We start from the raw sequence: 144179 nt of genomic DNA on the forward strand, positions 1-144179 counted from the left end.
GCAATGGTTGTATAGCTCTGTGAATATACTTTAAGCAGCTAATCATCCACTTTAAGTGGCTAAATTGTATGGCAGGTGAATGGCATCTCAGAGAATGTTGTCTCTGTTCCTTGAGTGTGGTTTGGACCTCTGGCTACTTCTAGCCAGAGGCCATATTCTGTCAACAGAATATGGCAACAGCGATGGTATCACTCTCATGAATGTATTATACAGAAGTCCATCTTGCTAGCAAATTCATTTCGAAGCCCCACTCTTTCTGACTAGATTTGCAGAAGTTAAGGATCCATGTTAGAAAGTCTACTTGGCAGAGTTGTAGGTGACCTCTGTATCTGTAAGCAGCCTCCAGCTCACAGCCAGTTCAAGTCCTTAGTTCTACAACCAAAAAAAAAAAAAAAAAAATGAATGTTTTCAATCACCTGAGTGACCTTGGAAAAGGCTCTTCCTCAGTCAAGTCTCCAAGTGAGAATGCATTTCCTCCAACATCTGGATACAGTGTTATGAGATGCTAGGTACTGGACTCAGTGAAGTCAGTCCCAGGCAGCTGTCTCAAAGAACCCCCAAAATAAGTGTGTGTTATTTTATTTTATTATTTTTTTAAGATTTATTTATTTATGTATACAAGCACTGGGTACAGTCAGAAGCACGGGAGGGTGAGAGAATTCACCAGAGCCAGAGCAAGTAGCAGAACAGGCAGAAGGACTGAAGTACACTGCTGAGGGGAGCAGCAGGCGGCAGGAGAGGTCTGCGCGCCATGCGGGACCCTCCTCTGGTGGCCGGGGAGCAGCCGGGAATCGAACCAGCGCTGCGGAGGCTGCGGGCAGCTTCGCAACCCAGCGCTCAACCGCTGCGCCACCGGGGAGGCCCAAATGTGTGTTATTTTAAACTGCTTCATATGTGGTAATGTGCTATGCAGCAAGAAAAAGAAGAAACTTACATTACTGCATTATTCTCTCATGGAATGTACTATTTGAAGCTCTTCAGATACCTTCTATATTCCTCTGACTTCCCAATTTTACTGAAGCTCCTACTCAGGTCACTGTTTGGGGACTGTAGAGTCAGTTCATTGCCAAGAGTGTTTATATTGGCACAGAAGTTGCTACAGCTTGAGCATCTAACAAGACTAGACACATTTCTTCAGCTCCTCTGAAGAGATGAAATTATGGTTATATCTCTGGCCAAGAAAATAATTTCCCACCTGTACATAATAAAAACTGGGCTTATACATCCAACTAAATGATATTAGGGCATAACCCAGGGTAAATAAACTTAATAAAATAAATATATAATATGGGAGAGAAATCAGGGAGTGATTTTGAGTTGTGCATATTTGCCTTTTCCTCATTTAAATGACTTAGCAACTTCTTAAAAAGATCTGTCAAAGTATTATCGAAAGATTTTTTAGCTTTATCACATGGCTCACATTTGAAAGGTACTCATTTTTAAGAGGTCAAAGGTCCTTAGCAGTACAAAGGAGTTTTTAATTACACTTTTATTTATTTTACTTAATTTTTAAAGTTCAATACCATAAAAGTATTTTACCACCTAAATGTCCTTTTCTTCTCTTTAATGCAATGCAAAATAATCTTACCTTAGTTTTACTGAAATTGTTCTACATTCTTATTGAAGCTCTTCAAATCCCAACTATCTTTTGGTTTTTTAAAATATATTATTAAAGACTTAACACAAGGAATGTCCAACAAACTATAATGCAATGTGAAATGGGATCCTGGAACAGAGAAAGCATGTAACGTAAACACTAAGGAAATCTGAATAAAATATGTACTTTAATTAATAGTAATGTATAACTAATATTTTGTTCATTGTAAAGAGTGAAACATATTTACATGTATGGAAATAACAAGGGAAATTGGGTATGGGGTATATGGGAACTGTATTATTTTTGCAGTTCTTCCATAAATCTATAACTATTCTAAAACAAAAATTTATTTTAGGGCCTCCCAGATGGCATAGGGGTTAAGTCTCAGCACTATCACCACTGCAGCCTGAGTTCGATCCCTGGCCAGGGAGCTAACCCACATGGCATGGCAGACCACTCCTGTCTCGCCTGCTGCTCCCTTAGCAGTGTGCTTCAGTCCTTCTGCCTGTTCTGCTCCCTGCTCTGGCTCTGGTGAACTCTCTCACCCTCCCGATCTTCTGACTGTATCCACGTGCTTGTGTAAATAAATAAATAAATAAATCTTTTAAAAAAAGGAAAGATACATTTCATCATATTTAAAAAAAAAATTATAGAATAGCCCTAACACTTTGGGACAAGTGAATAGCTAAATGATAAAAAATAGCGTTCCCCATTTGGCATAACTAACTGGCATTATTTCTAGGAAATTTAAGAGTCAAATGAAAAAATTTCATTTTTTATTAGGATAAAATATATAGTATTGTATAATGTGGAAAATGCTTCCTAAGCATAGAACCAAAAATAGCCTCCAAAAAAGATAAATTTATAAATATTAATAATAAAACATTTGACCATATAAAAAATTAAACTGATATATATGTGAAATTAAAATAAATATTTTTATGTATTTGCAATATAGATGACAAGGAGGTAGCTTCTTTAATATAAATGTATTGTTATGAATAAATAAGAAAATATGTCTAAATAGAAAAATGAGCAAATATCATATCACAAATGTATAATTTACTGAAATAGAAATGCAGCTGACCACTAAGTATGTACTAAAGATTAGCATAATAAATTTCAAAGAAATTTTAATTAGGAGAGCAGTGAAAATTTTTCCACTATATTAGTGAAGATAAAAATGATAATACCCTCTGTTGGCAAGGATGTGAGGAAATAACCATTCTCATATACAGTAGGAACACAGCAGTCAAGACATTCATAATCATTATCATACTTAATCTGTGTGAAAAATAATTAGCTCTAATTTTAATTAGTGCAATTACATCATAAAACCAACTTGCAAAACTAGTTATGTAACCAAATCTTAATATCTTAATATTTATAAAAATCTGTAAAAGAAAACTACTACTGAGGTTTTAACTATCAATAGTTGCCTTTAAATAACAGTTATTTAAATATCAAATAACAGTATCTGGTTAAGGAAGATATTTGCTCTCAAATCAGTTTGCTTTCCAACAAACATAGAATAAATTAATATTTGTTTACTACATGTTTTCTTCCTTCTAAAATTATTATGGGCTTTGGGGTTTCCTTCTATTTCTGTTATTAAAGAAATGTAAAAATGACTGACACAGCAAAGGCTCAAAAATATTGGATAGATGAAAGGGAAGATGGATGGAAGAATGGATGGATGGATGGATGGATGGATGGATGGATGGATGGATGGATGGATGGACAGGTGGACTAGCATGTTTCTTAACAATGGCTATGTTCATCTCACTCAAAATCTTTATCTCCTAACTGTGGCAGCATAATCGTTAAATCATAAATAATTGGAAAGGAAGTTCTTTTAAAAAAAAGCAATAAGAAAAAACAATACAATTGTGTTAATTTTATTATAAAGTTAATCTTCACAGTTCCATTTTCTGAAGCTAAATGAAAAATAACATTCTCAAAATTATTTAAGTAGGGTTCCAAATACATTTACATAAATCTCTAAATTGATTTACTTTTTAGTTCATAATATATCCAAATATTATATGAAAGGTTTCAAATATTTTGAGGAATGTTCCATATATTAAAGGAATTTAAAGTTTACTTTAGAAGACATAGTCAATACTTTCTCAGATAAACTATAAAACTAACACAGGCATCGTTTTGATCCTCATGGGTATACTTTATTTGTCCTTGAAAATATATATATCCAATGTACCTTTCAGAATGATTTATTAGGTGTTATTGTTATGGTGTTCAATATTGTTCAATACTGAACTACTATACTGATTACCACTCTCCACTCTGCTTTAGTTCTATCATGTGCTTTTATTTACCTCCTGAGGCAAAAACATTTTAATTGGTTTAGAGAAGCTTGAACTCTCTTTTATCAATGACAGATTTCATCAAAATGGAACTAACCCAAGAGCTGTATTCCCAGGGCAGAAAATCCATGATCCACTTTGGGTTTCTAAGGTTTAAGACTTATAAACCAACAGTAAAAGAAAAGAAAAAAAAAGGAAACTAAAGCTTTGTAATCTAAGATCTTTTGTAATAATATACATCTATGTGTGTATTATATATATACAAACATAGGTATGCATGCAAACATATATAAACACATACAGATGTGTTTATAGCACCCAGGTATAATTTTACGGAAGTGTTAATATATATTAAATACATTAAAATAATATAGAGGTCTTTAACATGGAACAGAAAATTATTTGTAATTTAAGAAAGGTACCTGAAATGACGTAGTATTTCTCCTATTTTCTTTTAATAGATAGCTTGCCAAATTATCCACACATTTAATTTATGGAACACTGCAGTCAATTTTGAAATAATTTACAGTTAGAGCAAATCCTGCCCACTGCATAAAATTAAGCAAATAGTGCATTATTTTAATAGGTCTATATTTCTTTAAGTATTCATTTTACTGGGATTCATTATTTATGAACAATGGAAGAAATAAGTTGCTTGTTGCACAGAAATTGCATTTATTTAATAGATTTTCATTCCATAATGTTTTCACTACTTCATAAATTCAAACTAAACTGTGATTTGCGCAGAGCCAAACATTCTTTGTAATACACATGCAAAACAAAGACCAACCACCATAATGAATAACCCATTTTTAAAAAATTTTATTATGTTTAGAATAACATTATGTCTTAACATAGAAACAACCTAATGTAGGATCAACTCTCTTAACAAAGTTTAAGTGTACAACACAGTATTATCCAAAAAACAAAATGTAATAAATGCCAGTGAGGATGTAAAGAAACTGTAGACAGCTGGTCGACAAACAAAATGGTGCAGCAGCTATGAAAACGTGTGTGAATTTACTCAAAAATTTAAAAAGAGGGGCCTCCCTGGTGGCACTAGGGGTTAAGCACATTGCTGTGAAGGTATCTGCAGCCTTTATAGCACGATCTCCAGGCAGCCAGGGAGCTACCCACATGGCGCAGCAGACCTCTCCTAACTCACCTGCTGCTCCCCTCAGCGATGTATTTCAGTAGATCTGCCTGTTCTGTCCCCCACTCTGTCTCTGGTGAATCCTCTCAATCCCCCACACCTCTGCCTGTACTCCAGTTCTTGTATGCATAAATAAATAAATCTTTTTTAAAAATTTAAATACAGCAGCAATTGATGCAGCAATCCCATTTCTGGGTATTTATCCAAAAACTTGAACATAGGCTCTGAGGAAGGCCTTAGTACTTACTTCCATGGTCATATGTTCATTGCAGTCCTATTCACAAGATGCAAGATGTGGAAACAATCTAAATGTCCACCAACAGATGACTGGCTATCACTTTCGCCTGGCAAGATAACAAGAATCATAACCCACTAGACACTGAACTGGCCAATAAAGCTAAATCCATGTTCTCCCAATAGTCCCATTGTAAAGAGGCACAGTCTTTTCTTAAATTAAATTCTAATAAAATTGATAATATATAACTCCAACAATGTTCTGCATATTGGAGAGGTAAAAGTGTTTATTTAAAGTAAATGATAGCTGCTATCCTTTCAGCAAATTCTCTCAGTCTATGCCAAGTGAGAATATTCCTTAGAGTTAAATTATTCACTAATTTTTATTGCTCTTTCCAATATAGATTTTTCAAATCTCCCTTTCTTTGTCAAACTGAGCAAAAGACCTTGAGAAGCACAGATATTGAACATAGTATTTCACCTGCAAAGTTAGGGACTTTTCTACCATAGAGAACTCATTCTCACTATTAAAGTCATCATAAATTATCAGGTTGTATTAAAAATAATAATTTCAGTGAGTTGGTAGAAAAAATTATTCTGTTTAAAAACAGCAAATTTAGTGGACCTCCCTGGTGGTGCAAGGGGTTAAGTCTCAGCACTATCAAGCTGTCGCCAGCCACTGCTACATGAATTTAATCAGCGGCCAGGGAGCTAACCCACATGGAGCAGCAGACCACTCCTGTCTCACCTGCTGCTCCCCTCAGCAGTGTATTTTAGTAAATCTGCCTGTCTCCGGTGAATCCTCTCACCCCCCACCCCAGTACCTCTGGGCTATGCCCCCGTTCTTGTATGTATAAATAAATAAAAATAAATCTTTTTTTAAAAAGGCAAATTTAGGCATAAGTAGAAATGTAGCATCATCTCTGATGTAATACAGAGACTACAGAAAATCAACTTTTCTCAGTCACAAAACATATTTCCAGTGCATTCATAAATTATTCATAAATAATTCTAATGCACTAAATATACACATGTATCTAAACACTCTATTACTTTGGATTAATAAATAGTCTTTTTAAACAAACAAGAACTCCTGTGAAGGTCACTTTCAGTTAACAAGCCACCCTATACTTACAATGCCTAAGCATTATAAAAGATATAGACAAAATATAAGACACCATTGCCTACACTTAAACAACAGTTCATAATTTACTTGGGAAAAAAATAAAACAAGATGAACTCATGAAAAACATCAAGCCAAAGAGATCATGTTACTTGAACTTCAAAATTATATTGTTTCCTGACCAGGGATTAGCACATTTTTTCCACAAAAGAGCAGGTGGTAAATATTTTAGGTTTGACAAAACACAAGGTCTGTGTCAAAATTACTCAACTCCCCTGTTTAGCAGGAAAGGAGTTATAGATAATCAAAAGTGAATGAGAGTGTCTGAGTTTCAATAAGACATTGTTATAACATAAAGGCTCAGCTAGAATTGGTCCACCATGGTTGTTTATTCATTCTACAGAGCCATTTTGTGAATGTGTTTCCATTGTATTGATGAGGTCTTGGGAAGAACAGTATTTTAAAACTGAACTATAATTGACACATTTGTAAAACAAAGTAATTTTGTATGTGTACATAATGTAAAATTTTCACAAAAAGTCTGGTTAACATCCCTTACCACACATACTTACACCTGTTTTTTTTTCCTTGTGATGAGAATGCTTAACATTTTTTTAAATTTTATTTATTTATATAAAAACCGGGGTACAGGCCAGATGCGTGGGAGGGTGAGACAGAGCAGGGAACAGAACAGGCAGACTGATGAAATACACTGCTGAGGGGAGCAGCGGGTGTGACAGGAGAGGTCTGCTGCACCATCTGGGACCTTTGCCAGACGGCTGGGATCGAACCTGCACTGCAGAGGCTGCGGACAGCTTCACAGTGAGGCACTCAATTGCCTGGTCCACCAGGGGAGGCCCCAAAATGTTTAACATTTTTTACTGCTATTTTGCATTAGATAAAACATATTTTGCCCAGTCTTGAGGGAGTCATCAACTATAGGAATGAAACTTCATTCTACCTTTCCCTAGATCTTAGCTTTCTATAAAATATTTGTGGGTGTCCAAGCAGACTGTTATAGTCTACATGGTCCCCAGTAGCAGAGGGTGTGCTCAGACCTCAAATTGTCCCAAAGAGAACGATCTCCATCACCACCTACATTCTCTGATATGAAACCATATTCTTAGGTAGTAGCTTTTAAAGCATGCTAACAGACCTCTCAAGGGGAAGACTGGGAGCTGGACATTCTGTCTGTTCTCTCTACCTTTCATCCTGGCATGATAATCAGTTTAGAACTGTTTTATTACATTGTAGTATATCATTGAACCTATGACCACAAACTCCACTGGTACCGGTCAGGCTATGTGGAGGAATGTGCCCTCCAGGTAGAGCTACAAAATCTGCAATGCCAGACATGTACACAGACTCTTTTCTCAAAGACTAGAAATCTGGAGTTAGGAAGAGGGAGAGTGCAAATGGCATCTGCCAGCCTCCCCATCTCTGGAGAGGACTGTAACTGCTTTTGTTTAAAAGAGGTTACAGTAAAGCCTTTTGTTTAACTGGAAACCTGACCCTTTCATGGAAAGACTGGGTGCTTTGTCTGCTACTTCTTTACTGTACACCATCTTTTAGCATAACCATGTGAACCCAGTTCATGAGGGAAAGCTGTTTTACAGAAGACTGCTATTTAAGAATCATAGACTGCTATTTAAGAATCATAGACAGAGGAACAATGTTGAAATAAATAATAATCAATGTAATGTCAAATAAAATTATGTGTTTATATACATATTACAAAGTGAATTTGAAACAATTATGCAAGTGCTTGAGAAATCAATCCATATTGGTGACAAATTATTTTCTGTTTGCAAAGAGAAATTTTGAAGTACAATGAAGGAACAAGGTTGTCTTCTACCTTATCTAGTGACCAAGTGATAATCAGTTTAGAACTGTTTGAGTGATAGTAGGACAACCAGATATCTTGTGTTTCTAGATATAATCCAGTATAGGGTATATCCTTGACTCATGAACAATGGATATTGGGACACTGATACCCCCCCCATGCACTCAAAAATTCATATAAAACAGTTGACTCCCCCAAACTTAAGTTACTAATAACCACCTGTTGAGCAGAAGACATACAGAGCTGAACATAAATAGCTGATTGACATGTTGACATATTTTGTGTGGGACATCTATTATATGGTATATTCTTAAATAAAGTAAGCTAGAGAAAAGAACATATTAAGAAAATCATAGGGAAAATATATTTACAGTGCTGTGCTGTATTTATCAATACTGTCAGTTTATATCATCTTGTTTACAATACATCCATGTGAGTTGGACCTGTGGTGTTCCAGGATTAAATGTACAACACTATTTTTGCTGCATTTTGTCTAAAAATGTTTAGTGTCTAATCAAGACTTTGGAACTAAATTCTTCTGGGTTACAGAAAATACAAGGTATTAAGTTATAAAATTAAATGATAATGTGAGGAAGAAATGAGATAATATCCAAAAGGTAGATAATTTCACAAGTTCCTATGTTTGAAATTGCTTTTGATTAATGGAAATTTTTTAAATATGGCATACAAATTCAGTATATGGCTCTGGTTCAATAATGTTCATACAAACCAATTGTAAATGACCTTTGGAGAACAATGGGATAATGTAAATACAAATGGACTATCAGATGGCATCAAGAAATTATTAACTTTATTATTATAATATGATTTTTTCCATGTAGTAAGATGATCTTTTTAGAAATGCATACTCATTTTTTTATGTATGGAATGTTGTATCATCAGTAAGTAAATTGTTTTTATTTTTTATAGTATTTTTATTGAGTTAGTTTTGGTTTACTGTAGATGAATCAGAAATATAAGCTCATACCTTTTAAATGCCTTACAATAAGGTAGGTTTAAAAAGTGCCCTCACTCCAATTCCCTCACACCTGCCATGGACCTATTGCTGGCCCACTCTTTAGCACAACTTGTATAGTTTCCTCCATGACAGCTATTTACTGGAAAGACTTGGTTGGCTATTTGGTTGGTTGGTGTTGGTTGATTGATAGATTGTTAGTTCGCTGTCCATCGCCTCCTCGAGAATATTAGTTCTATGAGATGTGGGATCTTGAAGGCCATGCAAGTGTATTTTAGCCCTTGAATCATGTGTGGCACATAGTACATATTGTTAAATGTGGGGGGAAACACATATTCATACTCAATCACAATTAACATTTTGTTTGTGAAATACTTCTTTTGAAGATTCCCTTTGCTTAGTTTGATGTGGTTTTCCTGGGGCAATATGTTGACAACATTGGGAAGGGGATGCTTTTCTATTTATCATATAAATGAAGCTTACATCATCATGCCAGTTAACAAACAAAGAGATGGGGAAAGGGAATTGGAAAGATGTAAGATTTTTATTGAGTGTTATTTGAAATCACATGTGAACAGTCTGCTGTGCACTGCTGGAAGACATCCCTGTGAAGTTCAAAGAGCTGAGTGTTCTAGCACCTGTTTCTGAGCTATAACCTGTTTACACTTTTCATAATAAGATGAAACTCAATGTTTTCAGAAAGCCAGTACATGAGAGTTCTAAACATATCCTGTTGGAATTAAATCTTCAGTCCTAAAAATAAAGATTGCAGTGCTCCGATGAAAGAAAATTAAAACATTTTATTTAAAAAAATATGACACTGAAAATCATAATCCAAAGTAACTGTAGCAGTGTGAATAGGAACATCTTTTCTATCTACAGGAGGTATATGTTACTTTTAAGATCAGATTTAAATTTACAAACTACAGAGACTTTTGGCTCAAGAAACACTAGTAACAGATTTTTGTCACATATAGAGACCAGATTGTAGAAAAACTAATAATAAGACCATAGGAATATTGTTTCATGACTTGATATTGAGAAATCTGCCTTAAATAATAAAGACCACCCAAAGATGTCCACTGGGTGACATGTCTAAGGGCTAATTCTATCTCTTATGCTAATCAATCAAGAACTAGAAATAACCATCACTAATACAGTCATTGCAAAAGAAAAGCACTGCTCCGTGATCACGTTTTCACCAGTTTACAACTTCTTACAACCAGAATTATGCTTTTCTAGGTTGAGTGGTCACTGACAGGGAGGATTATAAGGAGAGGTATGGGAACACACAGGATAAGATATAGTCAATAAGAGGGCCTTCCCTGGTGGCACAGTGGTTGAGCGCTGGGCTGCAAAGCTGCCCGCAGACTCTGCAGCGCTGGTTCGATCCCCGGCCCCCGGTGAGGGTCCCACATGGCACGACAGACCTCTCCTGCCGCGCCCACTGCCCCCCTCAGCAGTGTATTTCGTCAGTCTGCCTGTTCTGTTCCCCGCTCTGGCTCTGGTGAATTCTCTCACCCTCCCGCACTTCTGACTGTATCCAGTGCTTGTATAAATAAATAAATAAATCTTAAAAAAAAAAAAAAAAGAAATAGAGTGAATTTTATGATTTGCCATACACTGTTAGAAATTGCGATTGCAAAGAACAAAAGAAACATGGTCATTGTCCTCAAAGTGAAAACTGTCCTGATTTCATAGTGTGCCCCAGTAGAAGCTGCATATGCAAGGCATGTGTCCTAAAACTGTGCATAAATAAATCAGGCAAGTTTTAATAGTAGTATTTTTCTTAAAAGTCACAGTGTAATTTACTAAATAATCAGTTAATATTATGGTCTTAATGTTCATGTATTTCCAAAATTCCTATGTCGAAATCCAAAATCCCAAAGGATTAGGAGGTGAGACCTCTTTGGGATGATTAGGTCATGAGAGTTCAGTCCTCATTAATGAGATTAGTGGCACCCTAAGAACTCCCTAACCTCTTGTGAGGATACAAAAGTCTACAGTCCAGAGGAGGGCCGTCATTAAAACATGACTATGCTGTTACCTTGAAATCTTAGACTTCCCAGCATCCAAGATACCAATAAATTACATTCAATCACAAATTGATCAGTATAATTCAGCACACTAACAGATGAAAGAAAAAATCAAATGATCACTTGAATAGCCTATAGTAAAGCATTTGACAAAAGTAAGATCCATCTCTGATTTTTTTTAAAAAATCTATTTTCATAATTATATTAATCATGAACTAGTAAATCTTTATGATTGGAAAAAATGGCAAGAATATCCAGTCAGAGTTATGTATAACAGTGTAGTAAATGTTGTAATGAATGCAATAAGGAAAAGAAAAAAAATTAATTTCATAAATATTGGGAAGAAGTGTAACTTTTTGTATTAGCAGACAGCATGATTATAAATATTGGAGAACTTAGCTAAGTGTCAGGATGCAAGATCAATATATAAAATCAGCTGTATTTCTACAAAATAACCACAAATAATTAGAAAATAATATATGAAAACTGAATACAATAGCATTTAAAATTAAATGCCTAGGAATTAATTCAACAGAGGACATGGCAGATCTTGAAACAGAAAACTAAAAATATTGTTGATAGAAATAAAATCTAAATAATAGAGAAACATAACAAGCTGATTTTATTTCCCCCAATTGATCTTTGGATTTAACATAATTCCAATCAAAGTTCCAGACAACTTTTTTGAAGAAATTAAACTGATTCTAAGAGTTCTAGAATCGCAAAGAACATAGACTAGTCATGAAACTCCTGACGTAGCAAAACAAAGGTAATGGAATTACAGTGTCTAAAAAGTTACAGATACTATTTATTCTTTACATTAATATAGACTGTACTATAAATTACCATGAGGATAGATAGATTGAAGAAGCAGAATATCCCACAAATGTAGGTTAATTGATTTTCCACAAAAGCACAAGTTATTTCAATGGGGAAAATAAAGACTTTTCATGAAATCGTGCTGGATAACTGTCACTCACTTTTCAAAAGTTAATTTGAAATAAGTCATAGATAAAAATTAAAATATGAAAAGCTGCTAGAAAACACAAGAAAATATTTTGCAATCAAAAGTGACATTTATTTTTAGGATTTTTTTAAGATTTATTTCTTTATGCACAGAAGAACTGGGGTATAGGCCAGAGGTGTGGGGAGTGAGGGGTGAGAGGATTCACCAGAGAGAGTGGGGTGCAGAACAGGCAGATCTACTGAAATACACTGCTGAGGGGAGCAGCGGGCAAGACAGGAGAGGTCTGCTGAGCCATGTGGGTAGCTCCCTGTCCAGGGATCTAACTCATGCTGCAGTGGCTGCCAATAGCTAAATAGTGCTGAGACTTAACCCCTTGCGCCACCAGGGAAGCCCCCAGCATTGATTTTTTAAACAAACAAAAACTCTAAAAATAAAGGAATTTAGACCCTGTTACATTTTTTTTTTAATTTAGAATTTCTTATCATTAAAAGATACCATTAAGAAATGAAATAGGGAGCCTGGTGGCTTAGGGGTCAAGTCTCAGCGCTATCACCACTGTGGCTTAAGTTCAATCCCCAGACAGAGTTAACCACATATGGCGCAGCAGACTTCTGTCTCACCCACTGCTCCCCTTAGCAGTTTATTTTAGTAAATCCACCCATTCAGCTCAGCTCTCCACTCTGTCTCTGGTGAATCCTCTCACCGCACCCCATCCCCCTCCACACTTCTGGCCTATACCTTAGTTCTTCTACATACATAAACACAAAAAAAGAAATAGGGACTTTTTCCTGGAAAATGGATTCTAAATTCATATTCAGAATATCTAAAGAATTCCTTCAAATGAACAATAAAAATATAAACACCCCCACAATTTTTTAAAGGACAAATGATTTGAACATGCACTTCACCCAAAATTAATACACCAATGGCCAAAAAGCACATGAAAAGAATCTTAAATCATTAGTAAATGGGGAAATTCAAAATAGAAGACAATGAGACACCACTGTAAACACTCAGTAGAATGACTTGGATTTCAAATACTGACAATTTCCAACATTTGTGAGGATAAAAACAATTGCAATGTTGATGCATTGCCAGAAGGAGTATAAAATGGAAGAGTAAGTTGGTAATTTCTTACAGAGCGAAACATTTAGCTACTCTGTATCCCAGCAATTTTATTCCTACATATATAAGCACAAAAAAAGAAGCCGCAGAGAATCCTCATTCGCAGTAACCAAAATCTGAAAATAATTTTTCAGAAGAGAACAGGAAAACATACTGTGGTATATTAGCATAGTGTTACTAATAATTAATAGTACTAGTAATTAGTACTATCCATCAGAGAAAAATGAACTACTGAAATATTTAACAACATGGATGAATCTCAATTAATAAGCAAAAAAATCAAATACAAAGAACACATTTTTTGTGTGTGTTGTAATGTCACTTTGTGGTTTTTTTTAATTTAATATTAAGTTTTTTTTAATTTTTACATCATTGTTCATTTTTAAACAATATTTGCTTCCCCACCCCCTCAGGTGTAGTCCCCATAGAGTTTCCTTCCCCAGTGCACCCGTGCACCATCACCTCAGTCCCCTGTGCTCCTCCCTCCCTCCCTCTGATCCCTCTCCCTCCTCCTCCCCTGCAGGATGTCTCTGGTTTATAATTGTCCATTTTTGCTTTGTTGTGTTTTTACTGTTATTATTTTTTACACTGATGTCTTATTGGATTCCCCTATATTTTTGCTATAAGTGAAACCATCCGATATTTTTCTTTTTCCTTCTGGCTTATTTCACTGAGCATAATTCCTTCTAGTTCCATCCACGTTGCTGCGAATGGCATGAGTTTATCTTTTTTGATTGCTGAATAATATTCCATTGCATATATATGCCACATCTTCTTGATCCAGTCATCTATTTTTGGGCATTTGGGTTGTTTCCAGGTTCTAACTATTGTTTTACCTAGTCCTACAATAAACATAAGTGTACAAGTGTTCTTTTGAATCAACGTTTTTGTGTCCTTTGGGTAGACCCCTAGGAGTGGAATTGCCAGGTCATATGGTAGCTCCATTTTTAGTAGACTGAGGAACCTCCAGACAGCTTTCCATAGTGGTTGGACCAGTTTGCACTCCCATCACAATGTAGGAGAGCTCCTTTTTCACCATATCCTTGCCAACATTTGTTGTTGCTTGTTTTTTTTTTTTTTTGATATGTGCCATTCTTACTGGTGTAAGGTGGTCAAAGTATACATTTTTAACTCCTTTGTATGAAGCTTTAGGTAACTGTTAATTATTGCCAGCTAACTAACCTTTAGTAGTGGGCATTAGGGCAGTGGCAGCTTTAAAGGCATGTGAAAACATTTTAGGAGATGGTAACACTCTATGTCTTGTTTGGGGTTTTCAAGCATAATTGAATTAAATCCATTAGGTCTGTACATGGGCTGAAGTGATCTCAGATTTTTTTTAAAGATTTATTTTTATTAATTTATGCATACAAGAACTGGGGTATAAGCCAGAGGTGCAGGGGTGAGAGGATTCACCAGAGACAGAGTGGGGAGAAGAACAGGTGGATCTACTGAAATACACTGTTGAGGGGAGCAGGAGGCGAGACAGGAGAGGTCTGCTGTGCCATGTGGGTTTGCTCCCTGGCCTGGGATAGAACTCATGCCATAGTAGCTGGCAACAGCTTCACAGTGCTGAGACTTTAACCCCTGCACCACCCGGGAGGCCCAATCTTAGGTTTTGAGGTCTCAGGATCCTGGCAAAGGCATATGAAAAGCCTTCTCTGGAGGATGATAACATCATCAAAACCTCATATTATTTCCATCAACAATTATATAATTGTTTATAACTGGCACAAACTAAACAATAGCTAAGTGCCAAAGGAGGTGTGAACACATGAAAGAAAAAGCAGAAATATCCCACAACATGATCAGACCCAGAGGAGCTCCAGGTATTGTTAACAGAGATTTTAAAATAAAGATGAGTTAATCAAACAAATGGTACTTCTGTTCCTAAAAATTACCCTTACATCTGAGAGGAGAAATCAAACATTGTACAAAAATGAACAATGATGTAAAAAAAATATGTGTGCGTAAAAAAAAATCATCCTTAATAAATTAAGAAGGGAATCCTAAGAGAATACCTACGGCAAGGATCTAGAGTTGCTTTATCTTCAAGTCCTGTTCCTGAACCCTTAAGGCACTCCCCTCATAAGACTGTGGTGGGGACAGTTATTGGTGGGGACACAGACTGCTGGTGAGACTGGGGAGGGGTTGGAAGTGGAACTTCACATCACCCACACTCTGCTGTAGGTGGTGAGGGACCCAAACATGGATTCTAACATTCTGTGCCTTTGTGTTGACACAGAACTTGAGGACTTGAAGGGATCTGCGGGGACTTGCAGACAGGATAGCCTTGATAGTATAGAAAATTCATGTCTAACATGATGGTTTGGGACTTAGAACCATCCAGAAGATAGTCATTTGGGCACCGCTCAACATTCAGACTCCAACATGGCTCCATGAGCTTCACTTATCAGATACCATCATTGACTGCTTGACTGTGAACTTCGGGAACTTTCTCTCTTACTATGTCTTACCCAATATGTATCATAGGTCTAGTATTGAGTCGCTGCTCAATAAATGTTTGTTGCATTAATACATAGACACAAAGGGCCTCCCCGGTGGCGCAGCGGTTGAGCTCTGGGTTGCAAAGCTGCCCGCGGCCTCTGCAGCGCCGGTTCGATCCCCGGCTGCTCCCCGGCCACCGGAGGAGGATCCCTCATGGTGCGCAGACCTCTCCTGCCGCCCGCTGCTCCCCTCAGCAGTGTACTTCGGTCCTTCTGCCTGTTCTGCTCCCCCCTCTGGTTCTGGTGAATTCTCTCACCCTCCCACGCTTCTGACTGTACCCAGTGCTTGTCTAAATAAATAAATAAATCTTTAAAAAAAAATACATAGACACAAAAACTTGAAGAATTCCTTGAGGCACTAATTTGCATATTTTGATATTGCGTTGAACTGTACTAAGTATCCTATATAGTCAGCTCAAGCCAGCGAATAAAGTAGTGCTCAATTCAAGTCAGTAATTAATAATAACAATAACAAATGCTCATATAACACAGCCATACAACAAGCACTATTCTAAGAATTTTCCTATATCAATACTAACTTATCAGACCCATTGTAATTCTATTTAGTAAGTTTTTAGCACCCACATTTTACGAAAAGGAAAAATAAAGCACAGAAAGATTAGGTAATTTCCTCCACTTATGGGACTAGTAAAGGGGTCAAGCTTGGATTCATCTCAGATTTCCTTTCTCTAGGTGAATTTTCATATAATATGTGGTTCCATTTCTAAACTACAATCATTTCACTTAGAATTATGTCTCAACTCTGAATCTTGTTCTCTTTGCAAAAAGCTCATTTTAAATGTTGTTTCATATCTAGTAAGACATGGTATTTTTTTAAAAAAACATATAAAAGTATTGATTTACTGGATCAAAGTGTGCTGTTGCCTAAATGAATTGCTTCTTAGTGAAAACTAATCATTCCATCTTACTCAGATGTCACTAAACTGAGTATACTTTCTCACTACACAAAACTTTATTTAAATTTGTTTGATTAACATTAGCCATATTACATTAATTTTTCCAAGGAACTTTTAGATTTTCCAATTTACATATGCTGTATTTTGCAATTATAGGGCACATTGTTTGCAATAATACACAAATTTGACACTTCCATTTTTCAAGTTTCCTACTGACCTTTAACCACTGAATTTGGTCAAGAATCCATTGTCTAAATTGGGTGTTTTTCCTCTTTGAAAGCCACTGATGTGTTTGTCAGAATACTAAATTGTGTTTTCCATTCTATGCATACAAATTTTTAAAGACATTTATTTGCTATGTCAGCATGCCAATTTCAGGTATCAAATATATGCTTTATATCTGTGGTTTGATGAAATCAATATGTATAAAACTTCTATTCTCAAATTTATTTAAACATCAATATTCTTTTTAGCCTGATATGTGAAAATTGTTATCTATTTAAGTCCAACACAGAGCATAGAGAGAATTTTCACAAAACTAAAGCACCATTTACTCAAATTTAAATTGAAGGATGTAGACTAAGATAATATAGTATTTGAAGAGATTGCATATTGCAGGCACTACAGTAAAACCAATCGGAGAAATCGCTCACATCATTAAGAAGACTCAAGCAAAAAAGAAAGTATTTTAGTGCATTGAGAAATGTATTCCCATGTGGGATAAAATATTCCATTAGTGCAAATGTGGTCCTGAGCTCTATATGAAGGTGGACCTAAGGTCAAAAGCAATGCAATCTGTGATAGTCAGTTTGCCCACATTCTGGTTAATAATAAACAATGGAAGGCTTATATGAGCTCATCCTTTCTTGTCACCCAGCACAATTCCTGAAGTTCAGGATTACTTTAATTGCATCTAAATAAAAAGCAAATATAAGACAAGAGCTACAATGTTGAGCATTTGCTGATTTTCTAACTTTCTCTAAGCAATATATATGGGCAACAGAGAAAGGGCAGTTACTGAGCCTCCTATCTTCTGTTCTCCCCCAGATCCATTCTCCCTTTTCCAAAGATGTCAGGGGAGGTCAACCTGTACAGCCCACAGCAACATAACTGCTTGCCCCATGGCTTGCTTCTGGGTGAGCCAAATGGGAGCCCCCCCGCAAGAGAGTAAAAGGAGAGAGGGGAGTGCATTTGAGGTGCTTCCAGGTGATCATGCCCCTCATTAGAATTTCACAAATTTCCAGGCCTCCCTGGTGGCACAAGGGGTTAAGACACTACATTTGAAGCTGTCCGCAGCCACTGCAGCATAAGTTCAATCCCCAGCCAGGAAGCTACCCACATGGTGCAGCAGACCTCTCCTGACTTTCCCTCTGCTCCCCTCAGCAGTGTATTTCAGTCAATCTGCCTGTTCTTCTCCCCACTCTGTCTCTGGTGAATCCTCTCACCCCCTACACCTCTGGTCTGTACCCCAGTTCTTGTGTGCATAAATAAATATCTTAAAAAAAATAATTTCACAAATTTCCTCAAAACTTATGATTTTCTTTTTCCAAGTTCTAATACTCCTGTCTCCACTATTCCTTTCGGTCCCAAGTTCAGCACATCCTCACTGTTACTAACCCCAAAGTTCTGCACAATCCCTTAGAATTTCTCTACACTCTGATAATCCCTGTTATATAGTCCCTTTATGAAAGACCCTGCCCCCTGAATTATCCCAATTTGAGTATGCCATGAGGTTCTGCTTGGAAACCCTGATTTATAAAATTAACGACATATGAAAAAAATGAAGCTCTCAAATGTAATACCATAGTATTTAGAAAGTTGTGCTCAAATTATTCTGTGAATCAGGAATGTATAACTACTCTTTGCTTATAAAATAAATACATTTAAACTAAAATAGCCAAAGAACTTACTAAATCCTTCCTTTATCCTTTACTTGGGAATATAAATGAGTCAATATAAACCTATCCTTCCTAGTTTATTGAACACTCTGTTAAGCCATATGTAATAATTGATAAGAAACTATGCTTATCTCTTAGCTCAGATGTATAACCCAATAATTATAAGACTGTGTGACATATATGATGAAGAAAAGAGAAAAAGCATTATAAAAACTCAGCTTAGGTGGTGCAGGAGTTAAAGTCTCAGCACTATCAAGCTAGCCAACCACTGCATCATGAGTGCAATCCCTGACCAGGGAGCTAACCCACATAGTGCAGCAAACCTCTTCTGCCTCACCCACTGCTCCCCTCAGCAGCATATTCCAGTGGATATGCCTGTTTTTTTTTTTTAATTTAATATATTTTATTTAATTCTTACATCATTTTTCATTTTTGCCTGTTCTGCTCCCTAGTCTGTCTCTGGTGAATCTTCTCACCCCCAACACCTCTGGCCTATACCCCAATTCTTGCATGCATAAATAAACAAAAATAAATATTTTTTAAAATCTCAGCTTGGAAATACAAGTGAAAGTTCTGGCAAAAAGAGGACTTATTTTATATAGATATAAGAAATTGAGGGTCTCCCCGGTGGTGTAGCGGTTGAGCTCTGGGTTGCGAAGCTGCCAGCAGCCTCTGCAGCACTGGTTCGATCCCCAGCTGCTTCCCGGCCACCAGAGGAGGGTCCCACATGGTGCACAGACCTCTCCTGCTGCCTGCTGCTCCCCTCAGCAGTGTAATTCGGTCCTTCTGCCTGCTCTGCTCCCCGCTCTGGCTCAGTGAATTCTCTCACCCTCCCGCGCTTCTGACTGTACCCAGTGCTTGTATAAATAAATAAATAAATAAATCTTTAAAAAAAATAGCCTTTCTACTTAAAAAAAAAAGAAAGAAATTGAACTATTTAATTTATAAAGGGAAAGAAGAAATTCCTGGAAGAGATGTGAGAGTATAGAATTAAGAACAAAATTACATTGTCAAACTAATTACTTATCTTTTTGAAAGTAAATACTTAAATAAAAAATAACTTCTGCTTACTTGGATGATGCAGAGTAGAGTGTTTTAAGTTATTAAAATCAGTGCAAGTGTTGGAATCCAGAAGGATTCTATCTCAACCTGAGTATTTATTATCACTCTACCATCTGTGACCAATAGTCCCTACAGAATTTTTCCAAATTTATTCTCCAAAGTTAAATCTATGATAGAAAAGAAACTGGCAGTTTCAGTAGGTGAACATCTGGGTTCATTTTAAACAGGTAAGAACTGGATACCTGATATTTAAAAATTTTAATGACCATAAGGAATAATGTAGAAATATAGTATTCCATTGTGATGAAGTAGAAAGAATTAATTAAACAAATTGGAAGTGTTGGATTATTTAAAGGTCTACAGAATTGCAGAATACAGTTTTGAAGATTTATTTGTAAAACAACAGGCTCTGAAGAGAACAATTTAGGAGTCACAGTCCCCAATTTGTTAAGATTAAAAGATCAGTGATTTTTAAACTTGAATATGCATTTCAAATTTGAAGATCTGAAAGTTAGATGATATGTGTATGTTATGATTGGCAAAGGGAGTAAGTACAGTGGATCTCATTCTCAGAGAACAAAATACAATAGAAAAATCTTTAAAATATAACCTCACTGAGACCAAGGAGCTTGAAAAGTAAAGAGCTTTTAGAAGCACCAGGTAGAATCTACCACCCCATAGTCCTGAACACTGGAGAAAATCTGTCCAAATGTCCATTTTTTCTCAAGTTTTTTGTGCTTCCTGGCATTCCAGTAAGGGGTTGGGCTTGGAGCTCCTGACCTTTGAAACTCCAATCTGTCTAATTTGTTTTCTTGAAAAGGGGGGGATCAGTGGTCTGTCTCCCCAGGTCACAAGAATGGCCTCTGATGCTACTCTTTCTCCCCTAAATATACTAGAGACTGAATATTTGTGTGCCCCAAAAGTCATGTGTTGAAACCTACCCCCAAGTATGGTATTTGGAGGTGAGGCTTCTGGGCAGTGTTTCAGTAATGAGAATGAAGCCCTCATGAATGGGATTAGTGCCCTTATAACAGAGACCCCACATTATGAACCAGGAAGCATCCTTTACCATAGAGGATCTGCTGGTGCGTTGATCCAAACTTCCAGCCACCAGAACAGTGAGAAATAAATGTCTGTTGTATTCTGCAGTGTTCTGATACAGCCTGAACTCTGACAAAGTGCTATGGTCCTGGCAAGATTATCCACATGAGACTGGGCATGGGAAGGTAAATCTCAATAAGAAGCAACAGTAGAGCTAGAGTGAAGGATCACATGTGGAAAGGCAAACCCTGGACCTATAGTTTCTGATCAACAAGAGCAGAAGCAGGCCAGTGAGGAGAGCTTTAAGGGTCTTTTCTGGCCTTGCAATCAAGAACATCACTTACTTCCTCAGAACAAAATAGAATTTTGCCTTAGATGAGTTTTTTCATAATTCCTTAGTGAAAATTTATAATAGGGCTCTGACTAGGTAAAGTATATGAACTTAAGGTCTTTAATATATACATAACCATAACCAAGACACTTTCTAGAGTGTAATAAATTTCACTCCCACCAACAGTACATGACACTATCATTTTTTTAAACTGTAGCTGATAGGTAAAGAATTGTACCATACTTTTGCTATAAATTCCATTTCTTTGTTGCTTATCAGATTAAAATTGGTTTCAACTTTCAGTTACTTGTGGGTATTTGACAGTTGTTTTTAGACTGCTATTCTCTTAAATTGGCCTTATTGTGGGGGGAGCAGGGGGCCTCCCTGGTGCACAAAAGGTTAAGTCTTAGCACTATGAAGCAATCCCCAGGCCCGGCAGCATGAATTCCATCTCCTGGCCAGCCAGGTATGGCGCATGGCGCAGTAGACCTCTCCTGTCTCTCCTGCCGTTCCCCCTCAGCAATGTATTTCAGTAGATCCACCTGTTCTGCTCCCCACTCTGTCTCTGGTGAATCCTCTCACCCTCCCACACCTCTGGCCTGCACCCCAGCTCTTCTATGCATAAAGAAACAAATCTTTGGGGAAAAAAAAAGAAACTATAATTTCCTAAAATAAATAAATAAATTGGCCTTATCAGTATAATTTTGTCTCTATATACTCATGCTCTGTATTGTCATGCTCAGTATGATGGAACTTAGTCATAAAGTTCCCCAACATATGACTTTCATAAAGGAAAATTACAAATATCTGCTCTAGCTTCCTTACATTATTAAATCACAAAACTTAAATTTTTGAAGAAAAATCCCTGTTTTGTTTAAGATAACCAATCATAGATATTTTACATTCAGTATGCAAATTTATTTATTCAAATAGGATAGTACTTGCATAACACTTTTTCTTTAGTTTTCAAAGGTGACAAATACATTCAGTATTTTAAACCATCTTATTACTTATATCTTGTTTCTACATATAATGAATCTTTTAAAATAATGCATTTTTCCTTGTTAAGAGATCCAGTCTTTTTGCAAGAGAATTTTCTTAACCACATAATGTTTCTTAACAACTCAGGTATTTTAAGTTACTTAAATAGCTTTCAAATGTTCCCTCCAATTTTTATTTTTAAATCCTGAAATTGTTTCAGGATTTTGTTTCTAACACAAAGTTCTTTCTTACAACTATTTACTTTATTAGAATGAATAAAAATCCACTGTTAACAAATTCTTGTAATACCAATATAGAATATTTCAAAGCCATCACTGCATTCAAAATTTATAGTCAGGCCTCCTTGGTGGTACAAGGGGTTAAGCCACAGCACTATTAAGTTATCTGCAGCCACTGCAGCAAGAGTTCTATCCCAAGGCCTTCCCAGTGGCGCAGCAGTTGAGCACTGGGCTGCGAAGCTGCCCGCAGCCTCTGCAGTACCGGTTCAATCCCCAGCCGCCAGCGAGGGTCCCACATGGCACAAAGACCTCTCCTGCCCACTGATCCCCTCAGCAGCGTATTTCGTCAGTCTGCCTGTTCTGCTCCCCGCTCTGGCTCTGGTGGATTCTCTCACCCTCCCAAGCTTCTGAATGTACCCAGTGTTTGTATAAATAAATAAATCTTAAAAAAAAAAAAAAAAAAAAAAAGGAAAGAAAAGAAAAGAGTTCTATCCCAGGCCAGGGAGCTAACCCACATGGCATAGCCGACTTCTCCTGTCTCACCTGCTACTCCCCTCAGCAGTATATTTCAGTAGATCCACCTGTTTTGCTCCCCACTCTGTCTCTGGTGAATCCTCTCACCTCCCTGCACCTCTGGCCTGCACCCCAGCTCTTGTATGAATAAATAAATAGAATAAATCTTAAAAAAAATAGTTATAGCCCTTCACCCTATAATAACTTAGTTACATTTTGACCCTTCTATTTATTGACACTTTTAAGTTGACACTGTTCTATAGTTAAGATATGAACAAGACAACAGTTATGTAATCAAAAATGCTTATGATTTGGCTTACCAGATTTAGGAAATAAAAATGCCCAGTTAAATGTGAATCCCAGATAAACAAATAATTTTTGTATAGTCATGTGCCAATTTTTCATGTGATACACTTAAAAATAGAGCATTTTTCACCTGAAATTCATATTTAACTGGGTGGTCTGTATTTTATCTGGCAAGGCAATTCTGATATAATAGAAGAATAATAAGGGTTATTATTCTAATAAGCATAGGCAATTGATTATCCTCAATCAAGCTATATAAGTTGAGAGGTGGGAGATATGAAGAGTCACTAAAGAGGTGTTTCTGAACTGGGCGCAAAGCAAGATGACAGATGATAACCAGGGGTGTTCCAGGAAAAGAGAAATCATAAGTAAAGGCAGATGGGATAGAAAGGCAGAGAAATATTCTGGTGATGTAGTCCATTTGGCTGGCAAAAAAATGTGTTGGGAGATGTGTGAACAAGAGTAACAAGTAAGGGCCTCCCTGGTGGCGCAGCGGTTGAGCGTTGGGTTGCGAAGTTGCCCGCGGCCTCTGCGGCGCCGGTTCGATCCCCGGCTGCTCCCAGGCCACAGTCCCACATGGCGCGCAGACCTCTCCTGCCGCCTGCTGCTCCCCTCAGCAGTGTACTTCGGTCCTTCTGCCTGCTCTGCTCCCCACTCTGGCTCTGGTGAATTCTCTCACCCTCCCGTGCTTCTGACTGTACCCAGTGCATGTATAAACAAAACAAACAAACAAACAAATAAATAAATAAAAAACATGCCTCTATTTAAAAAAAAAAAAAGAGTACCAAGTAATATGGAAGTCCCAAGTTATTACCTGTGAATAAAATACACACCATTTACATTTCTAGGATATTAATTATAAAGTATAGGTCATAATAGTTCAAAAATAGAGTAAGTCGGTAGTGTTATTTCTGCCAACTGGAAAAAGGGATTGGTGTTTATTTCAGGAATTATAGCTCCCTCTACTGATCAAAAGCAGAAAATCCTTCAACTGATAGCAAAAAATATCTGATGGCTACACAAAAGATTGGACGTTTCATTATAAAACTGTCTGGCAATATTGGTGATCTCTTGGAATATCTTATGATGAGTAAGCAGGTACTTTGTTTTTTCTATACACATTTCTTTATATGTATATGTATAAATGGTTGAGAGGACTCAAAAAGTTGAAGAGTAATGGAAAATGTCAAATTGCTTAAATGCTCATTAAAGTTTTCACTTCTTCACCAAGGTTGTCATTTCTGTGCAATCTGACTAAGATCAGAGAAAACACTAAATCTGTTAATAAATTCTTTTTCTAACTACCCAGGAAAGAGTAATGCATAATCAAGACTCACTCTGAGCACATGCAAAAATACTGCTTCTACCTCAAATCCACTAAAATACAAGCACCAGAAGAGGGGCTTGACAATCTAAGCTTTCAACCATTGCCCCTAAGTGATCCTTGTCAGACCAGTTTGGAAACATTATTCCGATGCAAATCTTCTATCCTAAACTAGAATTCTTCAGCTATTAACTTGTTGCTGAGCAGCTGACTCCTGATTATCCTCAATTAATTAGCACCACCTGTTTAACAAAGCAAATCTCTCCCTATTGTCTATTAGATCACTTCTAAACCCTCTCACTGGCAGGAAATCGGCTCTCCACCAGCTGGTCCTGTCTCGTCTGCTCACATTCCTGTCCAAGGCACTGATTCAGGGAGGCGGCTCTCATTGGTCCCAGTGTGCCCTGTATCTCCCTGCAGGAATGTGACTTCTCTACTTCCTCCCAGGCCTAGCTCCTGTCTCAACATCTACTGAACCAACTTCTATGATCTATCAAGGTCTTAACTTTCCAAATATTAGACCTTCTTCGAGTCTTACACTTACCCCTAAATGTCATATAGTATTTACTGGTTTCTTTTCAATTAAGCCACTAATGTTTAATAATTTGACTCTTCTAATGCATACTAGTTAAATATCAGTCAAACCTTATGAAAAGCGGAGGCTGATTTGGGGAGGACAGCAGAGCTCAGCCAGCACTCCACTGTTCCTGTAACTTACCTGCCCCACTCCCCCAAACACAAGCCCTGGCGTATGGCATGCCCATTAGGAATATCACCCCCATGCACATCATCCAGAAACTAATCTGAAATACTCATTCCAAACACATGAAGTGTACATCCTTAGAAAACTGTTAGTAATTTGATCATCTGAGTTTCTTAGCAATTTTCTACTGATGTTTGGCACACTCTACAAACTCATGGTAGCGCAGTTGCAGGGCCAGCATAACCCATAGCCCATGGCCAGCTCTGTATAGATCAAGGATAGGTCTTGGCTACCTAGTGAGAATGTCTAGATGTTTTATTTTAACCTTCTGTATATACCATGAGGCCTATCATGATTTAGTGTACACTAAAACTCTTGATACTACAGAAGTTAACCATAAGCATGAGTAATCATTATTAAACTACTGTCTAATATCTCCAGTACAAAAATATTAAAGAAATTATAAATTCAGCATTTCAATAATGTTAATGTTTTCAGGCTGCTAGGATACAATGTGTGTGGGGGGGGAGTGGTTTCAATATAAGCTTGGCTAACTTAACATGTGACTTTAGCAATTCTAAACCTACAGAATTCATTAATACTTCCATTTCTAGGTTATAACTAACTGAAAACACTCTAAAGCATTAGAAATGCTGAATAAAATAAATATCCATTTAAATACATCAAAGACAAATTTTTTAAATAAGAGAAGAAACAGGAAATTATCCAAAAACTACAAATTAAGATGCTTGGCATACTTGATACAGAACCAAACAGAATTTCAGTAATTAGAAAATAAATCTACTAGCCACAGCAGAAGCTCCCTGCATATTCAAACTTCAAAGCTATTATGTTCACTTCTTTGACATGTTTGTCTGAGATTATGTCCCAGCTATTTGAGATAAAATATCAAGCTGTTCTGACTATGTATGTAATATTCAAGACTGAATTTCAGCCAAAGCCCCACACAGAACATGAAATGTGGAATATATTCAATAACAGATTGTTCTTTGATTTTAAAATAACTAAACTGCCTTGGACTATGCACTGTTACCTAGTTAACAAACATTAGCTAGATGTGGTAGCATCTATTATCTGTTAGTTAAACAAAGTAAATGGTGCTGAGCATATGTATCCAATTTATCTGATGTGGTTGCACATGAGTTGCAAAGTTTTCTGATGCTGCTTGCAGAACAAATGGCTACAAACTTAGTGGATTTCGACAATATCCATTGCTTAACTCAGAGCTGGTAGGTCAGAAATCTGGGATGACCCCACTAGTTTCTCTGCTTAGGGTCTCGCAAGGCTGAAATCAAAATGTCAACAAGCTTCTTTCTCCTGAAAGACCAGGAGAATCCATTTCCAAATTCATTCATGTTACTAGTAGAATTCAATTCCTTTGTTGTTGTTGGACTTAGGTCTTCATTTCCCTGCTCCAGAGGGGAGCCACTCAGGTTGTGAGACCTCCCCACACTCTGTGACATCACTGCACTTCAAAACCAGCCACAGTGCATCAAATATCCCACAAGGTTTTTTTTGTTGTTGTTGTTTTTCCTGTGGGACCCTCGCCTGCGGCCAGGGACGAACTGGCGCTGCAGGGGCTGCGGGCAGCCTTTCAGCCCAGCGCTCAACTGCTGCACCACCAGGGGAGACCCCCCACAAGGTTTTTTTAGATTTCTCATTTCCGTTTCTTCTACCAGTCAAAAGTTTTGCTATTAAAGGACTGGTGAAGATTATGCCCATTCAGATCATCTCCCTTTTGCCATGTTTAATATAACCATGAAAGTGATATCTCATCATGTGCAGACATATCACCACCTTCAAAGAGCAGATGTTTAGAGTCATTCTTAGAATCTGCAGCCCCATGTGTCAACTGTATTAGTAGTGCTTTCTCTTAAAAAAAGAAAAAAATGAAGCATACACTTAATTCAACAAATATTTATGGCCCTCCAACTATGTACCAAGTGCTCTTCATCCAAATAATAAACCATAATGTCTGCCTCAAGGAGACTGACTTATAAATACATTTTAACTGTGATGAAAGCCATAACAGCCATGGCATAAAAGTGGGCAAGATGGGTTTGAATCTCCTAGTAGAACAAGATCCTAAGATCTGAACAGAATACTAGCCTTCCATGTCATGCTAAGGAATTTTTACTGATTCTGGTGTTGAGATGGAGCCCTTGGTAGTTATTAAGAAGGGTAGTTATTAAGGTAGTTATTAAGAGGATTCTCCAAATAGTGACACTGGAATTATGAAATTATCACTAGCAATAAATAATACAATACCAGCTACAACATATGCAGACTGACTCACTATTATCATACAGCATTTGGGAGAAGTACAACAACCTAGTGGCCAAAAATGTTAGTACAATTATTTATCAGTAGATCATCACCAAGACACTGGGAAAATCTGACTCAAGCTGGCATCTCCTCAATCACTCTTCTATGACAAATTTTTAATTTATCATCATCTACTGCCATACTTTCAAAATTCTGTGACTTTCCTGCCTACTCCCTGCCAGATTTTTCAACTACCCACAAAAAAAAGGTTTTCTTTCATAGACTAGAATTACAGCTTTGCACACATAAAAAAGAACTGCACATTTTATACCTGCTGTTGCTTCCTGCGAAAAGGTTACAGGAATCTCAAGTAAATTTTAATGAGTTAGATTCTTAGTTCTCAGAACTGATTTATGTGGAGAAGCATTTGAGTTTTTGTGGTAATGCCTGGTTGACATGAATTATCACTAGGTGTACACCACTCCACAACACCATCCTCTTCTTTTAAAGAGTAGCCAAGTTACAGAAACAGAAAAAAAAAAAAAAGTAAATGTCACTGGTGTATTTCTGTTACCTATAAAGAACTAAGTCTATAGAAAATCAAAGGCCTGCTTCCTAGAAATGACTCATCATTAAGTTCTCCTTGTCAGTGAAAATACATTGTTTAAAAAAATAAGAGTGGGGAAGAAAGACTATTTTCTGATTAAGTAACTCCCTTCCCATTATATTCTGCACTTGCACATCCATCCTCATATCCCTCCTGTTACCAGACGTGTGTGACTCATGAGATTCCATTTGATGTTTCAGTTCAACTGTTTTCCCCTTAGAATGGAGTTTTCTGTCAGAATCTATGAGCAGGAGAAACAATCTGAACATTCTAGGTTTCTGACTTACAAGGAGACCGGTCAACAAAGTAGGAAAGATCAGAAATCACAGTATTAGCTAAAATGTGAAGAAGCATAATGTCATCTTCCCTATAGATATTGTTCTAGAAATTCATAACTCTATAAGGTAAGGGGAAATTTTAGCACTTTGAAATTTTAACCTCTGAAATCTCTATAAATTTCTGAAAAATGCTTTTTAGCTTATTCAACCAAAAAAATTTTTTGTGAAAACCAAGTGTTTGGGAAATATAATGAATGATCCTCCTTGTCAGATTCTTTTTTTTTAAGATTTATTTATGCATACAAGAATAGGCCAGAGGTGTGGAGGGTGAGAGGATTAACCAGAGACAGAGTGGGGAACAGAACAGGCAGACTGACTGAAACACATTGCTGAGGGGAGCAGCAGGTGGGTCAAGAGCCATCTGCTGTGCCTTGTGATTATATCCCTGGCCAGGGATCAAATTTGTGCTGAGTGGCTGGCAATAGCTTCATAAGTTGCGTCTTAACCCTTTGCGCCACCAGGGAGGCCATCCTTGTCAGCTTTTATGTTAAGATGTTGGGATTTCTGAGTTAACCTTCAAATACCAACCCACCATGGAAGGCTTTTTTTTTTTTCATTATTTTGCTTTTTCTTCATTGCCTTTCAGCTTTATTGAGATATAACAGATACATAGCATTGTGTAAGCTTAAGGTATAATGTACTGATTTGTTACACACTAAAAAATAATTAGGACCATAGCTTTAGCTAACATGTCTATCACCTCACATAGCTACTATTTTTTTTTTTTTTGTGATGAGACCATTATAAGATCTGCTCTGATAGCAACTTTCAAGTTTATAATAGAAATAATTCAGTTCACTATACTGTACATTAACTCCCCAGAACTTATTCATCTTATAACTGGAAATTTGTACCCTTTTACTAAAGTCTCTCATTTCCCCATCCCATAGGCCCTAGCAACCACCAGTTCACTCACTGTTCCTATGATTCAGCTAGTTTAGATTCTTCATAAGTGATATCTCCTTTGTCTTTCCTCTAACTCATTTAGCAATATACCTTCAAGATCCATCCATGTTGACAAGAATGGCAGAATTTCCTTCTTTCTCATGGCTGTATAACATTCCATACATGCACACACAAATATACACATACACACACACCTATATATTTAGTGCATCTTTTTTCTTTCCACTGTCATTTATAATAGAATTTTATTTCATTAATAGTTTTTCCATTGTAAAAGGCATTTTAAAAGCTCATTTTTTATTAATCTTTTTTTCTTACAATGTTTGCTTTCTTCATAGAATTTTTTTAAGATTAATTTATGCATACAAGAACTGGGGTACAGGCCAGAGGTGCAGGGGGTGAGAGGATTCACCAGAGAAAGCGGGGAACAGAACAGGCAGATTGACTGAAATACACTGCTGAGGGGAGCAGCAGGTGAGACAGGAGAGGTCTGCTGAGCCATGTGAGTTAGCTCCCTGGCTGGGGATCAAACTCATGCCATGCTGCAGTGGCTGCGGATAGCTTCACAGTGCTGCAACTTAACCCCTTGCACCACCAGGGAGGCCCTACATAGAATTTCTTTTCCCCACAGAATTTCTTTCACCAATTCACCTGTCCACCATCACCATAGTCCTGTGTGTTCTTCCCACCCTCGTTATACTCCCTTTCCCTTCTGCTTCCCTGTAGAACATCTCTGTTTTATAGTTGTCTATTTTTGTTGTGTTGTTTTTTTGGTTATTATTTTTTTTACTAGATCCCCTATATTCCTCCTATACCATCCGGTATTTTTTTTTTCCTTATGACTTATTTCACTGAGCATAATCCCTTCAAGCTCCATCCATGTTGCTGTGAATGGCATTAGTTTGTCTTTTATGATTTTTGCATAGTTTTCCTCTGTGCATATATATACCACATCTTCTTGATCCAGCCATCTATTTTTGGGCATTTGGGCTGATTCCAAGTCTTACCTATTATAAATAGTGCTGCAATAAACATAGGGGTGCATGTGCTTTTTTGAATTAATGTTATTGTGTCCTTTGGGTAGATCCCTAGGAGTGGAATTGCTAGGTCATATGATAGCTCCATTTTTAGTAGACTGAGGAACCTCCATACAGCTAAAAGCTCATTTTAAAAGGATAGAAATTAAAAGTGATATAGAAAAGAAAAAAAGTTTTCCTTTGTTTTAATACCCCAAAATAACCACTATTATTCTAAGACCTTTGTTTCCTTCTTTACTTTTTTTATTTTGATTTGGTTTTGAGAGTTTGGTTTTGTTTGTTTCTGAGGTAACATTTTACAATATTTTTCTATGACTGAGAGATACAGGATCTCCACCTTCAGGTGTTATTACCTAATCTTACATTTTGCATGATGTTTAATATTTCCACTCTAAACCACACTCTACTATTCTAACACCCTAAAATTGGATAGAATCATTCTTGTATCAGCAAGACTTAGCACTACCCCATTTTAATTGTATTCCCATAATGTTCATCATTATTCATATTTTAGAAGAGACCTTACCAGAGCAATATTAGCCTACCACTTTAATCAATCCCAATGAGAGAAGGTACACAGCATGCTTTTGTATTTATTTAAGATCATTTTGGCAATCCAGGGTATTTTGTAATTTCACAAGTTTTAGAAATTATTTTTTATTTCTGTAGAAAAAGTTAGAGATTTTGATAGAAATTGCATTAAATCTGAGATCCACTTGTGTACTATGTACATGAAAAAAATTGTATCTTTCTATCCATGAACATGAACTGTTAGCTAGTCATAGAAGACCAAACACTGCATGATTCTACCTTAAGTATTGAAAATAGTCAAATTCACTAGCAAAGTAGAATAATGGTTGCCAATGACCAGGGGAAGGGAGAAATGGGAAATTGATATTCAACAGATATTCAAGATGAATGAGGTTCCAGAGGTCTGCCTTGCAATATTATGCTTATAGATTTCTTTAAATACTATATTGTGCACTTAAGCCTTGGTTGCAAGGGTAGATCTTATATTAAATGTTCTTACCACAAGAATAAAAATAGGGACAAAACTGGCCTAAATGATTTCTATAGGCAAAGGCATTGAGAGAGAATAAAATAAATCTGAAATATAGAAGGAAAAGAGAGTAGATCTAATGAAAAAGTTTAGATAATCTAGAGAAAGGAAGGATAAGAATTTGAGTATTCAGTGTATATGTGTGTGTGTGAGAAAAAAGATGAAGAAGGAGGAAGGGGAGAAAAAGAAACTAAGGGGTCTTCCTGCTGGTGCAAGGGGTTAAGACACAACCTATGAAGCTGTCCGCAGCCTCTGCAGCGTGTGTTCGATTCCTGGCCGGCCAGGGAGCAACCCACATGGTGCAGCAGACCACTCCTGTCTCGCGCACTGCTCCCCTCAGCAGTGCATTCAGTCAGTCCGCCTGTTCTGCTCCCCACTCTGTCTCTGGTGAATCCTCTCACCCCACACACCTCTGGCCTGTACCCCAGTTCTTGTATGCATAAATAAATAAATCTTAAAAAAAAAAAGAAACTAAGAAATGTGAGCCAAGTATAACACTCTAAAAATTTTAATTGCTTTTCAAATCTTTGGATATCACACTATTTCAATGAACATAAGAAGGTAATTCAGATTTATATGAATAAGTTTACATCTTTCTATACAATATTGGTGAGATTTTTCCCTAGTCCTAATCATTCCCATTTTCCCATGATAACAGCAACTCCCAAGCCTCGTGGGCTAGTTGCAGCCATATTTGTCTGAGAGAGCTTTTTCTCTGGCCATACTTTCTATGGTTAAGAATCACCATCATGGATACGTAGTCTTAAGTCAAAAGTCCCTCCAGGAATTTGAAATTGGAATTAACAGAATACGAGTCAGTTTCTAGAAATAGCTAGACTGTAATATATAAAGGCCTCCCTGGTGGTGCAGGGTTTAAAGAGAGCTCTATCAAGCTATTGCCAGGCACTGCAGCACCAGCTCGATCCCTGGCAGGCTGGGAGCTACCCACATGGTGCAGCAGACCTCTCCTGTCTTGCCCGTTGCTCCCCTCAGCAGTGTATTTCAGTCAATCCACCTGTTCTGCTCTGGTGAATCTCTCAGACCCCGCTAGCCCCTACACCTCTGGCCTGCACCCCAGCTCTCTTGTATGCATAAATAAATCAATCTTTAAAAAAAAACTCTAAAGATTTAAATTGTGTCAAAGAGGAAAGACAACTATTTTATTTTAGAGTTAGTTATTTGATCAGTAAATACTTATTCACATTTGGTTAATTTTATTTATTTACTTTTATGTTTATTTGCTTATCTAATTTTTATAATGGTAGATGATTTTCCCTCATTTATTTGTAAAGAATCATTTAAATATGAAAATTAGTCCTTTGCTTTAGCATGTGTTTATACATATATTTTCCTTCTTTGTATTTGATGTTCAATTTTCTGTATGTGGGTTTGTGGCAATTTAAAATTTTTCTGAATGTATTATATAACAATCTTTATCGTCTGTTTTTCTGCCTTTGAGAATAACTTAGACATTCCCTCTACATTCCAGTATTATATAAACATTAGCTGTTCCTCTGGGTCTTTTCAAAGAGGTAATCATAACATCCTATTTTTGTTGTTTTTCCTGCCTTCTTTCCTACTTGCATGCTTGCCTGCCTCCTTTTTTCTTAGTACATTGACTAAATTTCAAAACAATACTTACCAAAAAGACATAGACTTCATTACCTTGTCTCCATGTTCTGTAGTGAATGGGGAGTCTGGGTAGTGTGAGAGGTGGGGCAAAGATGATACTACTTGGTCCCTGGATATTAGCATCAACTTGGATCCTGTTGTTGCTCAACAGTTTAAAAATTACGTGGATATTCCTCTTTCCAGAGTGTACGCTTACCAAAGCAAATGTTCATGGATCTCTATGTTATAAACTTGCTTAAACCTAAAATTTAATCTTTTCAGTCCCCATTTTGTCACAAAAGAGCATATTGTTTAAAGGAATCTGGCTTATAGTTTGGGCTCCAATACTTATGTTCAGAGTATCTTCAAAAAACTTCTCTTCATTGTGATATATGGGGATTATTACAGAGTTGTATATTGACAGTAATTCTGTGAATAAATATGAAAATGTCTTTTGAATCACAGAAACATGCCAGTAAATGGATATTTTGTATTAAAACTTAGCCCAAATAATTTTAAGAATTTCTAGGTGTATTCATAAAATGAAAGTGTCCAGTGTATTGATAAATGCATCAGTAACATATAGTCTCTAACTTGGGTTTTTTGCTACCAAATGAACTACATTTTATCTTAGAACTGAATTTTCTATCTATTGACCTACTCTTTGCACCTAACTGATGCAGAACATTCTAAATGTTTGTTTCATTTCTTGTTATTTATGTTAACTACAATATTTAGTGTTATTAAAGAACGATATCATTTTTGATTACTTTTTGTCATCTATAACAAAAATGCAGAACTAATTAGCTTAGAAGAGCTAGCTCTTCAGAAAATCACTGAGGAGAATCACACAAAGTCTCAAACTAATCTTTTTGTCGGTGATTTGCTCAACTTCTTATTACCACCTTCTGTGATCATGCTGTGACTTTGACAGCCATCCTTGAGGAAACAGCAATTTAGTTAGTGAATGGAAGTCAGAATTAGGAAAGAGGTGGAGCTCAGTGTTAACCTGAATCTGTCTGTTCTCTGTATGCCTGGGCATATGGGTTTATCCAACCCAGGCTGACCCCTATATGAGTTGCTACAACATGAAAGGGATCTCCACAATTGTGTTGTTTCTGGAAGCACTTAACTGCACAGAGGGATCTTAGCAGAGTTATGATCAATGTTGTATTTAACTTTTTCTTTTAAAAAAAAAAAAAGAAGAAGAAGAAGAAAGAGGGCCTCCCTGGTGGCTTAGGGGTAATGTCTCAGCGCTATCACTTGTAAGGCCTGAGTGTGATCCCTGGCCAGGGATCTAACCCACATATGGCAAAGCAGACCTCTCCTGTCTCACCTGCTACTCCCCTTAGCAGTTTATTTCAGTAGATCTGCCTGTTCTGTTCGCCACTCTGTCTCTGGTAAATCCTCTCACCCCCCGCACCTCTGGCCTACACCCCAGTTCATCTACACAAAAATAAATTTTAAAAAATTAAAAAAAAATCACAAATAGGCAATGGGTAATAGCTTACTTTTCTTGGTATCAAAGTGTGGGAGTTTTACTAACACAAAGTAATACTTTAAAAATTAAAATAAGAATATGTAATGATCTAAAATATTAAAACAGGTATTTTGTTCAGTAGTTATCAAGATATATGGCTACCTACTATTTGGGGCTATAAATTGCTTGCTAGACAAAATAGCACACTTGTCCTCCAGTTTCTAGAAGTATAATATATGTTGAAAGAATACAGTCAATTCTATGTCCACAACATAAATTTAACTGTATGAGTTTTTTAAGAAACCTTAAAATCAATGGTTCCTAGGCTATAAAAGCAGTAACAGAAGTTTCTTAAAAACAGTGAGATACTACTGTAATAGGTGCAACTACTCCAATTTTTTTCTCACAAAACTCAAATTATAATACAATGGCACCACCTGTTGATGAAATATGAGAATTGAAATCCTAAATTACAACACAAAGTTATAAAAAACACAATGTCAAATACTGGAGTTATAAATCAGTATTTGACATATTTAACACAGGTCATTGGGTTACAGGGCAGGGAGAAGGGCACCCCAGAACCCCCAAACCTGCCTGCTCTAAATAGGTTCTGCCAGCCTCTGCATCAAGACAAAACATACTCAAGTGTGTAAGACCTTCAATGGAAAAGAACTTTAATACAATTAGTGTGCTATACAGAAAAGGGGAAGAATAAATTTTCCAAATCAAGCACCTGAATTTACCCATTCCCTTGTAGGTAAATGCCCAGCCAAGCAGGGTTAGCCCAAAGCAAGGCCTCTGGGGCCCAAAAGCCTAAACCTCCTGATGGGGCACCTCCTGGTGGGGACCCATATGAAAGGGGCAGAAACAGCCAGACAAGTCTGGAAGGAAAAGAGCAAAATCAAAATCAAGATAAAAGCTGCCATTGTTAACCTCCCCACGGATCTCTCACCCACATGTTTCAACCAGTCCAGGATCAAAAAGCAAGCGCAGCTTCTTCACGTGTCTCTGCTCCACATGCCTCCTCCAGGACTCCTTCAGGCTTCAGAAGGGTGGAGACCCTTCTTTCCTTCTCCAGTGCCCTCTCCAGCTTCTTCTCCCTGCTTAGTTCCTCCCTCCCTTGGGTGGGGCACGGAGCCTGGGACCTCCCTTTTTCCTGGGGACCACCCTGTTATAGAACTAAGTATAAGAAAGCAAGTTTCACCAAATACCAAAGCATCAGGATCAGAAAATCTGTGTACTAGGAACAAAATATAATTAAATTAGAAATTAACAATAAATAGTTTAAGAAATATGTCAATGTTTAATATTTACTTGGAAACAGCTAATGGGTTAAGGAAGGAAAAATAATGAAATAAAAAATATTTGACTTGAATGATGATTATGAAAATACTGTATATTGAGCCTCCCTGGTGGCACAGGGGATAAAGTCTCAGCACTATCAAGCCACTGAAGCATGAGTTCAAGGCATGAATTCGATCCCCGGCCAGGGAGCTAACCCACAGGCACAGGAGACCTCTCCTGTCTCACCTGGTGCTCCCCTCAACAGTGTATTTCAATCAGTCTGCCTGTTCTTTTCCCCACTCTGTCTCTGGTGAATCCTCTCTCTCACCCACCCCTGAACCTCTGGCCTATATACTCCAGTTCTTGTGGGCAAAAATAAAATATATATATATGTATGTATTTTCTGCAAATAAGAGGTATATATATATAATACTATATATATCTTATATATTATATAATTCTTAGTAATTCTAGTAATTCAATTATAATTCTCTATAATTCTTATTAATTTTTAGTACTAAGTACTACATTAGCAAGCATTAGGAATTTGAAAAAAATTAACCATCCAACTCAAGAAGTTAAAATAAACAACATTTTGCAGTTCCTATTGAAATAATTGATTCAAGCAAGAATGTTAAACAATTAGATAGAAGATTACACAGATACTTAATTGACACAGAGCTAAAACAGAGCCCAAAGATTACTTGCCAGTAACATCTTCCCAAAAAAACACTATTAAACAGACTTTTGACAATTCAGTAAGGAACACATAGCATTATCCTTAATGTATTCTTGCAAATAAGTGTTTTTCCATATAATTAATTTATTCAAATTAAATCTAATAAAATATTTATACCTAAACTTCCTATTACAGGAAATAAAAAAACCTACAGTAAGGTACAAATAAAATAATCCCACCAGGAAACTATCAGACATTTAAATAAATCAGATGTTCTAAAGGAAAATTGATCCAGTCCCTTCAAAAAATTAATGTCATGGAAAAAAGAGAGGTTAGAGGAATGTTCCATATTAAGGTATTATTTGGAGAAATGCCACAATTGTCATTGATTGAGTAATAGGCTAAAGAAATTAGCTTTAAAAGTAATTTTGTGAACAATAGCATGTGAATAATACTTGGTAATACTACTTTATTTTAGGGAACTACTGGTTTTGCTAGATGTGCTAATAATGTGGCTATAGGGCCTCCCTGACAGCTTAGAGGTTAAATACCCAGGCCAGGGAGCTTACTCATGTATGGCACAGCAGACCTCTGCTGTCTCCCTACTGGTCCCCTCAGCAGTATATTTCAGTGGATCCACCTGTTCTGCTCCCCACTCTCTCTGGTGAATCTTCTCACCCCCACACCTCTGGCCTACACCCCAGTTCCTCTATGCAAAATTAAATACATAAAATCTTTAAAAATAAAGTGGCTAAATAAAAAAATGTTTTAGAAAGGCAAACTGAAATAATTAAAGGCATGTGATATCAGCAATTTATATTTAAAAATTTACCAAAATAGAGTAAAGAAATGATTCCATAGTTAAATCTAGGAAAAGGGCATTGTTGTAGATCTGGAGATGTGTTGGGTTCAGAAAACAGGTTCCTTGGGTTACCTCTGAGAAAAGTTTCACCAGAGTTCCCCTTTCAGCAGTACATGGCAAGTTTCCCCAAGAGGCAGAGACTTTTAGTTATATCCAAAAGTGCAGGTTTATCATCTAAAGAAAGGAAAGGAAAGAGATGCCTGCAGACACCTGCATAGACACAAGCTGGCAGGAGAGCTGCATCTGAAGGTGTTACAAGGCAAGGAACGGGGCACCCTGGAACCCCCAAACCTGCCTGCTGTAAATAGGTTCTGCCATCCACCGCATCAAAACAAAACATAGAAGACCCTTTAATGAAAAGGAACTTTAATACAATTAGTGAATACAGAAAAGACAAAGAATATAGTTTCTAAATCAAGCACCCAAAGTTACCCATTCCCTCGTGGGTAAAGTCCACCCAAATGGGATTGGCCCAGAGCAAGGCCCGAAAGCCTGGCACAAGTCTAAAGCACCTTCCAGAGGGAACCCACAGAAAAGGATCAGAAACTACCAGACAAGTCTGGAAGGAAAATAGCAAAATCAAAATCAAGATAACAGCTGCCACTGTTATCCTCCCAACGGGTCTCTCACCCACATCTTTTTCAGTAAGTCCAGGACCAAGAAGCAAGTGCAGCTTCTTCAAGTCTCTCTGCTCCATGTGCCTCCTCCAGGTCTCCTCATTGCTCTGCATCCTCCTCCTTCCTTCTCCAGTCTCCTCTCCAGTTTCCTCCTCTCCCTGCTCAGCTCCACCCTCCTTTGGGTGAGGCAGGGAACCTGGAACCTACTCTTTTCCTGGGTACTACCCTGTTACAAAGGGACAGATTTGTTAAAAGAGATGCTGTAGGGGCAGGGTGGGCACAGGGCAGGTTCTCTATGATCCAAGTAGACCTGGTAAAGAAGCATCCTAGAGCCCTCGGTGGCTTTCATTAAGCTTTTACATGTAGTGCAGCAACCAGGTACACCGCAGGCAGGGGTGCCAGCGGGTCAGGAGGCCCTCAGGCCTCCAAGCCCCCCTGCAAGTCTTCACTCTGGGTTTCTCTGACCTTCTTTCTCTCCCTCTTTCTCCAGCCTCTGCCTCTCTGGGTGACTCTCTCAATACCCCTCCAGTGGCCCACAGAAGTAAACAACACAACAGTGTAACAACTGCAGGTGCCCCATTAGGCAAGGCAAGGCTAATGGTGGGAGGGCAGAAAAGCCTGAAAACCATTTACCCTGCAAATGCCTACATACATAACAGGAAGGCATTCTAGTTGCATTGATTAGTGTTCTTCTCTTTGGGAGGAGGTTCGTTCTGATACACGGCAGGAAAAGGGACACCCCAGTACCCCCAAACCTGCCTGCTCTAAATAGGTTCTGCTATCCACCATATCAAGACAAAACATCTAGTGCATAAGACCTTTAATAGAAAGGAACTTTAATACAATTAGTGTGCAACAAAGAGAAGGAAAAGAATATAATTTTCAAATCAAACGCTGGAAGTAACCCATCCCCTCGTGGGTAAATATCCAGTCAAACAGGGTTGGCCCAAAGCAGGGCCACTGAGGCCAGAGAGCCTGCCACAAGTCCAAGGCACCTCCTGTGGGAACCTGTAGGAAAGGGGCAGAAGGAGCCCAGCATGTTTGGGACAGAGGAGCAAAATTAAAATCAAGATAAAAGCTGCCATTGTTAACCTCGCCAAGGGTCTCTCACCCACATTTATTTCAACCAGTCCAGGACCAAGAAAAAAATCAGCTTCTTCACCTGTCTCTCTGCTCCATGTGCCTCCTCCAGGCCTCCTACTTGCTCCCATCCTGCTTCCTTTTCAGTCTCCTTTTCAGCTTCTCTCTTCCCTGCTCAGCTCCACCCTCCCTTGGGTGGGACAGGAAACCTGACACCTCGCCTTTCCCTGGGAACCACCCTGTTACAATTCCTTTGTGGAATTGTTACCTATTGTGAAATTAATTGCTTCTAGGGTGTGATTAGGTTGATTTGTAAGGAGTGGTGACTCTGCGGTGACCCTTCATCTCCATATCCCCACCTCTGGTTTTCTTTTTTTTTTTCCTAGAGATTTATTTATGTATGCACACAAGAACTGGGGTACAGGCCAGAGGTGTGGGGGGTGTGTGTGAGAGGCTTCACCAGAGACAGAGTGGGGAACAGAACAGGCAGACTAAAATACACTGCTGAGGGGAGCAGCGGGCAAGACAGGAGACCCACCTCTGGTTTTCTATAGGAATCTGATACTTGCTATAGCAGTTGGGGCCTAAGAATTTTCCATTTCTATAGCTGGTTTAAGTTTAATGACTATGTTAATCATTTCCACCCCCATCTCCAGTTTCTGGTCTGGTTAGACATCCATCCTAAATTTTCTACTTAGACTCCATTAGGCATTTATATACCTTTTCATTTTTTATGTGTTTAAAATTTTTATAATAGCATGTTTCAAAAATACAAACCAAGGGAAAATAGAAACAACCTTAGGGTTTTACTATTGTTTGTTTTAAAAGGTGCTAATGTGAGCCAGACTTCTACTTTCAGAGGCTCCTGTCTCAGGTAAGACTGCCCCCCTGTGTTTCAGAAGGAGTGGCAATGAAGGGTTTGAAGCTAAAGTCATTCATCTTTCAGCAAGTATGACACTCTGCAAGAACAAAAGTCCTGCTGTTGGTCATGTCACTAATTAAACTGTTACAGGACAGGGAGAGGGGCAGCCTAAACCCCGCAAACCTGCCTATTCTAAATGGGTTCTGCCATCCGCTGCATCAACACAAAACATATGAGACTTTAATGGGAAGGAACTTTAATAAAACTAGAAAACAATACAGGAAAGGCAAAGAATCTAGTTTCTAAATGAAGCACCCAAAGTTACCCGTCCCCTCGTGGGTAAAAGACCATCCATATGGGATCGGCCCAGAACAAGGCCCCAAAGCCTGCTACAAGTCTAAAGCATCTTCCAGTGGGGACCCACAGAAAAGGGTCAGAAACAACCAGACAAGCCCAGAAGGAAAAGAGCAAAATCAACATCAAGATAAAAGCTGCCATGGTCACCTCCCCACGGGTCTCACCCACATCTTTGTCACCCAGTCCATGACTAAAAGACAAGCACATCTAGGCTCCATGCGCCTCCTCCAGGTCTCCTTCTGGCTCCATCCTGCTTCCTTCCTTCCTCAGTCTCTTCTGCATCCTCTTCCCTTCCTGCTCAGCTCCACCCTCCCTTGGGTGGGGCAGGGAACCTGGAACCTCCCTCTTTCCTGGGGACCACCCTGTTACAGATCCAAGGAGTTGATATTCATACACCTGTTCCTCCTCACAAGATGCAATATCAGCTATGAGTCAAGCAAATTTGGATACCTCTCACTGAAGGTAACCAAGAAAACTGGGGCGACAGAATGGAATAAAATTAAAATCAGTTGTAACCCATGATACCAATTTTCCTATCCAGTTTTACTTTTCTGTCCTTCCAGTTTCTATGTTACACCCAATAGATTGTCATCCTTCTTTCAGAATATGAAGAAAACCTAGCGATTTTAATGGCAAAAATTAAACAGTTCAATTATATATTCATTTACTAAAGCCTCTGTCTAAAGGAAATTCAGTAAATGCTGTGAGGGATTCATAGACAGTCAAGGGGTTAAGACGCAACCTATGAAGCTATCCGCAGCCACTGCAGCACAAGCTCAATCCCCAGCCAGGGAGGTGACCCACATAGTGCAGCAGACCTCTCCCGACTCACCGGCTGCTCCCCTCAGCAGTCAATCTGCCTGTGTGTTCCCCATTCTGTCTCTGGTGAACCCTCTCACCATCACCCCCAACCTTTGGCCTATGCCCCAGTTCTTGTATGCATAAATAAATAAGTCTTTAAAGAAATCAAGAGTGGGAGACAAAGATCTGGAGCATTAAGGCAAAGCATGCTATAGAAATCTAAGGGGAAAAAAATTAGCTATCTAAATGATGGAGGTTAAGAGTGGAAAATTGGGCCTCCCCGGTGGCGCAGCGGTTGAGCGCTGGGTTGCTAAGCTGCCCGCGGCCTCTGCGGTTCGATCCCCGGCTGCTCCCCGGCCACCAGAGGAGGGTCCCACATGGTGCGCAGACCTCTCCTGCCGCCCGCTGCTCCCCTCAGCAGTGTACTTCGGTCCTTCTGCCTGCTCTGCTCCCCACTCTGCCTCTGGTGAATTCTCTCACCCTCCCGCCCTTCTGACTGTACCCAGTGCATGTATAAACAAACAAACAAACAAACAAATAAATAAATAAAACATGCCTCTATTTAAAAAAAAAAAAAAAAAAAGAGTGGAAAATTTGGGAAGGAGGCATCACAAGACCAAAAACTGGCTCACACAAAATCAGAAGCTGGAGGTGGGCATAGAAATGATTACACAAGTGATAGAAAAGTGAAGTATCTGGGGGCCTCCCTGGTGGCGCAGAGGGTTAAAACGCAACCTGTGAAGCTATCTGCAGCCACTGCAGCATGAGTTCGATTCCCAGCCAGGGAGGTGACCCACATGGCGCAGCAGACCTCTCCTGTCTCGCCCACTGCTCCACACAGCAGTGTATTTCAGTCAATCTGCCTGTTCTGTTCCCCACTCTGTCTCTGGTGAATCCTATTACCCCCACACCTCTGGCCTGTACCCCAGTTCTTGTATGCATAAATAAATACATCTTGAAAAAATAAATGACGTATCTGGAGGCCCAGACCAGAGGAAGGGATATGGAGATTGAGGGCCATTGTAGCAAATCACTAGTCAAATCCACCTAGTCAAACCAAATATAGAAAGAGTCTTTAGGTGCCACTTCTAGAAATAAACAGCAGTTAACAATCCCGTGAAGAGATGAGCCCCATACCCGCCAAAGAGGAGCCGACTCTATCAGTGCAATTTCTGCAGAGGCAAGATGCAGCTCTCCTGCCCCCTTGTAACTAGGCTGGCATTTCTTTTACCAACCTTCTCCCTTTGCTTTACTGTTTAAAGTAGATCAATGAGACACCTCTAATATTTTGAAGGTCTTTTGTTTGACTTTTTTTAACCTTTATATGATCACATTCTTCTTCTTATCTTTTTTAAAGATTTATTTTGTTTACACATACAAGAGCTGGGGTGTAGGCCACAGGCGTAGGCGGGTGAGGGGATTCACCAGAGACAGAGTAGGGAGCAGAACAGGCAGACTGACTGAAATACACTGCTGAGAGGAGCAGTGGGCGAGACTGTAGAGGTCTGCTGCGCCATGTGGAATAGCTCTCTGGGTGGGGATCTAACTCCTGCTTCAGTGACTGCTGATAGCTTCATAGTGCTGAGACTTAATCCCTTACGCCACCAGGGAAGCCTTCTTTTTTTAACTTTAAACCATGTTTTCCTTGACTTTACCTGTATTTAATCTTTGCCTGGGAGCCATTTCTTGATTTTTACATCACTTGTCACATGGAATGTCTAAGAACTCTTCAGACCTGCAAATCCTAGATCTTTTTATGCTTAACACTTATTTCCTGAGCAAATCTCTCTCCTCTTGCTTTTTGCTACAAACAAGAAGCAGCAGCCAGCTGGCATATTCAACACTGTGCCTGGAAATCTTTGAAGCTAGATCACCCAGTTCACAAAGGAAAATTTCTCCTTCCCACATTGCTGCAGGAGACAATGTTACTCAGGGATTTCCTCCTCTCTAGGTTCCGATGATATGCTTCTTACTGGCCTTTATGCCCTCACTGTCTAGTTTCCACTAACCCAGACATTGCTGCCATTGAAGCTTTCACTAACATCTCCATCAAAGGTCCACCTTTTACCTACTGCCTAGTCAAAGCAAGTCCCACATTTTTCTTTTTTTTTTTAATTTTATTTATTTATTTATTTTTTTTTTTAATAGAGGCATGCTTTATTTATTTGTTTGCTGGTTTGTTTGCTTGTTTTGTTCATACATGCACTGGGCACAGTCAGAAGTGCGGGAGGGAGGGTGAGAGAATTCACCAGAGCCAGAGCGGGGAGCAGAGCAGGCAGAAGGACCGAAGTACACTGCTGAGGGGAGCAGCGGGCGGCAGGAGAGGTCTGCGCGCCATGTGGGACCCTCCTCCGTTGGCCGGGGAGCAGCCGGGGATTGAACCGGCGCTGCAGAGGCCTCGCGCAGTTTCGCAACCCAGCGCTCAACCGCTGCGCCACCGGGGAGGCCCAAGTCCCACATTTTTCTTTTATAATTTTGTTAGTACTCTAACAATGTGCACCATATTCTCAGTACCAAAATCTGGTGAATTATCTATTGCTGCATAACCAATTGCTCCAAAATTTAGGGGGTTAGAAAAATAAACATGGACCTGATAACAAAGAAGTGTTAAGTATAATAATGCCTAGTAAAAATGTACCCTGGAGAGTAAGAGATCAATATTACAAAGATTCAGGAGCCTACCGAATCAGTGAAAAGTTTAGGGGACCAGTAGTTTTGGCAGTTCAGAATATCCCTCCAGGATCATGCTCAGTGAAATAAGCCAGAAAGAAAAAGAAAAATACCGGATGGTCTCACTCATAGCAGGAATCTAGAAAACTTAAATAAGGGACCAGGAAAAAGAATAACTATAAGAAAGAAAATACCAAAATCAACAAACAACTATGAACCAGAGACACTCTATGGGGGTTGGGGGTCGGGAAAGGAGAGATTGGGGTCAAAATAAGGGGGTTGTAATTGTATGGGGAATATAAAAATTAAAAAAAAAAAAACAGACTATCCCTCCAAAATAAATGACAAGTTATTTTTACATTGTATCATCTACAACTAAGTTTTTTTTTTTCTTGCACAGTGCTTAGCAGTGTACTTTATGCTTCAGAGGTTGCACATTCCATATTTGAATATAATGTTTTGTCCCATTTATCATGTGACACAGAAAGTTTGAGTGGAGGCTGACACAAGAAGATGCCTTGGGGCTTTCCCGGTGGTGCAAGGGTTTAAGTCTCAGCACTATGACGCTATTGTCAGCCACTGTGACGCGAGTTCAATCCCTGGCCAGGGAGCTAACCTAGATGGCGCAGCAGACCTCTCCTGTCTTGTCCAGTGCTCCCCTCACAGTAGATCCGCCTGTTCTGCTCCCGACCCTGTCTAGTGAATCCTTTCACCACCCCTGCCCGCCCTCCCAATGCCGCCGCTGGCCTACACCCCAGCTCTTGTATGCATACATAATGAATCTTTTAAAAAGAAAAGGAAAGAGAAAATGCCTTGCTGGAAGTTTAGGCTGCAATAAAAAAAAAAAAATCCTGCCTCTTCTTCCATATAATCTTATAGATTCAGTGGATTTCAAGATATTTGTTGGAGACAAAAATAATGGTGGGTCCCACACAAGCCCAATAGGAAAAGTTGCATCAGAGAATGAAGGCTTCTTCTTCATGCATCCCCAGCTTCAGGTCCCTCCCTTCAGTACTGCCAACTGTCCTGGAAAATTCCCAATTTGTTCTAGCACTTACTGTTTTCTCTGCCAGACATACTCTTTCATCATATATCTTGGCTCACTTTTTTTTTTCTTTGCCTCTTACCATAGTTATGAAATAACCCTATTTAAAATTCCTTTTTCCCCACTCAGCATTCTCTTTTCTCTGTTTTATTTTCCTCCAGATGATTTAATATAATGATTTAATGTAATGTAAGTACATTTAGTATGTACTTCACTTCTTTGTTTATTGTATGTGACCCACATTAGGCCGTAAAATCCATGAGGGTATGGAGATTTGTCTTTTGCTTTTAACTGCTAGATCTCCATGACACAAAGAACAGAGATGCACGAAGTAGACACTCAGAAAATAACTATGGGATCAATGAATTGTGTATGACAGACCCCAAACTTGAATTACATAATAAAGATTTTTCATCTCAGTGTGCCCAAGACACCAAAGATACCAGTCATTTATTTCTCTCTTTTCCTGTGGTAGGGAGGACATTGCCTCCTCCAAAAATATCAATATCCTCTTCTCTAGCACCTATAAATATAACCTGTGTGGATTACGTAGTGAAAGGGAACTAGGATTGCAGATGAAATGAAGATTGCTAATCATCTGATGTTAAAATGACAAGGGTGGGGCCTCCCTGCTGGTGCAAGGGGTTAAGCATCAATACTATGAAGCAATCTGACAGTACGATTCCATCCCCAGCCAGGGAGCTACCAACATGACTCAGCAGACCTCTCCTGTCTCACCAGCTGCTCCCTCAGCATTGTGTTTCAGTAGATCTGCCTGTTCTGCTCCCCACTCTGTCTCTGGGGAATCCTCTCACCTCCCCACACATCCGGCCTGTACCCCATTCTTGTATGCATAAATAAATCTTTAAAAAAATTATCTAAAAAAAAGTGAAGGAATATAGACAACTTTAGAAGGTGGAAAAGTCAAGGAAATGAACCAGCCCCACACCACGCTAATGAATGCTTTGACTTTAGACTGCTGAGGATCGTGTCAGACTTCTGACTCAGAGAACTATATTGCAGTTATTTTTATGACTGTAATATAAAAAATAATATACATCTTCCCTATTCTCTTTATATCCAATTCTCCTACTAATTGCTAGGAGCTCGGCTTTATACAATTGGTCATCGCTTTCTTTGGCTTCCTTTCAGGAGCAAGATAATCCTTCTCCAACTTCAGTTTTCATGTGGTGGCATCAGAAATCAAAATCCTACTTATCTATTGCTCTTTCCATACCTGTAACTAAGCAGACCAACAACTTCAGCCTCCAGTCCTGTTTCTGTTCTGTTTCTGCTCAACAAAGTAATGCTAGTGTTGTGTTTAAATATAGTTATGCTTTATTAACTTTTAATACCACCCTTCCTTTCTTAATAAATCACCAAATTCTCTCCATTCTATTTTCAAAATGTTTAGGAAATTTGACCTTCATTTAAATGTCCATTTCTGGACCTCCTGGTGGCGCAAGGGGTTAAACACCACAGTATGAAGCAATCTGCAGCCTCTGCAGCTAGAGTTCAGTCCCAGGCCAGGCAGAAAGCAACCCACGTGGCGCAGCAGACCTCTCCTGTCTTGCCCGCTGCTCCCCTCAGCAGTGTATTTCACTCAGTCTGCCTGTTCTGTTCCCCACTCTGTTCCTGGTGAATCCTCTCACCCCTTGCATCTCTGGCCTGTACCCCAGCTCTTGTATGCATAAATAAATAGATCTTTAAAAAAATTTTTTTTAAATGTCCACTTCTACTGGTTTAGTTCAAGCCCTAAGCATCTCTTAGAACTAAGAACTACTATTGTAAGCTGTTAGTAGGCTTTCTCATATTAAATCATTGTCCTCACTGCATACTTCCAGTTATCATAATAAAATATAAAGATGATATTGTCACTCCCTTGCTCAAAAATCCTTACTAGTTCTCATTATATTTGGAATGAAGTTCATAGTAAGTAGCAGTAAGAACTGAATATTGTGGGCATTGAGATTAAGGCCATTGGCTCTGGAATCACATCACCTGTGTTCTAGTTTAACTGCAGGTGCTGGGGAAGAAAAACCTGGGGTTGCAGCCTGTTTTATTTACTGTATGAACCAGAACAAAGTCCTTATCCTTCTAGAGCATTGTAGTACTACTTCGCAGAATTGTGAGACTTCTGCAATGTCTGTATAATGCTTAGTATGGTGCCCATGCAAGAAGTGATCAGTAAATATTAGCTGATATAATTTTTGGTTTTTAGTTATGCATAGAAGAACTGGGGGTGGGGGTAGGCCAGAGGCAGGGGTGGGATGAGAGGATTCACCAGAGATAGAGTGGGGAGCAGAACAGGCAGATCAAATGAAATACACTGCTAAGGGGAGCAGTGGCAAGACAGGAGTGGTCTGCTGTGCCATATAAGCATTATCTCCCTGGCAGGGGATTGAACTCAGGCTACAGTGGTGATAGTGCTGAGACTTAACCCGTAGGCCACCAGAGAGGCCCCATTCACTGATACATAAAGTAGCATTACATTTCTGTTTGATTTTTTTTTAAATCATGGCCAGGAATGGAACTCATCATGCGGCAGTGGCTGGTGACAGTTTGATAGTACTGACCCTTTCACCCTTGCACCATCAGGGATGCCCTACATTTCTGTATTAACTCAGGCTACCATAATAACACAAATTGGCTTAAACAGAAGTTAACTCCTTGCAGTTCTGGAAGCTGAAAGTACACGATAAAGGTGCTATCAGGGCTGGTTAGTGAACCTCTTTTCCTGGTTTATAGACTGGCATCTTCTCGCTGTGCTCCTATGGCTTTCTGTCTGCATACACATAGAGAGAGACCTTGTGTCTCTTGTTATAATTAGAACACCAGTTCTGTTGCATCAGAGTCCCATGTTTATGACCTCATTTAACTGTAATTACCTCCTTAAAGGCCTTATCTCTAAATATAGTCACACGGGGCTAGGACTTCAACTTACAGATGGTGGGGGAAACAATAGTCACAGCACCCTATTTATTTATTTATTTTTAAAGATTTATTTATTTATACAAGCACTGGGTACAGTCAGAAGCGCCGGAGGGTGAGAGAATTCACCAGAGCCAGAAGGGGAGCAGAGCAGGCAGAAGGACCGAAGTACACTGCTGAGGGGAGCAGCGGGCGGCAGGAGAGGTCTGCGCGCCATATGGGACCCTCCTCCGGTGGCCGGGCTGCGGGCAGCTTTGCAACCCAGCGCTCAACCGCTGCGCCACCAGGGAGGCCCCACAGCACCCTATTTAACCTGATATTTCTGATACATCAATGGTTAATGATTTTGAGTACCTTTTCACATGCCTGTTGACATTTTTATGTTCTCGTTGGAAAAATGTCATTTAGTTCTTTTGCCCATTCTCAGTTAATTTTTTTCTTGTTATCAAGTTTGAGTTCTTTATATATTTTGGATATAAACATCCTTTTTTAAAAAAAGATTTAAAATTTTTTTTTTGTAATTTATGCATATAAGAACTGGGGTGTAGGCCAGAGGTGCAGGAGATGAGTGAGAGGATTCACCAGAGAAAGTGGGGAGCAGAACAGGCAGATCTACTGAAATACACTATTGAGGGGACAAGCAGGTGAGACAGGAGAAGTCTGCTGTGCCATGTGTGTTGGCTCCCTGGGCGGGGATCAAACTTGTGCCACAGTGGCTAGCGATAGTGCTTTAACCCCTGTGCCACCAGAGAGGCCCTGGATATAAACATCTTATCATAGCTTGCAAAAGTTTTCAGTGGCTAGCGATAGTGCTTTAACCCCTGTGCCACCAGAGAGGCCCTGGATATAAACATCTTATCATAGCTTGCAAAAGTTTTCATCCATTCTGCCATTTTATTTTGTTGTTTCTTTTACTGTACAAAAGCTGTTGGGTTTGATGTAATTTCATTTGTTGATTTTAGCTGTTGGCATCATGTTCATAAAATAATTTTCAAGATCAATATCAAGGGGCCTCTTCCCTACATTTTCCTCTAGATGTTTTATGGTATCAGATCTTAAGTAGTGTGAGATATGAGTCCATTTTTTTTTGTTCTGCATGTATTTCTCTAGTTCTCTCAGCACAAATATCTCAGTAAGTAGTAAGTAGGCCAGAGAAATCTAATGCAGAGTACAACAGATATACATAATATTGTACTATAGTTATGTAATGTGGTACAAATGGCAAAAATAGTACCCATATTGTTACAGGGCAGGGTAAAATGTACCCCAAGATCCCCAAACCTGCCTACTGTAAATGGCACATGTAAACCTGCCACATGCTGCATTAAGATAAAACATACTCCCAAGTAAGACCCTATATGGAAAGGAACTTTAATACAATTAGTGTGCAATAAAGAGAAAAGAATAGATAAGATAGTTTTCATACAAAACACCCAATACCCCCTCCATTGTGTGTAAATACCCAGCCATGCAAGGTTGGCTGAAAGCAGGACCATTGAGTCCCAAAAGCTTGTCACAAGTCTAAGGCACCTCCCGGTGGAGACCCATAGGAAAGGGACAGAAGGGGTCAGGCGCATCTGGCATGAAAGGAACAAAATCGAAATCAAGATAAGGCTGCCCTTGTTAACTTCCCCACGGATCTTTCACCCACCCACATCTTTTTCAAGTGTCTCCTTCTATAGCCCTCTGGTCCCTGGTACAAGTCCAAGGCTTAGAAGGAAGCTCAGCTTCTTCACATGTCTCTTTGCTCCAAGTGCCTCCTCCAGGTCTTCTTTGCTTTCCTTCTTGTTTCCCAGTTTCCTCTCCTGTTCAGCTCCACCCTTGCTTGGGTGGGGCAGGGAACCTGGAAGCTCCCCTTTCCCTGGGGAACAACACCCTGTTGCAATATGATCAGATGTAAATGGATTAAAGTAACGTGTTGTAAACTTTAAGTTTACATACTATTATTTCTCAAATATATTCAATCTTTAAAATGGTGGTTAAAGAGAACTAATCACGATAGCCTCTCAGCTCAGTTTTATGAAAGTGCCCTGACTTGAATTTGAGAGAAAGTAGTTAATAAAACTTACATATGTGCAAGAAATTTCTGATTTTTACTGCTCTCTTTTAAGACTTAAGATCATTCATGTAACCTGTACACACCTTAATGATACATAGTATGTATACATAATATGCATAGGGAAAACAATATGCTAAAATATGTAACAATAAATATGCCTCAAAGTGAATGTTACAGTTTTCAAGTCATTATAAAGAAAGGTACTATTTTCCTATGCCAGATATAGATAAAATAAGCTTGAACATTTCCAATTTTTCATTTGATAATTATTTTTATATCATTACTTTTATACATTATAATTACTGAGTAAGAAAATTTAACTATTAATTTGCACTTATGTTGTATCTTAATTAAGCAAGCTCACAATTCAAATCTTATGAATAATGAATAATTAAATATATAAATAATTTAACATTAATTAAATATTCCTTATTTAAAATGTGTGCTGATAATTAAAAAAAAAATCTTTGCAAATAAGGATAGTGAACATAATGTAAAACTTCCTAGAGACTATGCTCCTGGTTTGGCAGTCAAATAACAAGTCATTTTCACAGGCTCCATCTTGTATGCAAAATTCTACTGCCTGAAATTAAGTGAGTCTTCTCAGGGAAAAAAAAAAAAAAAAAAAAAAAAGTAAGAATGGGTGTCCAGCCTTTGTATCCCTGCAGAGTTTTCTGAATGGGAGTGACTGGACCCTGCATAGCCATCTAGCATCAGCGTATCTTTGGATGAAAACAATTTAGAGCTAGAAACCCTTTCTATCAAAAATAGTTAACATTCTTGGTGTTGGTGACTCACTGTTTCTGGCTATATAAACTTTATTCAAACTTATGCTTATTTAGAGCAATTCTCACAAAGTAAAATCTGTTGGGCTACTTTCTAGATCCTCACTTTGATTATATAATAAACTCTTTGTCTAACGATTTTTGAGACTTTAATATTTTTCAGTTAAAAGAATATGACCTAATGATGTTAAGGACATATATATCAACATCTAACTAAGATGTTTCTGGTTCTCTACAGCTGGAAACTATGAGAAATCACAGATCATGACATGTTCTATTTTAAAATACATTTGAAAGTATAACTTCTCCACATCTATAATCAAATCTATAGTTAATCAAATCTATAATATAGTTAATCAAATCTATAATATCTGTATATTAATGGAAAGAAAACAAATATGAAATAGCATTATATATACTAATGGAAAGGAAACAAATGTGTTAAACAGCTGTAAATTTAGATATTTGTACTTACAGTCTCTAAAAACAGAACTATGTGTTTCAGGAAATGAAAAAAATATGTAAATTGTATATCACCATGCAAGTATTAAATAATTAGGTGCATCAATATTACTTCCCCTGATCCCTCACTAGCTGAAAGATTGTGAATTCTTAAATTCCAGTAAAGGCAAGTTTCCATTTTTTAGTTCTTACTGCAATCCAGCAATGTTCAAGGCTGTATACTGGGTTCAATGAATAAGACAGTTCTTTGGCCTTCAGCTCCCTTTAATTTATATCCCAGAAGGAAAGTAAAATACAAGAATTACAGTAATTGTCATAAATAAATACAAGTAAGTTACTATGAAATTTCAGAAGCTAAAATCATTACTTCAGATTGTAGTGAGCAAAGAAAGTTTTATTACAAAGTGGTATTTATACTAGGTCTTAAAGAATGGCTAAGATTTGGTTTGCAAGAATAAGGTAAAAAATATTCCAAAGGGAATAAAAACCAGGAGGAAGGCTGTGAATGTATGCTTTAGGTACTCTGAACAATTTAACTACAACAAAGGTTGCTGATATGGGGGGGAAAAAGAGTACAAATTAGTGAAACCCTCTAATTACAACCTGTTGAGAACTCAGAGGTTGTTTGTCTTGAATTCAAGGGTTAGTCAAATAAGTTCTCTTTTAAAGCAATGCAAATGTAAGTTTTCACACAAACTAAATTTGACTAAATTCTAGTTCTTGAGTAAAAACCTCAACTTTAGCCCAGGTGTTTCCCACACAGCTTATAGGCTTAAAAATTGGAGCTGAGTGTGCTACCACTACGAACAGGTTGCTTTGATTTTGTTTTCCTATAAATAGCTTTCTAATTCTGCACTACATCTGGTAGAGACATAGCTAAAGCAACCCCGGTTTACATATTTAGTACTTGGTTCCACTTCCTGCAATTTACAAAGGCATAGAGACTGACAGCCTTTTACAGATACATGTATTTCTTCACTGGGGTTCAATTATCAACTTGTAGTTTTCTTGTAGATAGATTGTAGCCTTTTACCCAGGCAGAGGAAGAACAAGCTGTACTTTAGGAATGGTGAGGTCAGGAGAAACTTAATTACTCATGCATGGGGTCCCGGACCTGGGTAGTCCTGTGAGGTCTGAGCACAGGTTTAAAGACCAAGGGTTCCTTTTATTTTTATTTTTTAAAAAAGATTTATTTATTTTTGCATATGAGAGCTGGGGTACAGGCCAGCAGTGTTGTGGAGGGAGGGGGGAGTAAGAGGCTTCACCAGAGACAGAGTGGGGAACAGTACAGGCAGATTGACCAACGTACACTGCTGAGCAGAGCAGCAGGCGAGATAGGAGAGGTCTGCTGCGCAATGTGGGTTACTCCCTGGCTGGCCAGGTAATCGAACTCATGCTGCAGAGGCTGCAGAAGCTTCATAGGTTGCGTCTTAACCCCTTGCGCCCCCAGGGAGGCCCCAAGGATTCCTTTTGTAAGCAACTGTTTCCCTACCTGTGACATTGATAGCATCATTTGTCAGCAGGCACAACCACTTGTGGCAAAGTCCCCAGACCAGGTGAGGGGAACAAGGCAAGGGGGTGGGGGGCAAGATGCAGGCATTTGGGGATGACTTTGGAGCAATAGCCCAGATGGTTGGCTGCTGGACCTAGTACATAAGAGTGCTGAGGCCCTGGCCATGAATCTTAAAAGGGAAAGCTGTAAGTAAGTAAACTTGTTAATTATGCCTGCATTGGGATGTTCACCGCACCTGGGCTGAAAGTTCTGCAGGACTCTTTATTATATTCATTTGCTCAACAATATATTTTCTCATCAGTTTAACCTAATCAATATTACAAATTTTAAGACATAGGCGACGTTTTAAGACCGAAGGCACTAGCGTCGGAGCCTCCAGTCAGGCACAGAGCAGTGCGTTGAGGCTGGATTTCCAGGAGGAAAGAAACACAGCAACGCCCAACACAGTTATGTGGCCTCCCCACACAGACACCCTCCCCCAATTCCAGAACCCCAGCAACACCCCAGACAAGCCAGCGGCCTCCCCAGCCTTGGGCGTCTCTTTCCGCCCCCCTCTCCTTCCGCTTCCGGGGAGGCCATTTCTGGGCCCGCCCAGCGCGGGGGCGGGAGCCTCGGAGGAGCCGGAAGTGGCCCTGGCACTTCCGCTCGGGGAGCGCTCGGCCGCCTCTCTGACCCGGCTTGACAGGCGCGGTCCCTGCAAGTACTTCTCGCTCCTTCGCCCTCCCGGGGCCGGCCTCCCGCTCGCTTGCCGCCGCTGTTCCGCAGTCTGCGTCTCGGAAGCCGCCCCTTCCCCATGTGCCGGGGCAGCAGTTCTGAAAGCGAAGACCCACTCGCCGGTATCCCATCATGTCCGAACTGACTAAAGAGCTGATGGAGCTGGTGTGGGGCACCCAGAGCAGCCCGGGGCTGTCGGACACCATCTTCTGTCGCTGGACGCAAGGTACCGGGGCTGGGCGCTCTCTTGCCCCAGTCGCGTCCTTTGCCCCCCGAAAGTTCTGGCCGTGCCGCCGCCCGCTCCAGCCCCTCGCGTGCGCCTCACTCTGTCCCGGCTGCGGTGCCCGGGGCTGAAACTAGACTTTGGGGGAACGCCCTAGCTGCCCTGGTGGGGGGGAGAGGAGCAGGGGGCGAGGGCTGTCCGCTCTGGACTCCTCAGTGCCCCTGCCCCCCTCAGTGCCCCTGCCCCTTTCGGGGTGCCCCTCGAGTCGAGGGAAGGGGTGGGTGGTGGGGGGCGGCAGTAGTTGACAGTGAAGGGGTGCCCCGCTGCGCTCCGGCTCAGTTTCTCCAGAGGGCTGGGGTCACCTGTGTCTTTGACCCTTAACAAGCTTCACGTTTTTGGGTGTTTGGTCTCATTTTGAGAGCGAGAAAGTCCACGGGGAAATCAAGGTGGCTAATGGCAGAAAGCAGTTGTGTTTGTTTTTGAATTATGTGGCTAGGCGTGGTGCTCGGGGATATAAATATATGTAGCAGATGCTTGTTGTTACAAAGTGTTTTTTTTCTTTTTTTTTTTTTAAGATTTATTTATTTGTGCATACAAGAGCTGGGGGACAGGCCAGAGGTGTAGGGGGTGAGGGGATTCACCAGAGACAGAGTGGGGAGCAGAACAAGCAGATTGGCTGAAATGCACTGCTGAGGGGAGCAGCGGGCGAGGCAGGAGAGGTCCACAAAGTGTTTTCTTGACCCAAAGTATGCCCGGTTTTAATGTGGTTTAGTGTCTATTACAGTTAAAAGGAACACTGATCACAGCATTTCCTGTCGCCCTCTCTTGTTACCCAGACGGGACTTGAAGTTATATAAGAAGTTTTGTTATGAATAATACAAAACCAAAACAAACCATTTATTGAATTTCTGCGGTTAGCTAGGTTGTGTTGTGTTTGTTTTTGAGTTATGTGGCCACGAGTGGTGCTGGGTGTATAAATCCATGTAGCAAATGCTTGTAATTATCGCAGTTCTTAAGTTTTGATATTAAAATGCAACAGACACATGAAGGTAACCTAAGAATGACTGTGATGAAGTTAAGTGAGGTTAATAGCATTGTGTTTGGAATTTGAAGAATCGGTAGTGTACATATGTAAAACATAGGCAATAAGTAATAGCTTATGTTACTACTTGGTTCTTATTACTATTGTTAAAACAATTAGAGAATAGCCTAGTCTCAAAGGATTTCAGAGTAAATCTATTACTGAAATAGTGTTGTAATGTGTATTTTTGTAACAAAAATTTAGGATTTAAGTGTTCCTTATTGCCAAATACTTTTTTAGAAGACCGGTAAAATTAGAATCGTGATGTATTGCAGTTAGTAAGGTTATTTAGTTCATCACTCTTGATTTGATGAATAGAAAAATGAGTCGTGAATGATCTGCCTGAAGATGCACAATTTGATAGAACTGCAAGTGGTTTCCAAGTCTCCCAACTGCTAATACAGCTCTGTTTTCACTGTTTTCCTTTGTGTTTCTGAACTCTATTGGTAATGAGTTTGGCTTTTTTTTTTTTTACACAATTATGTCAGTTAACTAATTTGTGAAATTTTGGACACCTGTGCTTGCCGATTTTATTTTACAACTTCCCTCTTTGCCTTATTTATCCTAAGAGTGAATAGTCTTAAAATACCCAAAGAAAAATTTACTTCCCAATTAGACAACATTAAATAAGCTTTTACAATGTAGAATAAAGTACTATTTCATCCTTATTTCTGTTAATATTGTGATGAAAATTCAAGAAAAATCCCGAGGCAGTGGTTTTAGTGACAATTAAGAGCAGGTTTTGAAATATAGTTGGGTGTAGGTTCAAGTTATTTAGCTTAATTAAGCTTCATTTTCTTTCTCCGTAAATGCAGATAAAGGTAACGTTAATCTTATAGGACTGTTGTGAGGAATAAATGCATGTAAATATATTCAGGCATTTGGCACATTATGTGACATATTGTAAACACTCTGAAAAAAATGGTAGCATAATTTAAAGTGTTTAATTTCAGATTAAACCAAAGATCATTCTCTGACTATGCCCTGACAATTGCAAGAAATTGTTTATTTGATGGATGATCACTATTTAAAATAGGATTTTACAATGGCATATTGGTATGATCTGCCACCTTTTTCTCACTCAGAGATTTATGAAGACAAAATTTGTTCTATCAATACCACCTTATTTTTTTTTTATTTTTTAAAAGATTTATTTATTTATACAAGCATTGGGTACAGTCAGAAGCATGGAAGGGTGAGAGAATCCACCAGAGCCAGAGGGGAGAGCAGAGCAGGCAGACTGATGAAGTACACTGCTGAGGGGAGCAGCGGGCCACAGGAGAGGTCTGCTGCCATGTGGGACCTTCGCCAGGTGGCCAGGGATCCAACCAGCCCTGAAACCCAGCGCTCAACTGCTGCACCATGGGGGAGGCCCTCAATACCACTTTAAAGGATTTTTTTTTCTATTCTGAAAGTGCATGCTTTTTTAAGGTGACCAAATCTGTATTTTAATTTATCTCTGAATCAGAGGGGTATTGCTATTGGTTTTGCTGTGTTAACTTTTATTCACTTACACATTCTTAGAGGCAGAAACCATTGTTAAAGATTGCTATGCAGTCATTTGGGATTATGGGAATAGGCACAAGACACTGCTGTGCTGCATTTGCCTTACTGCATTAGTAATGTGACATCAACTTGGCTTTATTTCATAGCCTCTAACTGTGCTTTCAATTGACCACTATAATCTTAGTTTTTTGAAAGCAAGTTTTAAGAGTAAGATGTTTGGGGTACATATTTATAAAATTATATCTAAGGAAATTCCACTTATGAAACTATATTGATCATGTTAAATTATTTTAATGTGTTAAAATAACAAGTGGCAGGAATTGCTGCAGAACATGGCTTGTTGTATTTTTTTCTCTTTTAGTTGGTTTGGCAGTTTTAGATAATGTAAAACAATAATCTATTGGAATGAATCATACTTTTTAAAATTGAATGGGCATTATAGATAATTCTCTTCTACTAATTCTTTAAATGGAGGGTTTTGTTTGCCAATTTTAAAAGCAGTAAATCATGTAAAGATTTGAAGTTTTTTTTTTAAACTTGGAAATTTGCTGTCTTTTTCTGCCTCCTTCCCTCCTGCTCAATTTCCTATGATACATTTTAAATAAAAGCAGATATTTTCTACTTTCTTAGTTCATAATCATTGTCTATTCTTCCTTTACTTCTTTCCATAAATGTGACAGTGTTCACGGCCTCTGCAGCATAGACTTGGAGAAGACCAACAGTAATAACATAGCATAAATTTATACAATAGTTTAGAAGGGAAGGAAATAGGGATGAGGTGGCCTGGATAGGTTTCACTGTAAGATGAGATTTGGGCAAATACTTGTAGTTACTGTGTTAATCATGCTGCTGTCTAAAAGTGTTCTGGGCAGAGGGTATAGTCTTTAAACAGCATTTAATGCGAATTATACCTGAATTTTTGTTCAAGGGAAAGGAACAAGATTAGTTTGACTGGAGAGGGCATAGGGAAGAGGAACGTAATAAAAGATGATGTAAGAAATAATGTGTCACAAATCATAAGGCTTCATAGACCATTGTAAGGACTTCTGCTTGTTCTGAATGAAATGAGAGGTCATTGGAAGGTTTGAAATAAAGAAGGGACATGATATGACAAGTTTTAAACGCTTGATCTGAGTGCTATGTTTGAGGATAGTGAGGTGAGAGACATTACGATCAAATAAGACCGTAATTTAGATGAAAGCGAGATGTTGTCTTGAACCAGGATAGTTGCAGTAGATTGTAGGAAATGTCAGAGTGACCACATCTCAGTAGAACCAAAGTGAAAGTCATCTAAATCTAATAGGAGTAAATAGAATTTTGTTGTAAGTGAGAACATTTTTTACTTAACCACAGGTTTTTCTTTTCAGTATTGATGTGTAGCTCATTGTTTGGCTAACATTCTGAAAAGAATCCAGTGTCTCAATACTCATCTCCACTGTTGCTGCTAAAGCCCTAAATAATATTGGTGTGACTATGCTCCAAAAGTTCACTTACAAAAAACAGGCCCTAATGTAGATTATAAACTATCAAAAACCATTTTCCCCTTTTTCCAAGCTTTTAGTTACTGTTTCACCTAAAGATTAGCTAGAAAGGCATAGATCCCATTTTGCTGTTTATAGCACTTTCCTGTGTTGGGGGTGTGGGTAATAAGCTATAGTTGACTGAAATTAGAGTTTTGAACTTTGGTATAGGACAATTTTTGTTACTGTAATTTGAAAGAAAGACATTTAGCAGGTGATTTAGGAAAAGAGAGCAATCAATTAAAATGTAAGTGTACAGCGTATTTACGAATTAATGCATTTGAATTAAATTTAGTTTGAAAGTACGTTTGGATGTTTAATGTGAGTCATTATTTTACCAAAGTAATAAAATGACATACCAGTATCATAACTTTTTCTTCCAAAGTGAAGATAAGTTAATACTGTGAGTTATATCATTTCACGGAATTTTGTTGCTCTTGAAAGCCTTTTCTCTTAAGCATAAATTTTCCTTTCGCCTACCTACCTTATTTAATCATAATGTTTCTAGTTTCTTAAAATTTACAATTTGTTAGCCTGAGTAGCAAAGTTAATTTCTTGGTACTTTGAATATATAATGTGTTGTTATTCAGGATATGTTTTCTGTCTTACATTTATATTATGCTTTACAGTTTTTGAAAATCTTGTGTAATCCTTGCAGCACCTCAGAGAGAAAGCAAAGGATAAATGTAGTTATCCTCATGTTTGTAAGTGAGGAAACCAAGGCCCAATTCAGATTGTTGGCTTAACCAGTATCATCTATTTATAATGTCAGACCAAGTCTTTCTGAGGCCTTTTGTTTATGTGGAAGGCTAGAATTATAGAGGCAATAGTTGTCAAACTGGTTTGAGTAATATATGTATATATGGTAAGTTCTATGAAGATAAAAGACTGGAGAATTGTAAGGCCATCCATGGCTTAGGTTTTAAATTAACTATCTAAGACAGACAGATTTCTTTGTCTATAGTACTGTGAAACCTAATAGAAACCATTTTTAGGATCAAATACTTTAGGTGACTGATTTCAGATCTAATCAGAAAAAATATTTTGTGTTAAGCCAGTTCCTTTTAAAACTAGAAGATAATTTGACTGTGAGAACACTTGATAAGAAAAATAACTATACCCCCCAAAATTTAAACTCCAGTGAAATCTTATTATAAAGGAAGTCTATTTGGCATAGTCCTGTTTTAGAATAGAGCATTCTATTTAGCTAACCTTATTTCCTTTAAAACTAATAGCCTTTTTTCTGTTATCAGCAATATTGTCAAACATGTATACTATAACTGAACAGAAATTGGTGTAAAGCAAAGAATACTACCTATAATTATCTGATGTTTTATTATCTAAAGTACTCTATGTGAAGCAGCACACTAAACTTTAAGTCCTATTATGGATCTTGAAAATTACGTTATATTTTAAGGAAGGCAAGAATCCATTAGTAATTACACTTATTACATACCCATAAAGTGTCACAGAGCTTAGTTTTGCCTCTTATTCCCGGTAGGAGATACACTAGATAAGGGGAGACCTTGAACTTCAACTCTTATACTTAGGTGGGAACTCAGATTTGGGTATCTTAACATGATAACTGGCACCCTTAGTTTTCATTTGTTCTTATCAAATATATCCCATTCATCTGACCTATTTCTAATCCTCCGTTTATCGTATCATTTATTTTACTTCAAATTTCTGTGAATTGCTGAAGAAAATTGTGGCCAGCATCAATATGTGTAGTAATGAAACCTTAACTGAGCTCTCATTGTTTCTCTTACTTCCTTATCCTTGTCAATTTGTTTTTCAGAATTTACAATCTCCACAGCTCTTTAACCTGCTTAATGCCCTCACTCTGAATAAGTGGCATCTCTTTATTTTCTCTTTGCCTATGTATTAAATAGAAGCCTGCTAAGATTTACTTTACTTATTTGAGACAGTGGCTTTCATGAAAGCCACTTTTTTTTTCCCCTCCAGACATCAGGGCCAGTTACACTTTTAAAAATTAAGGACTTCAATGTGAAAAATTTAAAAATTAGTGATATCCATGGTATTTTACATTTTCACAATTTTATTGTCTAGCTCATTGGGAGATCTCTGGGTTTGTAGTCTGTTGTACTGTGTTTGGTTAAAGTATATGCAGGAAAGTAATGTAATTGGTAAGGTAGAAATATTGAAAGTGGGAGCCTTTTCAGATAATTGTGGACATTCTTTGATACCACACCAAAACTCAACATGTGTTAGTTTTTTAGATGTTAATTGTAGTTTGTATTCTTAACCTACATCAGTGAACTTTTTGTGCTTGCTAAATTGAAATTAATTGCTTTGTCTTATACTTTAAATGGGACTTTAAAAAAAAAGATTTATGTACACAAGAACTGGGGTACAGGCCAGAGGTGTGGGGGGTGAGAGGATTCACCAGAGACAGAGTGGGGAACAGAACAGGCAGACTGACTGAAATACACTGCTGAGGGGAGCAGTGGACGAGTCAGGAGAGGTTTGCTGCACCATGTGGGTGGCTCCCTGGCCGAGGATCAAACCCATGCTGCAGTGGCTGCGGATAGCCTAGTAGGTTGCGTAGCAACCCCTTGCGCCACCAGGGAGGCCCCCTAAATGGGACTTTCACCCTTGAATTAATTATGATAGCATGCATCAGCCTTTGGGGAGTTTATTAGACTACTGGTTTATGCAGATCTTCCAAATGTTAACACGTTTCATTGTACAGTATCAGAAGTCACCTTTATTATTATCACTACTGATCTCATCAGAAAAATCTAAGTCTTGAGGAGTTGTCAAGCTAACAGTAGCTGCCACAGTTTTCCAGAATTTTAATTGTTGCTTGAAAGGATGAAATTTTATCACTGGCAAAAATACTGTCAGTTATTTTCCTTGAAAGATCAGGCTCACTTTTTTTTTTCAGAGAAAATGTCTGCCAAATACTCAAGTATTATATAATCATAATTTGTCAGTAGCTTTTCAGAGTAAAAACAGTGTTCCACAAAAAAAGTTCTTACAATTCAGAAAATTACACATGTGTTTTTCCTTGAAATAGCTATCAACCGTTGTACTGTGGTATGAGGCTGACGTGCCTTATGGGTAGTTTCCATTTTGTCGCATTGTAAAATTTTATTTATTTTTTAAGATTTATTTATGCATACAAGAGCTGGGGTGTAGGCAGAGGTGCAGAGGTTGGGGTGGGGGTAAGAGGATTCACCAGAGATAGAGTGGGGAGCAGAACAGGCAGATCCACTGAAATACACTGCTGAGGGGAGCAGCAGGCGAGACAGGAGAGGTCTGCTGCACCATGTGGGTAGCTCCCTGGTTGGGGATTGAACCATGCCATGCTGCATTGGCAGTGGATAGCTTCATAGTGCTGCGACTTAACCCACCCCTTGCACCAGGGAGGCCCTTGTCACAATTTTTTAAAAGGACATGTATCTAAGGTAAAGCTTTAATAAAATTAGTGGTGTTATGGCATCAATAAGGGCTTTGCTTAAATTGGCTTTTTCTGTGTTTTGAGAGAATATGGTGGAATCTACTAGCATGAAGACCGCTAGTACGACTTGGCATTATTGCCTTGACATATGCTAATGTACTGTCAGTTTAACCAACTCTGCTTTTATTCTACCACTGTGAATATCAACACAGTGAGAAGGCAGATAATGTCTTAGTGCTATTAAAATTTTTATTTTAATATGTATTGGGGCCATGAAAAGGATCTCCAGGACTACCAGGGCTCTTTACACCACATTTTGAGGCTCTCACTTTATGCACTATATCACCATCATCACTACACCCGCTTTCTCAGCTCTTTCAGGAGTTGGAGTATTTTAACTTCTTTCCCACACTAATCACTTTTCCTTTTTAAACTCTTGCCCTTCAGTCTGTAAAAGTAATGATTCTTTATCCAACTGCCTTTCCATTAATAAGGGTAGCAAATGGTTGGTTTGTTTAGCAAATGGTTTACATTTACTATCTCTCCTATTCTGAATCAAACCTCAATCCTTTATATTTGGCTGCTCTTCTCAAAGTTCTAAGTATCATTTATTTTTGTTTTTATTATTCACAATGACACCAACAACATTTGTAACACATGGCTACTCTCTGATTCCTGACTTCCTTTCTAATAGCTCAGTGTGTTTTTCTCTTCTAATCTTTGTCAGTCTCCTTTGCTGACTCAGCCTGTGGTCTCAGTTCCCAACTTCATTATCTTTGTCCTACATGTTTTCATTCACTTTAACTGCCATGTTTATGATGATCCAAATTGCAGTCTCCAGTCCTAACCCCTTCCCTCAACTCCAGACCCATATCTCTCTGCTTCTGGATAGTGCTAAATGGTTGCCTCACATTTTTAAAACTGAACTTAGCATCTTAGAAACAAATCCTCCTCCCACTCCCCCACATTTCAGAAAGCATTTATTGAGCATTCATTACATGTAACATGCTTGGACGACAGTAGTCAATAGAACAGGCAAGCGACCACTAGGACAAAGCAAGCTGTAAACTAGCAAAAAATAATAACAGATTTTAAGTACTGTTTGTGCCAAAGGGATGCTAGGGAATATTTACTCTTAGAGAAGTGTGTTGAGTTTATACAACTAAACTAAGTACTTAAGAATGAGAAGGATGCAGCCATAGGGAGGGTGGTAGGGAGAGGGAGAACATCTCATGCAGAAGGAATAGCAAATATCAAGGCCCCAGATAAAAACCTTGATGTTGTCTACGGGCCTAAGGTCATTGTAGAAGATGAAAATAAGAGTGAACTGAGGGAAGGTGGGATTGATAGGTCCGGGGTTGGGGGTGGGAGACTGAATAGGTAGAAGATGGGATTTCTTAGTGAAATTATTCAATATGAAACTGTGATGGTGTATTTAGGTCTTTATACAGCTGTCAAAAGCCATGGTATGCACAGCACCTTTTTTTTAAGATTTATTTTTATTTATGCATCTAAGAACTGAGGTGCAGGCCTGAGGTGCGGGGTGAGTGAGAGGATTCACCAGAGACAGTGGGGAATAGACAGGCAGATCTGCTGAGATAAACTGCTGAGGGGAGAGTGGGTGGGTGAGACAGGAGAGGTCTGCTGCACCATGTGCGTTAGCTCCCTGGCCTGAGATGGAACTCATAGCACAGTGGCTAGCGATAGCTTGATGGTGCTGAGACTTTAAACCCTGCACCACCAGGGAGGCCACCTTCTTTGTTTTTTATTAAGTACTGCTGTTTAGTAGGCATTTTGGATGCATTATTCAAGGAAGGTACAGAGATTTCACATGCAACCCCAGCCCCCCTCCCCATGATAGTCTCCTCTATTATCAATGTCCCCCACCAGAGTGCTACATTTGTTACAATTGATGAATCTACTTATCATAATTCACCCAAAGTTCCTAGTTAACTTTATGTTTCACGCTTGGTGTTGTGCATGCTATGGTTTTTAACAGATATAATGACCTATCTCCACCATGACAGTTTCATATAGAATAGGTTTACTGCCTAGGAAATCCCATCTTCCACCTATTCAGTCCCCACCCCCAACTCCTGGCAACCACTGCTTTTCTTAGTTTTCCATAATTTTGCCTTTTCCAGACTGTCTTATAGTTGGACTATCTGTAGCTTTTGTAGATTGGCTTTTTTCTCTTAGTAATATGCATTTAAGAAGCTTTCTGTTCTTTCATGGTTTGACGACTTACTACTTTTTAAAACTAAATGGAGTCCCATTGCGGATGTACCACAGTTTGTTTATACATCCACTCACTGAAGGACATCATGGCTCTTTCCAAGTTTTGGCAATTAACTGCTGTAAACATCCATCTGCCGGTTTTGTGTTGACATGGGATTTCAACTCCTTTGGTTAAATACCAGAGAACACTTGGTGAAATATTAGGATCTTTTTGTTTTTCCTCTTAAATATGTGAGATGCATGTTTTAATACTGTCTGAAAGAGATTGATAGTTAGAGAGGATGGGATGGAATGAGATACTGTATACTATTTGTTATTGCAACTGCTTTCTTTTTTTTTTTTTTTTAGATTTATTTTTATTTATGCATACAAGAACTGGGATGCAGGCCAGAGGTGCAGGGTGGGTAGTGAGAGGATTCACCAGGGACAGGGTGGGGAGCAGAACAGGCAGACCGACTGAAATACACTGCTCAGGGGAGCAGCAGGCGAGACAGGAGAGGTCTGCTGAGCCATGTGGGTCACCTCCCTGGCCATGAATTGAACTTGTGCTGCAGTGGCTGGCGATAGCTTCATAGTGCTGAGACTTAACCCCTTGCTCCACCAGGGAGGCACTCAACTGCTTTCTAATGTCTCAAGTTAGAAACTTCAGTCAGCTCTTAATTTCTTTTGTACTACACTTTGACCCCACTAGCATGATGTAATCATCAAATCTTACTTTTTACCTTAGAAATAACATTTGGGTATAATTTTTACTTTCCACACTAATGTTGCTTATATTTGATCAGCATCCTCTCTGTGGGGCTATTAAAACAGCCACTTTATCATTCTGACCCCATTAAAAAGCGGGGGCAGTTTAATTATATTGCTACTTAATATTGCTTATAGTGTGACTGGAACCATGGTCTCCTCCTTCCCAGTGTTAACCTCTTGTCACTTCCCCACCCATTTGCAATCTCCCCATCTTGGCCCCATACTTTCCTTCTGTTACTGTTAAATTTCCTTCTAATCCATAGACTTGTCCTGTTCTTACCATACCCTTTCCCTTCAGTAATCATGTTTTCTTTATCTGAAGGTCATTCTTCCAGTCTTGCCTCTCTGGAAAAATTCTGATTCAAAATCAGCTTCAAAGTCACCTGTTAGCAATTGACCCAGGCAGAATCAGTTACTCCTTTCTCTATCCACAATTGTTCTCTTTATACTTCTGTTACAACTTCAACTTACTACTTTATTTTCGTAATTATCTGTTTGTATCTCTGTCCTTAGCTGGACCCTGCAGACCATGAACTGTATCATTGATGCATTTATCCCAGCTGCTTGATATATTATCTGATGTTCATTAAATAATGGTTTGTTAGATGAATAACTGAATTATGATCATTAATGAAACTTTACAGGTTCCTTGTATGTTAGACCTGGAAGTGATCTTTTTAAAGATAAGTATACTGGGCCTCCCTAGTGGCACAAGGGTTAAGCACCACACTACAAAGCAATCCGCAGCCTCTGCAGCACGAGTTCGATCCCCGGCCAGCCAGGAAGCTATCCACATGGTGCAGCAGACCTCTCCTGTCTCACCCGCTGCTCCCCTCAGCAGTGTATTTCACACAGTCTGCCTGTTCTGCTCCCCACTCTGTCTCTTGTGAATCCTCTCACCCCCCGTATATCTGGCCTGCCCCACGGCTCTTGTATACATAAATAAATAAATCTTTAAAAAAAAATATATATATATACTGAGGCCTTGGGAGGTGCAATGATTTCCGGAAAGTTAGACACTCTCCTTACCCTTGACCCTGTGATTTTTGCAGGAACTTCTAGTTGCTCTCAGTCAGTACTGTTTGGGGAATATTTAAACTAAAGTAGAGCAAATGTGAGTACATTCATTATCTCATTATGTAGCCATATGGTCATTAACTTGTAAAAAAATAAAGTATTGAAATTTTAAAAAATACTTTTTGGAAAGGCAAATATAATATTGTCTTGGTAAATTTCATACTTTATTTTGTAGTCCTTCTTTAAGGGGTCCCTGGGTGTAAAATTGTGTATACGTGTGTGTGTATGTGTGTGTGTGTGTGTTCATGTACACTTATGAGGGGGAGTTAGGTTTTTTTTTTAAATATTTATGCATAGAAGAATTAGGGTGTTGGCCAGAGGTGCGGGGGGTGAGAGCATTCACCAGAGACAGAGCGGGGAACAGAACAGGCAGATCAACTGAAATACACTGCAGAGGGGAGCAGCGGGTGAGATAGGAGGGGCCTGCCAATGCCATGTGGGTAATCTCCCTGGCTGGGGATTTTGGGGAACGGTTTTTTGTTTTGTTTTGTTTTGTTTTTATATAATTCTTACATCATTTTTCATCTTTGTACAATGTATTCACTTTCATTTTGGTTATATTCCTCATAGAATTGCAGAGGGGGAGTTAGTTTTGTATCTTTTTTCAGAGGGTTCCTTTGTCCCCCTAAAAGTAAAGAACCACTGCAACTGACTGACTTGGAGTAGTTTTGCTATTGTGCTTTAGTGACCTTTCTCAGAATAAAATACATTAAAAATTATATAGCTGCTACTTGAATTATATTTTTAATCTTTGCTGCTTGCTTTCATTTTTAGGGTTTGTGTTTAGTGAATCAGAGGGATCTGCATTAGAACAGTTTGAAGGTGGCCCCTGTGCTGTTATTGCACCTGTTCAGGTAACATAGACTACTTTACCAATTCCTTAGAAGGACATTTCAAACATTTCTTACCTTTTTTTCATTTTTAAGGAAACATAATAGGTGTTTCCTGCCTTTCGGAAAATTAGGAAATAATGATCATGACATCTTTCTAATAAAATATTGTTAAGTAATAACATTTTATACTGTAGATACATACATGAAATGGTTATTATTTTCATTTGTTTGAAAATAATGGTATTTTCATTTGTTCTGTCTACAAAAATGGTTTTCCTAATGAGTTAAAAATGAATTGATATTTTCATGACAAAATTTCATAAATTTTTAAAATAAGTTACAGTAAATACTACTTTAGGCTGTAGTTTTTGTATTTTATATAAAATTGGTAGCAACTGGAATTGAATTTCCAAAGTAAAAACTTTTCCTTTTGCCCAGAAGATAGAGTTGATCTAAATTTGATTTTGACTCTTTATGTGTTACATTGTTTGACTTTCTAAGACTGATTTGCTGTAAACTTTTGCATTGTTAAAATCAGTAATTAAATTTTCACTTCACTATAGGACGTGTCTGAACAGCATTGTAACTTCAGGAGTGTTAAGAAAATAAGCTGGAATTTTATTTGTCTTAATCAGCACCTTTTGAAAATACGTATTTAATTTGATATTTATTATACATTGGGCATAAAGAATACATTTGTGAACTGTCAGCTCAAAGTAAATTTATCTCTCAAATTTCATACTCATATATTTATACTATTAAATTCAAAATGTGTGTCTCTGAAGGAGAAAAACCTTCCTTTCAGGGTTGATTCCAAAATACATTCTTTGTAGATAATTATTATATTTTTTTAAAATAGTAAAGTTGATTTTTACATTAATTGAACTATAAAAATAAAATTGTTTTATTTGAACCTTGTCTATAGGTATTGAATATAAAGAATAAAATTGTAAGTCAGTAATTAGAGCTGTTATGCTCTGTAACTGAGGCAAATTTTGATGGCCAGTAGTAACCTTGTTATCTGAATTTGAGTTTAATATTTACTTAAATATTTCAAGAAGACTTTTGTTTATAGTGATATTTTAATGTAAAAGTGAAGACTAAATCATTAAGAGTAATGTAGGAAATGAGCAAATACAGGTATTAAAATGTTTTTAATCTATAAAAATTAGAACATTATGCCTTTGCTACAGAAATAGGCATATTATGTAACCAAGTAGATAAATTAGTGTAGCACATTACATACAACAATTTACCAAGAATTTGTCACTTACCATGATTAAAAGGGAGCAATCAATGGTAGACGAAGGTGAAGTTTAATAAATGCCGTTGTATGACTGATTGGCTATTTAGGGGGAAAATGAACTTAGGTCATCTCATACCATGTGCCACATAATATTTAACCACAGGAAAACTAAAAGTATGTGTTAGTCCTTTAAGAGAAAAGATGACTTCCAAGTTCAGAAAGTATTTGCAGTGACACTGAGCAGTAAATTGATATTGTCTGTTATATGAAGAACTCCTATAAATTGGTTAGAAAAACATTATGGCCCCAGTAGTGAAATGGTTATGTATATTCAATAACTGTTGGATTGATGCTGGAACCAAAGAGTTAAGGTGTTCAACCTCACTAGAAATCCAGGAAAGTACAAATAAAAATAAAACTATTCTTTTGATAACTTTCTAATCTAAATACAAAATAACTGCCAGTCATGTAAAGATAGGATGATGCTGAAATGCTCACATTGCTTTTTTATACAAATTTGTATTTCAAATTTTAAGAAGGAATTTTACTTTATAACTGGAATTATAATAAAGCAGATTGTTGGATGCAGTAATTGTACTTTTATGAATCTTTCCTAAAATAAAAAAATCCTTAATGTGGGTAAGATTATATTTGAGTACTTCTAGTAGTTAAAAAAAAAAAAAAATTGCATGCAACCTAATATACAACAGAGTAAATTAAACATGTTACAATGTTTAAGTAAATTTTGATAGCTTGATAGAAAATTAGCAATAAAGAATTATAGATATGAATTCTGTGGGAAAACAGAAAAATGGAAAAATAATCTCATCCCACGTTTCTCACATGTAATAAAATTTAAAGCAGCATGGAAGAAAGACTAGATGGAAGAATATTAAAAATACTACCTGTGATTGTTGTAGTGATGAAATACTGAGTGTCCCACCTCACTTTTCCAAATTTTGTAATGTAGAAGCACTTATGTTACTGATTATTTTTAGTTAGTAAAGTAGTGCAACCAAGATGCAAATCTAGATTTATCTGCCTAAAAGCAGTTTTCACAACTGCTTTCAAACATAGGTGAGTAAGAAGCACTACACTATTTTCTTTTTCTTAGATCTACCCCTTCTTGAGATTCAGATACAGTAAGTGAAACCTAAGAATGTGCATTTTAAATAAAATGTCAGGTGACTAGGGTGCAACTAGCCCTTGAACTACACTGTGAGGAGGAAACACTGTGCTACATTGAAATGTTTTCTATCAAGTTACCAGTGTAACACAGTTGACTAACTTAAGGAGAGATTAGGCATCAATTTTATTTGATTCTTAAAGCTTTTTGAGTTAAACAAGGAGGTTAGGGGTGGTAAATCATTGTGGTATTCCTGTATCACAAATTAGAGTTTATAGAGCAGATTTTTGTGTTTAGATTTCTTTTCTTTCATGAAATCTAAGAAATGTAGACTTGTTCCAATGAAGTGACTTATTAAACAGAGCAATAAGTTTCTTTAATTTTCCAGTTAGGTGGCTGCTATTTTGAACCAATTCTTTAATTTGCCAGAAAATACATAATATGAAAGAAGACTAATTTTGTGGATGTAAAATCAAGTTTAGAATAGTATATTCTGAGTGAAAAATTATTCAGTTACTGTTGAATTGAATGGAAACCATTTGAAATCTTTATATTAAACTATTGAAAAGAACAGAAAGAAACAAATTAGTTTTCTCCAATTTTAAAGTAAAATAATGGTATGTAAGATATGGTTATCATGCATTCTAATAATTATGCTTTAACTGTATAAAGGCATTTCTTTTGAAGAAGCTCCTGTTTTCTTCTGAGAAGTCTTCTTGGAGGGATTGCCCAGGTATGATAGCTGTCTTTTATAAACTTTTCCTCTCTTATGATCAGTGCAGCACTGGCAATATTTAAATTGAAATTATCTATCTTAAAAAGTAAACTGTCACCGGGATACATTTTTCTTGAGGTTTATTTTTAATATGTTTGAGAAAGTTTCATGAACAGTGACTCCAAATATGCTTTTCCTAAGAAGTATGAGGTAGACGGTATAACAGAGAGTAAAACCTTTGGTCTCTTGCTAAGATACTTAATAGTTCATTTGCCTGAACTATATTAAATGATTGCATAACAAAGGGAATAGTCATTTATGTTTGTTTTGTCTTACTCTGTTCTGAGCAAGAACTCAGAATTATCTTTATTCCTTTATCTTTTGGTGTGATTCCTTACACAATACAAATAATACCACAAACCATTCTAAATTTCTAAAGAAGCTGTCATAGTTTCTGCAGTACAGTTAGGAGAGAGAGTGTATGGTACTTCCTAATAACAAATGTGTGCATTCCAGGTGACAATTTGCAAAGATCTTTCTTTCCCTTAAACAATTTTAATCTCACAATGAACCTCACAATAACTTCTAGAAGACAGTAGGCTATATTACAATCCCAGTTTTGTATATAAGGGCAAAACAGCTTCCACTCCAAATCATGCCCATAGAATCTACTACTGATCTTTGAATTTCAGAGATAAAATGTAACTGGTAAATATATTTTGTATTAAGAGCTGAAATGTCAGATTTTATTAGAACTGCGATTCTGTTCAGGACATACAATTAACATGAGTGGCTTATTAAGGAAATTTAAAATATTTCTTGCACAGAAATATATTCACCTTGATGACATTTCTACATATTGTTGTAAATGTCACAAATGCAGTGGTGCTTATAAAGTGAATGGCACAGTTCCTGTCTTTAAAGAAGTTTTAGCCTGTAAAAAGAAACAGAAACCCCCCCTTTTTTACATAGGCTGTGTACACATCTTATCTCCTTTGTCTGAAAGTTTCAGAAAGTGTTACTGCACCTGGAGGATAATACTACTTGAAAAAGGGAGAGTGCATTCGGAAGAAATTGTCTGTGCGTGGGTGTTATTTTAAAGTCTAATGCTCCAGTCTCTGGAGTACAGTATCTGTAGCTTTTGCATTATGTTGCATAATCACAGTGGCCCCTGCGGATGTAAAGGATTTGGTATTATATGTGCTGATGTGCTGTGTTATCTCATTGTCCTTACCCCAAAGGACAAGATCAGAGACATTTGATTAATTTAGAAATAGGGAAAAAATAGATGTCTCTTCTGGACCTTACATTGTACCTGATCCTGCAATAAAGGAAATGTTAAGACTTAAATTCTCTGTTTGCAGTTTAAGAACCAGGAAATCAGTATCAGGTAGCAAATTCTTTCTCACTTTTAATTCTGTATTTTTCAGGATATTTTTCCCTAATTACTGGCAGTTATTTAATAGTGGTGATTTTTTTAACCCTTAGGCATATTGTTTTTGTAAAATATAACTTAAAACCTGGATTTTATGGATTTCTCTCCCCCCCAACACACACTTAAAAAATTTGACTTTCATTAGTAATTAACACATTCTTAATGTTGTTCATGGCAGTATTTTTTTTTCCAATATAACTTATACTTTGGTTATTTTTAGAGGAAGAGCGGAAGGAACTCCTTTGTCATACCTTATGTGATATTTTAGAAAGTGCTTGTTGTGACAACTCTGGATCATACTGCTTGGTTTCATGGTTAAAAGGAAAGACAACTGAAGAAACTGCTAGTATTTCTGGGAGTCCTGCAGAGTCTAGCTGCCAAGTGGAACATTCTTGTAAGATATATTTTTATTTCCTGAAGTTATTTCTTGTACCTTTCTTTTACTAAAACTTAAAAATTTTTAAGAAAAAATCTTTAATTTTTGTAACATGTCTCTTTTAAACCTAAGCTTAATTCATGAGCTTTACTACTTTTAATTTCCCTTTTGATTATTTTAATTACTAGAGATTGTATTTTATTTTGAGAAAAAGATGCATCTCAAATTTTTTTTAAATTCTAGTTAACTTCTGCTTTATTGCAAAGCTCTCATTTATAAAGTTTAAAGAACATTTTACTATGTACTGTAATTTCATATACACCAATTTTTTTTGTTATTGGAAAAAGGAGGGTTTTTTGGTAGAAAATATTTTAAATGGTCTTAGTTTTTCCTTAAGCAAAGATGGGATATTGTTATTTATTATGTTACTTCTTTTTTCCTTGAACTTTTTAAAGATAGTTTTAATTATACCTTCATTTAATTTGTTCAAACTTTGAATATTTCTCTTTAAAATAAGGAGTTCATAAAAACTACACATTCTATCTTTAGCCTTTGAAAATTCTTAGGTAATTCACCTAAAACCTGCCAGATTGAACTAGTAAAATGGAAACTTCTGCTGATACAGCAGCTAAAGAGTTGCTTTTGGGTAATTATAAAAACCAGTGGTTTGTAATGAATGGTTTGTAACTCTAATTTTTATTTGGTATATAATTTAAAAGACACATTTTAAAAAATCATTAGTCTAAAAGCTAGTATTGTAATTTCAGTTTGCAGCTCTAAATTTTGTTTTCTATCAAATTTTAGAAACTAATTAATGCAATTAGAGAATTATTAAGCTTTTGGACACACATTGTATAAAGGTGTAATTTTTATGGTATCAGCAACCAAAAGGAGTGGAACCAAGCTGTAAAGGAATATTAAAGGGATTAAAAACAAAACATGGTGCCTGGGAGAATTGGTGGTGGGAATTCTATGGGGATTACACTTGAGAGGAGAAAGCAAACATTGTATAAAAATGAACAATAATATAAAAATATATATATAAATAAAATAGCTTAAAAATAATAAAAGTTTCTAATTAAATGTAATGCCTTGCACCGCTGGCCTACACTCAGTTCTTGTATGAATAAATAAATAAAAATTTTTTAAAAAAATATATGATCTCCCCCCCCAAACAATTGCTGTTCTGTTTTTCCATTATAGGAATTACCTTGTTAGTAGGTAGGTTTTGATGATTGGTAGTTCCAAATGCTTTATGCTGAATAATATAGGTGCGCTTAGTCTGCCTATTGTATATTTTGTTAAGTCATCTTTACAGAAATTTTTTAATTGATTTCTACAAAGTAAATTTCAGTTGCTTGTGATATACACTGGCTTTTATGTAGGACTAGCTGTGGGGCATTTGCCTCTGAGAGCTAAAATGTCTCTGAATTCAGTGTCTTCGCTCTTCTACTACCTGAGTAGTTACAGTGGCAAATTCTAATAGTAATAAATTTGCAAGGAAATATTTTTTAATCCAGGCAGCTGAATGAAGTTTCCTTTTCAGGCCTTTCAAACATAGCCTTTCAAAAAGAATTTAACATATCTAGAGTTAATAATGAAGATTGAAGAAAACAAGGGGAAAGTATTCAAAAGTGATAAAGATGTCATTAATAATGGATGTAGAATATTTTCCAGATTTTACTGGGTTGCAGCAAACATGCTGAACAGTTTCATTTAGAGTAATAATATTTTGGGAGAAGAATAGTTGAACTAAGTTATTTTTAAAAATGTGCTAAAAGCCATTCTTTGTAAGATAGTAAAATCTTTTTTGTATTTTTTCATTAGTGTTGAGATAGTATGCTGTGTGATCACATGAATATGCAGTATATAGCTGTAATTATAAGTTAAATTGCTCTGTTTAATGGCCTCATAATGTACTAATGGTAACTTCAGCAGCTGATTTAGGTGAACATACTATATTGAATCCTCCAAAACATGTTTTAGTAATTTTTTAATTACTAAATTAAAATCATAAAATCATATTTCAAATCTTTTTTTAAGTATATAAATTTGGAAAGTTTTGTTAACTGAAAATTTGAGAATTTTCCTTAGATGTTGACAAATGAACTTATATTAAAATTTTTACACCATATAACAATCTATTTTACCTGTTCTTTCCTTTATTCCCAGCTATGTTCTTTTTCTTGTGTTTTATATTTTCTATCATCTGCCTGCTAAGCTTTTTGTTTTGCTTGCCTTTTTTCTCTAAATTACTATCTTTATGTCTACTCTCATAATGTATACATAGTAAAATTGTTTAGATATTCAAGCACTGCAGAATAATTAGTACAATTTTGAAAAGGTTAGGTAGAAATTTTATTTTTTCCTGAAATTTTAAATGTGAAGAATTACCCCCCTCCCCATCACTATTACATTCTGTACAAACATTTATTTCATTGGCTTGTGTGGTGTGTATGGTTTTGGCTTATCGGTAAAGCACGATTGTTTGCAGTAGTGAATACTCAGGTTCAATTTCAGTTTGTTTCCACAGAAGATTCTTTAAATTCATGTGAACAAAATTTAGGAAGTAATTTCAAACATTTGAAAATTAAAACCAGACTTCGAAAAATTAATGTAATTGGCATTTTTAATTATAAATAAAAATATTTATATGATGATAAATGATTTATATAATCATTTAGATCTGTAGTGAGTATATTTGAAAGAGCTAACATTTTCTTTATAAAATACATACGAAGTTGTTCATTGTGACAAATCTGAGGAGGCATTTTGACTAGTATATGGCATCTTAAAGACTATCTTGGGTAGTCAAGATTACTTGGATTGAAATCTCATCTCTGCTCTTTATTGCCCTGTGCTGTTGGGAGGATTCTTTTCTGTTCCTCAGTTTCTTCTGTAAAATAGGGAGAGTAGGTTGTTGTGAAGATTAAATGAGGTAAGACATACAGAACATTTAGAAAGGTTCCTGGCACTTAGTATAAGTGCTGAATAGATACAACCTTTGATTTAAATGCTTTCTTTCATTTTTAAAAAAATTTGTAACTGTACTGTATTAACAGTTTGTTACAAAAGTTACACAAAGAAATGAGGAAACAAACTTAAAGCTGTTGTTGAACCTGTGTAGTTTTAAAATGCTATGCCTTCTTATACACATTTGTTTATAATTAAGAATTAAAACTAAAGATATTTTATTATAAAGAAGGAAGATTAGATTTTACACAGATTGGATCTGTGCACTAAAAGATTATTTAAAAGTGCAGGACACATTACAATGATGTGTGAAGCACTGTGAATGTCAATTGCTCATATTTTATAAATTATCTAGACTAACTGAATGAAAAGAAGTACTTTTTTATTTATCACCCCTCTACATTCTCAGTATTATATCCATTTTAGTTATAATCATGGTAACCAAGATCTTGAAATATAAATTTATGTAAAAGTAAAATTAAAAAAAAAAAACAGAATTTTAAGGGAGTAAGGAAATAGGGAAAATTTTGATTGCTTGAAAGTATTTACAGCCTGCTGTGTGTATCTTGTGTCATTTATTTGCCATGTGTAGTGCTGAAAAGTGTCTTTTATGTATAGCTGCCTTGGCTGTCGAAGAGCTTGGCTTTGAGCGATTTCATGCATTAATTCAGTAAGTAACATTGGAACATTTAAAATACTTCTTGTGGACACATTGCCATTTTAAGTCTATTCATATTGTGAAAAGGTACTTAGATTTATTATGCTTGAAGAATTATGTTTTAAAATGTAAAAAAAAGTTTGTATACTTGTTCACTTCTAAATTAACTATCAAAATACACTTTGTGGACATTAAAAGCTTTTTCATCATTACAAGAAAAATCATTTTAGCATAATGTTTCTATGTCCTAAGTGAATATAAAGATTTCTACTAGAATATATATTTGAATTATTATTTATTTGCCCAAATGTGCTTTCTATAATTTTAATTAAAATATAATTTCATTAAAGCATATAAACTTTTTATTACAAAATGAAAGATAAGGATAGTTGTGTTGATAGAATTATAGGTGGCATTTGAAATTACAGCATTATAATAATTTAAAAGCCACAGACATGCACCTTATCTTTTGTATCCTCACACTTATTAAATAATTTTGGGCTTTAAAAGTCAAGTCTTCTTTGTTAATAAACTCCCCTTAGAAGAAAGCCACTTTGTTCTTTAAGTAACACTATGATTATTGCATTTATTGATGCCCAGATAGTTTACCTGAAAGATGATGAGATTCTTTGCCAAGTAAACATTCTATCTTAATGGTTTATATGTTTTATAGTCACAGTTGTCAGCAATAGTTTTGGCTTTTAATAGCTAAATTTGTATTTGACAATTTGAGGCACTTAAAAAAAAAATCCCCTGCACACACACACACAAACACACACACAAACACACACACCTTAATGTAATATTCAACGTAAATTTCTCCCATTTATGAATGTAGTAAGCTCATCATGGTACTAATCCTTAATTCTTTTTCCCCCCAGAAAAAAGTCATTCAGAAGTTTATCAGAATTAAAAGATGCTGTCTTGGATCAGTATTCAATGTGGGGAAACAAATTTGGAGTATTGCTTTTTCTGTATTCTGTGTTACTCACAAAGGTTTGTTTAAGAAGATGCTTCTTCTAGCTTTTATTAGTTTGAGTTTAGTACTGTTTTTCCTGCTATGAGTAATTTTATTCGTGATGCTATTTCTAACTGTCAAAATGTAACTCTCACGTGTTGATAATAAGGAATCAAATTCTCTTTCCTCATCACTTGTTTGTTAACCATTTTCAAATTTACTTTGACTTCTGATATTCTGGGCTGCAGAGAGTTATCAGTAATGTTCTCATGAACAGAAGAATACTCAGTTCTTCTGAATTTTATTTTCTTTGATCTGAGTGATGTCTGACACTTGACCTTTTACAAAACCCTTCTGTAAGTTCATTGTAACCCTCTCCCTTTCTTTTCTGATAAATCACTGTACTAGTCTTTCTATAATGTCTCACAATTCCTTTTCATTTATTTTGATAATTTTATTTCTGTCCTTATTTGTTCTGCTCCTTTCTTCAGCTTTTATTTTCCAGAAATTTCAGTCCCTGGTGCTGTATGCTTTTTATTTTATGGGTATCTTATACTTACTCAGTTTACCTTTATGTTTTTAATTGTGTTGTGTGTATTTCTAATCTTACCCATTTTCCCCAAATGCCCACCTCATATCTCTAGTAACCTGTTTCAGCTGAGTATCCTACTAGATTCATCATGTCTGAAATCAAACTTCTTTCACTTGACCAGTGTTTATCAAACATTGACTTTATGCTAGGGTGTGGAATAATAATATGGGATGCCAGTTGTTTTAATGGTTCCTTTGGTGATGTTAAAAAAAAAAAATAATACTGCCATTTTAGCAATGTTTCATGCACAAAGCATAGTAAAAAGAATGTATGTCTAAGTTTATTGGATGAAATCAAGGGTAAACTCTATATAGTAAGGATCATTGATAGATCATATAAGGATCATTGATAGATGTAGTGTCTTGATGGATGAGGAGACAATCTTGTGAACAATAAAGGTGTTTCCCAAGCAACTGCAACAACAATATAAAGGCTTCATGAAATAGGTGTATAATACATATTTGCGGAACTGTAAGTAGATCATTATTAATGCAGTATTGTAGATGGTATGACTGGGTATTTACATAAAGAAGGTACCTAAAAATACTTTAAACTGAAATTAGAACCAAACAAAAATTTTGAACAAGGAAGTAACAAGATGTTTCTGTTGATAAAAAATTCCTTAAGTTGGAGAAAGCGTTAAGCCAGAGGGTGTTGATGTGTGGAGTATAAGACTAGAGTCAGGAGAACTAGAAATGTGGTTATTGAAACAGGTGAATCTAAGCGAGGGCAGGGACCTTGGAAATTGAAAAGAAAAAGCATATTTAGAAGCATGTTTTAATTTAAGAACTTAAAAACATTTAGGGACATGTTCATGAGAAAGAACCAAGAATATTTGACAGTTGGTTAGATATGGTGAACAGAAGTGACATTGATATCTAAAATGACTGATTTCTTAGGAGTTTGTCTTGACTGTACATTATTCCCCCAGTTTTCATTCTCAAAACATCTGATAACTCCTCTGTTGCCTTTTATAGGGCAGTAAATCATCATGTCTGGGCATTCTTTCTTGAGCTGGTCTTTGAAATAATATCCCCCAATGATTATGTAATTTGGTCATACTCATTTTAACTTATCTTGGCTTGTTTTGTATTGATTACAAGGAAGACAAGTGCAAGATTTCGTACTTGTTTGTATCTGCCTACAATATTCGCTGTAATTAAATACATATATGTATTTATGCCCAACAAGGTAGGTTTATTAGGGGAAAAGAAGGAAAGGCAAAGACAATGCTTGCACAAACACAAGCAGGCAAAAAGAGCTGCCAGTATTTTGATTTTTGATTAATGATTTTAATTTGTAGAATAGGCCTATAATCTGATAGAAACAATGGTTAAATGATATGCATAGCACAATGAGTGGCACTTTTCTTTGTCATTTTGTGGTTGATGAGGTTAAAATGTGTAGGTCTCCCTTGGGACTTTGGTATCCTTTGGAGGTATTTAAAGTTATCAAAGAAAATGATTTCTTCTTGTCCTCCAAATTTACATTTTATTTTGTCAGTACACATTCAAGTTACCAGTGTTTGTGAGAATGCACAGTCAAAAATATAATTCCCATTTCCATATGTACTAGCCGTACCTTTTGTGCATTTAATTTATACCTCTATTAGTACTCATGTGTTTATTTCCAATAAGTTTTTAAATAACATCAGATGCTTTAGCAGGTGCATTAGGCTTGAATTTGTTAGTCTAAAGTGAAATGATTGTTAACTTTTGGATTAAATAGTTTTCTTTTCCCTCCTCTTGAAATATAAATGCCATCTTTTTATACCCCTTTAACCAATATGTCAACATTAGCTCCATTACCATGAGTCAATTTAGGTTCTTTATATGGAGTCTAAGAAAGAAAAAGTATTCTTGAAGGGTCTACTAATTACTGTTAATGTGTTAAATGCACCTCTACTTCAAAATCTTGGAAATTCTTTGTTAGAAAAGCTACATAAATGTAGTAAGTCCTCATTTAAAATCATAAGCAGGTTCTTGGAAACTGCAACTTTCAAGCAAACGTAACAAAACCTGTTTTGCCACAGACTAATTGATTTAAGTGAATGTTAAGTTCCAGTGGCATATTTCTGATCACAAAAGTATCACCAATATTTTAAATAAAAACCCCAAACACTACTAATATCAAACAGTAATTTGTATTTCATTAGTTCATGTCCAACCTGCTTATTCCAGTTCAGAGTGCAGGTGGCCAAAGCCTGTGCTTGCAGCTCAGGATACAAGGTAAAGCCCAACCCTGGAGAGGATAATACAGGGCATATTCACACCCACACTCACACTGGGACCTCATATGCACATCTTTGGGACGGGAGGAAACTCCAGTACTCACAGGAAACCCACACAGAGGGAGTATTTGCACGCTTCACCTAGGCCATAGAACCTGTCACGAATTGATGATTCTTATTCTTTTTTTTTTTGGATGATGATGATTTTTCATCAGCATAACAAAGACATTGAATGAGATGGCATTATTTGAGGACCTGCTGTGTTTGTGTTTTGTTTATAGTACAAATTGGACAGTTTTTAAACAACCATAATTTAATTTTTAGTTTTAAGGATAAGCAATGAGTTCTTGGTTTCTTTAGGGCATCGAAAACATAAAAAATGAAATTGAAGATTCAACTGAACCTTTGATAGATCCTGTATATGGACATGGCAGGTAATTAACTAAAATCTATTATCTCTTAATAGGCTTTAGTTTTGAGGAACCTAAGATGAAACATAGCTGAGTCAGATAGTTTTGCTTGTCATCATTGACATCATTAACTCTATGAATTTGAGTAGTGTGTTTTATGCATAGCTTGCTTTATTTATGAAATGTTAACTTCCATTTAAGGTTTACCTATGCATTGCATTGTGGAATATATTTTGTTTTAAGATTGAAAACAGGATGTTTCAACAAATTCTGTTGACTTATGAAATTTTCTAATGGATGAAATTTATTCATTTGACTTAAAATATATCCTTACCTATTGGTAAATGCTTTCCTCCTTAAGAGAAAAAATTTTTCCTACCCTTCCCTCTCAAACTTTTATAGTTATTTCTACTAACTAAAATCTATAAAAAAAAGTGATTGTTAATCCACTCTATTACATATGTTCTCTACATCTTTCTGCCTCATTTAAATTTCACATAGCTTCCATCAAACACAAAATGGCAATTATATATGTATTTTAAAGATAGTTATAAGTATTAAGTAAATCTATTTTTTCATGTGAAAGCATGGATAACGTTGTTTATATGATATAGAATTTATATGATACAGAACAATGGATACCAGTGTGGTGATTCATTTAGGAAGGCTGTTTCTTTAAGTGTATAACATGAAAAATATTAGATTTTCCCTTGGTTTCCTAAACAATAATTTAATGTAAAAGACCATTATTTTATGCACAACCATAGGAATTATTTATTTTGAAGATTATTCATATTTTAATTACTTCTTAACTTTTTTAATAGCCAAAGTTTAATTAACCTCCTACTGACTGGACATGCTGTTTCCAATGTATGGGATGGTGATAGAGAATGCTCAGGAATGAGTAAGTATATCCTTTATTGTGTTTACCTCTTTTATTTTTAATTTTTTTGTTTTGTTTTCTATTTTTTTACATCATTTTTCATTTTTGCACAGTGTATGCATTTTCATCTAGGTTGTAGTCCCCATACAATTCCCACCCCCCTTATTTTGATCCTAATTCCTCTTCCCCCCCCCACACCCCCCTCTTAGTGTGTCTCTGGTTTATAGTTGCTTGTTGATTTTGATTTTCACTTTATTATAATTAATCTTTTTCCTGATCCTTTATTTAGGTTTTCTAAATTCCTGTTATGAGCGAGACCATCCGGTATTTTTCTTTTTCTTTCTGACTTATTTCGCTGAGCATGATCCCTTCCAGCTCCATCCATGTTGCTGCAAATTGCATGAGTTTATCTTTTTTGATTGCTGAGTAATACTGTATTGTGTATATGTACCACATCTTCTTGATCCAGTCATCTATTTTGGGGCATTTGGGTTGTTTCCATAGCTTAGCTATTGTAAATAGTGCTGCTGTAAACATAGGGGTGCAGGTGCCCTTTGGAATTACTGTTTCTGTGTCCTTTGGGTAAATACCTAGGAGTGGAATTGCTGGATCATATGGAAGCTCTATGTTTAGTAGGTCAAGAAATCTCCACACAGCTCTCCATAGTGGTTGGACCAGTTTGCACTCCCACCAGCAGTGCAGGAGAGTTCCTTTTTCTCCACATCCTCACCAACATTTTTTGTTGCTAGTTTTTTTTACTGTGTGCCATTCTCACTGGTGTAAGATGGTATCTCATTGTAGTTTGTTTTGCATTTCTCTGACTACAAGTGATGCTGAACATTTTTTCATATGCCTATTGGCCATTTGAATTTTCTCTTTGAAGAAGTTTGTTTTTAGCTCTTCTGCCCATTGTTTATCTCTTATGATTAAAATTTCACTTTAGTACAGTTAAATATTTAATGGTTCTACATCTATTTAATGGGTCTACATTAGTTAGAAGGTTAAGATAATTGCTTTGTGTGGGGAAGCACTTTACATCCTTAACAGATTTCAGTTCCACCCTACCATGAAGAGCATAGACTTTGGAAGCTGACAAATTTGGGTACAGACCCCATGTGTATGCCTTTATTCAAGTTACTTAATTTCTAATGCCTTCAGTCTTCTCTAGTATAAAATTGGGGCAATAGGATAAATTTCTTCAGGGAAGATCTTGTAATATAGATAAACCTGGTACATATTTATTCAGTGGTACCTATAAGTCTGGGATACTATTGCACTTTGTTTAAAATTGAGAATTGCAAGAATTTTGAATTGAAATACTTGCTTTGAAATACATCGTGACTTACTCCTATTTTACTTTCAATGTCATACTTCCTTTCAAACATGGGGGAAATGTTTTGTTGAGAATTTTAAATCACTACTTCCATTTCTAGTGTCAGTTATTTCCTATAGTTTCATATGTTCCTAGGAACATTGAAATGAAACACATTTGGCCAGTCCATCCAGTTAAGGAAAACTGATACACAGCTCTGAATAAAATTCCCTTCAGCTTAGCACATGATCAATCTACATTAATTTACTTATTCAATTTATACTTAATACCTACTATGTACTTCGTATTGAAGTATGTGATACAAGATAGGGGAAAATCCCTATAGTTCACAGGGAATTTTATTTCTATCCGGTTGTTGACTAATGACACAAACAAATATGATAGAGAAAATAACTACTGCTTTCTGCTCCCAAACAAATATATGAATGTGGATCTTATATTTGAATTTTTCTCACATTTTAGAAACTTTACAAGTTAATGAACCATAGTTTATTAATAGAACAGGAAAGGATATAATATTAAGGAAAAAAGTCAGTAAAAATGATAGAACTTTAGAATTAAAAAAGCACCTCAACATGCTTCATTTCACTGTTTAAGAAATTTAAGGAGGCCTCCTTGTTGGCCTAGGGGTTAAGTCACAACACTATGACTGCCAAGGCCTGAGTTTGATTCCCCAGCCAGGGAGCTGACTCAAACGTGATGCAACAGACCTCTCCTGTCTCTCCCGCTACTCCCCTCAGCAGTGTATTTCAGTTAATCCACCTGTTCTGCTCCCCAATCTGTCTCTGGTGAATCCTCTCACCCCTGGCCTACACCCCAGTTCTTCTACATAAAAATAAGTAGAAATTAAAAAATTTATGAACTCCCTCCCTACGTTATATAATATGTAAAATGATCCATTTAGTGTGATGATATTAAACAATTTGCAGATTTCTGGTAGAGATCAAAATTTAATAAATAAAATTAATGAACAAAAAAACTACTCAAGTTATGTTCCTCTATTTTCTGTAATTGAACCCATTCTATTTTTTTTTTCTAAAGGTGATTTTTTTTTAAAGATTTGTTTATGCATGTAAGAACTGGGGTACAGACCAGAGGTGCGGGGGGTGAGAAGATTCACCAGAGACAGAGTGGGGAGCAGAACAGGCAGATCCACTGAAATACACTGCTGAGGGGAGCAGCAGGCGCGACAGGAGAGGTCTGCTGCACCATGTGGGTTTCTCCCCAGCCAGCCAGGGATCAAACTTGTGCTGCTTTGGCTGGCGATAGCTTGATAGCACTTCTTTCTCCACTGGGGAGCCCTGATTTTTCTTTTTATTATACATACAAGAACTGGGCTATAGGTCAGAGGTACAGGGGGTGAGAGGATTCACCAGAGATACGGTGGGAGCAGAACAGGGGGGGTCTACTGAAATACACTGCTGAGGGGAGCAGTGGGCAATATAGGGAAGGTCTGCTGTGTCATGTGACCAAGTGGATTGCTGCCTGACCAGCATGGGATTGAACTCATGCCGCAGTGGCTGCCAATTGCTTGATAGCACTGTCTTTAATCCCTGCGCCACCTGGGAGACCCTGTACAAATTTTTGTGTTTGTCTCTTAACTTTTCCTTGATACATGCCTAGGAGTGGAAATCTTGAGTCATAATAATTCAGTGTTAAACCTTATGAAGGGAACATTTATAAAACTTTGATAGAAAATGCCAAGTTGCATTCTAAAATTAGGTACACTGACTAGAAAGTATAACTTAGACTCCAACATTGCAGGACAGTTCCTATTTTTCTGCGTTTTGTCAGTTTATTGACGAGTGGTAACCTGTTGTAATTCACATTTCTCTGATTCCTGTGAGCCAGTGCTTACTCATCTTTTAATGTATTTGTCATTTTTAGTGTTTCTTCTTTTGGAAATTGCCTCTACCTTGTGGCATTTTTAAGAGAGGGGTTATTTTATTTGCAATTTCTGGGAGCTCTTTTTCTTCAGTTCTTTGTGTTTTAAATTGGTATTGTAAAAATTTCATCTTATCCTTTTCTGTCTGTTAACTTTACTAATATAGTAACTTTCATTTTATCTAAACTTTTTTTCATTTTTATAAATTTATGTCTTTTGGTCTTTTATATTGTATCTTCTGTTTAGATTTATTTTTAATTTTCCTTGTGTCAGTTTTATGTTTCTCTCATCTCAAGATTGATATTCTCTTCAAATGCTTTTGTAGACTTTTAAAAATATTTCTCTCTTTAATTCATCTGGCTTATTTGTGGTATTGAGGTATAAGGACTTAACCTTTTTATTTTCTCCCCCCAAAATTACCTAATATTCAACTTCCAGTCAATTCACCACAGATATGAAACATCTGTTTTTGTAATCAAATAGCACATTTTCTTGTATATGTGAGTTATATTTTGGATGTTTCTATTGCACTAATATATGTGTGACTTCTTATGCCAAAACTACAGTGTTAAATAGTTGTATATATTTTGATATGCATTAGCACATGTTTTTTTAACATTGTTCTTTTTCAAATTTGTCATAATTTCTGTATTTTCTATTACAATTGAACTTTGTTAAATTTTTTAAATTCTAGTGTTAAGTCAGGATTTTGATGGCATTTACTTTAAGTTGGTAGATTATTTTAAAGAAGTGACATCTTTGCAGTATTGTCTTGTCATCTAGATTGTTTTCAGTGAAATTATTTTTTATTTTTTTAAAGATTTATGCATACAAGAACGGGGTGGGTGTGTGTTCGTTTGTTCATTCACCAGAGACAGACTGGGGAGCAGAACAGGCCACTCTACTGAGATACACTGTTGAGGGGAGCAGCATAAGAGTCAGGAGAGGACTGCTCCACCATGTGCTTTAGCTTCCTGGCTGGGAGTCGAACTCATGCACAATGACTGGTGCAGTGACTAGAAAGAGCTTGGTTTCACTGAGACTTTAACCCCTGTGCCACCAGGGAGGCCCGAAGTTATTTACTTTTAATCATAAAGGTCATATATAGTTCCTGCATCCCTGTTTTTTATTCTACCCCAACTGAAAACAGAATAGAAATAAAACTGCAATAGATTGATCTTGCCTACCTGTTTAGTCCTTCATAGTGGCTAGTGTGGTATTTTTAAAATTAAATCAGATCGTGATACTCTCACTTAAAACCATTCGATAGATGACTTCCCTAGCACTTAAAATCCAAACTCTTTACCAGGCTTCTCAACTCCTTTTGTGATTTGCTCCCTATTTACTTACCATCTGACTTCATTTTGTACTACTGCTTGCATTTCCAGCTGAGGTTCTCTTTGATTTTGTTTTCCCATGGATCAGTTTTCTCTTTTTTATATTAAAGGATTTTCTCAATATTTGTGCACTTTTATTTTTGTATGTATTGTACATATATTGTTTTTGGTATGTTTTCTTGATGATTTTTATGTTAGTGTTGTCTTCATTTGGGGGGGATTAAAATAGTCAGCCCTTATATATCAGAAACCCAGAGATTTCCTTTTTTCTTTCTTTCTAGTAGAAATTAGTACTGAATTCCATCCAGCCATAGTTAATTGAAAGTTGAGGAACTCATGATCCATAGACATTAAGAGAATCTAAACCCTCAAGACAAAAATCATTTTGAAATTGTAGTATTTTTTGTAGTATTTTTAAGTAATTAATATGAATATCAAGTGGTGCTAGGTATTATACAAATTTGCAAGTATTTGTTTTTTCAGAAATTATGTAAGAAAAGACCATAAGTGCTATTTTCTCCCAATTTTATTGCTTGTAAAAGTACATTTAATTATCATTAAATGGATGGAACTAGATTGCCAGATTAAATACAGGACTCTAGTTAAAATTGAATTTCAGATTAACAATGAATCATTTTTAGTCTAAGTGTTCTCATACAATAGTTAAAAAATTACTTATTTTTCATCTGAAATTTAAATTAAACTGGGCTTCCTGTATTCTTATTTGCTTAATCAGGCAACCCTAGCTAGATGCCAAATGTGACAAGTAATGATAGATGTGAAATTCTTTTACGTATTAAAACATACACCATCTTAGGTATGATTGTGTACAACAGAACTCTAGAACTTAGTCTTATGTAACAGAAGCTTTTTATCCTTTGACTAGCTACTCCCTAGTTCCTCTTCCTCCCAGCTCCTGGCAACCAGTTTTCTCTGCTTTTGAGTTTGACTATTTTAGATATCTCTTATGACTAGAATCATGCAGGATTTATTTTCACTTAGCATAATGTCATCAAGGGTCATATGTTGCTGCATATAGTAGGATTTCCTTTTGTAAGCCTGAAAAATACTCCATGGGGGGGGGGGGTGTATGTGAGAGAGAGAGATAAATAATGTAAATATCTCTTTGAATCTTATTTCCGTTCTTTTTGGATAAATATCCAGAAGTGGGATTGCTTTATCATATGGTAGTTTTTTTGGGTTTTTTTTTGAGGAACCTCCATACTGTTTTTCATAGCAGCTATTTATTTATTTTATATTCCCACTAAGAATGTATAAGGGTGCCAGTATTTATACATCCTTGACAACACTTTTTTTTTTCCCCAGATTTATTTCATTTATGCATGCAAGAGCTGGGGTGCAGGCCAGAGGTGTGGGAGGGTGAGAGGATTCACCAAAGATAGAGTGGGGAGCAGAACAGGCAGATTAACTGAAATACAATGCTGAGGGGAGCAGTGGGGGAAACAGGAGAGGTCTGCTGTGCCATGTGGGTCACCTCCCTGCCTGGGGATCTGAACTGTTGCAGTGGCTGGATAGCTTTATAGTGCTGAGACCTAACCCCTTGTGCCACCAGAGAGTCCCAACATCACTTTTTTTAATACGACCATCCTAACCTGTGTAAGGTGATATTTCAGTATGGCTCTGATTTGCATTTCTCTGATTAATGATGTTGAGGACCTTTTCATATACTGTTGGTCATTGTATGTATTCTTTGTAGAAATCTATATTGAAATCATTTGCCAAATTTTTAATTGAGTTCTTTGCTACTGAGTTATAGGAGTATCAAATTTGAAAGTCCCAAAGGGAGCTTTGCAAATGCCCTGATCACTGTGAGAAGTGATAGTTGATAGTGGAGGACAAGAGTATTAAAAAGGCAAACTCAGAAAAATAAAACTATGTAAATACAGTCTCACTGACTGAAGCAAATAAGGCTCAATAGGGCCTGATCATGATTAATCTTGAATGCTACTTTAAAAATGATAGACAAAAAATTATAAAATCTAATGCTATAGGATTTTCTGCAAATACAGACCCCTTTGAGACTGAATGAGAAAAAAATCTCATCTAAGTAAATTCTGTAAGTTGCAATGTGTAAGAATATTATATCCTCACAATAATTACAACTTTTTGCAATAGTACCTTTTTTAATTTTTTTAAAGCTTTATTTCTTTTATGCATACAAGAGCCGGGGTGTAGGCCAGAGGTGTGGGGGGTGAGAGGATTCACTAGAGACAGAGTGAGGAGCAGAACAGGTAGATTGATAGAAATACACTGCTGACGGGAGCTATGGGCAAGACGGAAGAGATCTGCTGCGCCATGTGGGTTAGCTCCCTGGCCAGGGATTGAACTTGTGCAGCAGTGGCTGCTAATAGCTTCATAGTGTTGAGACTTAACCTCTTGCGCCACCAGGGAGGCCCAGTAGTAACTATTTTAAAAGATGTACTTATTTTTCAAAGATTTGTTTTATTTATTTATGCATACAAAAGCTGGGGTGTAGGTCCATGTGCTCCATGTGGGTTAGCTCCCTGGCCAGATATGGAACATGTGCTACAGTGACTGTGGATAGCTTGACAGTGCTGAGATTTAACCCCTTGTACCACCAGGGCAGCCCTAATGATGTATTTGAAGTATCAAAGAAGATAAAAAAAAAAAAAATGATATATTTCATTTAAGGAAACAAGAGTATTTTTGGTAATGTTACTACCCAAGCAGCATGCCTAAATATGTGATTACTGACCAAATCTGAATAATTCATTATCCAAGAATAACTAGTTTGCTATATTTAGGAGTATAATAATAGGATAATATACAATTCTAATTGTTTAAAATTGCAAGGAAATAGATGATGTAGTATCTAATCAGAACACTAGGTGGTGGTAACTGATTTTAGAAATTAAGTTCTGCAGATGTTTTTCAACTTATGTATTCTTTGAACATGAAAACATTTAAAATGCTTGCATTTCAGAATTAGTAAATAATAGAATATGACATTTAGCTTCTGGAAACTGTTCTCATGGGAGAGTAAAAATAATAAAGGTAGTCATTGCCTATTCTTATGAAAATCATTTTGATCTCATCTAGTCTCTCAAAAGGTCTTATGTGAAAACCATTGCTCTACCTCCTTTGTGCTTGAAAGAAATGAGCAAAGCTGGTGAATAATGCCACCTTATGTGTATGTGCTTTCTATTAATTTTGAAGTTAGAAATCTGATAAGTTAAATTACCAATTCTTGATTTTCACCATCTGGATGCTGTACTTAAGGATACATAGTAAAATATTTACAACAAAATTGACTAAGAGTTGATAATATTACATCAATTGATAAGAAAAACACCCTAATAGAAAAAATGGACAAAAGATGGCCAGATGGTATAAAGGATGCAAAATTATGTATACATTGTGTTTACAGTGAATATAAGTTTTGTCAGGGAAAAAAATGCTTTTTAGAAATATGTATGCAGCCAAATTTTTATTTCAGTTCTGTTTAATGTATATTAAGTAAAAGTTACAGTCTAGGAAGACTATTATTGCAATTACATCTCTAGTGAAATAATCTCATTTTTCGTTTTCTATACATTGTTCTATCTTACTTACATCCGCGACTTCAACTCTCAATCTGTGTGGATTATTCCCATGAGTCTCTGTTTTCTCCTGACATCTCTTCCCTGTGTTTCTGAGCCCTCCTTGCAGTTACATAGCCATCTCTAGCTAGAAACTGTAAAGGTGCTTCAACTCCACCTTGTCTAAAACTGGACTTACGTTCTCTCATCGCACCACTCCAAAACCTACTTCTTACTTTTTATTCTAGTTAATTGATTTGTGAGATTCTCTGGAGTCTGGAAATCCTTAAGGAACAAAATCTATCCCTTTATGATGAGTAGAGTTATAGTAATAACATGATGTGAATTCTTAACAGTAAATTGTGCTAGGTTTTAAAATATACTTTGGGAAAGTAAAAGTTTTGGTATAGAATATATATTTACATGTATGTATTTTTCAGATTTTCATGTACTAATGCAATACTAACTTTTTTTGTTGTAGAGCTTCTTGGTATACACGAACAAGCAGCTGTAGGATTCTTAACATTAATGGAAGCTTTAAGATACTGTAAGGTAAGTTAAATTGAAGTACTTTAAATGTTTTTTGTTCACATGTCCATGATTGTCCATAATAGTTTTCTTCTGTGACAGTATGTTTGAGTTTGCTGCTGTAATTAGATAGTGTAATTCATTCTGTAATATCCTTTCCTAAATTGAATCTTACGAAGGATAGTGTTTAGCTGGCTCATTATGCTGAGTTTCCTAATTTTTAGGTTTGTCCCTTTTTTGAGGGGTGGGAGGCAGAAGAACCCAGCATGAAATAATTTATGAAAATAGAGAAATGTATTATTGAATATAAATTTATCTTTGGTAAATGGCAGGAAAAGAATATATTGTTTCTTCCTCTCTGAGCATATTTTTCATTGGAACAACTAGTACTATTTTATAAGGCAAAGGAAAAGAATTGCTAACACCCTGAAATTCTAACCCTTTCTATTCCATCTAAAAAATGCTCTCACACTAAAAAAAAAATTCCAAGCATCCCAACCCTAAACTCATTAGCATGTGTGCTAGGACAAGAACTGCCATGAAATATTTTTGTATTTATTTCATCGCTTTCCTATACAAACTGAAATAATTACTGGATATTCCACATAGTTTTAATGAGGTTTAAATCATTAGTGATTCGCCCTTTATAAGATGTTCTGATTTTGGGGAAAGAAGTAGATAGAATTTTCTTTTCCAGTTTAGAATAGTGGTTCCACAATAGTGATTCTAGTGTTGGCAGCAATTACTTTTAGTAAGAGGAACAGCTTCTTGCCTTCTTTCTTTTCTTACCAGGCAGTGTTCCTTGTTCATGACCACATTTGGACAAGGGTAATATTGTTAAAATAATAAATAGGTTTCATCCTGCAGCAATCACATTGTTCAAAAATAGCATTTCTTGCATTTATAGTGACTAATGATACAAGCAAAAGTATACTGAAACAGCTTCTCAACCATAATTAAGCTATTTTCCCTTTCTGGCAACAACACGCATGTACACACACACACACACACACACGTGCGCGCTCTGATATCCTCAAATAGTGTGTTTATGCACATGCAAAGAAGACAGGGGTAATGGATGTAGGGGTAATGGATATATGAAAGGGGTAATGGATATATGTAGGGGTAATGGATATATGAAATTAGTTTGATTGTGGTGATCTTTTCACATTATGTTCATTTATATTGAAGATATTATGCTTCTTAAATAGAATTTTTACATGTCAAAGATATTTCAGTAAAGCAACTTAAGAAAGTGAGTGTGCTTTTTTGCAGGAGGATAGATGGGGTGTGGAGATTATACATTTTGAAATGTTCTCTGTATGCCTTTAAGGCTCTGAGCATCTAGATGCCTCTGGCCTTGCTCTTGCATTAGTCCTGCTGTTGCTATCTCCAGCCACACTGGGTTCCTGTTTGTTTCTCATATATGCTGAGCCCATTCCTGCCTGAGAGGCTCTGATACTTGCTGTCATTTCTGCCTGGTACTTTACAGTTTCGTAATTGATGGCTCACTCTCCCCTTCAGGTCCTCCTTCAAATGGTTCCTCAGGGATCTTTTCCTTGAAAATTCCCTCAGTGGATTTTCACATTTCACAGGGATAATTCACTCTGTAATGATTTACTTTTGGTTTATGTATTTACCATTTTTCAATCTTGAATTCCATTCATCATCCCTAATGGAATATAGACTCTTTGAAAGTAGGTACATTGTCTCTCTGGGTACATACATATTAGATGCTCATTAAGTGCTTGTAAAAGGGATAATTCATTAGAATTGTAAGCTTTTTAGAAAATTTAGAATTTGTACTTTTACATTTTTTTTAACTGTAGATAGAACAGAAGAATGTCTGTGCCCCCATCCCAGGCTCCGCAAGATATTAGTGGGAAATCAAGAGCTGCTGTACATTTTCCTGCTTACATTTTGCTCTGGGGTTTTTAGCAGTGACTATGGCTTTTTATAAGATGTAAAGATTCTTTTAATGGAGAAATAAACACACTAATAGATAAAAGACTGAACAAAGGTTACAGGGCAACAGCAAGCTACAGCTGTGGGGCAGCTTATGAATGGAAATTAGGATGGAGTTAGCTGTGAGCAAACTCTAGATTGGCTAATTTAAATAGTTTCCATGGGCTCTTAGATGTAGGGGCTGTGCCTGCTTGTCAGGGAGGTTAGGGAAATGCTTAGCAGTCCAGAGTGTAGGAGACCTAAAAGGAAAGTGGGGGTAGTATGGACTTAAACAGCTCTTTTTGCTTTAAGGGAATTGCCTCTCGCCAGGGTCTTCAATATGAGTTGAGATAGCATGCTATTACAATATGGTATTAATTTGTATACAGCTTTTGATACTTTCTCAAGAAATGACACTTGTGCTAAAGAAATAACTATGTTTATATTGCTTTTGTAAGTACAAACTTTTCCTGTTCTTTGATAGTGTAGCAGATTGCCCTTTAGAAGTGAAAATATTTTGCATATCATTTTGACCTTATTATGTTGATTAATACAAATAAAACCTCCATCTCCTTGCTTTTTAAGAAAAATATATGTCACATGCCATAAAACTTACCATTTTTAAGGTCTTTGTTGCAGTGGTTTTCATATATTTGCATGACTATGCAGCCATCACCACTGTCTTAATTTTAAAATATTTGTGGTTCCACCAAAATTATATTATTTCTTCTATTTCTATGAATAATGCTTTGATATTTTGATGGGGGCTGTAATGAACTTTAAATAGTATGCCATTTTAACAATTTGTTTTAAAGATTTACTTTATGCATATAAGAACTGGGGTGTAAGCCAGAGGTGTGAGGGGTGAGAGGATTCACCAGAGACAGAGTGGGGAGCAGAGCAGGTGGATCTACTGAAATACACTGCTGACGGGAGCAGCGGACCCTGGCCAGGGATCAAACTTGTGCTGCAGTGGCTGCAGATAGCTTCACAGTGCTGAGTCTTAACCCCTTGCGCCCACTTTTCATACATTTTATTTTATTTTAAAGAGATCATATTGTGGAACCTAATTCCCTAACGAAAAGTCAAACGACAGGATCTTTTATATTCTTAAATGTTTTGGATTATATATTTTTCTTGAGATTTTATTATTTTAAGATTATTGTATTGCCCTAGATTTTTTCAAAACAGATTTTCTTAAGACTAACTTCCCTTATTTATTTGACCATAAACCTACTCATTTGTTAATTCATAGTTATTCTCCTCATAAAGTAATATATCAACAAGCTGAAATTCCAGATACGGTAATTTTATCTAGGACCTTTAGCAAAGCCTGAAAATAATTCATAGAAGTGAACTACTTCTGTGTTAAGTCTGTGTCATTGTTGTTTTAATGTAAAGGTGCAATATATGCTTAGTTCTGAGTCTAAGAGTCTTTGTATAACATTCATTTTTATATTCAGCATTTGACCTTTATGGATAAAGTATTCTGGCACAATACATTATCCCATTTAAATATGAATTGGACGCTTTAGTTATGCTTCAGATATTTGTGGGCAAATGCTTAACGGACATTACAAAATTTTCATTTGTTTGTTTATTTTGCTACATTTGTTCTAGGTTGGTTCTTACTTGAAATCTCCAAAATTCCCTATTTGGATTGTTGGCAGTGAAACTCACCTCACCGTGTTTTTTGCCAAGGTATGCTTATAGTAGGAATTTTTTTTTTGAAGTATGACATCAGGCAAACAAGTAATATAAGTCCATATTTAGTTTGGATCTTTGTACAAACCTCAGTGTATTTTCTCTAACAAGTCTATTGTTCCAGAACCTAAAAAAGTAATACTAAGGGACATATTGTCATACTGTTCTAGTTTTGGAATCAAAACTAAATTTCAGTAAAATCTGCCATAAATTTCTTTACTGTTTCTGATTTTATAGCTCTGACTTTATAGCTTTGACTTTTTTTTTTTTTTTTAAGAAATCTCTTGTTTTGGTGAAAATAACTCAGAGGTTTGGATTGTGCTTTTGTAGAACAGATCAAACTAACCTGATGTTAAATAATTTTAGTTGCAAAATCTAGGGAAATATCTTAAAATTCTTTTACTAGTATAATGGTATTAAAGTCAAGTGCTTTTTGAAAAGATAAAATATTCCCTACAGCTTTAATACACACATAGTTACAGTATTGAAATAGATAAAATGCATTTGAACTTTCTATTTTAAAATTCTTCCAATAAGACTCTAAATCCGAACCATTAACTATAATATTTCTTTTCCCACAATAAGTAGTTGAGAGCTTTAGAGTTAGACTTCATTTGAATCCCAGTCTTGCCACCTCCTAACATCATTCAGCTTTTTTAGTGATTTAAAAATTAATAATAGTATTTTGCTCTTAGAATTGTCATCAGGCTTAAATAGGAAATATTTGACTATCTAGTACAAGTTAAGCGCCCAAGTAGATCTTAGCTGTTGGCATCATCATCTTCATTTTTCTATGAATATTTATTAAATATCACTGGGTTGTTTTACTTTGTGAAGGGGGAAATCTATAATTGAATTGTGAGGTTTCTTAATTCTAATGCACTTTTGTGATTACTCCATGGTTTTGTGTTTTTTTTTTAACCTTGTACTTGTCTGATGTATTCGTATTTTTTGAAAGTAGGGATTATATAAATTGTACTAAAGAGTGAGTAAACCATGCGGAGTTTTGTGGGTCTGTTTCATTATTTATTACTGTATTTACTTTTATTGTGTTGGTAAAAATTTAGCTAGGGGATTAGGAGCAAGATACATGAATATTTTTTCTTAAACAGGGAAAGCTATAAAGTACAACTTTGAAAGTACAGACGTTATGATATGTTACATTTAGTTTGGAATCTTTACTATTTATTTCCCTCTTAAAGTAGAGAGGGAAAAGTTAAAAACAGAATATTTAACTACAGAAACCGAATACCACCTAATTCTTGTGTAAGCAGTTCACTTCCAGAAAAGAAAATCAGTTCCAATTTACATTAAAAAGTGTATTTTCACCCCAATTATTTATCTCTGGCCCTATTCTTTAACTTGAATAAAATTAATAAATGACATTTTAAATATAAAACACAAAATGAAAATATTTTAAATCTCATATTTTATGTTATTTAGGATTTTAAATGTCACAGCTAATATAAAAACAATGTCAGTTGAGCTATGTAAATTTGCAGACATTTTGTATTTAGGCATTGGAACAAATTAGGTGTGTTGATAGTCATTATGTGAATTAATCTCCACCTTTATACACTTCTTACCTACCTGTCTTGGTGTTCTTTGGTATGCCTATAACACGTGATCCATTATGCTGTTGCATATATCTCACAATACAGTTTCTTCTTCCAAACTTGTTTCTTTCTTGTCCTGTGGTTTGGACTGAGACATAACACTGATTCCTATTCTTATTCATGTCTCTCACCAGGTCCAATGAAATATTGAATTAGGGACATGAAGTATCTAGAGAAAAACACAAACACACACCCCCCCCACTATCAGTTCATCAGTTATAGGATATCAAAACAAAGTTTATGCTATGTGAGTCAGACAGGATTTTTAAACCTATCATCATTTCTTTGCATCCCTGAGACTACTAAATTAATCCTAATCATAGGAAAAATGCATTCACACAAAAGTGATTATACAGAATTTTATAGTAAGAGTTTATTAAGTTCTTCACCTATTGTAAAACTTAGAAATCATTGATGCCAGTACCGCCTCTCTCTTTTAGAACTTTTGGATTTTATACTAATTGTTACTGTTTTTATACTAATCTTTGTATTCTCTGGATCTGGTGTATAATCTGTCCATAGTATAGATGATTCATTAATAAATAAAACCCTTGCATGAATTTTCCACACTTGGGTTCCAATGACATATCTTCTAAAAATAGTTTTTCATGATTTATTATGAAATTTCTTAAAAGCCTGGGTGATTAATTTTAATGTATTCTAGAACAATTGCATTTAGATTACTTGAACATGTTATCCTTTAAAAAGCTGCTGGTAAATATTTTTTTAACCATTTGAAATAAGTAATATAAAACCAGAAGGCCATGTTAATGATAATGAGGTTAGTAATATTTGATATCATTTCTGAAGTCCAGTTTTCAGTTTTTTTTTTTTTTTAATAAAGTAGAATTTGTCTAGTCTCACCATACAGAAAATGAATTTTGCTGGTTTTGATATAATAACACCTATAATTTTGGTCATTCTTTCTTTGCTGTCTCTACATTTGAACAAATAATTTTGGCTGTACTGACTTTGTTTTCTACTTTTTGAGTTTGGCATCTTTTTGCATAGATTCATATACTTTTTGTTCCATGGAATCAACAAAAACCATAGGTTTTATTTTTCCCCAATAGCTCTTTGTAAATGATTTTTTTTTTAATAAAACTGGTATACTTTTTTCTCTGAGGATGTATTTCATGTGCTTACTTCTTTGTGCTGGTTACGATTAAGTAAAAATACATTTTCAAGACAACCCTTAGGTGGGGATTGTAAAATGCCTATGAAGAACAATAGAATTCTTCATGTGACTTATACATTGGACGTGATAATAATTACAGCTATCTTCACTCATGTGTATACTTATCTGTGAGATACTTCCTGAGCATATTGTCTGTGCCTGGCATGTCTGAAGCCGGGAATAGAGTTTAAAAAAAGAGTAGATATACTTCCTATTCATAATGGAAGTGTACATTCTAGTGGGAGGACAGCATCAAATAGTCATACTTAACAAAATTATAACTGTGATGAGTGTTGACAAAGCACAGGTCTATGAAGCTATGAAAATTTATTCTAGTTTTCTAAGATTACAAAGTTCCTTGAAGAATTGACGGTTAAAATGAGCACTGTTTCATCAGTGAGATTAAACTAGGGGAAGGGGTGGGAAAAAGTATGCTGTACCTTGGAAGTAGTCATTGCAAATAAATGATTTGGAAGAAAGGGTTGTGGTGTGACAAAGGCAAAGAGTAAGAGAAAGAAAATGAAAGAAGAGCTGGAACACTGACAATTGTGGGGATAAGGTGCAAGATGAGACTGCAAAGGTAGGTAGACCATGGACTGCTAAGAGTAATGACACCCACTGGACTTGTAAAAGTAGACAGGAGAGCTGGGGGGAGTTAGGAAGGGGAAGGCAGGATTAAACTTTCATTTTGGAACAATCACTCTGGCTAATTGTGGGAAATAGACATATTGCAGGATACTGTAGAGTGTGGGTAGTGATCCAGGGTAATGGTGGTGGAAATATACAGAAATACTTAAATTTCAGAGATTTATTTCTGAATAAAACTGCCAGGATGAGTTTGAATTTGGACTGGAGAGTGGTAGAGAGAGATAATGAGATAATGTAGATCTCCTAATCTTAGGAAGAAGTGTACTTAACAGCTACACTATTGATGAATGTTCTTACTCATAATTAAAACAATTTATTCACTATAATAAATAAAATATTCACATAAAATATTGGTGAGGTGAGAGGTACCTCTCATACTGGCATGTAGAGACCTATGCTTCTCTTCAAAGCTAACTTCTCTTCAAAGGGCAGCAAAGGGAAGAGAATCTGTTGTAAACTGATGCTTGGGGAACTGGAATAATACCTTTCCCAATTATTAAAATTGAGCACTAGTAAGAGCTGAAATCATTAGCCCAAGCCTCATTCTTTCTGCCAAAAAATCCAAAGCTTTTTGCTCTTCTTCCTGACCAATTTAAGCATGCATACTTACACTTTTCCAGATCAATGAATAAAACACTTTGGGTACTTATAAATAAGCATTATCACATTATGTAATCTTATCATATTTAAGATTTTTGTTAATAGTTTGGGGATGATAGCCTCCCCTGGTGGTGCAGCGGTTGAGCGCTGGGTTGCAGAGCTGCCCGCAGCCTCTGCAGTGCCTGTTCAATCCCCGGCTGCTTCCCGGCCACCGGAGGAGGGTCCCACATGGAGCGCAGACCTCTCCTGCCGCCCGCTGCTCCCCTCAGCAGTGTGCTTCGGTCCTACTGCCTGCTCTGCTTCCCACTCTGGCTCTGGTGAATTCTCTCACCCTCCTGCGCTTCTGACTGTACCCAGTGTTTGTATAAATAAATAAATAAAAATAAATCTTAAAAAAAAAACCTATAAAAATAGTTTGGGGATGATAAGAAATTATTTCTATTCAGAAATAACTTCTTCACTGTTTTTTCTTGTGAGATGAACAGTTTACTTTTAGGACTCCAATTAACTAATTTTTTTTAAAAAGAGGTGTAAGTTCATAATTTTAGTTTTGAGTAGAACTATTTGCTTAATAGTTACCACTTCATATTTGAGATGTGTAGTGACCCAGATTCTCCACCCATGGAGAATCATTGAACATACTGTGTAGAGTTGGAAGAGATTTTTCACAACTCAGTTTTATTTGAAAATCAATGGTTAAAAAAAAAGGTAATTTTATTAATGAACTGTAAAATTTCAGGCTGATCATTTATAACCATCCTTAATTTTTTAAATTTTTTTTAAAGATTTATTTATTTATTTGTGTATTTATTTATTTATACAAGCACTGGGTACAGTCAGAAGCGCGGGAGGGTGAGAGAATTCACCAGAGCCAGAGCGGGGAGCAGAGCAGGCAGACTGACGAAACACACTGCTGAGGGGTGCAGCGGTCGCTGCAGGAGAGGTCTGCACGCCATGTGGGACCCTCGCCCGGTGGCTGGGGATCGAACCGGTGTGCAGAGGCTGCGGGCAGCTTCGCAACCCAGCGCCCAACCGTTGCGCCACCAGGGAGGCCTTTAAGTTTTTTAATTTAACTATGTCATGTTTTATAAATCATGTTACTTTTCTCTCTGACATAGACAAAATGATCTCTTTTTGTCTTATTTAAACACCTTACTGTGAAGCAAAACTAATCTTGCTTTGTCCTGAACAAAATATCTTACAGAATGTGATTGTAGGCAATGCATACAAGATAGCCTATGTAAATGGGAATCTTAAACTTGATATTAAGGGCAAATGTCACAAAATCAAAGCTACAGGGATCTTATAGGAATTCAAAAGTCATCAAGGAGCAGTAATCCCACAGAACCCTCTAATAAGAGACTGAGTGAGGTAAAAATGCCATATGTAAATAGAGATCTTCAAAGAAGGGAACCTGGCATTTTGGAGTGAAAATTTTCTATGTGGGTCATCTAAGCTATAGCAGAATAAAACCTTCAGATCTGTATGTTGTGAGTGAATGTGCCCTGTGGGCATAAGTTGTGTCTTCAGAAATTGTTCCATGATACTATCCATGAAGTCTCACCAAAAAACCCTGCAAATCTACCGCTTAGGTAAAATAAAGGATTTTGAAAATTAGGTACTTGAAGAATTAGAACGTATATTTAAACTTACCTTTTTTAAAGTGGCTCCTCTTCAAAATAAAAAGAGACTATAACACTTGTTTTCTTGTTAAATTGTTTCTTTCTTTAAGCATCAGGCTTTTTCATATTTAGATGTTAAAATACTTTAAATGTCCTAATATTAACCAGTTAAATATTTGGGCATTCTCTTTTTCTTTTTAGTCATTCACTGCAGGTATTGTATTCACTACAATTTTAGTCTTTTTAGGCATTTATTTTTATATGAAACATGAAGCCCTTCTATGGGAGATTGCGCTATGTGCAGCTTATGTTGTTAAATCAGAAGAGAAGCGGAGAAAAGTAAGCCAGATATGAATAGGAAGAGCAAGTATAATACATGTCACAAATAAAATCTCAGGCAGAAGATTAGGTTTTATTTCCTTTTGCTAGTTTTCTGAGATAACAAGCCAAAATTCCTATAATTTACATAATATTCAAGAAGGGGAATGGTCCCCCAAGTTGGAGGAATGTTTGACCCTTGAAGTTGTTTAGGATTGCCTGCACATAACAATGATAAAGAGGGATTTTGTCAGTTTGATTATATTTAAACTCTATAAACAGTGCACCCTCTTTTTGCCTATACTGGGACTCTCTCAGCACAGTCTACTCCCCGAACACATACACCAGCTTGTTTCTTAATTTTTATGTTCTACAGGGGAGATCCAGGTACCTTCTTCATTCTAAGATCTGGGCTGAAGTAGCAGCCACTTCTCTGTCAGGACTGGTAGAGGGGAAAGGAAAGGCACTAAACAAAACTAGAATGGTACTTAGAACTTTTTCTAGGAGCTAATGTCATATCTGCTTGTATTTTTCTGGTCAAACCAGTCACTTGGCCCAACCTGGTGTTAGTGGAACAAGGCCGTGGCCCCCTCCCACAGAAAGGTACTTCAGATCCTCTTATAAGGAGGCACAAATAAAGGGAGGACAGTAATACCTACTCCCACCACAGGCTACTTTGAGGTCAGGTGATACAACAGTTTAACTTAGTTCAAATGATACCTAGAGCCTATACTTAGAAATTAGGAGTAATTTTTTAACTATAAAATTGATTTTTACCCAAGTAATTATGTAATCTCAATTTCTACCATTTTAAAGAGTCAAATAATTTTTCTTGATATATGTAGATGTTCATTCATATGCATGTAGAGTAATAGTTTATGTTGGCTGTTTTCTTAATGAAATACAGTTGTTAAAATACCAATGGCTTTTCTGGGCCTAATTATTCATATAAAAGACAAGACAAAATGGTTTGAGAGACTTTTCTCATTTCTCCCAAAGATTTGAGCCATAAATGGTAGCACTCTAGATACAAAGAGTCATTATACCAAGTGGACATCTTGGACTTTGGGGATGAATTTCTTCCCAAATTCTTTAGGGAAAAGCTGGAAGGATTGTGACAGTGAAATGTACAGTTATGGTAACAGGGAGAGAAAGCAGTCCATTTGTTAGTATTTGTAATGATTGTAGTAAATTATATCCATTGGAGACTTTACCTCCTGCAGTGTTTTCATTTGTACATTCAGAGTTTTTGTTTTTTTTTTAAGATTTATTTATTTATGCATACAAGAACTGGGGTACAGGCCAGAGGTGTGTGGGGTGAGAGGATTCACCAGAGACAGAGTTGGGAACAGAACAGGTGGATTGACTTGAAAGTACACTGCTGAGGGGAGCAGCGGGCGAGTCATGAGAGGTCTGCGCCATGTGGGTAGCAACCTGGCTGGCCGGGGGATGGAACTCATGCTGCAGTGGCCAGGGTGTTGAACTCATGCTGCAGTGGCTGCAGATAGCTTAATAGGTGCACTTTAGCCCTTTGGGCCACCAGGGAGGCCCCAGAGTTTGTTTTTCTAAAGAATGAACCTGAAGGTCTCTTCTTTGTTAACTACCCTGGCTCCCTGTTGTTTCAATACAAATTTGCACCAAATAGTAGTGGTATGTTGTGGAGATAACTTGAGACTTTTGCACATTATTTGGGAAATAATGGAAGATCAAGAAAAAAGACCATTTCCTTCCTGCTTTCAATTGATGGGATTAAAACTGAATTCTGTTTCTAGCACTGACACTGGAAAACACATATATGAAAGCATTTGATTAAATTTCTGTTTCACAGTGGTTCAGAACTAAGCATAGTGAGCAGTCATTAAGAACTAGTGATTTTAAAGTGATATTTTACTTAAAGCTTAAAGATAAATGATATGCTACTTGATTTTTATTAAAAAAAAAAACTTTCAGGCCTCCCCTGGTGGCGCAGCAGTTGAGCGCTGGGCTGCGAAGCTGCCTGCAGCCTCTGCAGCGCCAGTTCAATCCCAGGCCTCTGGCGAGGGTCCCACATGGCGTGCAGACCTCTCTTGCTGTGCCCACTGCTCTCCTCAGCAGTGTATTTCTTCGCCAGTCTGCCTGTTCTGTTCCCTGCTCTGGCTATGGTGAATTCTCTCACCCTCCCGCGCTTCTGACTGTACCCAGTGCTTGTATAAATAATTAAATAAATCTTAAAAAAAAAAAAAAACTAGCATAATAGAGTGTTGTCAGCAAGCTAAAATGTTATTTATATATGTTATCATTTGTGAAACTAGGTAAGGCTCTCAGAGGTACTTTGATAACCCCATGACAGCAGATTGGGTTGGATACTGATAAAAGGTATAATGAATGAACTTTAAAGACCTATTCAGTGATGTACTTTTACCAAGCCAATGAACTGAAAACTGGCCTGCCTTATATTTCAGTTGGTATTTAGAAGGATAGCTAAAGTTACATTTGAAAAGGTTTATGGTGAACAATGAATAATTATACTGATAAAACAGAGTTACATGAAAAAGAGATTGTGTCATGACTATAGGATATTAGATAGTCCCATTACAGCTTGCCTTTTCCCCCCTTTACTTTGGCATCACTCTGACAATGAAAAGAGAGCTGGGTGAAGCAAGAAATTTTAAAAGCTATATTGTTTAGCAGTCCCTGTTGACCGGTAAATTGAATGAATAGAAATTGTTTGAACATTTCTGATATAAGCATCTGATATTTTGACTAATGCTGAGAACTACTTTTAGAGTAAATCCGTGAAAATAAATGGCTAACTAAAACAATATTCCAATATTTGATGCTTGTGTTCAGAACTTTTTTCCCAGTGGGAGGAGGGCAGGGGGTATCTAAAACAGTTTCAAGTGTAAAGCACTTTGAAATTTTGTAACTGATACAACTAGGAATGAAATAAAGAAATATAAGTTTCCCTTCTGACTTGGATAACTTGTAATTCTATCACTGAAAACTAATTCAATGGCTTGTGGAGGGGTAGTTGGCTAAGTATGTTTGGATTCTATTTTAGAGGGTAATGTTAATACTCAAGGAAATAAGCAGATATTACCATATTTTTTCTCTCCTGTTAGATTATAACCTTAAATGTACAGACTGTATTTACCATTGATTAGCTTGATAAAATTCCAAACATTGAGTGTGTAGATAGGTCAGTGTGGAAAATATATATGAAATATGTAACCTGAAACCTATTGCTACATTAAGTCTTGGAAATGAAAATCTTAGGGATAGAATTCACTATTTGTTCTTCACACTTATAAAATTATTGCACATGAGTTCTATTTTGCTTTGCCCTTTATAACTAAATCACTTTTCTGTACATGCAGTGAGAAAAATATAGCAGAGCTTTCTCACTAAAATATTTTGTCAAGATTGTAAAGGACTCTTGCTCAGTTGAATAGAACTCAGTATTTGCTATTTAAACTTGCTATGCAAATATTAAATGGATTTAATTATATAAAATTTGGGACATGGTTCATTCTGCTAACAATCTTTACACTAGTATTCTTGTTCAGAAGTGTTTAAATAAGTTCACAAAAACTTGGGTTGAAATTTGTAATTTTCAATTAGAAAGTTAAAAGGACTTCAGCATGGAACACTTCAGTGGAAATAGAAGGTGCTTTTTATAGCTTATTCTGATTTTATATATAAACATTTAAACATTCTATAAGTTCAAACAAGCTTTAAGGGATCACTTTTTACAGTAATCTAAAGAAACATTGTAGATGCTTAAAATAAGCAGGCTAGTTGTCATTTTGGAAGACTGTACTGGTTTTGGTTTGTGAATGAAACTTGGAATGTTTTCATTAGAATTTACTATAATTTTTTGTTTGTTTCTTTTGACTAGAAGGGTTTAATTCCTAAGGAGTTTTGCAAATTACCTATGAGTATATCAGTAAGACCAAAAAAACAAAACTTGATTTACTTGTTCAAGACATAATTTATTAGTAATGACAGTTACAGTTGGTGGTTTTATTATGTGGAAACTGACCGGTACCACTGGGTTGTATTTGGGGAGGAAAACAGGAATTTCTGCCGTTCTGCTGTGAAAAATAGGTTGTTCATGTGAGTTTTTTGTTGTTTTTTCACATAGAGTTTTGAGATACTTGTTGTCTATATTCCTTTTTGGAATCACTATTCTGATACTTTGAGGTAATCAACTTTTGTCCATTTCATTATCTTAACCTGGTAGGTTTTCCTGCTCTAACCACCTTTAGTGCTTATGTTCTGTTTCTACTAACCTATAAGAAGCTTGCAATTGGCAAACATTGAGTATCATAGTTTGTCAAATATTAAGATAAATTCATGTGTCCTATCTAGATGTTTAACCATCAATTCCAAACTCAAAATTTTCAAAATCAAATTCATTTTTTCATCAAACCTGACTTCCCTTCCTAACTATGCCTCTCAGGTATAGTCCTCGTAAAATTCTCACCACCAGTTCACCTGTGCACCATCACCAGAGTTCCTGAAATTTTGCTTTTTTAATTTATTACAATTATTTTTTCCCTTGATCCCTTATTTGGATCCCCTACATTCCTGCTATAAGCGAACCCATCTCACATTTTTCTTTTTCTGGCTTATTTCACTGAACATAATCCCTTCCAGCTCATCCATGTTGCTATGAATGTCATGAGATTATCTTTTTTGATTGCTGAGTAATATTCCATTATGTATAAATACCACTTCTTAATCCAGTCATATATTTTTTGGCATTTGGGTTGTTTCCATACTTCCCTATTGTAAATAGTGCTGCAGTAAACATAGGGGTGCAGGTATCCTTTTGAATTAATGTTTTTGTGTCCTTTGGGTAGATCCCAACAAGTGGAATTGCTGGGTCATATGGTAGCTCCATTTTTAGTAGTCTGAGGAACCTCCACACAACTTTCCATAGTGGGCAGACCAGTTTTCATTCCTACCACATCCTCGCCAACATTTTTATTATTTTTTTTTTATTATGTACCATTCTCACTTGTGTAAGGTGGTACCTCATTGTGGATTTGCATTTTGCTGATTATATGAGGGATGTTGAACATTTTTTTATACACCTCTTTGGAGAAGTGTCTTTTTAGCTCTTCTACCCATTTTTTGACTGGATTGTTTACATTGTTTTTATTGAGTCACCTCAGCACTTTGTAGATCTTTGTGATCAGTCCCTTAAGCAGTTGTACTGTGTGCAGAAATTTTCTCCCAATCAGTAGGGTGTCTGTTTTGGTTAATGTCTCTTTTGCTGTACAGAAGCTTTTTAGTTTGTGTAACTCCAGCTGTTCATCTTTTCCTTTACTTTCTTTGTTTGCTTTGGGGGATGTATCTCTAAAGATGTTACTGAGATGTATGTCATACATTGTTTTGCCTATATTTTCTCTCTTAGTTCTTAGTCCTGTTTGACAGTTTCCGCTAACCTATGTGCTATGCAAGTGTTCTTTCTAGCTAAAAATCCCTACCTTATTTTTTTTCTTTCAGATGAGGGCCAAAATATCTTCTCTGTAAGATCCATTATAGTAATTAAGACATATTATGCTCCCAGATGTGTCCAAAGAAGGCATTTAACAGAGCATTTGGCCAAAACAAAACAAAACATGTATTTCCTAAATTATGGGTCAATAAAATTTGGCCCACAGATCAAATCAGGCCACCACTGAGTTTTGTAAGATATTTTATGGAATGTAATCATGCTCATAATACTAATGTATTTACTCTCTGGCTCATTACAGAAATATTGCCAACCCCAGGACTTTTGCCTAAGCTTCAACTTATCTTTCTATATCAGACTTGCATATATAGTCCATTCAAACATGAATAACATTTCTGAAGCCTGAGTTTTTAATATATTCATAACCAGAAATGAGATTTGCAGTGAATCTTTTTGATTAAGTTCATTATTTTTTCTACATTAGCATAGTATATTTTTTATATGTGGCAATCAAAGACAAGGCATGACAAAGCTCACATTAAATTACTTTTGTGTTCTTGTATTTTCTGAAGTCTTTAATTCCAGAGAATTTGGTGTAAATCTTTTTTGATAGTAAAAAACTGAAATCTTCCTTATTTCCCCAACTTTATAGTCGTAATTTCTCAAAACTTGGTTTTGTAGGAATATTAAAGTAATGCTTCAGTAATATTCCTCACCATCCCTTCCCGCAAAAGATTGGTTTTTGATGAAGAAAACAGTATTGCTCTCCCCTCTATGTCATAGTTCTAGGTAATACTTAGAAAATATAAATGTTTTAAAACTCTTTTCAGACTCTCCCTTGTCACTAGTAACAAAGGTTAAATGCAACAAATGATGAGTGGAATGACTATGTTCTCATCTCTTCTCCCTGTAAGTCCCTTTGCATAAAAATTTGATTTACAGTTATCTGTAACCTTCTCCTCAGCCAGATTTTCAGTGTGGTGTTCACAACTTCCAACAATTATTCTGAAGGGAAGAATTGAAGAAAATAAGTACAGTTGGAAGTAGTTATGAGGGCTAAAGAATAAATGTAGTTTTTGCAGTTAAGGTTTGGGAGCGATAAAAGCTACTACAGAATGAATAGTCCCAGATGCTCCCTAAAACTGGGAACTGACTGCAATCCTAGCTTTGATACAGAATTAATTACAGCACTCAGGCTATATTGGTTTTGTATTAGGAAAAGGAAAGAGTCTTAAAAACTTTTATTCACAATAGATTAAGTGAATAAACATAACCTAAGAATCTGGGCGTATTTACCAAAAATACAAACACATTCTTCCTTAGACCCAGCAACTCTACGCTGATGCTCTTTTCTAAAGATGCAACTGCTCATGTACAAAATTATAGTTCAAGTATGTTTGGTGCAGCATTGTTTATAACAGCAAAAGATTAGACAATCCACCAATTATGGACTGGATAATAAAATCAGAAAGACATTGAAAGTTAGGCCAGAGGAGAAAACACATTACCTGGTATGCATATTATCTGCTAAATAACATTGAAAATGCAGAAAAAGTTGCTGTCAAGGGATAATGAATGGGAAGTAATTGTACAATACTGAATTTTACTATGTCATAAAATAATCAGATTTTTAAAAAAATTATCTTCTAATACATAAAAAATGTGTAAGGGCGTTCCATACACATTTTCACTTATTTTAATTCCCATTTCTCTTTTATGTAAATTGAAAATTCTGTTAAGGTGTTCAGGTACCTGGTGTCATGATTAGGCAAGGAATACTCTTAACTGATTCATATAGTTTGTTCCTTCATCTCTGAACAAAAGAAGGATGGGGTGCTTAAGATAAAGGTCTGCACATCTTTTAACAAAAATTTGTTTCCCTGGGAGAATAGCATTATAAATTTTATTTAACATTTTTTTTTAAAAAAATATTAGTTTATTTATACAAGCACTGGGTACAGTCAGAAGTGCGGGAGGGTGAGAGAATTCACCAGAGCCAGAGCAGAGAGTAGAACAGGCAGACTGACGAAGTACACTGCTGAGGGGAGCAGCGGGCAGCGGAGAGGTCCGCTCGCCATGTGGGACCCTTGCTGGCGGCTGGGGATGGAACCGGCACTGCAGAGGCTGCGGGCAGCTTCGCAGCCCAGCGCTCAACCGCTGCACCACCAGGGGAGGCCCTATATTTAACATTTTTACCCCATACCTTCTTAAAATGGATTTAAGATGGTATGAAGAAATACTTGGAAATTTGTTCTCTGTTCAAGTTTGTCTGAGTAAACACAATTACAGGCAAGGCTTAGACCAAAGAAATGACTCAAAGACCTAGATTCACGTTTGTCCAGAACTAGAGTTTCCTAGCAGTTTAAATATTTGGAGTAAAGGTTTGTGAAGAATCCAAGGAAATACTGAGTATTTGTGCTTAGAATTTTGGTAAGTACCAGTGTTGCTTACTACATGAAGAAACTAGTTATAATAGAAACTTCTTTTCATGGGGAAAAATAATTCTGTCTTTCGGATGGTTCATTTGAGTTAAGAAAATTTAAAATTCTGGACCTGCAGAACTTGATTGTTCTTTGACAAGGTATGATACTGACTAATCTAAATGTATTGCTCTATGAATGTTTGCTCTCACATCTCTGAATTTAGTTTTTAAATATTTGAAAATTATTGTTACATGTATTACCAAGACAGTAATGTAAAGAAGATGTTTGTCTTTATTTTTTGCAGGTTGCATTTTTCTAGTAATTATTATATCAGAATTTTCAGGCGTTTTTATATAGAACTTCACATGTATTCCTGCAACAATTACTTGTGATTGAAATATTATACTCCTATTTTAAAGATGTAAAATTAATGCCCAGTTTATTACTTACCTGGTCACATACCTATATAAAATGTAACTCAGTCTTATGATTTAAAATGTTGTCATTTTTGTGTGTATTTTTAATGCCATGATGTTACAGCTGGTTAAAAGCATGCTTTTTATCTTGTCAGGATATGGCTTTAGTTGCCCCTGAAGCTCCTTCAGAACAAGCCAGGAGAGTTTTTCAAACCTATGATCCAGAAGGTAAAAGATATTAACATTAGCTATGTTTTGTATCTTTTTATATTCAAAATCATTGCCAAGAACAATATTGAGCTTGTTGTTTCAGTGTTTTCGAGTAGGAGTTTCATGTTACCGGGTCTTATTGTTTAAGTCTTTGATCCATTTTGAGTAACTTTGGTGTATGCTGTGAGCTAGAGGTCCAATTTCGTTTTTCTGCATGTGTTTCTCCAGTTTTTCAGCACTATTTATGGAAGTCCTTCCCTTATTGGGTATTCTTGATTCCCTTTGTAGTATAGTTTGAAATTGAGGAGTGATTTTATTGTGTTGTTTTTTTCTTCTCCGGACTGCTTTGGTTACTCAGGCTATTTTGTGGTTCTACCCCAATTTTATTATTTCTTCTATTTCTACGAATAATGCTTGGATATTTTGATGGGGGCTGTAATGAACTTTAAATAGCGTGACCATTTTTAACAGTTTTTTTAAAAAGATTTATTTATGCATAAAAGAGCTAGGCCAGAGGTGTGGGGGGGTGAGAGGATTAACCAGAGAGAGAATGGGGAGCAGAGCAGGCAGTTCTACAGAATTACACTGCTGAGGGGAACAGCAGGTGAGACAGGAGGTCTGCTGCTCCGTGTGGGTGAGTTCCCTGGCCAGGGATTGACCTTGTGCTGTAGCGGCTGCTGATAGCTTCATAGTACTGAGACTTATTAACCCCTTGTGCCACCAGGGAGGCCCCATTTTAATAATATTATTCAAATCCATGAATATGGGCTGTCTTTACATTTGTCTGTGTCTTTAATTTCTTTCCATAAGTCTTAGGTTTTAATATACAGATCCTTCATTTCTTTGCTTAAACTTACTCCCAAGTATTTTATTGTTTTTGATGGTATTGTAAAGTTTGGATAGGAATTTCATCAATTTCTGTTAGGTTGATTTTTCAAAGTTGTTCCTGACACTTTATTGAACTCATTGAATAATTCCAACAATTTTTTGATTGACTTTGAGATTTTCTATATGTAAGATCATATCAACAATAGCAACAATTTTATTTATCCCAATTTGGATTTCTCTTGTTTGCCTAACTGCTCTTGCTTAAAACTTGCAGACTGTAATGAATTGGAGTAGTGAAAGTGGGTAGTCTTGCCTTGTTCTAGATCAGGGAAAATACTTTAATTTTTTTTCTATTAAATATAATATTCATTGTGGGTTTGTCATGTATTACTATGTATGGTTTTGTCATCTTACTATTTTGAGGTATGTTTCTACTCCACTGAATTTTTTGAGCATTTTTAAAATGTGAATATTGTTCTTTTGATGGCATCCCACAATTCAGTGGAGAATGACTTTGACCCCGAGGTGGCTGCAAGGGCACTGACTGGATGTAAAATCTTTAGTTCTTGAGAAGGTACGGTGGCATAGTCTCTTTACAACTTCATTGACTGAGGTTAACATTGGCCATACTGCAGAGGTCCTGTGTGTCAAGGCTGCTGATACCTTCCTGATCTTTCTTTGCTTTTAGAAGGAAGTTCTAGATGAGATGTTCCTTGGTGCCTGCTCTGGCATACTGGCACGCAGGCCCTCAGAGCAGTATCACAGTGGAGGTCCTAAGAGAGCACATGTGTCCTGGACACAGATACATTCGCTGTAACTGTGTCTCTAATGTCTAGAATATGGCCATGGCCTCACGGTAGTAACTTGGGATATTAAGGTGGAAATGCAGAAGCAGCACCAGTCCTATACTACAAGGTGCTGTTGCTGTGGTTACCTGGGTTCAGGGGCAGTGGGATGTCAGTTTCAACTGCAACCCTGTGTGCAGGTCAGTAGCTTCACAACCCCAGTTAATGCCATTTGTTAGGACTTGAGGAGCAGGGCTCACAATTGGGTCAGAGTGGCAGTAACACAACACAGCAGTGGTACTCAGTGCATGACCTGAGCCCAGGAGGCAGGGCACAGAATAGTGACCTCTTGGGCTTGATAGATAATGAGGTAATGTTCCCAGTCTTAGAGACTGGGGTAAGCAGAAGGTACTTGAGTCTCTGGGAGGAACTGTGAACAGCTGACAGCTGGGATCAGTATAAGTGAAGTCTGTGGAGATTTGTGTAACAGACTGCAAAAGTTCAGAGTAATGAGGTTGGCTGAGATTCTCCTCTTCTCCTTTATCCCATGACATGAATTTTCTCTGAGGGAATTCCCTCTGGAGCTAAGCTGCTCTTGACTGAGAAATGAAGTGATGCAAGCAATTTGTTCCTATGCTTTTCTAGGTCATCCTTAATTTTTGAGGTCCTGACTTTTTTTTTTTTTTTTTGGTAGTTCCTGCTTTGTAGTCCAGCTCTCTCTGAACTGTTTTCTTCAGTTTGTTATTTTGGTGGGAGAGATGAGTGCTGACGACTTCTAGCTCCATGTTGTTGATGTGACTGCCCCGAAGTATTTCTATATAAATTGCTTGTGGCAGGAAAAAGATGTGGAAAAGTAAATTGACTTTTATTCTCTTGTGAGCCTGTGCTTAACTGTTGTACCCAACATAGTTTTGAAAAGCCCACGTTTATATCACTGTTAGCTAGGTTTTGTTCATTTTTGTATTCACATACTTAGCTGTTAGACTCTATAGCCATTACTGTTCACCCAAGTCATCGGCTTTCCTAGTGTAGCTTTAAAACCAGCTCATGCCTTATGTTCCATTATAAACTATTAGGCGAAGCCTACTTGAAAGTGATGCGTCAGTGAAGCCCCTGTGAATTCCTAGAAGGATTTAGTTATCTTTAAAAATACATTTTCTTCTATCTTCAAACTTGTTAAACTTAGGCATCTCTTTTAATTTCTGAAAATATTAGTCATTATGAAGATTAATGTTGTGAAACGCACCTTACCCATTGCTTACCATGTAGTAGGATATTTTATAAATGTGAGTTCCTTTCTCTCCATCCCTCTAGTTACTTAGTGCTCATATTGGTGAGTTGACTTCTTTCTTCCGCTATGCCTTTTTCCTAACTTAAAATTTGCATATAACATTTCTAAATCTTTAGATTGGAAATAGGAGATTTACCTCTTTTCCTTTTCTCACCACTGAATGAAATTAGCTTTCTAGTCAGTCAACAATTTTAACTTGAATCTTTGCTGAGTGTAGCACTTTGAACTATGTCATGGGCAGTCTTACCAGTTTGAATCCTTTCATGGACAAGACAGGGAATAAGCCATTTCTATTCCTTTTTTAAATGAGAATATCATGAAGACTGGAAAAGGGAAATCACATTGACAATTGGAAGTGAAGAGAAATTGATTTATCTGTGAACACAGATAGGAGGTACCATTTTATATGCAAGAAATAGCCAGGAAAGTGTTTGTCTTGTGGTGAAGTTAGATAATGAGTTCAGCAATTTCCTGTGTCATAATGTCTTAAGGATTTAAGGTATGAGGTTTTTTTTCCCCCCTTTGCTCTAACCCTCATTTAGATCTTCCCTTTACTATACTTCATATTCCAGTCTAGATTGCTGCTTCATGGCCATGCACATATGTACATAAATGCCTGCTCATTTCAGGATATGTTTAGGGACATGTTTCTACCATATTAAAACTAATTGCAGTATGAGAGAGAAAATCCCTCCAGAATGGAATACATAAGATGAGGTGTGTACTGCTGTTTTTTTAATTTCAAATGACTACCCAAGATATGAGTAGTGGTCTGATTATTAGGCAAATTCCTAAACTCAGTTTTCTGTGCGAGAACTACTTTACATGAGTTGGCAATTTATTGTGTAGTGGTTTATTAAAACAAAATCCAGACGGTCTTCTCTCCCTCCTCTTGTATTTTCCCTTTGTCTCTTACCTCACTATCTTCCTCCCTCTCTTTCTGTCTCTCCTCTCTCCTGGCCTGTGTCACTAGCGCTCTCGCTCTCCCCCCCCCCCCCACCCCCCGTTACGCACTCATCTCTGTCACTCTTCTTCCTTCTGTCTGTATCTGACAGATACGGAGACAGTGAGAAACATTCTGTTTCTTTCCTTGTGCGTCTTCCGGACGCACTCTGTCATGATCTCGCTCATCTGTGTTTCTCTGAGTCACTGTCTCCCTTTCCCAGAATCTGTCTCTTTTCGTCTCTCCCTCTGTCAAAAAAAAAAAAAAAAAAAAAAAAATTTTTTTTTTTTTTAGGAAAGAAAAAAAATTCCAAAATTGTGTGGCATATTGTGAGTTCATTCATAAACAAACCTATATAGATGGCATTTGAAATGATAGTCTCATGTTTTTCACATAATGTGGTGTTTGGGCTTCATTTAAGGAAGCAGTTGTATTTGGCTAATGCGTAACTATCTTTATTTAAAATGAGCACTTTAAATACTAATATTTTAAGTCGCTGAAATATATTGACTTTTTTCTGAATGGTTTCAGCATGTTGTATTTTAAGAAAAACTACCATTATAGATTGTTTAATGTACAGCCCTTAGGACATTCTATATCAGCTGCCTTTTGTCTTTTCTGTTCCTTTTAAATGATGACAGTTGCTTCTTACCTTTGTTCTTCTTCACCTTGCCCTGGCCACTTGTTCTGCAATCATATTGTTACTGTTCTGCGAGTTTCCCATCACATCAGTGGAGTGATTTTGCAGGACAAGCTCATTTCTTTATGAGCTTCATGCATACAATTTACAAAACTTGTTGCTTGAAGGATGGTACCTGGACAGAGTACTTTCTTTAAATTTGAAATTAGGATTAGCTTGAATAATTAAACGAAACAAGCATTATTGAGCACTTGCTTATATCAAACACAGCTTTAGGTTTATGAAACCCCTGCTGCAGTCATCTACTGGGGATGAGCAGTGATAAAACACTAAGGAAAGCTGAGCTGTCAGCATGTCTTCACCTGTGGCACAAGCCATTCTTTCTGTTGTAATTATGTATTGTTGAAGTTGAAATAGGTTGTTCTGTGAAATACAAAATAACATCATAAAAATCGTGATGATTTTACTGAAACAAATGGCATTAGGTCCTCCTCAACTAGACCTCTGTGTTCTTTCTAGTCCCACAAAACTATTGTCTCGCCTGCAGTGGTTTGAAAATTTTAGTCCCAAGTGTTTGCTGCCCATCCCTGTGTCTCCGCAGAAGCTGCCTCCAGCTCAAATGCAGGAGGTCCCATCTTGCCTTGTGGATTTTGAGTGGCTGCCATTTGCTTTCTTCCCACAGCACTCAATCTAGTTTGTGCTAAAAAGAGACCTGTCAGACTCTTCCTTAATTCGTAGTTAGAATTGGTACATCTTTCTCTTTAAAATCCAACTCTTATTTCTTCACAGTTATGAAATGGTGGTTATATCCAGGAAATAACTTACTTGCCAGCTTTTGTTCCCCATCAATTGTCTTTTGCTCTGAGTTACTCCTAGCCTCTGGGAGCTTGGCACACTTTATAGTCTATTTGCTGGCCAAAAAAGCAAACAAAATACTTTGTTTAGCTGTTTGCCATCACAAGTGCTGGGCCCTCACTTGTCCTCCATGCCTCATATTCCCCACTTTTCCAGCCTCTAGAAGTCCGATTTTGTATTCACATTTACACATGCCTTCAAGTTCTTTTTCTTTAAGTGCTTGACTAGTAAATTGTACTCAGATTTCCATTACTGTTGCTATTGAGATCTTATCACCATGATGTCTCTATTTCCATATTCTCTAAGGAATTGGTTGACTACATACTAGATGATCTAGGCTTCATCTGTTTTTAGCTTAATGATTCTGTTCTTTTTCTATAATATTTGTCCTAATAAATATGACTGATTAAAAAATAAGGTAACATCAAAATAAGTGTTTTTAAAAGATTGCCAATTGTAATCTTGGATATAGTAAAAAATTTTGCGGTGCTGAGGTACATTACAATTTTTAGGTTGGAAATACTGTATGTACAAAATGTAGATTCACTTATTTAGTATAATTGTTAAGAATGCATTTATACATTATAGAATATATTTACAAATTAAAAATGCGTTGAAATGTTTAAGCTTGAGGTTAAACATACGATTTAAGAAGTCTACTGTGTTCATTGTTGTTATGTCTTTATGTAACCAGTTAACTTTCTGGGGGCGGGAGCTGAGTTCTGGGGTTCTGATAAGGGAGGAAAGGCTGCCTGCCTTACAAAATGTATGTTACTCAGTGTTGCTGAGAAACATTTAGTGCTCCAAAAGAACAGGCCACTTTTGTCAAATAGATGTGCAGAAACCTATCCAGATAATTTTAACTGTTCCATAAAAGCCTGCTTTATGTTTAGAAATGCTGGGGTTTTAACTGTGACTTAACTGAGAAAAATATTTTTCCCAGTGTTCTAACTCATCAAAGCAAGTTTATAAAATTTAGCTTATTTCACAGGTATCAAGTTCTTTATTCCCTAAACCTTAAATTATTGGTAACTGACAAATTGAAATGACTTTCAACCTTCACTTAAAAATTGCACAGTTTCAGTTACTCCTCATGATTCTTAGCCTTTTAGTCAAGACCAATCTCTTTACCATGGGTAAGTCTGTGCTTATGAGGTGTAAGAAAAGACCTTTTTATAAACTCACAATTTATTTCCTTCTTGATACAGTGAACATAGCACAGACTGAAAGAACAACTACAGTTTTTTTCCTGTAGTTTGATTATAGAAGTAGTGCTTTTGGACATCTTGTTCTTCAAAAACAAGATCTTTATTTATTACCTAATCCCAAAATTGACATAAAGCTGAGAGTCTTCAGTAATGAGTAAATGACTAGAGAAGCTCTGGCACTGTACATTTAAAAAATAAACTTGCTTGTTTAAGACTACTATGATTTTAGACTGTCCTTCAAGCTTGTTTTGGTGTCATGTTGTATTGCATCAGAGTTTTGTACCACTTACCAGTGCTGTTTCCTCATCAAAGAAAAGAAGTATTTTCCATAAGCTAGTCTTCAGCAAAATTTAATTCTACTCTGCATTTTAATTTGAATTTTTTTCCTATTAGAAGTATGACTTATTTTCAGACCACCAAGCTGTTGTATCTTTTCTTGGTCTTATATTTATATCACTTATCTAACAGTGGGTCATTAATATATTAGTAGCATTCTTTCAGAAAGTTAAATACCATGTGCCTAAGGAATTGGTTAATAAAGGGTTATTTTAATTGGATTTCTTAAAGGGAATTTAAATGTTCACATTGTTTATTGAGAGTTATATCTGATTACTAACTGTTAACAACTTTCAATAATATAATTTTTTCCCTACTTAAATTTGTAAAACTGCTTCAGAAGTAATTTAGTTTTAAGGATTTTTTTTTTTTTTTGCAGTTCTCAGGTAGAAAGTACATGGTTAACTTTAGTAGAAACCTTGAAAATAAATCTTTGTCTATGTGCCCAAGAAATGTAACATGTAAGCCAGTGCCTAAGATAAATCTAATATACTCGTCTTCCTTAACTCTTTGTGTCCCTTTTGTGATTTTTCCACTAGAATCTTAATAGTAATAACATGTCTTCTAGTGAACTCTTAATTCCAAATTGTTTCTACTACTTTTCTACAGATAATGGATTCATACCTGATTCACTTCTAGAAGATGTAATGAAAGCACTGGACCTTGTTTCAGATCCTGAATAGTAAGCAAAATAAGATAGGAAGTGTTAAAGAACTCAAAGTATTCTGTTCAATTTAAAACAATTTATGTACAGTTTTGCCTTTTTTTATCTAAATTTGCATTTATAAAACATAGCACCTTATATAAAGCAAAGATTTAAGAAGAAATGACATTAACCACTACTATAGTGGAGACTTGACAAACTTAAAATAAGCTTCCTTTCTCACTCTACAATTACTTTCCTGCTTTTTCCATAAATTGAAAATCTTTTTCACTAAGTAGCTTCAGTGAAAGTAGTGACATATCTATATAATAATATTTACTAGTTATCCTACTTAAATAACCAGTAGGCCTCTGACTTTTAGGACATTTTGACCAAAGACAATGAACATTTCTAAATGACTAGTTTTTCATTATTGCCTAAGTATGTGTCATGGTCTTCATTCTCACTCTTAAGTTAGTACATATTAAATCTACAACTTTTTCCATAAATGTAACTATTTTTCAGTTTTTTCCCCATACATTTTCCTTTTGAAAGTTGATCTGACAATGAACAAATGTTCGTTCATAAAACATTTAAGGAAAGGATTCAGCAAAGCATACTCTTATACACAGTTTTTCAAACTTGATCCTATTTTGTTTTTTGAATAGTTCAGGTGTATTTTCAGAATGTTTACATACATATAAACATGTGCAAACTGTTCACACGTGAATTAGTTTTTTTGTCTCACTATCCACATTATGATGTTACCCATTTTTAACAGACATAATAGTTTCCAACTTAAAGGGAGAAAATTAGAACTGAGCTAGTCCAATAAACAGTATGATAGTAATTACCGTATTTCTTCTCTATTAATTTCCAAGTGGAGACCATCTCGTTTGCATTACTCTGACTTGATTGAATTCAGGTAATTTTGGCTATGGAAGATTAACAGGAAGAAGGGAAGAGTTAATTTTTTCCCAAATTCTTACAGACTTGCCTGCACATATCTACTTAATTTTCCTTGTTCTACCAGAATACACACTGTATCTTGAAATTGTAAAGTTACAGTTAGATCGTTTTTCGAGAAGTAGCTGAAAGATTGGACTGAGTTATTCACTCTGTACTTTGGTCTAGTAACATTTTCAATATGTGATTGCCCATAAACTAACAAGACCAAATTAAGCATGAATAAATTAAATAACTGTAATATTACCTTACCTTTGTTTCATGTCACAACCTCTTACTCAAACCCATTAAAATGTCATATCCTTTGCATATTATGTAATATAGTATAGTTAACTTGGCATTTACAGTTTGGAGATAGTAGTATGCAGAATAAATATTTTCTGTAAGAGCTTTTCACTTATGAGACTCTTCAAATTGCAGCCTACTTTTCTCTGCCTTTTTTCTAATCACACATAAATAGCACTTTACCACCCCTGGTTACATCTAAATTGTTAGAGTTCTGCAAAGCACTGTTCACTAGGCTGCCACTGGAGCAATAAAGTGCCCATACACCTTACTTCCTACCATTCATTACACTTTAGTGAATTAGCTAGTCCAGAGAACTGTCTTACATCTTTAACCTTCCTGTTATACTGCCTAAGAATTTTAAGCCTCCACACTTCATTTGATTCTTGACAGTTAGCTTTTTAGATGTTTTTATTTCATGTACCACTGCTTTTTGATGCTGTTTCTTTTTCTCCTTAGGCCTTAAAATAAACTTAAGTGCCTCACTTGATTGTTAAATCCAGGCATTCAGAATCCACCATTGGAATATTATCAGACTGCATTAGAAGCCTAGTTTTTAAGTTACTTTACCTAATAAGGAACAATATTTCAAAGTCATCATCATAATTTAAATTCTAAATAGTAACAGATTACTGTGGTTTAAAAATAACCAAGTTTTGGCAAATTAGATGTCATTCCTGGGTATGTGTCATTAAGAGTCTAAAAAGAACAGCTCTTAGGGTTTTGGCAGTCAAATGTGTTATAGTACCAGTAATTTAATCATAAGAAAAGTAAGCTTTTTTTCCCATCTGTATCCACTGTTTCTTTTTTTCCTTCTCCATAGCATAAATCTCATGAAGAATAAATTAGATCCAGAAGGATTAGGAATCATATTATTGGGTCCATTTCTTCAAGAATTTTTTCCTGATCAGGTAACGTAACTAAAGACCAATCAAAAAAAAAATGTATGTATTTTGTATTATTGGAATGTAATTGTTCTAGCATCTTTCATATAAAATGTTCTAACATGCAGACTAAGAAAGTACTATTTTGTAAATACTTTTCCCATACACAGAGGATAGAACATGTGTTCAGACATTGTAATGCAGAACTTTGAGAGGTGATAGTGCACACACTACTAAGTACATGTAGCGATACTGCTATTTTAAAGGAAGATAAAATTCAGAAGGATGTGGAGTATAAAGAAAAAATTCTCTAGTCTCATCCCTGTTTTCCTTCTACAGGTAACTATTATGAATGGTTTTAAATTATCTTTTTAAAGCTTTCTAAATACTAAGAAGGAAGGTGAAGGAGCCTCTACAGAATGAGCACTCCTACTAGTAAACCCCAGGTTCCAGAGAATTTTCATTGGGTGGAGCTGTGCTGTTTCATATTGGGACACCTCTTCCATTAGGCTCAAAGACCTCAGTTAGCACACATGTATGCTGACGTTAAGTACTTTTCAGTCATAGCTGTGTCGTTGGCAAACCGTTTCTACAGCCTATATGCCAGCCTTTTCTTCTGTTTCCTATTTACAGTGAAGGATTTTAGCACTAAAACAAATTATTTTTTTTAAAAATGCCATTCCTATTCCACCTCTATTACATAAATTCCAAGTAGAAAAATTATAACAAAATGATAGAGGGGAAATGTCAAAATTCAGTGTTGGTAATTAAAATAGGGACCCATTATCGTCTAACACTGTATGTCTCTGTTGAGGTTACTGTGAATAAAATGAGTAAGGTAAAATTCAAAGAGTTACTAAGAATATCACAATTAGGCTTTTAAAATTTTGGTTAATTCTTCTTGAAAAAATGAATCTTTTATTTTCTGATATCATTATTTTTAGATGGTGCTGTCCTATTTATATTCCAACTACTAGTTTTTTTATAAAGTGTTTATGATTTGCAACCAAGAATCTTAAAATGCAGGATCTAATCTTTTCACTCTTATTGAAAACAGAATCCAAGGTGAGTAATTGAAGATAAGTTTTAAATTCATTTTACTTTTATGTACTTCAAGATAGCATCAAAACAGTGTTTTAAAAATATTAATGTAATGAAGTAAAATAATGGTTGTTTTCATTTTGGAACGATTTTGCATAGTACTTAGAAAATACAAACATTGAGATGTTTACTAATCTTTTAGAAATGCATATCTTACATTGTTATGATTACTCTAAGAACGTATAAGCAAATTGCCTTAAACAGAAGCAGATACATTTATTCAGGATACACTATGCACCAGGCATTTTGTGCCTTATAAATTACTCATTTTGGCAAAAGGAAACCAAGGATCCAAAAATGAGAAAATTGCTTAAGGCTGTACAACTAGTATATGATTAAAGAAGCCAATGCAGGTTACTTCATCCCAGAGACAAGCAGTTACCAACACTACCAAAAGGTAGTGTAACGCAGTAGTAATTTCAGTATTTTATGCCAATGTTAATGACTGGAATATAAATTATACTCCACTATAATATACCCAGTTATAGTAAAGTATTTCTTTTGTAAGTTAAAGTACATTAGCTCTGCAAATTCAGCAATACCAAAACCAAAAAAAAAGTGAGCTTAGATTTTCGAGGTAATACTATCAAGGGATGATACAAAGTAGTATGTGATTCATTCTAAAATTAAATTTTGAAACGATTACTATAAAACCATTTAGTGTAATAAACAACCCAATTAGTGTACTAAGGGAGAATGTTGAATAGTTTAAAAAGTCACAAATGTGAAAGGACTAACAATAAAAGGTGTTTTCATGGGGAAACAAGTGTTATGCTTCTCTAAAACAGAATCCAAGAAGGTGAGTAATGGAAGATAAGAGTGAAAAGATAGATTAACTCCTGCATTTTAAGATTCTTGGTTGCAAATCATAATACCCCAGGCTGGACTGAATCAAGAAAGGGAGGGGGTGTGGCTAAAAATTGGAAGTAGTTGAAGCAGCAAGCATCTATTCAGACGGTAACTTTAGGGGCCTCCGAGTCTGTACCTATTTTTCCCCTCCTTTCCCTCGGAAGCTCAAGATGCCACAATTGCCAGCAGATCTTCTAAGGGGAGCAATGCCCCGGCGTCACAGGCCATTCTTGTAGCACTTGTGGCAGGGACATTCAGCCATAGAACCTTAGGGAAATCGTTGGAGCCAGTCACCTTCAGAGGGGACAGGCTGTTATTAGCTGCCTTGAAGCTAGCATCAGTTTTTCTGAAAGTTTAGTGTCATTGTTTTTTGTGTGCTATCCTTTACTGAGTGTTATCCAAGTCTCTCAGAATAGAATTATTTGCTCTGGGGGATGGAAACCCTTATTTGATATTGTGGACCAAATTGGAAGTATTGGTGCATGTGTATATGTACTGTTCCCACTCTTCCACATTGATTAAGGAAATAAATTAACCAGACCTTTAAAGACCAGTAATATGTGAACATTGTCAGAAAATAAACTAGTGCAGAAGATCTTGTACTAAAACTCAGTTTTTTCCTAGAAGCAAATCATTTCAGCTTTGAGGAAGTTAGCTGTACAAACCTACATTTCTTGCTCTATCAAATGATTCCCTAGTCAAAGAATAAGGATTTAAGAAATTTGCATTTTATTTTCAGTTGCTGAATTAGAATTTGCCTGATCTAAAGATGTTTTAATACTTTATCTATAATAGGGCTCCAGGGGTCCAGAGTCTTTCACTGTTTACCACTACAATGGATTGAAGCAATCAAATTATAATGAAAAGGTATGATAACTGACAATAATTGTGGCTACTTGGGTTGATAAAAGTAAGTTGCCAATGTTTGATTCACACAAAATTACTACCTAAGGTGACTATTCCAGGAGCCTCTTTAAAACTGTCGCAATGTATGTGAGAGCTAATCATATTGTGATTTGACTAATGTTAGTGAGATCACAGATTCACTGTGACAAAATAACTATATTTATGTACATATTGCCCTTGACTGTAGATATTAGTAAATCAGTATTACAGTTTAATCTGGAAAAAGGAGTAACAGCGAGATTTTTGATAGAGAAAAACTGCTAGTGCTTATTTTATAGAGCATTTACCTAAGATTGCATTGGGTACTTTATCTGAAGTTTCATACCAGCACCTTATAAAGTAAGTATGGCCTTAAAAGTCACCGCTCAGGAATTGAAAATGAGTTGGTCTACGTCAGAACCTGCACTCTTACCGCCCATGCTTTGCTATGAGCAGTTGACACAGCACAAAGTTGATAACCTCCCGATGTACTCTATCCGTTTTCCTTAGATATTAGCTTTATTTACATATGTTTCTTATGATTACATTTATTCAAATAACAGACAACATTAGAAGGAATAAAAACTGATAATACCTTTTCACTTTCAAATACTCATGCTGGTATAAGTATCTAAAATAAGAACTGCTACAGAAAATCAAGCTCATTAAATATATAATTTTAGTTAAAAGTAAAAAAATCTTGGATGCTATTTTCTAATATGTGCTTATGAGTGCTTCATTTAGATTTTGAAATTTTACATAGTTATTTGCCTACACAATCCCTACAAGGTAGGCCAGTCAAATATTATCCATATTTTACAGATGAGGCATCTGAGACAGGGAGATTAAGTGACTCACCCAGTGTCACACAGCAAGTCATTGGCAGAGCAAGGACTGGAACTGAGTTCCTGATTCCTAATCCTGTCCTTGGTCTGCTTGGCCACGCTACCTATATCTAGTAAGTCTTCAAATCATGCTCACAAGCATCTGACATAATAACAAAAGGGTCAGAAATCCAGAAATACGAAATCTTAATAGTGTATAAGAACTATAAGACAAGGTGCGTATGTCATTAAGTTGTAGAGGTAGAGCACACAGTTACTCAGTACTGAAAATATGAGGAGCAGAGGAAAGGATAATGCTGGCCCAGCAGGAAGGAGTATAAAAGCAAAGACTGGTAGGCCACAGTACTTACCCAAGCAGGCCTGCCTGAATGCAGTAAGATTCCTTATAAGAAGTAGGTTCTGTCTTAGCAGTTAATTATAAAAATCAAGTTGTATTCTTGGTGTACAGTTTCTCTGAAAAGGAAATTTTCCTCTGAGGAGTTGAAAACCATGAACTTGAGTAGTGAATGTATTTCATCAAAACTAGCAATAAAATAGATAAGATACAGAAAAATTTTAATTCACTTTAGAATTCCCTATAAAAAGACATAAAACCAAATTATGTGACCTTGTCATATATAAAATACTTTCATAATTCAATGTTGTTTTAAGCAATAAAGTTGTTTCTTTTGACTCCTAAGTCAAAGTATTTGAAGTATTTAACACAAAGCAAATATTTCTAATTTACCTAGCTCTGCTTCACTATCAAAGCAGTAGGAACTATATAAAATTTGAGGAATGTTTATCAGAAGCAATGTATTTTGGCGTTTACATATGTTTCTCTTTATTGTGACCTCAGTCAACTGGTCAGGTAGCAGTTAAAATTTCCATCATGTTTCCAAACTTACTTGCACATTAATCAGTAAGCAGTTATTTTTATATCCCTAATAAGAATTTGCTAAGACTACTGATTGACCTAGATGACTTTATTTGGTTCAACAGGTCATGTATGTGGAAGGGACCGCAGTTGTTATGGGTTTTGAAGATCCCATGCTACAAACAGATGACACGCCTATTAAACGCTGTCTCCAAACCAAATGGCCATACATTGAACTACTCTGGACCACGGATCGCTCTCCTTCCCTAAACTAACCTCCCTAAGTATTTATAAGGAAGATTGTAATAGCAGATGTTGAAGAGGGATGCAAGACTGGCAATTGGCTAAATTAAGCTCTACACTGGTATCACTGATTAACTGTAAATAACAAAAACACATTTTCAATGTTGAAGATGTTTAAATTATTTCTTTTAAAACTAATGTTAAAGGTTACCCTATTTAACTCTTCATGACATTTACTAGCAAAATTAAACTTTAACCAAAGTTCATTACCTTTATAGTCAGATAATTGGTTATTAAATGACAAACATCATAATACTACAGCATTTGTACATTGAGTATTAGAGCTACTATTTGTAAACTTTGGGTTTTATTTGATTCAGACACATTTTATTGTTTAAATAATTCTGGCTTTCCATATAGCATCCTTCATGTTGAAATGCAGAGGAGTTAATTTTTGTTATTTTTTTTTTTCTAAAATCTGGTTTCCATTACAAATCTTGATGGCAAATTACTAACCTAGATCCTTTTCAGTTGACTTAGTAGCTCTAGCATGTTTATAAAAGCAGGAACCTATAAGAGAATATTACCATTTATTCAGATAATAAAGATGTATTTTTTAAAAAAATCAGAAAGAGAATCTGTTTGCTAGTCTTAACACTGTTAACTTTCACTGTATTGCCAAATACACTTTTCCAAATTTATCCCAACAGCCAGCTTTCTTGTATATTTATAAATGTGGTAAATGCATGACGACATCTGTTATTACATTAGTATATTGCATTATTTATTATGATCCTAGTGGATGGCTTAAATAAACACTTTTTTTCTTTATTTGTACCCTTGCATTTTTTACATTAGTGGCTCAAAATAAGTACTTTTAAATCTTTCTGCCCACCAACCGTGAGAGCAAAGCATAAAACAAGTTATCTATTAGAGACATACTGCACCTTGAATAAAAGACCTTATACTTACCTGAGAGCCTTCGTACCACCAGCCAGAGAGGCACTAGAACCTGGGTGGCAGCTGTCTGGACCAGTAAAGAAAAATACTGACACATTTCTATTTTAGAGAGATTTCCTTTACTCGATAGATTTGTTGCCTACCAATTTGAAATATGAATAACCTAAAATACTTCTCTATACTTAGAAGCAAACAGTTGTTTAGTGTCCTCTCTTGTATTTCAAAATTGAACTTTACCTTCAACAGTAAAGTTGTATATTGACTCTATAAATACCTTTGGAATTTTGTCAATATTATAAGATAGATTATTTTAACGTAAGAAAAAATATGGCACAAGATTTTATGGATAAATTTTAGTGACTATTCAGGAGTAATACTTGAATTACAGCTGCTATATTTCAAAAGTTTTGAGTATATACATTTGGAGGTAGCTAATATTAAAGTGTATTGTGCTAGAATTGTAACTCAGGTCCTAAATTTATATAAGATTATGACAAAGTATAGATTTTCTTATAAACATTGAGCCTACAAAATCATGTATTCTATTGCTACATCATAATCCCAAAATTCCAGTGCATAACAATCATTAAACTCACAAATTCTGTGAACAGGCACAGTGTAGATGGTTTGTCTGCTTCTCAATCTGGAGGCTCAGCTGGGAGTCTGCATGACTGGGACTTTGGCTTAATGTAATTGACAGATGTGGAACACTGTACCAAACTGCAGGTACCTTCTCATGTATTTTGATGGGAAATCAAAATCAACTATATGTTACACCATAAAAGCAAGTCTAGAAAATCCTCCAACATTTAAAAATTAAGCAGCTACACTACTGAATAATCCACAAAGCCAAAACACAATAAAGGAATCTATTTTTTAAAATTAATAAAGGTAAAGGAATCTAAGCTTAGCTTTACAGAAAATCATATCATAAAGGGGAAAAGCAAGAGAAGAAACAAAAAGTACAGAACATCCAGAAATCAATTAGCAAAATGGCCAATTAGTACATACTATCAATAGTCAAATGTAAATGGGCTCTTTTCCAATCAAAAGAAAGAACAGATGAACGCATAAAAACATGAGACATTAATACATTGCCTGCAAGAGATTCCCACCAGATGTTAGACTAAAAATGAAAAAGGTAGTCTATGCAAAAAGGAACTAACAGGAGAGCAAATAGCTATACTTAAAGCAGATTTTAAGGTAGTCTGTTTTGAGAGACAAGGTGTTTATGATAAAAGGGGCCAGTACACTAAGAAAACGTATTTGTAAATACTTAGGCATCTCACTTAGGATCACCCAAATACAAAATGTAACTGTTAAGAAACCCAAAGGCAGAAATATAAAGCAATACCATAAGACTTAACTATCCATTTTCATAGATCATCCAAACAAAATCAAACATTGAACTAAATTACATATTAAACAATACCTGTATATACTAGTTCCCCTTACCCACAGTTTTGCTTTATAAATTTCTAGTTACCCACAGTAAATCCTGATCTGAAAATACTAAGTGAAAAATTCCAGAAATAAGCTATTCATAAGATCTGAATTGTGCACCTTCCAAGACAGGACAACTTTGCAGAGGTAAGTACCACAGGCTCCAAAGGCACCTGGTCTCATCTCTGAATACTTTGCAGTCCCTCTCATTACCATTTGTCCCTTTGGGGCAAATTACATAATACTTTTACATGTATTTCACTAGGAAATTGAGTTTTGAAAATGATACTCATATTTATTCACAAGCACCCACTGAATATTGCTAATATTGACAAGCACCTACTGAATACTGTTATTACCTAACAAGGATTAAACAAAGCAATTTGGCACATACAAAGGATCAGTTCCTATTTGGTCCTTCCTGTCACCTCTTGCTTATGAAAATGTAATATGGAATTGCAGAATCACCATACGTTACCTTGGACACAGTTGCCCTAGCCATCAAATTTAGAAAGTCCAAATTTGTAAAAGTAAGTATCCATTTAATTTCAAAAGGCTACATGATTATATAGCATAGTGTTTATCATATTAGACTATATAGTTTACAATTATCTAAGCATGAAAAAAAATATGTCGTAATGGTATTTTGTTCTGAGTATGACTGACAGTACAAATATTTTCTCACCATGTTCCAAATCAGTTAATACTAAACATACCCACTGAAGAATAACTCATTCTATCATCACAATGTTAACATTATGCAATAATATTTTCTGTCAATTGTACTTCGTTTCTAGTTCACACTAACTGATGTTACACATTAAATCATTTGACTAATTCTAAACAAATATTTGAGTAAAGCAAATGCAAGTCATTTCCAGCTGTCTTGTAACATTAAATTAAAACATTTTGTCTATAAATACACATAATGTTGTTAAAATTTAATGGGGGAAATAGACCATGTCAAAATCTCAGTTCTCTGGATAAAAGATGGTATTTCTTTATATTTACATTTTCTACCTTAGTCTTATAATTATAACATCTACTCATTTTTACAATTCTAAGAAAGCCAACACCATCTTTCCCATATATCAGAGTTCCCCAAATCATAATTAAAGAATTTCCTTGCAAAAAAAGAGAAGTTAACATTTCTTTTTTTTTTTTTTTAAAGATTATTTATTTATACAAGCACTGGGTACAGTCAGAGGCGTGGGAGGGTGAGAGAATTCACCAGAGCCAGAGCAGAGAGAGCAGAACAGGCAGAGTGACGAGGTACACTGCTGAGGGTAGCAGCGGGCGGCAGGAGAGGTCTGTGCGCCATGTGGGACCCTCGCTGGTGGCCGGGGATCAAACCAGCACTGCAAAGGCTGCGGGCAGCCTCGCATCCCAGCGCTCAACCGCTGTGCCACCAGGGAGGCCTGGAAAGTTAACATTTCTAAGGGCGGAATGTAGGCCCCAGAAAGGGTCCCATCTCTAGCTACATAAAGCCTTAAATAAGTTTCTCGGTCTCTATCTTGCTTTCTTCCCTTGTAAAATTGGTTTTTATGATGAGTATGATAAACCTTCTACATGAATTTTCTGGTGCAAAGTAAATATCCAACAAGTGGTTAGTATAATAGTCATTAATAGTGATTATCAGGCCTCCCCAGCGGTGCAGCGGTTGAGTGCTGGGTTGCGAAGCTGCCCGCAGCCTCTGCAGCGCCGGTTCGATCCCCGGCTGCTCCCCGGCCACCAGAGGAGGGTCCCACATGGCCCGCAGACCTCTCCTGCCACCCGCTGCTCCCCTCAGCAGTGTACTTCGGTCCTTCTGCCTGCTCTGCTCCCCGCTCTGGCTCTGGTGAATCCTCACCCTCCCGCGCTTCTGACTGTACCCAGTGCTTGTATAAAGAAATAAATAAATCTTAAAAAAAAAAAAAAAAATTGGTGATTATCAACTTACTTGCCAACCAATGACTATGTCCTGACCAACCCAAAATCGTACCCTTCTGGAGATGATGTACAAATTTACTGGGACTAGCTCCTGGGACTAGAACTACACCTAATAGGCTCCCTAAATTGGTGTCCAAATTACCAAGTTCTGGTGTGGGGGGAGGAGTTCCCCACACAAACAATAGAGTATACCAGAATTGAACTCACTTCTGACACCATCTACCAGAAGACAGTGGCAGATTCCACAAGTTACAGTTTCAGTCACGAAACCTGTGACTGAACCCTTAGGAAATTCCAAGGGTTTGGGGAGCTATGACTCAGAAACTGTGGATGAATATCATTATATAAGAAATAGATCTTATTCATCTGAATGACCAAATATATATTTCCTATAAATCACCATATCACACTCCCAAAGACTGCAGCAAATTCCCAGATGTAGGTTAGTGACCTTCCTTACTTCTAACATTAATCGTCACTGAAATGAGTTTGAGCTTTTTCCGAGGCAGTAGCTAGATCTTCTTCATATCTGAAGTTCTAGTAATAGCTTATGGGACTCGAGAGGTATGCTGATTTGTTGTTCAATGTAGAATTTGTAATCTGTTATAATCTTCACCCACTTGAGTAATGGAAATTTCACGAACTGATTCTTCTCTTAAATTACTGGTAAGAGTTCTCAGTAAATGACTATAAACCCTGGATAAGAGATGAATATGGAATAAAGTAACATGATAAGTTCCACCTAGCTAGAACCAGAGCCTAGATTAGGATATTGGGTGACACAAATGAAACCAATGGGTAAAATTTGAAGGTCAGTGACAAGATTAACTAAAAAATGTCTGGCAATGAAAGAGGAATGATCACTTTAGATGGAACAGGCTGTGTCTCTCCTAATATGGAGCCAACTTTTGAGGAGATAGTAGCTTTTGTTTAGCTGCAGAGTTTTATAATTTTGGTGCAGGTGTACCAACAGAGTAGAGAAGATTACCAGCTGTAGAGCAGATTGATTTACTAACTGTGAATTGAAAGTTAAGGAGCCTTAAAATCATCCTAATTCCTTTTCTCTTTGTCCTACAATTAAACCATCAAGGGAACCTGTCTGTAGTGTCTTCAAAATAACTCCAAAATCAAACCACTTCAAAAAAACCTGCCGAATTATATCCTGGCTTCCAACCTTGTTCCACTATACTTTATTTTTAACACAGCAGACAGAACAATCCTATTAAACGCAATTTAAATCATGTTACTTTCCTGTCCAAAACAATTCAAAGGTTGTCCATCTCATTCAAGATCAAAGCTGGAGTCTTCACACTGGCCAACACAGGCATACATGATCTAGTCTCATCCTGTCTGATCATATTTCCTACAACTACTCCACAAAAATATTGTTATATTCTAGCCACAGCTGGCTCTTTGCTATTCCTCAAATCACCATAAACATGCCAGCCTCAGAGCCTTTGCACTTGCTTTCCTTTTCTTGAAACTCTCTTTACCCAGATAGTCCAAGGCTCATCCCCTTATGTCCTTCAGATCTGTCCTCAAATGTCACTAAATAAGTCTCCCCTGATGATGTTACTTAAACGTTAACTCCCCCTTTGGGCGACCAGCACTGCTCCTTCCCATTTTTTACTTAGCTCTTATCTATATCTAACCTATTTTATTAATTGTAGTGGAGTATAGCAATGCTCCCACTCAGTTGCTCCACTGGCCAATCAGAATTGTTCATGTAACTTCCTTTGGCCAATAAAATGTGAGAGGAAATTATGTATGCTACTCCTGAGCAGAGGCTGTAAGAGCCATTGCACAGCCTCAACATCTCTCTTACTTCTGCCATTACATCTGCCATGTCCCAGGAGGGATTTCTACTTGACCTGGATGAAGTAGCAGAGCAGCAACTGACCTACAAAAGCCATGTAACAAACTTTGTCACAGCTCTTTAGGTCATTACCTCCATGAAGCTCTCAGCCAACTGATAGACTTATTATCTACATCTTCCCACTGGATTTTAGGCCTACTAAGAGCAAGGGATTTTGCTTGTTTTGTTCACTATTCTATCACCAGTGTTTGCTATCTGAGGGAAATTCAATAAACATTTGTCGAATGAATTATTCTAGCCAAGAATTTGTCAAAAATGGGAAAGGGAGATTTGACAAATTATGGTTTAAGCCAGTGACGGGGAAATAAAATAAAACCTTTTGACACTCAGAATACCACCAAACTGCAATCACATAATAATAAACCAGTTATCTGTGTGCTTGGTGCATATTAAATGCTACATGACAGTTTGTTATTATGTATGTTATTTGTACGTCAAAGAACAGACACGACTGAAATGAGGGCATACATGCCAAGTGTATTTTGAGAGGGAGAACTCATGTCTGGGCTGGGACACCAGAATAGTGGGAAGTTCCAGATGGCCTCGTTCACACGGCTAAGAGTGGGTGCCAGCTGATGGCTGGAGTTCAGCTGGGAATGTATCCAGGATCCTCAGCTCTTCTCTGAATGGACCTCTCTACCTAACTGCTCAGGCTTCTGAGTATAGAAACCGGATGCTACAATGGACTGTGGCTAGAGAACAAGTCCTGAAGTCGTAAGTGCCAAGCAGGCCTTAGCTCATTTTGTTTGCTGATGTTGCACTGTCCAAAGTAAGACACGTGGCCGGCGGGGGGGGGTGGCTGGGGGGTGGCCGATGGAACAGCCTCTCACTGCCATCTCAGGGGTGTCTGAGCCAAGTGCAGACTGAACACCAAGCATATCAAATTCATCACTTTAAGTGTGAACTAGTTTGGGAGACGTCACACAAGCCAACTTCACAAAAACCTAATTTTAAAACAATTCCACTCCTAGGTATTTACCCAAAGGACACAGAAACATCAATTCCAAAGAACACCTGCACCCCTATGTTTATAGCAGCACTATTTACAATAGCTAAGCTTTGGAAACAGCCCAAATGCCCAAAAATAGATGACTGGATCAAGAAGATGTGGTACATATACACCATGGAATATTACTCAGCATTCAAAAAAGATAAACGCATGCAATTTGCAGCAACATGGATGGCGCTGGAAGGGATCATGCTCAGCAAAATAAGCCAAAAAGAAAAAGAAAAGTACCGGATGGTCTCACTCATAGCAGGAATCTAGAAAACTTAAGTAAGGGACCAGGAAAAAGAATAACTATAAGAAAGTGAAAATCAAAATCAACAAAAAACTATGAACCAGAGACATGGGGGGGGTAGGGGCCGGGAGGGGAGGGATTGGGGTCAGAATGGGGCATGTGCAGCTGTATGGGGGAATATAAAAATAAAATTATTTAAAAAAAAAAACATAATGTCAATTACTTCAGTTTTTTTGGGAAATCTGCCTGTTTCAAAACTTGGTATTATACATGTACAAACAGCAGGTCCTCATTGTTGAAAAGGGCAAACAGGATAGAAAATTGCAAGTCACTTGGTAAACAAAGGTTCAGTAGAAAGAAAACTGCAAAGTCCAAAGGACACTTAGAGCAAGCTGGTGACACCTGGTGCATTAGCATTGCCTGAGTCACAGAACATTTCCTTTCCAACCACTGGAAGTGGCCGTTAGAATCAAAGAGATGAGCCCTTTGGATATGCTAGACCAAAAAAAAAAAAAAAAAAAAAAAAAAAAGATTTTCCTCTCTAAATTTCTTCTTTAAAGACTTACTATGAACCTATGCAATTATTATTGCAAAAGTAAATAGCACCAGTTTACCAAGGACAGGTGTAATAGTTTAAATTTCAACTGGTGGTTTCTGGATGAAATTCAAGGATACTGGTTTCAACAGCAAAATATATACACAATACTGCACTATGGGTCTATTCTAGCTAACACTAATTGTAGAGAGGGCTATTTTTGTATTTGCCTCCATTCCGAAAAGGAGTGTACCCTATTTGGACATAAAATTTGAAAACAAAGTGTTTAGAAACATCAGTCTAGCATCATTCTCCAGATTGGAAAGAGCAGAGAGAGTCAAAAAAAAATAATCAGTGATGTCAGCTGTGAATAAAGAAATCTTAATTAAAAAAAGGGGGGGGGAATACAGATCAATAGCACAATAGGATTTGGTTTGAGGGTAGCACTGGGTATGTGGCACAAAAAGAAGTGATGATGACTCCAAAATTTTACTCAATAGGGGATTGAAATAAATGGAACTTGAGAAAGAAAATCATTTGGGATCAAGTGAAAGGACTATGATGAGGAAGTGTTGGGAGGCGTTGTATTTCAAATATACTTATTCATTCACATATTTGGGGGCTCCCACTGTGCCCAATAGTGTTCTATATTCTAGGCGCCAGTCAGGAAGGACACCTGACCTCTGGGAGGGAGTCCTATTTCCTACAGGCAAACAAAATGATTTCCAATAGTTGACAAATTCTATGAAGAAAATAAAAATAGAAAATGAGATTGAGAATGAATGGGGATTGATAGGGTCATTGGTGACCGCACTACCTCAACCTCAGGAGGTCAGAGAAAGTCTGAGATCTGGATGGTGGGAATGAGCTGGCAATTCCAAGCAGAAGGAGCAGAAAGTACAAAGACCCCAAAGTGGGAATAGCTTTCACATTTGAAATTTGGAAGTGAGAGATGAGAGAGATCATCACAGGTTAGTTTGGAGATGATAGGCAGAGGCAGGTGTTACAGGTATTTAGGCCATGATAAGAAGTTTGGGTTTATTTTTATAGTGACGGAGCACTGGAGAGTGTTAAGTATTAGAATCTGATTAAAAAGATCACTCATTTTGCAGTATATAAGGGTATCAAATCAACACGTACACCTTAAATTTACACAATGTTATATGTCAATTATATCTCAATAAAGCTGGGGGGGAGACATAAATCACTTTGGCTGTTACCTGTGTGTGGGGGGGTTGGGGGGATGTATCATAAAAGAGCAAAAATGAAAGTTCCAGAAGAGTTAGGAAGACATTCAAGACTCTCAGTAACAGGTACTGATCTGGATTAGGGTGTCAGCAGCAGAAGAGTTGACTGGCTGGTGAATATACTTTGGGTCCGTCAGGTGCAAAGTGGGATGTGAGAAACAGACAGTGATCATACAAGACTAGCACCTACAGACCCCAGAGAGGGGGCAGTAGATACACACAGGCACAACTTGAGAGAGAGCAAAAGAAAGTATATTGGGTTGGGGTGGGGGGCAGAGGGATTATTCTCTAGGTACCTGAAAATATATGGCTAGCATTTAGTTGAAGGATGGGACTGGAGATATAAAATTGAGACTTGTTAGGCTAAACATGATGATTGAAAAGTTCATATTCTGTAACAGACTAAGCACAGAGCAGGAACAGCACGTCATGCCAAAGGGAAGTATTCTTATTTAGAAACTAACATGATGAGGGAGAGCCACAGGGCCAGTCACAACGACAAATGGTCAGTATAAGGAGAGAGCAAAGTGGACTGAAGCTGCATAAACACAGAATCCCTGGTGTCAGATGCATTGGTGAAATAGCAATATCCAGTGTTTATTTGTTGATTTACGCAGCCTGAGACCCAAGAGGGGAATTCTGAGAAATATGAGAAACTCTCAAAGGCATTAGTGATCCTGGGGAAGAAGGGCTTGGAAAAGTCCAATCAACTTTAAATAGAAGAGTTCTAGATAACCACTACAAATACAATCAGTTACAACAGCAAGATACCATGATATACCTGTTAGAATGATCAAAACGCATGACATTGACAACAGCAAATGAAGGTTCGGATGTGAAACAACACATTAATGTAAATTAAAACTGATACAGTCTACTGGAAGGCGGTTTGGCAGTTTCTTACAAAACTAAACACACACCCTATGATACAGAAATCACACTCCTTGGTATTAATCCAAAGGAGTTAAAAAGTTACGTTCCCATAAAAACCTTCACATGAATATTTATAGCAGCTTTACTCATGATTAGCAAAACTTGGAAGCAACTAGCCCAGATGTCCTTCAGTAGGTGAGTGTATAAATATGCTGTGATGTATTCAGACAATAGAACATTATCCACACTAAAAAGACAGAACCTGGGCCTCCCTGGTGGTGCAGGGGGTTAAGTCTCAGTACCATGAAGTTGTCCACAGCCACTGCAGCATGAGTTCGATCCCAAGCCAGGGAGGTGACCCACATGGGGCAGCAGACCTCTCCTGCCTCGCCTGCTGCTCCCCTCAGTGGTGTATTTCCGTAGATCTGCCTGTTCAGCTCCCCTTTCTGTCTCTGGTGAATCCTCACACTCCCTTCCACCTGTACCTCTGGCCTATACCCCAGATCTTGTATGCATAAATAAAAATAAATCTTTTAAAAATTTTTTTTAAAAAAAGATAGGACATACCAAGCCATGAAACAATATGGAGGAAACTTAAACACATATTGCTACATGTTAATCCAATCTGAAAAGTCTACAAACTGTACCATTCCAACTATAAGACATTCTGGAAACAGCAAGACTATGCTGTTAGTAAAAAGATCAGTTTTGGGGGCAGGAGGATGAATAGACAGAACACATAGGATGTTTAGGACAGCAAAACTACATTGATTGAATGTTTGTGCCTCCCCAATTCTTGTTTAAACTTAATGCCTAAATAAACTGTTTTGCAAAACTGCTCTGTATGATACTATAATGGATATACATCATCATACACTTATCAAAACCCATAGCACGTATGTTAGCAGAAAAATCCACCCATGGAGATTTTACAGACTCCATACTGAAGAAATCTCAGGATCCTGGAATCCATCTCCTACATGCATGACCCTGACTTCCTGAATGGGGTGGAGGGACACCAGCAACTCAGGGCAAGATTAAGTGGCCACGCTTGGCTCACAGCTGAGCACCCACATGCTGATGCTCTTGCTTCCCAGCTTCAGCTTGGACCCCGCTGGGAGGAGAGGCAGGTAGAGACACTTGCAAGAGACATGTGGGTGAGACACATGTGGGGCAGCTGCTGCTGGTCCTTGGCCAGATAACAGCCATCCAGACGTCATAAGGGGTTATTATGGGTACTCCCAGGCAGACACTTGCTAAGTCCCTTCTTTTGTGAAACTTCACTCCTTATTTTATTGTTTGCCTTGCTTCTTTAGGATGTAAGGTTCACGAAGGCAAGGACTTTGAATTACATATGATGTTCTGTCTACCTAGTGCCTTGCACTCCCCAGCCCCCTGAAAAAAGATTGTTGAATGAATTAATGAACAAAAATTTCCAAAATTTTAAAGGAGGACATGAAAAAGAAATTGTAAAGTGAGGGATGGAAGCTCATACCTCTGTCTTAGTTTGGGATAGCAGAGTATCAGGGCTTGCTGGCTTATAAACAACACAAATTTATTCCTCACAGATGTGGTAACTAGGAAATCCAAGGTCAAGGTGCCAGCAGATTTCATGTCTGATGAGGACCCACTTTCCGGTAATACATAGACTCCTTCCTCAACAATAGCTCCCAGAAGACTCTTACAAGGCACTAGTCCCATTCATAGGGTACCATCCTCATAACCTAATCACCTCCCAGAGGTACCACTTCAAATACCATTTCTTTAGGCATTAGGTTTAAATAAGTATTGGGGAGGCACAAACATTCAGTAAGTATCAGTCACTTGGTATATTTTTGCTACAGCATTTTAGAAAAAAATTGTATTTTTTTTAAAGATTTATTTTTATATAAGAACCAGAGTACAGGCCAGATGCGCGGGAGGGTGAGAGGATTCACCAGAGACAGAGAGGGGAGCAGAACAGGCAGACTGATGAAATGCACTGCTGAGGGGAGCAGTGGGTGAGGCAGGAGAGGTCTGCCACATCATGTGGGATTCTCGCTGAGTGGCCGGGATAGAACCTGCACTGCAGAGGCTGCAGACAGCTTCACAGTGCGGCACTCAACTGCCTATGCCACCAGGGAAGCCCGAAAAAATGGTACATTGCACCATTTTATTATTTACAAAACGTTTCTGCTTCATTTCATTATTCAGCACTCACTGACCAATCTGTGTATGTTTTTCCCTCACTTATATTTGACTTCTAAAGTGTATTTCCTTAGTGCAATCTTTATGAATTTGTTTTCTAGTATGCATGGAGTTAATTATAAATCCAAGCAAAGCCTAAATTATAGAAAGTCTTTGTTTTTCAGTTGGCTATTTTTGGAAGACTTTGCTTGCACACTGCACTGCTGGAACTGAAAGGAAAAACAAAAACCCTATACCCTCTGCAGCTCTGCACCCTCTCATGTTCTCAATGACTCAACCGCAAAACAATTGTCATCTTTATGAAAACCTGATAAACTTTTCAAACTACTTCCATCATTAGTTTATAGTCAAAGAAAATGGCAAACAGGACAAGCATGTTTTGGGTAAGTTTTGGGTAAGTAATTTATTACCGCTAAGGAGTTATGGCAAAATGAGAAATCTCTTGTCTTTTTACTCAGTCCTTTAAATAATTGTATAATAGCTTAACTTACATTTACTGAGCAAACATATAAAACCAGATTATAGAATTTAGCAGCACCACTAAACAAGGAAAAATGTTTATCATTGCAATAAGTACTATCACTGATATCTTCATTTTTACTTGTAATCATTATTGATATTGGATAGGATAAAAAATTTGAACTACGCCATTGAACCAATTGAGAATGAGATCAGAATTCTAGATTTTACATCTTACCTCCAACTGCAGCTATTTCTGCAGCGTTATTGCAGTCCATTCCTCATCATCCTTTTACATCTCCTTGTTTAACCAGAAAATACACGGAACCTAGGAAAAAAGAATGAAGTACCTTTAGTACTCTCAATGTGAGGGAACATTAAAAGTCCAGACTGTGATGTGCTGTATAGCAATAAAACAGATGTGAAACTAAACATTGCCTGTTACTGCTATTAAGAACTTTACAAGGTTAAATCCCATCGTGGGTCTCCAGGGGAACTCCAAAACATCAACATATGACTTTGAAACACACAGTGTTGCTACCAATGAACATAACAGAACACAGTCAAGATGAAGGAGCTCTTTTATGGCTGAATTGTTGTCTTTGGTCCATTTTTACGGTTTCCTAACTTAGGTTTAATTAACACTTCTGCCCATCTGTACTCAAAGAGAAACTATAAAATAAGCCACCCCCAGCATGGTGAAATACAATCAGGAGAGAACTCACAACACCTAGCTGCTTCTCGGAAACAGAAGAGTTGGACCCAAATTCTAGAGGCCTAACTTTTAAGATTTTCACCTGAGGGATGTCACCAAAACATCTAACTTTAAGTCAACAGGTCATGGGTCCTTGAGACCCACAAGGTTATAGCGTACAATGGATTCCTGAAGACTCACAGTGCCATCCTGGCAGAAGACTGAGACACACACTCCCAGTCTTGCCATGAAGGAGGACTATTTGCTTATCTTAAAAGCTACAGCGTGAAGGTTAAGACTCCAGGTTTATACTAACACAAATTTTGGAAACTACTGCAATCCTGTCCAAAACCAGAGAGGCTGGGTCTACCAACTTCATGCTCTTCCTCTACCCTCCCTCCTCCAGATCACCAGTACCTCTATGAAAGGAGCTTGTGCACATGTCTAGAAACTCTGCTTTTGCAACTGCTGTCTGGGGAACACACCTTGATTGACAGGTTCTACTAGCCAGTAGAACTTACTGTGTTCACCAGTCATCCCACAAGACTATAACAAAATAACAGTTCTTTTCTTTTCTTTTTTTTTTTTTGAATTTTTTTTTTATTTTAACATTTATCTTTTTTTTTTACCACCCCCTCAGGTGTAGTCCCCATAGAGTTTCCTTCCCCAAGGCACCCGTGCACCATCACCACAGTCCCTTGTGCTCCTCCCTTCCTCCCTCTGATCCTCTCCCTCCTCCTCCAATGGAATATTATTCAGCAATCAAAAAAGATAAACTCATGCCATTCTCAGCAACATGGATGGAGCAAGAAGGGATTGTGCTCAGTGAAATAAGCCAGAAGGAAAAAGAAAAATATTGGATTGTTTCACTTATAACAGGAATATAGGGGAACCAAATAAGACATCACTGTAAAAAAAAAAAAAATAACAACAGTACAAACCACAACAAAGCAAAAACAGACAATTATAAACCAGAGACAAAGTAACAGTTCTTAATCAAGTTTTTTCCCCACAGTACAGAGAGAGCAGATAGACACACCTATGTCCCAGTCTCTTCCTAAAGTTTATTTGCTGCTGCCTGAGGATCCCGCCTGCAACCAGCCTGAATTAACACTGACATCCTGTCCTTTGGGAGACTGACAGGTGTCCCTCAACTACTGGAAGCTACCAAGAACAAAGGAGGAGGCTTAGAGGATCACAGAGGTGATTTGAGACACAACCCAGAACTAGAGCAGGAATGAAAAATAGGGTCACGTAGGAGACCACACCCTAAGGATTGGAGAGGTGACTATTTTATTCAATGCATAGAAACAACTGAGTTTAAAAAAAAAAAGGGAGGAAAATGTTCCAAAGAAATTAAAAACAGACCTTAACAAATGGATATTGGTGATTTATCTAATTTAAGCTTTCAAGTTAATGGTCTTGGAACTGTTCTACAAAGCCATAAGAACAATGCCTGGATATTATAAGAGGTGTCAAAGAGCTGAAAAATACAATAATTGAGCTAACAATTTCAGTAGAGGAATTCAAGAACAGTTTAGATTCATCAGGGAAAAAAGCAAACTCAAAAACAGGAGAATGGAGTTCACCCCATTAGAGGAATGAAAAAGAATCAAGATAGGTAAAGGAACTTAGAGGGCATTATCAAGTGTGAAGAGATTCTAATGGGGAGGGGGGAGAGAAGAGAGAGAGAGACAGAGGAGAGACAGAGGAGAGACAGAGGAGAGACAGAGGAGAGACAGAGGAGAGACAGAGGAAAGACAGAGGAGAGACAGAGGAGAGACAGAGGAGAGGCCGAAAGCTTATTTGAGGAATCAGTGGCTGAACCCCCATAACCGAAGGAAAGAAACAGACACCAAGACCCATGGAACCCAGAGAGTTCCCAGAAAGATTAATCTAACAGACCTACAACAAGCCAGTATAACTAGAATGTCAAAAGTTACAAAACTAAACTCAAATTATTTTTTTAAGATTTATTTATTTATGCATACAAGAGCTGGGGTACAGGCCAGAGATGCGGGGGGTGAGGGGATTCACCAGAGACAGAGTGGGGAGCAGAACAGGCAGACTGACTGAAATACACTGCTGAGGGGAGCAGCAGGCAAGTCAGGAGAGGTCTGCTGCATGATGGGGATTGAACTCATGCTGCAGAGGCTGCAGACAGTTTCATAGACTGTGTATTAACCCCTTGCACCACCAGGGAGGCCCATTTATTTTTTTTTAGATTTATTTATGTATACAAGAACTAGGGTACAGGCCAGAGGTGTGGGGGGTGAGAGGATCCACCAGAGACAGAGTGGGGAACAGAACAGGCAGATTGACTGAAATACACTGCTGAGGGTAGCAGCAGGCAAGTCAGGAGAGGTCTGCTGCACCATTTGGGTAGCTCGCTGGATGGCCGGAGATTGAACTTGTGCTGCAGAGGCTGCGGATTGCTTCATAGTGCAGTGCTTAATCCCTTACGCCACCAGGGAGGCCCTAAACTAAAATTAACCTTAGAAATAAGACTGTAGAAGTGAGGCTATTAGAGGGGAAGGAAAAAAGGGAGGAGGGGCCCACTGGTCTAGGGTAAAGCAACTGTGGGTGCTTGGATGGTGAGGCTGGGGTGATAACATACATTTGAGGAGATATGAATCTATCCCCTTAGGTCATATACAATGTTGTAAACCAGTGTTTTCACAATAAAGAAAAAATAGGGGGGAAATCTTAAATAAAATATTATGAACCTATTTTAAAATAAAATAATTAAAATGTCAAACATTAAAGATAATGAGAGAATTTTAAAAGCAACAAGAGAAAACCAATTGATATGTACAAGAAAAATCCTGTAAACCTATGAAAAAGACTATTCCACAGAAATTCTGCATGCTAGAAGAGAATGGCACAATGTATTTAAAGTGCTTTAAAGAAAAAGTTAAAGAATATTCTAGCTAAGTTATCATTCAGAAATGAAGGTGAGAGCTTTCCAGATAAGCAAAAGCAAAAAAGAGTTCATCACCACTAGAACAGCCTGGTAATAAAACAAGACAAAGACACAATAATAAAAAAAAAATTATAGGTTAACATCCCTCATGAACAGGTGCAACAAAATGTTAGTAAACCAAAACATTCTAAAATTTGCATGGAACCACGAAGACCTTGAGTCATCAAAGCAATCATAAGAAAAATGAATAAAAATGGAGAGATCATATCATGCTCCCTGACTTCAAACTGACTACAAAACTGCAGTAATAAAAACAGTCACACAAATCAATGGAATAAAATTGAGAGCCCAGAAATAAATCCACAAATGTGGACAAATGACAAAAGGAGCCATGAACATACAATAGAGAAAGGAAGGTCTTTTTAATAAGTACTGCTGGAAAAGTTGACAGCCACATGAAAAAAAAAAAAAAGAAGCTATACTATACTACAATCTTATACCATATGCTAAAATTGAATAAAAGATTTGTAACCACTAAGTTACGTAGTAAGATATGTAACCATTAAAATACATAGAAGAAAAGCATTACTGATAAGCTCTTTGGCATTGCCTTAATGATATTGTGTGGGTTTGTCTCCAACAGTAAGGGAAATAGAAGGGAAAATACAAGCAAATTTGACTAGGTCAAACTAAAACTTCTGAACAGTGAAAGAAACTATAGCTAAAAGGAAAATGCAGTTGACTCAATGGGAGAAAATATTTACAAATTATGTATCAGACAAAGTTAATATCTAATATATATGAACAACTTATAAATCATCAACAATAACAAGAAAAACACAGCCTTATTTAAAAAACAAAAAAAGGCAAGGGATCTAAATAGGCATTTCTCTAAAGGAGACATACAGATGATCAACCAAATGTCAACCAACCAAAACTGTTCTTCATTTTATCAGATGTTTATTCATCTTGCTTATCATTAGGGAACTGCAAATCAAAAAATCAAAACCACAATGACATTTTACTTAACAACTGTTAGAATGGCCAGTGGCAAAAAAAAAAAATTAAAAAAATTAAAAAAGTAGGAACCCTTGTACATTGCAGTAAGAAAATAGTATGGAAGTTCCTCAAAAAATTACAAGTAGAGGGGCCTCCCTGGTGGCACAGGGGTTAAAATCTCAGCCATCAAGCCATCACCAGCCACTGTGGCATAAGTTTGACCCCCTGATACAGAGCTAATCCACCTGGCACAGCAGACCTCTCCTGTCTCACTCAAGCTGCTGTTCTGCTTCCCCACTCAGTCTCTGGTGAATCCTCTCATCCCCCTGCAACTCTGGCCTATACCCCACTTCTTGTATATATAAATTAAAACAAAAAATTACAAGTAGAACTACCATATGATCTAGCTATTCTACTTCTGGGTATTTACCCAAAGATTATGAAAACACTAAAATGAAACTTGGAAAAAAACCAAACACAGAAGACTAAACAAAATGCTTTTGAATAACTCTTGGATAAATGAAGAATCAAATAAGTAAAAATATCTGGATGCCAACGAAAATAAAGAGACAAGCTACAAGATCCTTTGGGATGCAACAAAGGGATTTATCCCAGGAATACAAAGATGGCCCAACATATGCAAGTCAATCAATGTCATACACCACATCAACAAAAAAATAAAAAAAATCATATCAACAGATGCTGAAAAAAAAATTTGACAAAATTCAACACCCATAAAACTCTCAATAATATGGAGTAAAAGGAACATAGCTCAACATAATAAAGGTCATACATGACAAACGCACAACATTAACAGCATACTTAATAGTGAAAACTTGAAAATGTCCCCTCCAATTAGGAACAGGAACAAGACAAGAATGTTTATTCTGACCACAATTATACAACATATTATTGAAAGTCCTAGTCAGAGCAATTAGGCAATAATAAGACATAAAAGGAGTTCAGCTTGGAAAAGTAAAACCATCAGTATTTGCAGATGACATCAAAATATACGTATAAAATCCAAAAGTCTACCCAAAAATAACTAAAAATTAAAAATGAAAATAGCAAAGTAGGACACAAAATTTATACAAAACATGTTGCTTATCTATATGCAAACCATGAATTATGGGAAAGTGAAAACAATCCTATTTATACTTATACCAAAAAGGATGAAATACCTGGGAGTAACATAATGAAGGATGCCAAAAACCTATATACTGAAACCTACAAAACACTCTCAAAAGATAGAAAAGCTACTCCCAAAATGTAGATAATCTCAAACATTATTAAAATAACCATATTACCTAAAACAAGTTATAGATTCAGCACAATAACTATCAAAATTCCAAGCAAATTCTTCAATATAATAAACAACTCTAAAGTTTATATGAACCCAAAGACCCCAAATGGCCAAAGCAATCATGAGAAAAGAAAAAATGGAGGTTTCATGTGCCCTGATTTCAAAATATACTATAAAGTGATAGCAATCAGAACAGCATGGTATTGCAATGAAATCAGAAATACAAAAATAAAGGGGGGGGGGTAGGAATAGAACAGAGAGCCCAGAATAATACTGTGAGAATGGTCTGTATTAAAAAGACTATAAGCAATGAATGTTGGTGAGGATGTAGAGAGAAAAGGGCATATTCATTCACAAACATGGACAGTTAATATGACAATGGGGCCAAGACCATGCAATAAAGAAAGCCTCTTCAACAAATGGATAGTCATAGTCATATACACAAAAATGAAACTAAATTATTACTTAAATCTATACACACAAAATTCAATATTGATTAAGACTTGGATATAAGACCTACAACCATAAAACACATAGAAGAAAACAGAGGTGATATATTCATGATATACATCAACCTCAGAGATGTATTTGGGGATTCAATTCCATCAAAGGAAATAAAAGCAAAAATAAACTAGCTCCATCAAACTTAAAGCTTTTTCACAGCAAATGAAACCACCACCACAAAAAAAAGAAAAAAAAGGCAACCTATGGACTAGAAGATATTTATTTACACATCAACAAAGATTAATATCCAAAACATATAAAAACTCATACAACTCAAGAATAATAACCCAGTAAAAAAAAAAAAGGGGGAAAATACCTAGATAGATATTTCTTCAAAGAAGAAATACAGATCACCCACAGGCACATTAAAAAATGCTCAACATCATGTATTATATGCGAAATGCAAATCGAAACCATAATGTGCTATTTACTTCATCCCTGTGAGATGGCCTGTACCAAAAAGGCTAGAAACAATTGTTGATGACGATGTTGAGAAAAGGGAATACTCATTTTACTGTTAATGGAAATGTATACTGAAACAGACTGTATGTAAAATGGTATAGACTCCTCAAAAAACTAAAAAAGGAAATACCATATGATTGACCAGTACCTTTTCTAGGTTTTTTGTTTTTAAAGATTTATTTATTTATTCATACAAGAACTGGGGTACAGGCCAGATGTGCGGGAGAGTGAGAGGATTCACCAGAGACAGATCAGGGAGCAGAATAGGCAGACTGACGAAATACACTGCTGAGGAGAGCAGCGGGCAAGACAGGAGAGGTCTGCTGTGCCGTATGGGACCCTCGCTGGCCAGCCAGGATCGAACTGGTGCTGCAGAGGCTGCAGACAGTTTCACAGCATGGAGCTCAACCACCTGCGCCACAAGAGGAGGCCCCCTTTTCTAGGTTTTTAACCCAAGAATATGAAAACACTAATATGAAAGGATTTACACATGCCTATGTTCATAACAGCAATGTTCACAATAGCCAAGACATGGAATCAATCTCAATGTCCACTGACAGACAACTGAATAAAGAAATCATGGGATAGACAGTAAATGGAATACTACTCAGCTATTAAAAATGATTACGTAGTGCCTTTTGCAAAAAAGAGAAAAGGTTAGATCTTGAGATGACTATACTAGATAAAATAAATCCAAAAGGGAAAGTCACTGGCTGGTTTCAAGCACTTGTGGAATATAGATAACCAAAAAAAAAAAAAAAAAACTGGCAAAGCACAACAAAAATAACTCTTGAATTCTATGAAAAACACAGTGGCTACCAGAGGACATGGGAGCAGGGAATAGAGGTGAGGAGAGGTAGTATGATAGGGGATTGGCACTGGAGCTTTCATGGAGAGTGAGTGAAATAGGTACACATGTTAAGGTGACAAGTTATATTCTCAGAATTAAATAGCTATGCAATTGAATGGTCAGGCAAAAATTTAGAGAGAAATGGAAAATAAACAGGATATAAGAAGATAATAATGAAAAACCAGCTTTCCAAGCTTTAGTTTTCCTCTTGAAAAATGGGAATAATAATACAAGTAAAAAAAAAAAAAACAATGTGGGTGCTGGACTTGTTCTAATAAAAACAATTTTATTACTCTGTGTGTGTGTGTGTGTACTTGCAAACATATAAATGCACAAGTCAACCCTCCCAGTTTGTGAAGAACTGATCAGATATACATCTGAAATCCCAGTAACCTAGGAAATGCCACAGTCCTGGGCAAACTGGGATGGTTGCTTTCTCTTCCACATATATAGTTAGCAAAAGACCTGAAAAAATCTGCACCCAAATTTTAACAAAACTTAATTCTGGGAAGGAAGTGTTGCTATAGATTCCTTTTATTTTATATAATTATTATATATAATATATACATTAATTATATATAATTATTTTATATAGTTGTATGTTCTATTATTTTCTTCTATAAACTGTCAGTTTTATGATTAAAAAATTACTCTAATTCAACATTTTCAAAAGCAGAATACAGTCTCTAGAACTATTAATAGCTGTAGACTAATTTCCAAAATAATGACTGAGTCAAGTATTACCAGTTCTTCCTGCACCCCTATGTTTATAGCAGCACTGTTTACAATAGCTAAGCTTTGGAAACAACCCAAATGCCCAAAAATAGATGACTGGATCAAGAAGATGTGGTACATATACACCATGGAATATTACTCAGCATTCAAAAAAGATAAACACATGCAATTTGCAGCAACTTGGATGGCGCTGGAAGGGATCATGCTCAGCGAAATAAGCCAGAAAGAAAAAGAAAAATACCAGATGGTCTCACTCATAGCAGGAATCTAGAAAACTTAAATAAGGGACCAGGAAAATGAATAACTATAAGAAAATGAAAATCAAAATCAACAAACAACTATGAACCAGAGACACTCTAGGGGGGGTGGGGGGTGGGGAGGGATTGGGGTCAAAATAAGGGGATTGCAATTGTATGGGGAATATAAAAATAAAATTTATTTAAAAAAAAAGTATTAGCAGTTCTTACAACTAGGAAAATCTTGTGGCCCTAAAACATGTCATGATATCAATTTGCCAGCATGAAGGAAATATCCCTCTGAATTTTCTGCACTTTCATGCCTTGACAATTAGCATGGAAAATACAAGTGGCGTAGAAAAAGCAAACGCTGCAGTTATTAGTAAACAATACTTTCAGCACTGTCAGTAAAAGCTGGAGATTCTCCATGTTTGTTCCGTTTAATACAATGACATTTGTGATGTCATCATTTCAGAAACTATGCCTTATATGTTAAAAAGTTTGTCGGTTGCTAGGGTTCTGCGATGATAGATTCTGTGATTTATACCTCAATGAAGGATTTTTAAAAATTGAATTTCCTTAAAACTGAAGGTGTTTCTAACTGAAATACATAACTTGGAAGTGCTGGGAGTTGGGGGAAGGGGAGAAGAGGGGGTGGGTTTCCCAAAGATTAATGTTTTTCCAGCTTTAATGAGAAAATAAAAGATTATTTTCCTTACTCATTTAGTACCCAGGGAACTACAAGTTGCCTGGCAGACAGATGTGGCAGGGAGGTCAAACCATGGGACAGCCCCTTTGTGCAAGTAAGGAAAGCTTCGCAGCCCACGCTAAGATTCACCACTGGACCAGTAGGATGGTCTTGCATTTCCTTATATAGCACCAGCAAGCTGTTAATGGCTGACTGCAGGCTTTCCAGTTACTGAAGTTTGAATACTTCCACATGACATTTAGAAGGTCTGAGCTGTTACAAGAAAAATTTTTTTTTCAAATACTGGAAGCACACAAGCAACCTCTGATTCCCGAACTGCTTCTGAGGGCTAAGCTCAAAATATAGACTAACAGACATGTGCAGACACACACAGCTGCTGGCCAGGTCCTCCTGAAAACAGATGGAAGTCTATAATTTGACCCCATGCAGAAAGCCAGGCCCTCTGATTTAAACAGCTCACCTACCTTATGAGACACAATTTACCCATAACTCTAGCTGCGTTCCAAAGCCCATCTTTTAAATCTTGCAGTTGTCAGCCTTTTACACTTCTTGCCTCAGACCCTCTAGAGATGGTCTATGCTTATCACTGTTGGTCTGAATTAAGAAGCCCAAATCAAGTATCTGTGATTATATTACTGCTGTATAAACTCTTCTCTAACTTTGCCCCAAACAAAAGGCCTCTTTTAGCAATTGCAACTAATGAAAAACAAATTGAGCTTTGGGCTTTACTGTTCTCAAAAACAAAACAAAACAAAAACAAAAGCCAGCCAGCCCCAGAAAACACTCCTCCTGTATGGCCAAAAATACATCTCCCAAATTGTCCCTTCTTTCCCCTTCCCTTACCCAGCCCCCAGTCTCTTCCACATACAAACTGAAGAAGACAACCAGGTGGGTTTTTTTAAGAATGGAAAACTTGTTTTCTGCCCACTATTATAAATTTTAGAAAAGTTATGTGAACTACAGGGAATACTCTCCCAAGACAATGCAGGCTGATTTTCTTATTATAACAACAGAAAGTCACACAAGTCCTAGAAGACACACAGGGCCTGGCAGTCTGAGAGCCCCTGGTAGAAAGTTGGAAGGAAAATAGGCAGGTATGGGGCACAATCAGCCTTGGAACGCGCTACCCCAATGAGGTTCTAGGGCTGATGCTGACTCAGGAAGCCAAGACAGACAAGTGAGCCAGTACATGTGGGCAGCCGACCTCTCTCTTGCTTTTTTTTTCTTTTTTAGTTACATATTTTTTACATCACTGTTCATTTTTAAACAATTATTTGCTTCCCCCAACCCCTCAGGTGAGGTCCCCA

At 36.8% G+C, this 144179-nt stretch overlaps 1 protein-coding gene across 2 annotated transcripts; it reads left to right on the top strand.

Moving 5' to 3' along the window:
* Positions 1-53378: 53378 nt before the first annotated feature.
* Positions 53379-120739, top strand: MINDY3 (MINDY lysine 48 deubiquitinase 3; the record flags this gene model as incomplete). 2 transcript variants are annotated; one of them, XM_084254461.1, is made up of 15 exons in its annotated part: positions 53379-53472; positions 65840-65919; positions 68943-69003; positions 70641-70814; positions 74388-74439; positions 75309-75423; positions 78568-78641; positions 79442-79521; positions 88097-88167; positions 91708-91788; positions 106210-106282; positions 113760-113832; positions 115868-115955; positions 118674-118745; positions 120590-120739. In XM_084254461.1, 15 exons carry the CDS (start codon positions 53379-53381, stop codon positions 120737-120739), a joined length of 1338 nt encoding a protein of 445 aa, XP_084110587.1. The 2 variants fall into 2 exon arrangements, with proteins under 2 accessions (XP_084110587.1, XP_084110588.1); XM_084254462.1 differs by lacking the exons at positions 65840-65919; positions 68943-69003; positions 70641-70814; ... (3 more) ...; positions 79442-79521; positions 118674-118745.
* Positions 120740-144179: the final 23440 nt, after the last annotated feature.

The sequence above is a fragment of the Talpa europaea genome (assembly GCF_964194135.1).
Source record: "Talpa europaea genome assembly, chromosome: 14".
NCBI classification, from domain to species: Eukaryota; Metazoa; Chordata; class Mammalia; order Eulipotyphla; family Talpidae; genus Talpa; species Talpa europaea.